Genomic DNA, 142,545 nt, shown 5'->3' on the forward strand with positions numbered 1-142,545 from the left:
ACGGCTTGGCCCCCACCGCATCCTTCGCCGATCACCGCGTCCCGCATCCCGTGGTTTCCTTTAGCTCCGTCTTGCACACATCAAGTGTCTCCCCCCAAAAGCGCCTGTGCCCCACTAAAAAAAAAATTAAGATAATAGTTTTTGCCATAAGAACAAGGGTTTCTCGTCGTAAATACCTTTATCTTTCCGCATAATAATGGAAATATTGAACCACGCATCCTTCAGGGAGCCGTGAGAAATTCCCACGTGCTATCCCCAGCCCGGGGCTGCTCACCCTTATTCCCTCTAAGAGATAAAAGGAGATAAAAGGCATTAAAAAAAACCCTGCAAAATTTATCTTTTTAAGAAACTAACTGACCTTCAAGCCTTACCTTCCAGCAAGGTGTGCGCAGTGGGATTTTTTTCCTAGAAAAACAGCATTTTTTAGGCGCGCAACCTTTTGAAAATGCATACAGGTACTGAACAGCTTTGCAAAATTGGGGTGACTCATGACTAGGGGGGGCACCTTAGATTTGCTTTAACCAGCCGGAGCTGCAATTTTAGGTTTAGAAAGCAGAAAAACCTCTAAAATTGGGACGGCAAAATTTTGGGCAGCGGCAGCGGTGGCAGTTTGCGCCGGACGATGCTGAAGCATCCGAGGCGTGGTGCAAATTCAGCCCCCCCCGCCCTGCAAAAAGTCACCCCTTAAATAGATTTTGCGGGAGTTTGTGCACCGGGGAGGGGGGAAAAGCAACGCCCGGCAACCGGCTGCGACGATGCGCGACCGTTTGCGTGCTCGCCTCCCGCCGAAAGTGTGTTTTAGCGGCTGATTTGGGGCAAAATCCTGCATTTTTCGCGAAGGGGGCTGCCAGCTGCTGCTGCAGAGCTCCATTAACCCAGCGCTGGGACACCACCAGACCTCCATTTCGTTAAGCTGATGGCTCTTGCTAATTTTCGCCCTGTCCTTTCGGGGCTCCTCGCCATCCGGCAACCATCCGGGGTGGCTGCATGCCGTTGCCTTCGTCCTTAATTTGCAAGCATCCTCATCGTCATCTTATTTAGCATCCCGCCTTGGGGGCTGCATCCCTCCAAGCTTTCAGCCCTCCTTATTTCCAAGGAATTTAAGAGCATCCGTGGTTTTCCGCATGCTTTTCCTTCCCTGGGAACACGAACACCAGCTCGATTGGCAGAAGAATTCGGGATATTATTTGGGATTATTTGGGTGCAGAGCAAAAAGCAGCCCTGATGGTGCAAGGATGGTGCAACCCGATGAGCCGAAATACTTAATTATTGCCGACGTGACCTTGCTGGGCTGAGCGACCAGACGGCCAGGGATGCTCGCCTCCAAAAAAAAAAAAACCCAGGGCAGACTTGATGCAGGGTCTCCTGACGAAGCCAGCGCTCTCCGACCTTAATTAGGCACCCATCATTAAGCACAGAGCTCATATAACCGCGCGTCCAAACCTCCCCGGCTCCGGATCACGACGTTACAGCACTCAAATGCATGGAAAAAAAAAAAAAAAAAAAAAGCCCAGCGTGGTCACAGAGCATCACATCTCATCGTACCGGCGTCGCATCCTTATTAAAATAATTATAAAACCGTTTTGCAATTAATATTTTTTTTAGGATGCAGGGTTGAATGGGGCTTTAGCGACACCCGGGGCTTAATTTATCTTCATCCCGGGGCAGAAAAATGTTGTAAAGCAGCTTCATTGGCTTCAAAACTCAGCAGAGGGATTATTTTCTGTCCTGTTTGGAAACTGGGTGTAATTTGGGTGTGTGGTTGGGGAGCATTTTTTTCCTCCAGCTGTTGCACGACTACGAAATTTGCAGGGAAAAATCAGGTTTTTGCAGCTTGCTGTGTCCTGGAGTTACTTCTGGTGGTTAAATCTAGCTCAGGGGTGCCGAGGGAGCGATGAGAAATCAGATGCGTCTGGGAAAAATCACCTTTTTTAAAAAAATAGAGAAGAAAAAAAGCAGTTAATTGAATTCCAAAGCATAAGGATTAATTTTTGGGGGGGGATGGGTAAAGGCCATGGCTGGACTGAATTACTCTGCGCTTGGGACAGCTGATTTACCAATGCAAACAGGTGTCAAAAACTCCCCAAACCCCCAAAAAACCCAAATCTTGAGGTTTTCTTATGAGCTCGGGAACGAAATACAGATTTTTTGGGGGGGGATTTGGTTGATCTGGGGTTGCTGGAAGCTTTTGATAAAAGCTGAATATCCCTCGAAAAGGAGCATCGCCGTTTTAACAGCCAAGCCCTGCGCTCGGCGCAGAAATTATTAGCAGCGCGTTTTGCAAGAAGTTTGGGATAAAAAGCACCTTTTGACTGAAATATCGCCGGATTTGTGCGCCGGGGCTGCGCGATGAGTTAAAGGGCGGCAGCAAATGATTTTTTTGGCAGAGAAAAACACGCCACGGTAAGGAATAGCCCGTGGGGTTTGGGGGAGTTGAACCGACTTACAGGCATGCCTGTACCATACAGGCAGCGGGATGCAGACAGCCCGAGGCTGCCCTTAGCTCCGGAGCCAGGAGCGGGATGGATCTTTTGGGATCCCAACCGTGCCAGAAAGCGTCTCTGTTTTTCTCAGCTAGCTCAGTTGGGTTAATAAAAAAAAAAAACCATCGCCGCCTCGCCGGAGGGGCTGCGGAGCGGCGCTGAGCCTCGCCGGGCTGCTGGCAGCCTGGGGAGATGTAAAAATCAGCGTATTTTTGAAAAGCTGGCTCAAAATGGAGAGTCGCTGAGCTTTGCTTTTAGCCAGTGTCTTTGCTTTGGTCCTAGCCAACATCTTCGGGTTTGCTTTTAGCTGGTGGCCTTGATTCGAGCCTGGTCAGCATCCCTGGTTTGATTTCAGCTAGCATCCGTGGTTCGGTCCTAGCCAGCATCTTCGGTTTGATTTTAGCTAGGGTCCTTGGTTCGCTCCCAGCCAGCACCTTTGATTTGATTTTAACCAGCATCCTTGGTTTGATTTTCACTGGCATCCTGGGTGTGATTTTAGACAGCATCCTCAGTTTGATTTTCACTAGCATCCTTCGTTGAATCCTAGCCAGCATCGTTGGTTTGACTCTTAGCTTACATCAGTCCTCGCCATCATTTTCAGCTTGCTCCTAGGTAGCATCCTCGGTGCGATCTTAGCCAGCATCCTCGGTGCGATCTTAGCCAGCATCCTCGCGTTGACCCTCACGAGCATCCTCGGTTTGTATTTAGCTAGCAGCCTTGGTCTAAGAGCCAGCACCCATGGCTTGATTCTAGCGTCCTTGAGTGAATCCTACCCGGCACCCTTGCTTCGGTCCTAGCCAGCATCCCTGGCTTGATTTTAGCCGACGTCCTTGGTTTGGTTCTACAGAGCGTCTTTTCTTCGGCCCTAACCGGCATCTTCGGTTTGAGTTTATCTACCGTCCTTGGTTTGATCCTAACCAGCATCCCTGGCTTGATCCTGGGCAGCAGCATCCTTGGTTTGATCCTCGGCAGCATCCCTGGCTTGATCCTAGGCAGCAGCATCCTTGGATTGGTCCTCTCCAGCATCCCTGGTTTGATTTTAGCTGCCACCCTTGGTTTAATCCTCGCCATGCTTTGATTTTAAACCTTGCTTTGCTCCTAGCCGGCATCCCCGCCAGCATCCTTGGTTTAAATTAACGCAATTTCCAGCTTATATATGTAAATATATAAATATGTTTCCGACGGCTGCGACGGGGCCGGTGCAGCCCGTTGCGTCCAGCATCCTCTGAGCAGCACTTGCACGAACCAAGCCCTTGCAAAAACCAAGCCCTAGCAAAAACCAAGCGCTTGCAAAAACCAAGCCCTAGCAAAAACCAAGCCCTAGCAAAAACCAAGCGCTTGCAAAAACCAAGCACTTGCAAAAACCAGGCCCTTGCAAAAACCAAGCGCTCCTTCCCAAATCCGCCGCGGCGTGGCCTCTCCCTGCTTTTTATCTAGTTTTGGCTGGATATTTTAGCTTCAGCTGATGCAAAAATGAAGCGAAGGGGCCTGTGCTTCATAAGAAACTCAGTCCGTCTCTGGAGTTTGTAGAGCGTTGGGTGAAGAGCTGAATTTAGGCATTTTTATTGCCCGTTCCCATTTTTTCCAGCAATTTTTCACGGTAGATCATCCCGGCGAGTGATGGGTGGCAAATCCCCGGCTGGTGTTAATGCAGGGGGGGGACGGCGGTCGCCTGTGCGGTGAGACCTGCCCAAGTTCAAGCCAAGCATTTGTTTTTCTCGCCCTAAAGAGAGAAAAAAAACCGAGCAAAAAATTACCGCCGAGCTGCGTTTTTGCCCAGGTGAGCAAGAAATCAGGATGAGCATCCCCGACGCCACGACAGAGCTGCCACGCTTCAGCCCCGAACTTAAAATTCCGGCAAAACTCTGCCAAAAAAAAGTCTCTTTCTCGCTGTTTCGGGGGGAGGGGGGGGATGCTCAAAGCTTCAGTGCGGGGATGCACGCACCTCTCCGCTCCCGCATCCCTCGAAAGCTGCAGCAGCCGGTTGTGTGCTCCGGTTGTAAAGATAATTAAGTTGCATTTCTGCGCGTTGTTTACCGTTCCTCTGAACCGACAGTTCCCCGGAGACTTCAGCTCAGGGTTGGTTGTTTTGTTTTGTTTTTTGTTTTTTGGTTTTTTTTTTGCAAAACCTCCTTGCAAGCGCAGTCTTCATTATCCTTCGGTAACAATTTTAATTTTACTATTATTAAACCATCCCAGACGCTGCCTTATTATGTGCCTCGGAGCTGAAATTCCTGAATTGGGGGAGGGGGAACGACTCACATCTGGGCTTGTTCTGCAGATGTTTGCTCCGCTTTATAAAAGGAGCAGACATTAAAGCCCGACGTCGAAACGATTTTGCCCCGGGATGGGTTCGCACAGGTCGGCGCGGGATGGGAATGGCCTTGGCACAAAGAGGAACCCCGAAACTTTATTTCATCCCGTGCAGGAGCCAGTTGCGAAAAGACCTCGTCTCGGCTTGGCTTTTTTTGGGGGGGGGGAGAAAAAAAATAAAAAATCATTTTCGCCCCAGAAAAAAAAAATAATTAAAAAGAAAAAATGAATAGGAAGGATCAGCACCGGTAACCCGGCGAGCCAAAAACCTGAATTTCGGCGCCGCTCCGCGATCAAACCCTATTTTGCACTTTTTTTCTCCTGACGCGGGAGCAAAAAAATCACCCCAGACGTCTGGGAGCATCACTTGCGGGACCTGGCGAGTTTAGCATGCAAAACCCGTATATATTTTGCTATGAGGACTCCTGTGGGTATGCATGCATGTGCACGTTTGCCTGTGCATGTGCATGATTGCATGTGCATAATTGCATGTGCATGATTGCATGTGCATGATTGCATGTGCAGGTTCAGGTTTGCATGTGCAGTTGCACGTTTGCATGTGCATTTGGATATGTGCATGTGTGCACGTGCATGTTTGCACATGCATCTGCATGTTTCCATGTGCATTTGCACGTGCATTTGCATGTTTGCACGTGCGTTTGCATTTGCGTGCGCGCGTTTGCGCATGCACGTACGTTTGCAAGTTTGTGTGTGCATTTGCATGTGCATACACATACGTATTTGCATGTATGCAAATGCATACAGAGGCACAAAAGTCCTCGTAGCAAAATATATACATTTTTTGCATGCTAAGACCCAAACACGAGCCCGGTGAGGCAGGGATGTGTGCTCCTAGCGAGCAGCACGTGCGGATACAGCCCCCCCATACGCAGCTCTCCTGATTTACACACCGTCAATAACTTTCTTTTCTTCCCATTATCTCTAACCCATATACTCCAGGAAGTTTAATTTCTTCTCGCTAGTAATCACCATTAAATAGAAATTGTCTTTTTCTGTGTAAACACGTCATTAGTGAAGCTGGTTTCTGCAGGGTCCAGATTTCATTTTTATTAAAATGAAACATTTTTCGGCTCCTTACTGTGTCCGGAGATGAAGAGGATAATTTTAACCCGTTGGGTTGGCCGCAGATAATTGTGCCGGCGTTTGATTGGGGCGATTAGGGAAATCTCCTCTTTTCATGCAGCAGGATTTGCATTTTCCCCCCTTACTTCTCCGAAGCGGAGTCATGCTTTCCTACACAGCCAGTTTTAATGAGCGTTATAAATTCTAATGAATATATTTTCATCTTCACTTTATTGGCTTGTTTTTTAGTAGGGAAGGGCTGAAAAACAGGTCCAGGTGAAAACTCAGGGTGGGCAAAGGCACCGAATTTTGGCTCCTTTTCGCGAGGATGGCGGGCAAGAAGGGAAATCTCCTTTTTTTTTTTTTTTGCCATCGGGAGCATCTGAGTTATTTCGGAGCGCCGAAAGCACCCCTGGAATGATTCAGTGGGATTTTTTTGGGGGGAAAAAAGAGGTGGGTTTGGTGCCAGGGGTTGCAAACCGCCGTCGGCGTCGGCCTTCGCCTGTCGTGCAAGGGCCGTGCTCCCCCCCACGCCCCCCAAATCTGCTTTCTGCAGCTCTGTGCCCCCATCCCGCGGGAAGCTCACGGTCCCGGCGTGCTGCCGCCGTCTCCTGTCAGGTTCCGCTGGGGAAAGACCTTTCCCCCCCCCAAATATCCAAGAAAAATAAAGACGCTCACATACAGATAACTACATATATATGATATAGATAAATATATATTAATATATATAATATATATATTATATTCTGTATTATTCCCATTATATTATATATATGGGAATAATATATATTATTTATTGCTCCTTACCATATTTATTGCTAAAATATATTATATATAAAATATATTATTTATTGCTCCCTTATCATATCCTGCCATACCATACCATACCATACCATACCATACCATACCATACCATACCATACCATATATATCTTATAATATAATATATGGGAATAATAGATAATATGTATTGGAATAATACATAATATAGAATATATTATTCCCATTGTATCATGTCTATCCATATATGGGAATAATAGATAATAAATTATTTATTGTTCCCATATATATCATATCATATCATATCATATCATATCATATCGTATCGTATCATATCGTATCGTATCGTATTGTATCGTATTGTATGGTATCATATCGTATCATATCATATCATATCATATCATATCATATCATATATGAGAATAATACAAAATATATTATCGGAATAATACATACTACATAATATATTATTCCCATATATTATAATATATAATATATATGGGAATGAGGTGACCTTGTGCCCTCTCCCCTCTCTCCCTGCCGGCCCCAGACCTTGAATTTTCTGCCCGCATTACTAAAAAGGAGGCAAATTAATTCTGAATATACCATATACCGTATACAATCCATTCGCAACGCTCGCTTTGGCTTCGAAAACAGAGTTTCCTCTTCCCGGGCTACCCGGAAAATCATATTTTCGGAGGCGGGGGAGCAACAGATCCCCCCAAATCCGCCTCTGCCCATCCCCAAAATGCAGATTCCCTGCCGGTACGGGGACCTGGGGTGCAACCTCTCTCCCTGCCCCTCGCCCGCAGCAGATTTAACGTATTTCTTTAAAAACCCCCCAGCTCGGAGGAGCGTGGCCGGAGCCCGGCCGCTCGCCGTTCGGATGCTGTTTGCACAAGCCCACTGGGGGACAGCGAGGGATTATGGGGCGACGGGAAAGCGGCTCGGCGAAGCGGAGTTCAACCTTTTTTTCCCCAAACTGCTCTGACAAGCTTGCTTTTTGCTTGCTTTTTTTTTTTTTTTGCTTCTGCCTGCTTTTTTTGCTTTTCCTTGCTTTTTTTTTTGCTTTTCCTTGCTTTTTTTTGCTTTTCCTTGCTTTTTTAGCTTTTGCTTGCTTTTTTTTGCTTTTCCTTGCTTTTTTTGCTTTTCCTTGCTTTTTTTGCTTTTCCTTGCCTGTTTTTCCTTGCCTTTTTTTTTCCTTTTCTTTCCCTTTTTTTGCTTTTCCTTCCCTTTTTTTGCTTGCTTTTCTTTTGCTTTTCCTTGCTTTTTCGTTTTGCAGAGGCATGCAAGCGGCCAGGCCTCCTCTCCCAGCTAGGAATTTGGGGTGAAAAACACCCTTTTTGGGGCACGGAGGCTCGTTTCTCCCCCAAATCGTGGTTTTTTTTGGGGGGGGTACTGCTGCAAAAGGAAAGCATCGCCTGGGTAAGTAAATTCCTGCGGTTGCTTCTGCGCCTGGCGGAGTGTCCCACTAACCTCCACAAATGCCCCAAACCAGAGCTTTTTTCCCCTCAAAATGCGGCAGGATCGTGGCCCGGTTGCTCTAGAGAAATTAAATTACACAGAACCCCCCTATTTTGGGCAAAAAGAGAGTGGAAATAGGAATTTGTGGCAACAACAGGGTGCCACGTTGTCTCTGTCACCTGGAGTTTTGCAGCCGGGATTGGGGGTGGTTTCAAAAGCATCGGCCTGAATTTTGCAGGAAGCTTAACCCGTGTTACGGAGATAGCTGAGCCGATTCAGCACTTCCAGCACAAGTGTCTGGAGCGACGCGAAGTTGCGAAGGTCCAGGCAAAGTTGCAAAAAAAAAAAAAAAAAAAAAAAGGCAAACAGGCATTGCATTGCAAAGTCGGAAAAAAAAAGAAGCAAACGGGCATTGCACTGCGAAGTTGCAAAAAAATGCAAATACACGTCGCACTGGACATTTGCCAGCGTTGCCCAAACCTGCAAGCACGGTGCGCTGCAAAACCTGCAAGTGCATTGCATTGGAAAAACTGCGAACCCGTTGCATTGCATAGCATCACAAAACCTGCAAACAGGTTGCATTGCAAAACCTGCAAACCCTTGGAATCGCAAAACCTGCAAATGCATTGCGCTGCAGAGCCTACAGACGCGTTGCAACGCATTGCCTTGCAAAAACTGCAAGCGCACTGCATTGCAACACCTACAAACACGTTGCGTTGCATCGCGTTGCAAAAACTTGAAACAAAGGCACTGCAAAGCCTGCAAACGCTTTGCATTGCATCGCAAAACCTTCAGACCTGCGAAGTTCCTCAGGTGCCAGCGCAGAGTCGATTTATCGCCGTTGCCAACAAATTAGTTCCAGTAACTCGGTGTTCTTCTGACGCGAGGAATGAATTCCCTCTTCTGTTTTGCCTTTGGAAACTCAGGTTTAATGATGGGAATCTTTCTTTGCACAGAGGATTACCCGTGCCCCCTTTTAATTCATCATCCTTTTATTACCGTTTAGCTTTTCTTATGTGACCCGCTGCCTATCCCCTTGCTTGCGATCCCAAATTTGTTGCTTATTATGAAGTAAAAAATGGTTTATTTTCCTTTAAGCGTGGTTTTTCCTTGCTCGGGCTGAGCGGTTTTGCAGACACCAACTCCAAAACTTGCTTTAAGCCTGTTCAAAGCTATCGATGCCGCCGGAAAAGGGGACGCTCTGGCCGAGCATCGTTAGCGCTGGGGCCTTATTACTATAATTTAATATTTATTAAGTGATTGCGGTGTATTTTCAGCAAATAAAATTAAGCCTCGCGAGCGGTTTTCCCGGGTGATATGCAAAAATTCATATTATATCTATTAGCCCTGGATGCTCAGCTCCTTGTCCCGGCACCAGGATGCATCCGTGGGGCCAATGCAAAGCGATGGCTCCGAGGCCGGATGGCGAGAAGCGATGCCACAATTCGGGATCAATCCTTATTTTTAATTTTAAAAAACTCTTTGTAAATTTATTCCTGGTTTTGAGATGCATCCAGCTGCGGGAAAACATCTGTAAGGATGTTAAACCCGGTGGGGTTGCTTGAAATTCAGATTTTTGCTCCAAAACCCTCAAACCCACCGAAACGCGGATGCAAAAACGGGGGTTTAAGGATCGAAATTAGTGCAAGGTTTAATTCTGGTATTTTCAAACTCCGGAGTTTACGTTCCCATGGCAACCAGTATTTTTATCCTCTTGGTTCGGCGCCTTGCGAGATGGAGCCGTCGGGAAATATCTTCTCTCCCGAGACCCGTGAAGGTGTTGGGGTCGGGTCAGAAGGAAAATAAAAATACATCCCCGCCCGCCAATTACAAAAAAGAAATAAAAGCAGGAATTTGGATGATGTCCCTCTCACAATGAGCAAAAAAAAGGCAATTTTGGGGATGCTGCAACCCAACGGGCTGCCGGGTCCTTGTGCCGCTCTCTAAAACACACCAAAAAACCCCAGAAACAAATGAAACCAGATAATTTGTGCTGGAAAAATCTCATTTTTCCTTCTGTGTATCATTTTTCAAGTCTCCAGTTTGGCTTTATGGGCTGAGTTGGAACTCAAGGAACTCAAGAAAGTGAGGAAAATTATCCCAAATTTTCAATGGAATAATATTATCCAGACCCAAACCAGCCTTTATCCGTGGAAAATATTGAGCTGCTTTTACTCCGCCAAATCTCATCACCACCTTATGACCCGGGGTTACTCGCTGGCGTGATGCATATTTTTTTTTTAACAATTTCTCCGAATTTTTCAGAGTTCAGGTCTGCTATTTATTGTAATTTTATTTTTTTTCCATTGGAGACAAGCTCCTTGCTTGGAATTCCCTAAAAATCAGTGAAAATGGAAAAAATTGGGGCTTTTCAGAATTTGACATATTGGGACTTTTCAGTAGGAACCAATGCCCGCGGATCGCGTTTGCAGGATGAGATGGGGTAGGAGGAAGAAATGCAGATTTTTAAGGTGAAAAGGACCTTAAAACGATAAGATTTTGCTCTTAAACCCCCAAACGAGGAGAATTTCACCCCAAAAACAATGCTGAGAATTTAAGCAAAATCTAAATTGGGTCAGGGTTACCGCGTTCTCCCCCTGCTATTCAAACCCTTTATATATTAATTAAACTTTAATATTAATTTTTTCCCCGTGACGGGGGAGTTTCTAGCATCAACTGACTCCTGGCCCTTGGTGAAAACACCAAATTAAGCAAAAATTAAAGATTATTGTGCCGTATTTTTTTCTCTCGCCTGACTCAAACAATGCTGTTGGCATAGAAACAGCCTTTTGTGGAAAGGTCACCTGCAAGGAGGGTGGTTTAGGTGTAATTCAAGGAGATTACAGGGGATTAGGGTACACTTATATATATATTTTTTATATAGAGAGGGCGCGTGTGTATCCTAGTGTACGTACGTATGCATATATACTCATGTGCGCATGCATACCCACGTATATATATTTATATATATATTTTTAAAGGAAATATGATAGAGGAGCAATATCCAGGAAGGTTTGCTAAATTAAAAAGTCTACGATAAAGGTTTTCTTTTTTTTCCCCCTTTTTTTATTCCCCCCCTATTTTTTCCCCCCTCCCTCCCCGCTGCATGCAGCGGGGCGATATCGGAACTGAGCGCTTCTCCTCTGTGTTTTTTGCTTGGCTTTAATTAAACCTCAGGCAGGGCTGGAAAAATGTGGCGAGACGAGATAATTGCGCTTATTCCCCGCGCAGGGCTGTAGCCTGGGCTCAGGGAAAAAAAAAAACAAACAAACCAAAAAAAAGAGAAAAAATGAGAAATTTGGGGGAGATGTGAAGGCGGTGGAGGGCAGCCCGAGCCGCTCCGTCGAGGACGGTGGAGGTGTGAGCTTTGGGATGAAAAACTTGCTGTACAGCCCAGCGATAGCTCCAAAACCGCTGGTTTTCATCCCGTTTTGCAACGCTGCATTTTTACACCCTGCTCCTGGAACCAGAAAAATCAGTAAAACGCTTTTATATTTCTTTTTTTTTACTGCAACCAGCCTGGATTGCTTTGCTTTTCTTTTCTCTTCTTTTCTCTTCTTTCTTCTCTTTCCTCTTTTCTTTTCTCTTTTCTTTTCTTTTTTTTCTTTTCTTTTCTTTTCTTTTCTTTTCTTTCTTTTCTTTTCTTTTCTTTTCTCTTTCTTTTCTCTTCTTTCTTCTCTTTTCTCTTCTTTTTTCTTTTTTTCTTTTTTTTTTCTTTTCTTTTCTTTTCTTTTCTTTTCTTTTCTTTTCTTTTCTTTTCTTTTCTTGTCTTTTCTTTTCTTTTCTTGTCTTTTCTTTTCTTTTCTTTTCTTTTCTTTTCTTTTCTTTTTCTTTTCTTTTCTCTTCTCTTCTCTTTTCTTCTCTTCTCTTTTCTTTTCTTTTCTTCTTTTCTTTTCTTTTCTTTTCTTTTCTTTTCTTTTTTCTTTTCTTTCTTTTCTTGTCTTTTCTTGTCTTTTCTTTTCTTTTCTTTTCTTTTCTTTTCTTTTCTTTTCTTTTCTTTTCTTTTCTTTTCTTTTCTTTTTCTTTTTTCTTTTCTCTCTTTTCTTTTCTTTTCTTTTTTCTTTTCTTTTCTTTTCTTTTCTTTTCTTTTCTTTTCTTTTCTTTTCTTTTCTTTTCTTTTCTTTTCTTTTCTCTCTTCTCTTCTCTTCTCTTCTCTTCTCTTCTCTTCTCTTCTCTTCTCTTCTCTTTTCTCTTCTCTTTTTTTTCCATTTTTTTTTTAAATTTTTTTTTTTTTTTTTGGCAACGCATGGCCAAGGCAGGAATTTAAAAGGTGAGATCACTGGAAAATTACATTTATATTGGATAAACCCACACACCCCCCCACCCCTCCCATGCACGTGCTTCCTACAGCCGGCGTGAACGCGGGAAAAAACTCCCAGTGCCGTTTCCCCCCTGCAAATCCCCCGAACCGATGGGGTGAGGAGATGTCGTTAATGCAAAATACAGTGAAAATCCCCCCCCAACTCAAATGTTGCCTCTTCTAGAGGAGAAAAACCATCTTTTTTCCAGGCTTTTCCCCCACTCTTAAGGAAAATCAGGGCGTTGGAAATGGTTCTGGATGGTGGAAGGGGCTTCCTGCACCCTGATTTTTATCCTGTTGAGATATAATAAGAGCGAAAAGATGTGGAAATATGGAAATAACTGGCAAAAAAAGGGTTCAGAGAGCCTACAATAACAAAACCCCCTGTTTCTTTTCTCTTCCTGTGTAGCTATAACAGACCATGGTAGCAAACATTTGGTTCAGATTACTTTTTGGTGATTACAGCTTGTCAGAAAATATTGTTTGCATCCTGGAGAAAATATTATATTTTAACTTTGTTTTCATTCCAAGAAGTCAAAATTTTTTTTTTTATATATATATTTAATTTTTTTTTTTTTTTCCCCATGGTAAAATTCCAAAAGCATTTTCTGTTTGGACACATGGAAGCAAAAAACTATTGGCTCCATCTGCAGACGTGAAATGTTTTGACATTTTAAAATGTTAGTTTCCAATTGACATTTCAACATAAAATAGCATTAAAATGGCACTGAGTGAAGCTGTTGATTCAAACCAAAAATTAAATTTCATTGAGGCATTTCAAAACTTGATGTTTTTCTCCGTTCTGAACTAGCGCTTTGCAAAAAGGAGCATTTATTGCTGAGGAAATCAAATATTTCCCCCTAGTTTTGGTATTAAATAGTCCCGACCCACTTTACCGTGCGACGGTGGTCACCACGCTGGACCCTCTCTGGCTGCCCGCTTCAGTGGGGATGAGACGGCAAAGAAGGGTTTTTTTTTTTCCGTCTAATTGCAATATCGGATAAATCACCGCGTATTCCTCCCCCTCAAAAATATAAAAATCTCCAAATAAGTCACATCAACTGAAAAAAAAAAACCCAAACTTGCATTTATTCCCACGTTGGTTGATGGCCAATGGCGCTGGAGGTGGGATGCGTCTATTCAGCGGGGAGCAGCTGTGTAGGAGATCAGCCAATAATATCTCAACAGAGAGCTGAAAAGCTACAGCGACCCTCAAAATTGCTTTTACTCTTATTTATCCCAGTCCTTGCAGCTCCCGTTTCATGGTAAATAAAATGGGAGCCAACACCGAGCGCCGATAAACCAGCCATGTCCAGCACAGGCGGCCATATGGCAAGTTGATCGTGAGGTGTGTTGACTTGCATCGTTTCCCGATTAATTAATTGGCTCCTTTTCTCATTTGATTTTGGTGATTTTTTTGGTAGGTCTTGATTTTGGGCAGGTTTTGGGCATCTTGGAGGTTCCTTGGGGGAAAGCAGCCATCGGGAGGGGGAAAGGCAGGGAGGGATTTGCAAGTCGTGGTGATTTGGATGTTTTCTCTGGTGCTGATGGAAGGGTTGAGGCAAGGCACTCCCTCTTCACTTGTCGTGGTTGGAAGCGGTGGGGAAGGGTCTTCTCGTGGGTTGACGTGGTTTTGGTTGGAGAAACAGCGTTTCTGAATGCCCCAAAGGTGATGAGCGCCTGCAGCTGGAAAAGTTGGAAGAAGATTTTGCTTCTTCTCATGGTTCTTCTTCCATCACCCCAACAAAGAAAGACAGAAAACTCCTTTTTTAGGGTTTGGTTTTGGGTCCTGCAGTGGTGCCAATCAGCATCTCTTGAGTGGAAATCCTCACTTTTTTCTCTGAGAAAGGCTCGTTTCTACCCTCTGACTTCTTCTCATAGACAGCTCCTCTTGGAATAGACCTCGCGGCCTCTTTCCACAAATTAGAACTAAGAAATATTTAATAAAGAGCTGATTTAAGCTTTGGGAAAATTTCCATATGAAAAATTGCCATTTCCACTGGGTCACTCAGTGGCTCTTTAGAAGGATCTTCTCTAGTTTGACCAGAATTGATGGCCAAGGCTACAAGTACAGAGTGCTCTTTCCAGCCCAAATTACCAAACGAGGTTATAAATAGTCTCTTTCTGGGGATTTCTTGCAATATCTGAAGTCACTTTATAGCAGCATTTGAGTTTTATGGCAGCCTTCGGGCAGTTGGCTTGAGTCCTGCTTCTACGTAGCGTAGTCATCAACGCAGGGTTGGCTCTTCTCTGCGGGGTCAACGCGTTACTCGTTGCCATTGTAGTCATCAACGCGAGGTTGGCTTTTCTCTGGAGGGCCAACATGTTACTCCTTGCTGTTGTAGTCATCGACACAGGGTTGGCTCTTCTCTGCAGGGTCAACGTGTTACTTGTTGCCGTTGTAGTCATCGACACAGGGTTGGCTCTTCTCTGCGGGGTCAACGTGTTACTTGTTGCCGTTGTAGTCATCGACACAGGGTTGGCTCTTCTCTGCAGGGTCAACGCGTTACTCATTGCCGTTGTTTAATAACTGCTCAAATAAATCAATGTCAGTAAATGCTTCATAACCATGATTCGTTGGGGAAGCAGAACATCTATTTTCAAGATCTTTCCAGAATTTGCCTTTTTCTTGCTTGGAATTTGACTAAAAATAGGGAAATTCTCAACTTCCATGGAAATGAAAGTACCGAAAGATGATGATCTGGGAACATCCTAATGTTGAGTTTCTGGACGTGAACTTTATGGCTTCCATTCATTTTCTTTGAATATTGATCCAACACGAATTAACGGGTCAACAGTGTGGGTTAACACCACACCCAACACTCCACAGGGTAAACGCCACATCCATGCTTACGCTCAAATTGCCAGATTTCATTTTGCTGGAAGAAATCCTGCAAATATTCATCTTTCCACGAGAAACGTCGGATTTCCTGGAACTGCATTTTTCATGGAAGACCTCCGTGATTTTTTTTTTGATGCGTGCCGAGCGCAGACATCGGTAATAACACCTTGTACCGAGGTGCGCAGAGCACATGCAGCTCAAATCTATCACAGCCTTACTGCAGGCTATTAATAGTTTATTAACTCCATTTAAACTCTGCCTAAAAGCTCCCCGTGTGCCAAGTGTCTCTGCATAGAAATTATTAAGAAAAGAGGTTTTTAATGGAATTACAAAGTGGCGCCGGGGCACGTTTACAACCTGCGCCGTGCCCTGCGTAGCCACGTTTCTGCAAATATTCCTGTGCATATTCACGTGCAATGTAATACTGGTGAATTTTGGGGGATGTGCTCCCTCTTTCCATGAGGACTGAAGCATCACTGGAAAAAAAAATGCTGCTCAGGAGGTCGTTTCAAGCAGCATTTCTTGCTGAGCCAACCCAAAGCCTGGGGTTTTCCATGAGCAACCAAAAGTGGACTGAAGTTTGGAGGGATGAATATTTGAAGCTGATCATCTCGGAGTAGCTCAGGTAAGGGGAAAGCCCTGAATTTTAGGAATCTATTCCCATAAGAAGAAAAGAAGTGTTTTTCCAGCCTGTTCCTACCTATGGGGAAACTCAAAGTTTGGGGAAGGGCTTACAGATGGTGAAAAAATTTTCTGCTGCTGGAAGATTTTGTGCCCCAGAGACGGGAACTTACACTTTATATTTGCTTTTATTGCTGATACTCGCCAAGGGGGGATCCCGTCATTTGATCTCCCTTCCTGCCAAACACAGAAAAATACTTTTAAAATTCATTTTCTGCCCCTCTTTTCACTTTGCTGTGATGTTTCTTTGTCTCTCGTCGGTCCCCGGGTATTGAGAGTCAAGCCGGGACATTAATATTGATGCGGACCTCAGTTATTAGGAGCTGCATTTCCGAGTGTGCCAGCAGCATATAAATACTATTACCGGGTAATTAGTGAGCATCAAGCTGAGTTTGGATTGAGCAGGACTCGGTGTCCTACTTTCGGGGTTGTGGGTTTGTTTTTTTTTTTTTTTTTTGCACTGGGTTGTTGGGGTTTTGCCCCGAGTAGGAGCTGGAGAAATGGAAATCCAAGCTCAGGAGCACCTGGATGCTCAATGAAACAGAAAGAAGGGAAACAGAGAGGAAAAACTGGAAGAAAAAAGACCGTCCAGGGTTTGTCCTTTTTGAAAACCTCCTGTATTTGAAATGCAAAATCACTTCTGAGTTTCTTATTCATTTTTCACCTTTTTTTTTTTTTGGTTGCCTCTGTCCCTTCTTGCCAGGGTGGGGTTTCTTGGTTTGCGATTTCTCTTCCCGTGCCCCGCTTTAATTTTGCTCCTCCGGCCCTGTAAAAGTTTTGAAAAGCTTCAGTGTTGCCAAAGGGCAAATGCAACTGGGTTGCTCTGGTTGGGAGCACCTGAAAAACGGGTGCTCCTTGCGTTTCCTCGCTCTCCAGCCCTTTTCTGGATGGAGGAAACCCTTTTATTTTATCCTCTCCCCCATTCCCTTCTCCCCAGTAAATGCAAGAAGGGTTTTTCCATCCAGACAGAGACATCCCAGGGTCATGGCTCTGTCACCACATCCTTCCCTTTATCCCATAGCGGGGCTTCGACTGAAACGCCGTGTGAATAATTTAGGGGCGTTTTGCATCTTTTATACCTCTGAACTTCCACTAAAAGGGGTTTTGAGATGTTGCTGCCTGCAAAATAGCGTCTGAAGGTGAAAAAACCCTTCGAGCTGAGGAGCGTGAGCTAAAAGGGACGTGGATGGGGAGCAGGTCTTTGCCAGGGAAGCCTCCGAACGCGAGGAGGTTTAACACATGAATTTCACGTGTTAACGTCGGAGAAAGGGCGTCTGTGGTGAGCGCAGCTTGGCCCCGGTGTTTCCCTGCCTGGAACCGTTAGGAAAGCGGGGAGTTTTGGGGTTTGCAATCCGTTGTGGGGAGCCATCAGGTAAATCACGGCCGTGTGTTGCACCCCAGGGTAAATCACTGCGGCTCACTGCATCCTGGGGGGGGGGTGTAAATCATTGCATCTCACTGCTTCTGGGCGTAAATCACGGCGGCTCACTGCTTTTGGGGGTCAATCACTGCATTTCACGGCACCTGGGGTTAAATCACTGCAATTCACTGCTTTTGGGGGTAAATCGTTGCTTCCCACTGCACCTGGGGGTAAATCACTGCGTCTCACTGCACCTGGGGGTAGATCACTGCGTCTCAGTGCTTTTGGGGGTAAATCACTGCGTCTCACTGCTTTTGGGGGTAGATCATTGCAGCTGACCGCACCTCAGGTTAAATCACTGCAGGTCACTGCTTTTTGGGGTAAATCACTGCGGCTCGCTCCTTCTGGGGGTAAATCACTGCAGTTCCCTGCAGCTGGGGTGAATCACTGCAGCTCACTGTATTTGGGGGTGCATCACCGCACCTCACTGCCACCCAGGGGTGCAACCCCGACTTCTTGCCCTGCTCCGAGCCGTCCCCGCATTACCGTCCCGCTTTGGTTTTTTTATTGCAGCTCGGTCGCCGGCTTTCCCTCACCGTGGGGGTGTTTTGGGTCAAATCTTCCTGTTTTCAGACCTCTTCATCGCTTCAGGCTTTTAATAGGTTTGCTGGGAGGAGGCGCAGCCTCGTTAGCAGCGCGCTAATGGGAGCACGCCTGCATCCCCCGGCTTTCGGATGCTCGCGGAGGATTTTTCCTTTCTGCATCCCGGGTTGCTGCGCGAGCGGCAACATGTGGGCTTTGGCGGGGCGTCTGCGTCAAGCTGCTGGAAAAGATTTTAAATTCCCGACTAATTTCTTTTCCGCGAAACAAATGAATCTTCAGAAGGGCCTTTCCTCACAGCTGCTAAGTTATTTAATTTATCTGAGTCATTTACAATTTGTGATGGGACTGTTAATAGCCTGATGTGGGGATCAACATCACTTAGACATGGGGGTTGGTTTCTTTCTTTTTTTTTTCTTTTTTTTTTTTTTGGCCTTTTGGGTTTTAATTTCTCTCTGGATTTGCCCCCAGAGGCACAAAGCTGTGTTTGGAAAACGTCAGCTCCGTCTCCCCAGCCCCTTTGTCATGCCAGGGCAGCTCGGGCTGAAAGCGCAAACCGCAGCCCACCCATGGGGACGTGCTGCCCTGCTACTACTTAACTGCTTCAAAGTACCTGTCTGTGATATGAAACATGCCGTAAAATGAATATATTCCAGATGTCCCTGCGAATTCCCCTCAGCTTCGCCATCCACCTGAAGGCGGCCGATGCGGCGAGGCTCCTCGGTCCCCGCCGCCTCACTCGCTGCCCGAAGGAGTGGGATGGTGGCTCATTTGGGTTTGCAATTTTTGGGGGTGGCCCTCACCGGACCAAGGTGATGCCCCCAGGTCCTGCCCAGTGCCGTGTGGCATGAGGAATCGAGCCAGTGAGGTCCCAGGGGGTGATCGCCCTCCTTGGGATTGGGGAAGCGGGGGTGTCTCCATCCTTGGGTTTTGGGGGGATCTTCATCCTCGTGGCTGGAGGCGATGTCTCTCCTTGAGAAAGGTCTCCATTCTTAGGTTGGGGGATCTCTATCCTTGGAGTTTGGGGAATCTCCATCCTCAGGGCTGTGAGGGTCCATGGATTTTGGGCATCCACATCCTCAGGGTTGTGAGGGTCCTTGGGTTTTGGGGATCCACATCCTCAGGGTTGGAGGGATCCCTGTACTTGGGGTTAGGAGGATCTCCATCTTTGAGGTTTGGGGGGTCCCCATCTTCGGTTTTTGGAGATCTCCACCTTTGGGGTTGGGGGATCCCCATCCTTGAGGTTGGGGGGATTCCCGTCTGTGGAGTTAGGAGGATCTCCATCCTTGGGTTTAGGAGGATCTCCATCCTTGGGGTTAGGAGATTCTCCATCCTTGTGTTTTGTGGAGCTCCATCCTTGTGTTTTGTGGAGCTCCATCCTTGAGGCTTGGGCATCTTCACCTTCAGAGTTGGGAGGGGTCTCCGTCTTTGGGTTATGGGGATCTTCTTCCTTGAGTTTGGGGGGTAATCTTCATCCTTGGGGATGTGGGCTCTCCATCCTTGAAGGTTCTCCATCCTCAGGGCTGGGGGATCTCCATCCTTGAAGGTTCTCCATCCTCAGGGTTGGGGGATCTCCACCCATGGATCATCTCCGTCCATGGAGGAAGGACCTCCGTCCTCCATCCTGGATGAAGCCAGGACCCACAACCTCCTCCATACCACAACACTCAAGTTGCGTAGGAGCCATGGGGGGGTGTCTAGCCAGGCTCATGCCCTTGGACAACTGCAGTTTTGGGATGATGGGAACCTGCTCCGTGAGCAGAGCAGGTTCCTACCTTCCAGCCAGCTCAGCAAACATGACCTTAATTTATTTAAAAGCTCCACAGAAAACACGTCGGGGTGTGTGTTTGCTGTTGAACGGGGTATTTCCAGGAGACACGGGCAACAATTTCTTTGGTACGCTCCGTATGAGGTTCTGCTTGGCTGGGAGGACCATAGAAAAACTGGAATAACGACGGTGTAGAAGGCGATGAAGTAGGTGCAAAAGCTACAATTACTATTCATTGCTAATATGTTGCATGGCACTAATTAATTTTTAAACAGCCTCACTGGGGACCTCATTGCTAAAACATGATGTTTTCTCCTCCGGCACCATAACCGTTAAGTCAAAACAAAGCAGAAGAAAGCCAGAAAGGCTGAGGAACCGCAACGTCCGTCAGACGGCAGCCACGCTGCCTGCTTGGAGGGGATTTCTCTGATGGCCAAATCCTGCCGCTGTGCCTGGAGGGGGGGGTGACGCTCTGTTACACCCCTCCGAGGGGATTTTTTTAGGGCTGGGGAGTCAAATCCAGCTTCCCCGGAGTGCAGAAATGTCGCCTGAGCTGCGAGCGCGCTGGGAGCAAAGGGAAAAGCTATTTTCGGCTCTGCTCTCACCTGTCTCACTTTACCCGAGCGTGGCTTTCCTGAATATGTTTAGCCGTGTTTTATTACCGCTCTTGCAAGCCTCAAACTGAGGGGATTATTACCATTGCACTAACTCACACGTAAGTTATTTAATTCAGTCTTTGGGAGCGCTAAGAACAGACTTTCCTCAACGTTTTCGTTGTCGCCGACATCTAGATCAACACCCAAATATATTTATTTGACATTTCCCATCACGTGATATGTGATAGTCCGACAAATGGAGTATTGCTCCTAAAGTGGCCAGAGCTGGAAATGCTTTATCTTCCATTGATGTTTAATTATTCTTTAATTATTCGGACACTTTTCTCGCCACCACCTTGAGTCCACCTATTAATTCCAGCCTTTTAAGTTTCACCTTCTCCAAAAGAAGGGGAATTTAGCAAGCTTCTGCAAAGCTATTTAAAAAAACTGTCGAGTTCAGTGGTTTTATTTCCACTCCCCTGTTTACCTTTTTATTTTAAAATTAGGAAATTCGGTGCCTCGGGGCAAATTTTCCCTGCCGTTCTCCAGGGCTGATGGTACCAGGATCTGGCCTGAACCAGGTCGAGTGTAAAAAATTACAGTTGCACCATTGCAATGATTTTTTTTTGCTGTTGGGGAGAGGCTTTGCCGCGTGCCGGTAGCAACCCCGGGGCGACGGAGGACTGCGACCGAGGGGAGCACGCGCGCGCCCCCAGACGGGGCGATTTCTGTTTCCATATGGAAAAGGGATGTGGCATCTGGTTTCACTCCCAGCAGCTGGCAGCTTGAAACCTGTGTTTTGCGTGGTGCAGAGTAAAGAGAAAATAAAGTGTCGAATTGTTTGGCATTATCAAGGATTTCTGCTCCCCAGGACTCCTGCATAAAGAGATGGAAATTTTAGCTGCTGGAGCCAAGAAACACACAGAAGTATATGAATTTATTACATTTTATCTCGTTCTCCTGCAAACAGCGCTGGAAATGTCAAAAGATCATCTATTGTTTCATCGTTGAGAAAGAATTTTTGTTTTCTAGTTGTAATTTCTTTGATGCCTGGCTGTGGGGAAGGAAGAGAAATTGGAGCAGGAGATGGCAGGGCTGCGGCAGGTTGAACGTGCAGGTTTGTCTGGCCGCGGAGCTACATGCATTTAAATTTCTCACATCCCGGGTTTTTAATTTAACAAATGTAATTAAGGCTGGGGTAGGTACTCGGATTATTCATTTACTCCAGATGGAAAAAATTAAATTGAATGCAAATTCCGTAATCAGACATGAAGTTGAGGATGTCGGACGTGATGGGGAAGTGTCAGCACATTAATCGGACCGCTTTCCCTAAACAGCACCCAAATCTAAGAGCCAGGGATTATTTGAATAATTGAGGTGGCATTTGATAAGATATCTGATTGCTGATATCTCCTTAAGACGGAGCCCTAATTGTAATTCTCCATCAAGAAGGATTAATCTGCGTAACAGGGTGCGCTGGGAATAGTGTGGTGTCAGGCTGCCTCCCTTGAATTTTGGTCTTTTATCGAGGGCTGCCATGCCCAGGGAAGGTGCCAAAGTGATTTATCGCTTCTCCTGTTACTTTATACGTGAGCCAGGAGGTCGTCAGGTAGCGCGGCTCAGCCCTCGGGGATCCAGGCATCCAAGGCTGCCCAAGTCCCAGCAGCGTTGCTCATGGCCTCCAGTGTTGGGTCTGTATTTTGGAGGTGCCTCCCATCATTAGAGGAGGATGCATCGTTGCTTTTCGATATCTCTTCTTAGTGTCTTCAGGGCACAATTAAACCCCTTCTCCCCTGTAAAACGGAGACAAAGTGTCCCGACTTCAGCAGAAGACCTCGTTGGAGGACCATGACTCCATCCACAATGCTGGTCATCTGATAGGACCCAACCTTGATGCTCTCGGAAAGCCGTTGAGGGTCGATGGTCGTTGACTCCCAACTCAGCCTTGGCTGGGGTAGCAAGAGGAGTTTCCACTTGATCTGGCAGCAGACACTTGGTCGTAATCATAGAAAGCTTTTATTGCATTTCCAAAGCAGTTATGCATTCCCGTAGGAGAAATAACATTTCTGTAGCGTCCTTTTCACTGCCAGCACCGTTGGTTCCTCTTGAAACCAGGCATGACAGGGTGGGGAGATGGGGATGGACTTTGCTTCTTGAATCCCCCACCTTGGGTGATATTAGAAAGGATTTAAAGTGGGGAAAGTGCCAATTTAAAAGAAAATCTACCCATGTTGAAGATCCAGACTTGTAAACAAATAATCGTCGTGGTCTTTCTTTTTCGCCTCCTCTATCTAGCAGCAAATGAAAAAAGAAAAGGGAAAAAGAGATGAAAGAGGGCAAAGGGATAAAGCTTGAAAGATTTCTTTTTTTTTTTTTTTGAGAGCATGAATATTTTGAAACAAAATGTAAATGTAATACGAAAAAAAAGTGTGTTGGGGAGAAAATATTCATGAGCCCTACTGCAGTCATTGGGTTGCCCAGCAGTGAAGAGGACAGATTATATTTCTCCTGTCTCTAAAGTAAAGCCAAATGGAGGGATTTCTTATTCTTTTTCTCCTACCGTCCCACCTCCTCCTGTGGCTATGTGCTAGTAGCCACTTCTGCTAAATGGGTGCGTTAATCGTCTCGGTGGTGTGATTTTAGCCAAGCTCTGAGCCCTGCATTTGCACCCAGAAAGCCAAGATTGATTTCCCTTCAAAAAACCCCCACCTTAAATCACTTGAGATAAGTTGGGCGTTATCTTAAGGTTGCAAATTGCTTGTTTGCTCCTCCAGCTGGAGCTGTTAATTCAGAACAATTAATGCGCCATTTAAAACGGAGACGAAGCATATGGAGGCGGTCCCGGGGAAAAGAGCCTGTTTGGGATGGAGAGTCCTGGCGTTTGCAAAATTGGATGGATAACTCCAGTTTGTCTTTCTTTCGAGATCCTGGCAGGCGTTGCGGGGAATGACACGAATACGGGGGAGTTTATCCACCAAAAAACCCCTGTTGAACGCCAAGTTGAGTGATGCTCAAAGCAAGAGCCAACTGGGGCTCTAGACCCAACTAGAAATAAAGTGCTGACGTTCATCGCTGGGATGAATTCACCGTTGAGAGAGTGCTGTCACCACCCTGTCTATCCTTAAAATATTTCTTCTTGATGAAGAAATAATGAATCCTAAAGTGAATCCTAAAATAATGCCTAGTTTTTTTGATGAGCCCCCTTTGCAGTGCCATGAAACGCCGCTCTGGCTCCATCCTTTAAGCCTTTTTGCAGCATCTTTTCGGATACCTGCCATCTGTTTTCTCAGGTTGCCTTTTCTTTTTGATGGAGGTGAAGAACAAAAGCCTAAATCTGGAAATAAACCCCAACATACACCAGCAGTGAGTGAGCTCAACCTGCTTAAAATATTTCTGGGCCAAGGAGCGAAGAGGTGAGCTCCTTGCTTTTGCGCAAGGACATAAAGCACTCTGTTAGACTTTTACGGGATGCTGTGTAAAATACTGCAACAGTGGAAGATGTTGCGTTTTTGCAGCCCAGTGGTGGCTTACAGGATGCTCCGTCCTTCCTTCCATCCTTGCATCCATGCATCTTTGCATCCATGCATCCTTGCATCTATGCTTCCATGCATCTGTCCATCTCTGCATCCTTGGATCTCTTCATCCTTGCATCCGTGCATCCGTTCATCCATGCATCCATCATTTTTGATCATGTACCTCTGACCATAATTGCACACAAATTTTATTAAAAGCACCCAAGAATTTGTTTTTCATGTGAAAAAACCCACAAATCCAAATATTTTCCCTTGGGCTTTTATAGGGATCAGCGTGGCCCAGCATGCAGCAGCTTTCGCATCCCTCCCAAAAGATGGGAAAATGTGCTTTTCCGCCCCAAAGCTGGCACTAGGATTTCGGTTTTGGGGACCCTTGCAGCCTGAACCCCCCCGAAACCTGCGTCTGCCTAAGCTGTGAAAGCCAAGCGGGTCGTCTTTAAGAGCTTTTTCTGCAAACCCTTTCCCGTTATTCCCCCATCCGAGGATGGATGGAGGCAGCATCGGCAAATCTGAATAACTAATCAGAGTCCTCATTAACCCCCCGCCGAGATGCTCAAACATTCACTTTGCTGTTTGTGAAGCAGAAAAAAAAAAAAAAAAAAAAAAGGAAAAGGGAAAAAAAAGCCCCACAACCCACCCTGCATTAAAATTGATGTGTTATTAATCCCACTGTTCCAGACCTCATGGGTACCGAATTTTCCTCCGTCTCGCCCGAGGCCGAACAGTATGGTGCCGCTTCTGCGGGGCACTTTGACTTTCCATTATTTATCGGCGCGGCGTAGCGAGGCCGCTTTTGTTCCCTGGGCCCAGATGTGCGCACATGTGCGCATCCGGGGCTGGGGAGGGGTGTCCGATATTTCCATACGTGCCCCCTTTTGGATAATGCAAATTGCCTATAGCGGGGCTCTAACCGATGGACTTAACCTCTCCCGGACCGTGGTTTGCGGCGAAACGGCTTTGCTTTTGCAGAAATACAGAAATATTGCGTGTGTACGGGCACGTCTTGCATCTTTTCACTCTCTTTGAGCACGGATGGGGTTAGCGCATCACCAGGTTTAACTTGTGGGACTGGGGAGGTAGAAGGATGGAAATACCATCTTGCTCTTCGCACCTTCGAGCATCCCCAATGTCCAGCCCCAGCCCTTACTCAGAGGCTGGAGATGCTACCAAAATTGCACGGTGGGGGGAAAAACCCCAACAAATCCAAGGTTTCTGTTGCAGTGGTCCTCGTTGCAGATGGCAGCGGGTGTTGCCAAAGTGCTTGGAGAGTCATGATCGCCCTTTGGAGCTCCTTAAAGAGTTAAACTGAAATTTGAGCTTCGATTGCTGCCTTTATACTATTTTTCACGCGTACAGGGTTTCTTCGGTTGTCCCCACGGGTGTAGAGTTTGGGCCCAGTACGGCTTGCTCCTGGGCGTAGCATGGGGTGTAAAAATAATTCACCAAAACCCAGCAGGGTTATTAGGGATTTCACCATTCGTTGTTTCCACTTAAGTCAGAGGAGCTGGTGTTAAATGTATTAAAAAATCGTAGTCACAATTAAACAGCATCGATAGGATGAGGTTGGAAGCGTCATGATCTGCTCCCATTGGAAACAAGGCGACACGACGGGAAAAGCCTTCTTGCTTTAAAATCCTAGACTTTTTGCAAAGATCCTGGATTTTTTTTTTTGCTAAATGTCAGCGTTATTAGCATTCCCTTACACTTAATTAAATCTTTATTAACAGGTATGCCCTTGGCTGTTTGCAACCTGGGTACAGGCTGAGGTCCCGGGATGCTGGGTTCCCATCTCCGCCGTTGGATGTTATTCAGGTCAAGTAGATCAGGATTTAGGGCATTTTGGGGGATTGATGAGGGCATTTTGCGGGGATTGATGAGGGCATTTGGGGGGATTGATGGCTTGTCATAAATGATGTCCCATTTATGACCCTCGGGCAGCTGGCTCCATGCAACCATGAGTGGCTGGGACACCGGGTATCTTGCTGGCTTGTGTCACCCTCAGTGGAGCGTACTGAAGGAGGCATCTCCTCCATTCCCTTTTGCGTCGGGAGGACTTCAAAGGCCTCTGCTAAACTTCAAAGGATGTCTTTTGAAGTCGCTAAAAGTGTGCACTGGCTCAAAAAGACTTCTCTCCCTCCGCAAGGGTGTTCAGGGAGATGTCCCCGGTGGGGTTGGCTCTCGGTCCTCTTTGTGATGGGGACGAAAATGGCATCTTTTGTGCAGAAGCTGCACAAGCCCCTATTTCTGTCCTACATGCATGCAGCATCCAGGACCTCAGCCTTGCTCACCTCCAAGGATGAAAATCGGTCTACCAGAGCTCTTTTAGCACTGGCAGAGCCTTATTTATCTGCCCCTTTTCCTCCAGTCCTCGTGTTTTGTTTACACGGCGAGCCCAGGTGACAAAAGTCTCTCCTACGGGACAGAAAAAAGTCTTTACAGGGACAAAGGAATTCTGCAAAACATGAGCTTTTTCATCACATTGTCAGGACAAATCCAATGCAAATCAAGTCCAGGGTCCTCAATGCGTATTTGGCGTCAGCCCGTGCATGCTCCTCCAAGGCATGCGCCTGTAGGGTATTTTATATTCTTGATCATAAATATCCTTAATGTTTCAGCTGCTGTTGCGGTGGAAGAGTTTTGGACTCAAGCTGCTTCTGAGCATTTAGCGTAACCCAGATGAGGTCTCTAAACCTCTTGGCAGGACCTACGCTTGCCCGAGAAGTCAAGAGGCATCTTGACCTTCCGCCCCTTTCACCAAGTTTTCCGTGTTTGGGGGTTTCTGCCCCGTTTTGCCCTGAAATCACCCCGTCGCTTCCATATCTCTCCTTGGCCAATGGCCTTGGTGACGTCCAGGTTTCCAGAAATGGCACTTCCTATGCAAGCTTCCCCATCTACCTCTGTCTGTTGGACCCATACTCCTGGCTGCGATGATGGATACGGGCTGTGAGCGCACGAAAATGCGACCGTTGTTATTGCAAGGGGTTTGGGATGGAAGTAAAACTAGGGGAAATGGTTCTCATGGATCTCCCGTACAGCCTCACCACGTGAGGCATCGCTCTCTGCAGGTGACGTATAGCAGAGATGCATCCCTCAGATGTGCCTTGGAGATCTGGGGAGCTCTCTGGAGGCGGTGTGAATCATGGTAGATACATCACATGTATATTGGGGATCTGAGGAGCTCTCTGGAGGTGCTGTGCATCATGGTAAATATATCAGATGTATATTGGGGATCTGAGGAGCTCTCTAGAGGTGGTGTGTGTCTAGAGGTGCATATATCAGATGTACATTCGAATCTGAGCAGCTCAGCAGACCAAGGTGTATATATATATACTAGACATATATCAGCAATCTGAGGAGCTCTGTACCGGGTTATATATATCAAGGTAGATATATCGGATGTATATTGAAGATCTGAGGAGCTCTCTAGAGGTGTTGTATGTCATGCTAGATGTATCAGATATATAATGGAGATTTGAGGAGCTCCAGTCAGGTGACACGTATCAGAGATGTATATGTCAGATGTATATTGGTGAGGAGCTGTCTAGAGGTGATTTATATCAAGGTAGATATATCAGATGTATACTGAAGATCTGAGGAGCTCAACAGAGAGGATGTGTATCAAGGGACATATATCAGACATATATTGGAGATCTGAGGAGCTCTCTACCAGGTGATATATATCAAGGTAGATATATCGGACATATATCGGAGATCTCAGGTGATGTTTATCACCTAACATAGAGGTAATATCCGGAGGTGATGTATATCAAGGGACATTTATCAGATGTATAATGGAGATCTGAGGGGCTCGCTAGAGGTGATGTATATTCCGAGATCTGGGGAATTTTCTCTCTTTTATTCCTTTTTCTGCAGTCAAACACAAAACGCCCCCGTGGCCGTGCCGGTCCTTGCTCAGCCCATCTTCGTTTTTCCACCGGATCTGTTTAGATGGGTCTAGAAATCCCAACCTCAGCCTCCGTAAAGGCCAGACCCTTGGTAGATGCAGCATCATCTCAAACATCTGCGTGGACTTTTCCTTATTGAATAACGGCTGGGAGCTCCCCTGTTTTTGAGTTAATGACTCTTCCGTAGTTCGTGCCATCTGAGCCCGAGTGTAAAAGCACTTTTACACTCAAGCGAAGATTATAATTAACCAGGGGGATGGCGACAGCCGGCACGAAAGGGGGGCATGGCCAACGGCAATGCTGTTTCATTGCTTTTTCCCTTTTTTCTCCTTTTCAGACCCGGATTGTACCGCTAATCCTCAGTGAGACCCTGTGCCGGGGATTCACTGCCCTTCAGGAGCCGAAAAGGACAGAACGGGACTGCGTCGCCCTTCATCCTTTGCGGATAGACCGGCGACGAGCACGCCTTCGTTTTCTGGACACATCTCGGTTCGACCTCTAAAAATCTGATTTATTTTTTGTCCTTCCTTGGAGACGTTCAAACCTGCCCGGGCAAAACCCTGGGGGTCTGATCTAGCTCAGCCATAAGCCCTGCTTTCACCTCCAAGGGGATGTTCCCACCTAAGTTTTCCTTGATCCCTCATATTTTCCCCATTATCCCGCAAAAAAAGTGCATTAAAAGCGGACTTGCCCAGCATGGCTTCGCTGACGCTGCCGGAAGACCTTCCCTAGTGCAGAAAGCTTCATCCTCTGCTTAATATTTCGCCTTCTCGTTTCATCATTTTCTCTCAATATTCAAATATTTCATCCTTTGCTTTCCCAGGCTGTGATCCCTCCCCAGCAAATCTTGTTTCCGGGGCAGTGGGAGGACACTTGCAGGGCAGCGGCTCCCCGAGCACCCCCCAAACGGTAAGGCTGCTTCGCTTTATATTAATTAGGCAATTCTATATATTAGTTGTGCAATTATATATATTAATCGAGCGGGATGTGGCGAGCTGTGACCTTGGTGGGGCTTTATTTGGGGGAATTTCTGCTCTTTTAGGGTACACCCAAATTATACCACCCCTTCCCTAAATGCAGTGAGCATTTAGGGGGGAATTTGAGTTTTTTGCTGTGTTTTCCTTTGTTTTTTTAGAAATCAGGCTGTGCAGGGAATCTTGCTTTAAAGCTTAACTGTTGAAAACATGTTGTTATGAGCCCTACCAGCCATGGCCAGCCTGGAGGAAAACACGGATACATTTTTGTAAAAATACCCTGAAATATGGGCTGCTATCACTGCAAAATCTTGGCACGTCAGTAGGATGTGGAGAAGTGGTCACCAGCTAAAAATAACTGAAACGTGGAGCTTAAAATAAGGCGTACATGAAACCAAGGGTCTCGCAGGCCTTTAGTCAACCCCGATCGCTAAAATTAGGGCTTGACAGAGTGACAAATGTGCTTGATCTGTGCCAAAACCGTAGGCACCCGGCAGGTGACAAAGAAAATAAAACCCCATTGGCTGCAACTTTCCTCCTAAAGGAGCGAAGAGGAATGTTTGGTCACTGAAAATGGAGGTGCTGCCTTCGATTTGTGCAAATATCCTGAAAAAGTGCCTGATTTCTTCCTAAACCGGTGATATTTAGGGTGGGGGCATCTCAGGGGAAAACTCAAAAGCTTCAGTCAGTCAGAGCGTCTTGGTTTTGAGTCTTTGCTTTTGAGTCTTGCCTCCTCTGAAAGTCCCTTTTAATAAAGAGCAGCCAATAACGGCAGGATTATTTCCCCCAGGCTGCCATTTCAGCCCTGATTCTTGCCGGTGACCTTCCCTCGGCCAAAAAAAACCAGGATTAAGGATGTGATGAAGCAGCTGAATTTCTCATTAGTCTGGTTTTGCCCCCTTTCTAATAAAGGTACAGGTTGGGTTCACTTTGAAATGACTTCTCTGGTGGGTTTGTTGGGGTCACCACAAGGACCTCTTTTTTTGGGGAGATCCTCCCTGCCTTGATGCCCTCTTTCCAATCCAGTATTTTGATGTGAGCTGCCCGGTGCTTGCGTGGAAGGGCTCGGTGCCCTGCAATGTACTTTGGGCACGTTGGATGGTTCCCCTTGGAGGAAACCGAGCCCGTGGAGGACACGAACACAACCTGGCCAGGGAAGCATCTCCAGCAAGAAGACCAAACCCAACCTATTCAGCCGATTGTGCCAACAAGGTCCAGACACTTCCCACTAAAGGCACAGAAAGGCATGATGATGGGGGTCCACCTCATTACCTTCTGGAACAGAAGGCTGGCATTGCTCTAGGTGGTTAGTGATAGAAATTATCTATCCTGAAGACATCTTCTGAGAAACAACTTGGTTCCCCTTGGCCTTTTCCACTTTGTACGTGGGTCCCCCCCATTTTCCAGGCACAAAACCATTTCAACTTTCCTCCTCCTGAGGCCTGTACGTCCACCTCTGAGGCCAGGTCGTACCTTTTGTCACTGTGCAAAAAAAGGTGCAAAAAAATTTGGCACATCTGTCTCACACCGTAAACACTTCCCAGTCCTTTTTTGTCCCCAATTTCCTCGTTGAGTTCAGACCAGGCTGAACGTACCGTAGGGTCTACCATTCAGAGTAAATGGAGAAGACGGGGTAATTAAGCGTAATTAAAGGCGTTCAAAACTATTTGTAACTCCCTAGCTAGCTGGAGCTTGTATAAATCACCACGTCACATCTCAAACCTCTCTTTTGTCATTGGGGCTGGAGATGTGGCAAAAAAATTGCTTTCAAATGGGCAAAGGAAAGATGTTTAAATTGAGGCAATTAATCTAGCAGCTCACATCGCAATCTTTGGTGTCTTGGCTCCGGGCTTGGATGGGGACAACTCTCTGCTGATACCGGGCAACCTGGCATGCCTCAAGGAAAACCTTATTTTTGTCTTCTGGGTTGTAGAGTCATTTCTCGTTGGGAATTTTGCATTTTAAAAGGAAATTCAGGGGGTGGTAAGACCAGGAGGAGCCGGAGAGCTGCAAGAGAGGGATGCGAAGCGGAAACTCAGCGAGTTGGGAGCTCTGATTTATCTGCCATATGGGAAAGAGGAAAACAGCCGGCTCCAGAGGGATTTCTTTTCCTCTCCCAAAGGGAAAATTTGCAAGCATGATAGCAGGATATAGCAAGAAACGAGGCAGATTTAAGGGAGGAGAGAGTTTTATTAGGTGTGCTGCGGCGTTGCTCTGTTTTCGGGGCTTTCCCACGGGTGGGGAAATCTTTGCACGCTCCCGTGCACGTCTCGCCCGTGTTTCTGCAGTTGGGGTTAGGTCTGCTGTTTTCAGCCCAATTTCTGCAAGCCCACCAAAAAGCAGGTTCCTATTTGTGTTTACCCGGCGCAATTACTCGTGCAGGTGTTGGGAGGTTTGCGTGAAGCCCGTGGGCTTCGATTTGCAAAACGAACACCCCAAAAAGGCATTATTAAAATTTGCAATGTTGCTTACGGGGTGTTTATGGGCTGCAGCGACGGCTGCAAGAAGTCATCGCGTAGTTTGTGGCAGGATCTTTGCTGGAATCGTTGGCACGCGTCTACGTTGAGGTTGCGGGTGGGTTTTGCGCTGGCGTTGGTCTGATTTGCAACTTTGCAAGAGTTGCGCTGGCTGAGAAATTGGTGAAGGACTGCGGTTGTCAGTTTGGGATGGAAAAACACGGCTGATGGTTAAATTTTTGCTGAGCAAGACTGTTTTTGAGCGTGTTCCTTCTCGGCTGCCCATCCTTGAAGCAACAGCTCTGACGTCGCCTTTGCTGGTGGGACGGAAGACGTGTGAAAACCACAAATCTCCCATTTTCCCAGCACCTCGTTCATCTCAGACCCATACTTAAGCCTCTTCTTCCGGCCCATCTCTCCAAAACTCATCATGTTTATTTACCGTCATCTTCTTTGTCCTCCAAGAAGCTCCTCTGAAGCTGGCTGGGACCTTGGGGATGGGACCTTCCCATTGCAGGACTGGCACGGGATTGAGATCTGGTGTTTGGAGGGGATGGAATGATGGAAATGTGGGTGCTCAGCGATTCCTCTCTCATGGGATTAGCAGGTTGCGATGGAAAACGAAGAGCGCAAGGCAAGGTTTGAAAGCATCGGGCCAGATTTTGATCATAAATTATTCACAGTTAATTGCTCACAGTGAAGAACTGTTGGAAAATTAATCTGCTGCATATTTTTTGCAAGCACTCTCAAGGCAATCAGAAACTTTTCCTGGACAATTTGTGTCCGGCAAGAGGAAGTTTGCACATTTTTTGGGTTCCTCAGCTATGTTTCACTTCAAAGCTTTTCGATTTGCCCTCCGAAAAAATTCCCGATTTGCTCTTTTGGGAACTTTTGTTGGGCCGGGGGCTGGATTGCACAAAATGGAAGTATTTTCAGGTTACTTTGAAGAAGCTTCTTTGATGTTTCCCTGTGCCAGTTTGTTTTGGAGGGTGCTTTAATGGTCTCCCTCTATAAAAATAACACTTTAAAATGTATGTAGGTATCTCAGCTCTCCACTTAAAAAAAAAGAACAAAGTTGTTTAATGCTGCTGTTCAAGGTACATTAACCTTGTCTACTAAAGCTCTGACTGGCTCTTGCAGGTTTTATTCTGGCGTTTAAGTTGCAGAGATATCCCTGGAGCCTTTTAGGGATGGGTATCTTCAGAGAGGAGAGAAATATTTAGTGGTAATTGTTGTTCTCATCGGAAATTCATTGTAGCAGCTCCCCCCTTTCTATGGAGCTGGGGTTGGGAGGAGGATTTGCACATATTAAATAAATAAATGCAAATATTAAATAAATAAATGCAAATATTAAATAAATAAATGCTCTTTTCCCCCGCACCCAGGGGAGATGTCCCATCCAGTGACAAACCAAACCAGTGCTTGGCAAGAGTTCTTTGGCATTGTCCGCCGTGGTGTTTCCCCCTCTCTTTTACCCCAGTGCTTATGCATTGACCACGAGCTTTTTGGGGAGAAAAATAGAAAAGGGGTTTGCTCTGGTCCAGGGTTTATCCTGCAGAAATATCGAATCTCTGTCTGCTTTGGTCCGTGGTTGTAGCAGAAGCGCAGACTCGATTCGTCCTTTTTTATTGGGAAATAACTCAATAACTGGATGCTGGGAAGGGTACGAAGGTCAGTGTTTTAGGGAACCAGGATCTTGGCCGAGAGCGAAGGATGCTCCCAGTGCAAAAACCCTCCTGGGTTTGGATAGAGGAAATTTGGCTACCAAATATTCCTAAAAAAATTAAAAATATTTGGTGGTGCAGTGGTATTTCTTGCACAAACATTCCTGATATCCTCAGATGAGGCCTCACAGAAGCCCCCTTGGAAGCAACCTGGAATGTGAGGAACAACCAAGCATGGGTGATGTCTTGAAAAATGGGATTTTTCCCCATTTTTGACCATTTAAGAGCATTCGGTTTATTTTTAATGAGCTCAGGGTGGCATAAGGGGGTTCCTTTAATAGCCTGTGAAAACCTGGTGTTCATCGTTCAGGCTACCGGGTGAATTTTGGTAAAAACAAGCAAAAAGGGTGAAGGTTGGCGGATAGAAATGAGACGTTCAAGAGCGAGAGGGTCGCTCTCGATTCGCTTTACGGCCAATGAAGAGTCGGCGTCACCCGCCGAGGGCGAACCTGTCCTCGCTGGCGGTTCAGAGCAAGATGTATCGTCCTCTGGAGGTGCCTCTCCCTTCCCCTTCAGCTATATTTCTTCATTTTAACTTAGATATATGCATAGAATGAATGCATATATCATAAACTTCAGCATGCACAAGCCCTCCGTGAAGACGGTGGCATAAAAAACTTGCAGCCTGCTGCGGAGGGAGCATGACTAACACAGTGTCATTGCAAATCTTAAAAAAAATATATTAAAAAAATACCCTTTAGAAAAGGCAATCTTCCCTTAATACAGAAAATACCTTCCTGTGGCAGGAAAAACATCCTCAAGTATCTCTAATAATTTTGAAACTTCGGGTAAAGAAGAGGAAATGCCTGAAAAGCTGATTTTCTGATTTCTCATGTTGAATCCTCTGTTATCAATTGCATGTTTTGCTGCGGGGGAGAAGCTGCTGAATGAGCTAGAAAAAATTATCCCCATTTTCCCATTGATTTGGAAACAAGAGTTGCACCTTGCAAAGCTGATACTAACATTATCCACTGAAAACGCTAACGTGGAGGCCAACAATGCGATTTTTTTCTTTTTTTTGCATTCAGCTCTACTTCTAATATGGTTTTACGGCTATTTTATTAATCAAGGAGGTCGTATTCACCGGGGGGGGGTGGTGGACGACTGTCTGCAATACTTTGCTTTTTTAAATGTTTTAAGGCATCAGTGACCACGCTGAAAAAAAAAACAACCCAACTTCTCAACCTAGTCTTTAATTATTTTTATTTGAAAGAGGAGGTAATATATTGCTGGCAAAAAAGCAGCCTGTAAATCTGAGACTCTTTTAGGTAGACGCAAGCTCTTCGGGAAATACATTTTCAACTTAACGGCAATATTTCAGTGATAGCTGAAATAATTTTATTTCATAAGGAAATTTAGGATACTTTGATCTCAGGTCGCTGCCAAAACCTAAAGTATTGCCGCTTCCGGAAATGAAAGAGCCTTTATGGGTTTTATTGCTCACCATTTCTTTCCTCTGTGCACGCGCCCTGGGAGTTGGCTGCAATTCCTGCCCTCCTCGACCCCCAAGCCCCCCCAAAATTCACTCTTCGCCCCAGATTTGATCATTGCCTTGAGCTGATCTGCAAGGGGTTGGCAGGGTTTTGGCAATGCTCTGCTCCTTTCATCGTCTGGATGCCTATGGTCAAGAGCTCATGTGGCTAAATTGATTTAAGAGGTGGTGTGGGGGGGGCGCAGTGGGGAAAGAGAGGATTAATGCGTAAAATAAAAAGTATAAAAATTAAGAAAGGATTAACGCATAAAATAGCAGCTTTCGACCCTTCCCTGCATTTGGCTGCCGATAAATCCATGGGGCTGACAGCTTTGCACCGTTATCCTGAGATTCACGGCCGGGGGCTCCCGCATGAAACACCCATCCGGCTTTTCCCGCGGGCGCCAGGCGCTTCCCCGGATATTTACGGCGCCCGAGTGCATTTGTTTCCCCCAAGATAAATATACCACTATCGGCAACAGCTGTCTCTCATTTTTATCCTTTTTTTTTTTTTTTTTTTTTACATTTGGCTATAAGTCCTATTCTCCAAGCAAATCAACGCCCATAAAGCCTCAACGAATGGCTTGATTTTAGCAGGTTAGATGATATTTGGCAATTAAATTGGGCTCCGGACTGCCACCTTCTGGGAATATATTCGGCCGAAAAGCTCACACCCCGCAATAAATCGCCGCACGCTAGAGGTAGGCTCACTCCTGGCATGAACAATAGATGCCAAGCAGGGTTTTTTTCCCAAAATAGCAATCTCTTATTTTTTTTTAGCTTCCCACCGAGATGTCTAGACCGTCATGGTGCTAAATTCTGCTTTTCTCCAGCTGCAGCTATTTCTGGTGGGGAGGTTTTCCCCTTGGTGTTACCCCTCGAGGACGTGGATGCTCGCGTGCCTGCAGCTGCGAGCCGAGTCTTGACATCGGACACCGAAGATTTTAAGCCGCCAGTTCACTCAGGAGCAGATAATTTTGCCTCCCGCTATTTTGCTGGTCAGGAAAAAAGATGAAAAGCATCATTTTAATCCCATAAATGCAATATCCTTCTCGCTGCAAGAGGTCTGTGTCATGCAAGGACTCTGGTCTACCTTCCCGATGCTCTCTTAATACTCAATTCATGGGTCATCCATACTAGTGCAAAGTACAAAAAAAATAAAAAAAATTATTCATGCAAAATAATAAGAGTGGTTGACGCTTATCCCATGCAGACAGCACTTGGCTTTCTATGTGGATACGGTGCATTTGTGCCCTTGGTGCCTGGTGGTTCCTGTAAAGCCCGAAGCCTCATGGAGAAGACCGGAATATTGTGAATCTTCCTCCAAACAACCGTGGACCTCACGGAGAAGACCAGAATATTGCGACTCTTCCCCCAAACAACCGTGGACCTCACAGAGAAGACCAGAATATTGCGACTCTTCCCCCAAACAACCGTGGACCTCACAGAGAAGACCAGAATATTGCGACTCTTCCCCCAAACAACCGTGGACCTCACAGAGAAGATGAGAATATTGTGAATCTTCCCCAAAAAACTGCGGAGACTGATCTGAAGACCCCAAATGTGCCTCGGTTTTTACTGAGCTCGTCGGTGTCCCTGTTCCTCTGCGCTGCGCAAGAGCGTTTCTTCCTGCATGTCACCATTTCATGGCAAAAGCGATGCTGACGCTATTATTTGGTAGATGCCCTCACAGCATCAGAGGACTTTACGTAACTTTTGGCGTTTCCTCATGGGATGGCGCTGTGGCTTTTCTCCGGATGAGAAGCCAACGGGGAACCCAACGTGTTGATGGGCATCGCAACGGGGCGAACCCTTGGAGAGATGTCATCGCTGACAAAAATGAGTCATTGCAGGGAGAAATGCACTGTTGGAGGCTCTGGGGAGATTCTGCCAGGTGGCTTTGTGAGTTGGCTCAATACAGAGCTCAGAGCCTCAGAGAGGACTCAGGACAGGGGTTTTTTTTGAGGATTTAAGCAAGATTATTGGCTTTTCTTCTGAAGCAACCACACAGCTGCAGTGACCTAATAGGAGAGGAGGCATTTTGGGGCCAAGAGTTGCTTTTTGGTTACATCTGCCACCAGTTCTATCCTTGGGGACAGCATCCGGCCAAGAGCTCCTCCACAAATTTGTCCCTTCCTGGTGCCCCTTTTTTTTCCCCATCTCCTTGGGACCTGAAGATACCAAAAAAAGTCTGTTTTCCCCCCAAATAACTATGCATTTACAGAAAGCAGAGCAACTTCAAGAGAGGTTGAGGGCGGCACGTCTCAGACTGCCTCCTGGGTTCAAGGATGTCCATATGGGATGCGCAAAATCAGGGTTTGCTCTCCGGTTCAAATCAAGCAAGGGTTTGAACCCTCTTTCCTCATTTCTCTGCATTCAGTCGCCATGGGGTTGGTCAACTCAACGTAGGAGTCAACTGGGTTGGTCAATGCAACATAGGAGTCAACTAGGTTAGTCAACTAGGTTGGTCAACTCAATGTAGGAGTCAACTATGTCGGTCAGCTCAACATCGGATACTGAATGTCCCTTCTGGATTGAGCATGCAGTCTTTTAGGATGTGACTCCATGGTGGCCAAAGGCAAAGGGACACATCGTTTGGGTTTTTTTTTAGTGTATAATTTCAGAAAATGGAAAGTTTTACATTTGTGACTTGTCTTCCTGCTTCCAAAAAGGAGGAATAACTGGAAAGGGGATGGAAATCACCATTTAGGCACTACGGTTATAGGCGTAAGGGGTGGAAAGAAAATGCCCTGGGTGCACCAGGATTCTCAAGGGGGAAAATATAATGAGGTTCCCCGATGACAGCCATCATCCCCAAGAGCTCTGCCCTTGCCTGGCTGCTCTCCAGGGAAGATCTCCTTGCCAGCGACCCTCTCTGCTTTGCCCCCGATGCCTTCCTTATCCAAACCCACAACTCTCAAATAATCATCAAATTACGATAAGGGTCATCAAAGCATCTTGGATTTCTTCCAGGGACTGGGTGGTGGAGCACTGTGCCAGGGTGCTCGTGCAAGGAATGTCACCTCTCCTTTCTGTCCCTTCTTTTTCTCCTTTCCGCGGGATTTTTTTTTGGAGGGGGGAGATCCCCCTTAATCCAGCGGCATTTCTCCTGCCCGCAGGTTCTCGATGTGACTCCCACCCAGGATGCACCATGTCTCCCCGGCACCGGCTCTGATGATGATGGCCACCCAGACAGTGCCCCCTCCTCCCTACCAAGACACCCCACAGGTGAGTGTCTCCCAGCACCCATGGGCTCCTCCAGACCCCTCGTGCCCCCCAACTCCTGCATTAATTACCCTGCCTTCCTAAATAATGACCATTATAAAGTATTTCACCCCAAAACGTTCATTTCAGAGACTGGCAAAAATTAAAACTCCTCTTGACACAAATCTCGAGGATTGAAGGGTTTTGGGTCAAACTATGGGGGTTTTTTTCCCCTTTCTGGCTTATTTTGGTGTAGCGGGGTCTTCTTGGAAAGCCGACACAGTGGCGTGTTTGCAGCCAGCAGGTTAATAAGCTGGAAAGACGAAACGTCTGGCTAAACCAGGATGAGTTTAGCCGTAGGAATGGCCTTTTAATTTATTTTTACGGTGTTTTTTGGCAACCCGTGGCAGGGGGAAAAAAAGACTTCATCTACAATGTTGCTCTAAGGGGTCGAATAACTTTTCCGAGCATCGTTACGGAGTTAAGTTATTATAAGAAGAGGAGTTTGTCCAAGAGAAACTCTACTGGAGCACCCCAATGGGCTGGACCTGGCAGTTGAGGTTGGATTTCGGAGATGGTCCCGTGCCTCGCGGCCCATCCTGAGATTTTTTGGGGGGCAAATCCACATCACGTTCCCACTTTCCCGGCTACAGTGACCGAATGGGGATGATCTGGATTGAGCGCTGAACCGGCTCCGCGTTCAAAGCAGCTTTTTTGGGGGGGGTCCATATGGGAAATTTTGAGGTTTTTCCCCCATTTGCTGCAAATCTCGGCTGCAAAAGCAGAAAAATCTCCCCTCCCAGGGAAAAAAAAAAAAAAAAAAAAAATCAAGCCTGTTCTCTGCAAGCTAAAATAAATAAATTGACTTTTACACCCCCCCTGAAGCCACCCGGGTCTCCTTTCCGCTCGTCTTCTGTGGTGGGAAAAGGTCACTTCTCACAAACGACACCTCGGTGGGGTTTTTATGGCTCCTCCAACTTCTGTGTCATCATTTGCTCGCTTCGCTGCTCCGCTCCGAGAAGGGTGGTTTTTTTTTTTTCCCCCCCCAATCTTTTTTTTTTCCCCTGCGTCGAAACACGTCGCCTTTCTCGCTTACGCAGCAGGGAGCCGTGACGCTGTTTTAGTCCTAATGGGCAATTTAAGGGACTTTTAAAGTAGCCAAGATTTTCTGCAGCATCCTACGGAGATGTCCCCCGCTACCTTCCCCATCCCTGTCCCTTATCTGCCCCCCATTTTAATACCTTGCATTTTGGGGACCCTCAGGAGCATCGTGGCCTAAAACCCTCCTTTTTTCCCCTAATGAGGGGGTTGCTCAAGTGTTTTTCCTTCAGTTTAGTGGGTTTGGAGGAAAAGCTGCAGCCGAGAGTTGCTTTTTTTTGACTCAGTGCTGCGACTGCTATGAGCTTTTCACCTGAAAATGCGGGATTTCGAAGGTTTGGAAAAGCAAATTGCACAAATTTCCTCTCCCCAAAGACAGGGAAGAGATGGGGAGGGTCGGTGATGAATAAAAAAAAAACTTATTAGAGCTACAACCAGCTCACCGTCATCAAGGGGACCGTTTTGGGGAGAAAAGTGCTAAAAAGGGGGTTTAGGGGAGCTTTGCGTTACTATTTTACTGCAGAGGCTGCACAAGTGATCACCCTCGCTGTCAGAAATGTGCAAAAATGAAGCAGGAATGATGGGAAAAACTGCCTTTTGGAGGGAAAAAAAATGCTTTAATAATCACCTCGTTCTGCAGAAGGGGTGGGATACGGAGCATCATTGATACGGAGCACGATCACGCTCGCTGAGCAACTCTACCTGTTGAAAATAAAAAGTCTGCATAAAAATCCACGTTTTCCATAATAAAGTAAAAGAAAAAGCCAAGGGAAAGTCTTCGCCACTTCATTGTCAGAGTTAGCAAAAAGAGGTGGTTTTAAAAATAGGCATTTTCAGCACCGAAAGTGATGAAAGCAGCTCTGCCCGACCAAAAAACGTGGTTTTTAGGTGGTTACATCAGGGACAAAAATGGAAAATTTTAAATATTTTTATATATATATATTGTTTTTAATGATAACGATTTTTTTTTAAAAAGTCGCACATTAAAAATTGGGTGGAGATGTTGATTTTTCAGTAGGATCAATGAAACCCCCCAGCTCCTGGTGTCCTCGCCACATTTTTGGGCTCAGAACCACCGTTTTCGGCCGGCGTGACGGCGGTGAGAAAGTTCACTGTGAAACGCTAAGGAATGGGGTAAATATTGCTGATTTAGGAGATTTTCTTGCCCTGAAGACCTTCGCCGTGCTTGCTCTCCAGAGTCGATGTATTTGGCCCTAAGCTTCAAAAAAAACCGAAAGCAAGAGGGATTATCGCATTTAAACCTGCGGGAAGCCCCCACATCGCCTGGTGAGCAGCCGCTAACTCCGGCAAAGGATTTTCTTCCTAAAGAAGCGAAAAAAGCAGCAATATAATATAAAAAGGAACGTAACTGGGAGGTGATGCGCATCGTTGAGCAAGCGGCACCTCAGAAACCTCTGCTTTAACCGGGAGTCTTGCAAAAACACGGGGATACTTTTACTTTTCTTTTACTTTTTTTTTTAACATTTTATTTTTACCTTTCTTCTTTTGCAAATTTTTTTTGTCTTTTTAAACTTTTTTTACATATTTTTAAACATTTTTAATTTTTTTTACATTTTTACATATTTTTAACATTTTGCGTATTTTTACATAATTATTTTACATATTTTTAACCTTTTTTCCTTTTTTTCCTTTTTTTCCCAGAATTTTTTGTACCTAATTTTTTTACCTTTTTTTTAACGTTTTTTTAAACTTTTTCCCCCCCCTGCAACTATTTTTGACCATTTTCTGGGAAAAAAAAAAAAAACAAAAACAAAAAAAAAATCCCCACCTGCATTTTTTTCCAACGCCTGCAACTTTCATACCCAAATCCAGCCCCTTTCCCCCCCTATTTCCCCATTTTCCCACTGCCGAGACGCTCCCGCTCCCGAGCCAGAAACCTGCTGCCTTTTTCCTCCTTTCCCATCCCCACCTGCTCCCTGTAAAGCCATTTTTGGCTGCATTTTTGCCTTCCTCCCTGCCCAGCATCCCCATCCGGCTGCAAAGACTCGCATCCGAGCATCCTCTCGCGTCTTTTTCTGCCGACTTGGGATTATTTTTATTTATTTTTTATTATTTTCTGTAGTGCAAGGTGAGGTAATGGCTTCGAAACGGCCGCAGAGGAGTCTTTTTTTTTTTTGGGTAATAGCCCAATTAGTTGCAGACTCGGCTGGAAAGAGCCAACTTGGCAGGATTTCGGGGCAGGATGCGAAAAGGGCTTCGGCGTCCCGGTAAATGAGTATAACGAGGGGAAAAAAATTAAAAAAGGAAAAAAGGGGGAGGAGGAAAGCCATTTTTCCCCCCAAAAAGTGATTTTCAAGGGAGATAATAAGGAGAAAAAAGGGGAAAAAGAGAAAGAGGATGGGGAGATATTCAATGGCATGGCTGGAGCATCCCAAAATCCACTTGCATTTTGGTTTTAGATAGAAAATGGGGGGGGGGGGGAAGAGAAATCCAAACTGCTGGGATAGGAACGGGAAGCGAACCCCAAATTTTCCCTAATTTATTTAGCAGCGGGGAAGGGAAGAGGGCTGGAAATCAAACCTGACTCTGGGTTGGGAGAGTTAGAAATTAAATAGCACCGGGTGAATTTACAGGTGCCGGAGCCAAACTTTGGAGTTAAGAACAATAAAGGAGATTAAAAAAAAAGAAAAAAAAAAAGGCACCATATTGGCAGGAAAAGGTCAGGCAGGAGATATTAAAGTCAAACATTTCAAAAGCAAAAGGTGTCGCGGTTTTGGCCTGGCTTGGGTTTACGCAGCTTTTAAAGGAGGCAAGAAATCTGCTTTTTTCATGGCAGGGAGCTGAGTATAAGGGTGGGTTTGGCTGGAGAAGACTGTGGGCATGCACATGTATACACATATGTATTTATATATATATATATATATATATGCATACGTGTGTGTGTGTGTATATATAAACATTTTGTTTATATATAATCACCGAAATAAATATAGATCAGACAAATAACATACATAAAAATATTTCTATCTAAATAAACACAGAAATAAACATATAGGTATATTAGACAAATAATACACAGAGATATTTTATTTCTATATAACTAAACACAGAAATGAATATATAAGTATATTAGACAAATATATAGTATTTAGCAAGGGGCAGAGGCTTCCTTTTGCTACCCAGCTCAAGGGAGGATTGAAGATTTACCGGTGAAAACAGGCAAATGCTGATCTTTTTACAACATTTTGACACCAAAGCAGGCGAAACACCCGCTTTGTGTTAATTTGCCACTGAGATTTTGAGCTAAAACCGCCGGATTTGGGGGGCTGCTGTTGCATTTGAACCTAAATTGATTAAAAATCTCCCTGAATTTTTTTTCTTTACCAAATCTTGTGCAGATAAAGCAATGCGTCCTGCGGCATACATCGGACCCATCTGCAGCCCGGCAGCACACAATTCAGATTTCTTTAATGCGATTGATAATTTTAAGTGGAAATTGCCCCTAAATATCTGCAGCCCTGTACACGTGCGGGTGGAAATTTTGGGGGTGATGCTGGAAGGATGCGCAGTGATCTGCACGTGTGCTGGCATGCGCGCATCTCACCTCTTAAATACACAACTAGAATAATTGCAATTTTAAAAAAAAGCAAAATGTTGGGTGGCAGAATGATTTATCGCATAGCAGACGTAATTTTGCCTCTAGATTTCCAGCCCCGGCGCATTGGAATTCCCATTGCGTCGTCGATCTGGGGCAGCATCGGGGCTAAAGACGGGTGATTTGGGCACGGGCAAAAAAAAAAGGGTTGGTTTTTTTTTTTTTGGCTGGCTTCTCGCAGCGCAAAAATGACTCATTCCTGGGCTTGGTGAGTTGGAAGAGGCTCACGTAATTTTGGAAGAAAGTTTAAAATGCCTGTGTGTCTAGACAATAATACCTGCTTCGAAAAAAATCTTGGCAAGCAGCAGCGTTGCAGCTGATTTAATCTGGGACTTCTGCAAAGCATCCCTTAATAAATTACCCCCCGCCTTCGCTTTGCTGCTGGTGCAATAAGGATGTCGGGATTTTTTGGCCTGTATTTTCCCCAAGTAAAAAGTGCAAAAAGTGGAGGAAAAGTAGGAAAAAACCTAAACCTGCTGTTTCCAGGATTAGATGAAATGCAAATATATTTTCACCTCCCCCCAAACCATCCTGCTCAGAGCCCCATCACCGGGCTGCCTCCTCCTAAATTTTAAAAATTCGATGCAGAAGGCTGCAAAACTCGGTGGAAAAGTCCAACAAACCCCAGTTTTGTTTTATTTTCTTCCTCTTTTTTCCTCTCCTTTATTTCCTACCCCCCCCCAGATGACGGCCACAGCCCAGCAGCCCACCAAGGCACAGCCCGTGCATCTCGCCACACCGGCGGCGGCCGCCAACGCGCCGGTACCTGCCGCGGCCGGCGACCCCCAGGCACAGCTGGAGGCCGACAAGCGAGCCGTCTACAGGTGATGCAAGCTAATATCAGTCTGCATTAATGAATTAACGCATTAATTAATGCGTTATTGCATTAATGCATTAGTTATTGTAATGCGTTATTGCATTAATGCATTAGTTATTGTAATGCGTTATTGCATTAATGCATTATTGTAATGCGTTATTAATGCATCGATTCGGTGATGCGTTAATGAATGCATTGGTTAATGCATCGATTCGTTGATGCATTCATTATTATAATGCATTATTAATCTGCTATTATTCTAATGCATTAGTTAACACACAGGAATGGGGGGGATTAGCAATTAGCTCCTTTTTAGCAATAATAACTATCGATAATAACGCGTGGTGGTGGAGCTCCTTCATGGACCTCGTTTTGCAGCATCTCCCCTCCTCCAAAATATTCACCCCCCCAAAAAAACCCCTAAATTGGCCTTTTTTTTTCGGCAAAACCATGCAATTTTGGGCCGAAAAAGCACCCAGAAGGAGTAAAGTCACGTATTAACCTGAAATGTGCAGTTCATGCATCCGTATGGGGTGCGGGCGGCAACGGGCGCGGGATGGATGAGCCCCTCCGGTCCCCTTTTCTTTGTCATTTCGGAGATAATAATATATAATATTGTAATATATGCAGTAATGTTATCATATAATTGCAATAAGTAACATAATTATGTAAATAGTATAATTATATAAGTAATATGTAATTATTTAAGTGATATGTAATTATTTACAATATTATAATGTGTACAGTAATGATGTAACAGTAATGTATAATATTATAATATAATTAGGATTAAGGTTTAAGGTTAAGGATTAACCCCTCATTAATGGCCAGGGCCGCGGGGGCTTGTGAACCAAAAAATGGCAGCTCGGAAGGGGAGGAATTAAAATATTTTGACTCCAAATATTCAAGTATTACGAGTCCGAAAGGTCTGGAAAGGCGGATGGAAGGCGTGGAATAAACCCACTGGTTTCCCAGGAAAACGCAAAGGATTATTCGCAGCGGGTCTCCAGATTTTTTTCCAACGATGGAAGCAATTTTCTCAAGGTGAAAGAGGTCATTCAAGAAAAAAACCCCACCTTTTCTTTGCCCTTCTGTGAGGATTTTTGCAGCGTTCGTGGGATAACGAAAACCAAAAACACCCTTTGGAGTTTTAACAGCCTTAATTTGAAGGTCAAAAAAATGCCAGAAATACCTTTTTTGAGGTATTTCCCACCCAGAAAAGTGGGGAGAAATTGTTGACTGATCCCACATGTGGACTTGGTTGCCCAAACCTGGATGCTTATTTTTGGGTATCAGCCAAAACTACGCCCCAAATACATTTTTATCTCTAAAAACACACCCAACGAGCCTTTTTTTGCTACATGCAGAATCTGAATATTCACCTATACAGCGGTTAATATGGATTGTGTATATGTCATTAGCTATCAAATGCACACAGGGGGTTTTTTAGCCCTCCCAGGGCCGTACCCTCCACCCCAAACGATGGATTTTTGTTAATTTTCAATGATGGCACCAAGGCAGAAGGCATCGGCTGTAAGCGTCGGTCGATCAACCTGGAGGGAAATCGCTGGGGAAAATGCGATGGGAAATATAAAAAACGCTGGACAAGTCACCCCGCCGGGTTTTATGCTCTAGCAGGAGGTTTATCACCCATAAAAAAAATAGAAAAAAGGGAAAAAAATGAATCCTCCCCCTCCCTGCTTGGCGTGGAAGCATCTTCGCAGGGCCTGGTCCAGCAGCATCGCTTCTCTGCTGCAATTTTTTCCCAGCTAAAGTATTTTCTTGACTTTATGCAACAGCGGGGCTGGGACTTCCCGACGGATTTTGGACCAGTAAAAGATGATGCTCCTGCGGGAACCGATGCTTAAAACCACCCCAGCACCGCAAACTGGATTTTTTCCAAGTGGGAAAGGGCTGAATTTCTTTCCGTTAAGTTTATTTTCTTGGTTTTTTTGGAGGGGGAAAGGGGTATATTGGAGCTGGGTAAAAAAAAAATTTCACGTTGTGATGTGCCCACGATGCCGCCGGCTCGCGGGTAGAGCCCTGCTGAAGGTGCGAAATTAGGCCATTAGAAGAATTCATTTCTCTTTATTAGCCTGTGTCGAATCCTTTTTATTAGTGGCTGCGAACGACCTCTCTCCTGCAGGAAAATGTCAGGGCCAGTTCAGCCCTTTTTATTTGGAGGATTCCCTGGAAAAAAAAAGGGTTTTTTTTTTTTTTGCAAAACCATATTCGGCGAAAGCAGATTTTTCCACCCCAAAACTCTTCCTTCTGCCATGGGAGTGATCTTCCACCTCCATAACACTTGTGATGGGGAAAATCCTCCTGTTTCCCCGTGCATCCTCCCTCCCCCCCCCCGCCATTTCATAGCGAGGATGGGATCCAGCTCTCAATTTTCATGCCACGACCTCCGCCCGCAAACCCCCACGGTGGCCGTTCCCTTCCCCTGCCTGTCGTGGCCACAGGAAGGCTGGGAGTAGAGAAAAACGTGTATTTTTTTGCGTACAAAAGGGGAAAAAAAGGGCATATAAAATTCAGCATATAGCTCGTGGCGGAAACCCAAATTTCGCCGCTCCTTGACACTGCGCTTGACTACAGGCCTTGGTGCTCTCCCTTACCCCATCCCTGGGGGTTTTGCACCTCCTCTTTGTTTTGTTTTATTTTATTATTTTATTTTTATTATTTTATTTTATGTCATGTTATGTTATGTTATGTTATGTTGTTTTGTTTTGAGTTTCTTTTGTTTTATTTTAATTTTTATTTATTTTTAGGGTTTTTTTTTAAATTTGATTGGATTGGATTGGATTCTAATTTATTTCATTCTATTTTATTTCATATTTTATTTTATTTTATTTTATTTCCAACTGAAAAACAAACCATCACCCCCTCAGCTACGTGCCTCCCCCTCCTCCTCCCTACCAGTGCTCCAAGGCATTCCTGGGGGTCAATAGCAGCGCTGCCCCAATTATTAATACTGAAGAGCGCGGGGCGATGCCAGCAACGGTCTTAATCCCCCTTTGGTCAATGCAACCCCTCAAAGCAAAGGGGCTACAAATTGCTCAGGGGCTTCAATCCCTCCTCCCTCCCCTAAAAAAAAAAAAAAAAGCCCCCATCCTTCGGGTAATTCCGTGCCTTCGCTCCTAATTGATGGAGCGGCTCTGGAAATGGCAGCGGGCACCTGCCGCTGAGCAGCCGGTTCATAAGTCCCAATAATTCAGCCCGCCGCCTGGAATTTGCCTTTCATATCCCTCGGCTAAGCCCCGGCGGGGCTGCCGAAATTATGAAATTATTTCCCCCCCCCCCCCTTTCCCCGTTCTCCGCTCCGGCCTCGGCAAATCTTGCATTAAACCGGGATCAGGACAGATTAAACTATAATATGCTGCGGTATTAGCGGCTGCAAATGAAGACTTAGGCAAGGGGTTTAACCCCTTCGCCTGACTCCAGCTCGGAAAAGACCGATGGGAAGTGATTCGTAATCATCGTTTGGACCATCTTTTGGAGATAAAATGGTGGAGCAAATCCCATTGCGCTGGGATAACTGGGGTGCTGGGGGAGACCATCCCTGGAGCAGCATTTTGCATTTCTCCCCTGAAAGACTCCATAAATACTATTTTTTTTTTTTTTTTAAATTTGCACACCTAGAGAGGCTCATGGAGGGTTGCGCTAACTCGTGGTCTTCATCGCCTCCTTCTCCACGTGCTTTGGTATTGTATGTATATTTGCATTTTATATTGCATCGATTTAGCGTCACCATTAGAGCAAACTGTGGGTTTGCAAGAATTGCAAGCCTGCTTTCTAATCATTAGAACGAATCATGGATTCGCAAGAAGAATGGCAAATCTCTGTTTTCTAAGAGTCATCTTGTGGTAAGAAAGAAGTGGGATTTGACCCGTCTTCGTGGACGGACATGGATGTGCTTGACAGAGGTGCAAAGAGACCTCTTGATGGAGGAGCAACCCATAGCAAGGCTGGTCCATAGGATGCTGCGGGCGTGTAGAAATACCAGCTCACCCCCATCCAGTGTCTCCAACCAAGAGAGAGATTTTGGGGTAAAATAGCTGATGTTGATCCCCAAAATGCAAAGCCACCAGGACAGCAGATGGCTCCAAGTCAACCACCCCGAAGCCAAACCTTTTTGCCCATGGCAAAACATTTTGGAAATGCTAGCTTTGGTGCAATGATGGAAAGCACCAAGACGTTGGGAGAAGTCATTGCCTGGTAGAGAAGATGGTGAATTTTGCAATTTTTAAGCTTTTTTTTGGTTGTTGGAAAAGGTCTAGAGGGAGCACTTCCAGCATTGGCTTGGGAGTGAGGTTTGCACCACCAGGCTCTTGCAAGCTGGGAGGGAATGGATGGATGGTGTGGGGTAAAAATGGACGTGGGACCTAAAACAGTGGGCGTTATGGGGGGTCTCCTTTGTCCTCTGCAGGCACCCGCTGTTCCCACTGCTGACTCTGCTCTTTGAGAAGTGCGAGCAGGCGACACAGGGCTCCGAGTGCATCACCTCAGCCAGCTTCGACGTCGACATCGAGAACTTCGTCCACCAGCAGGAGCAGGAGCACAAGCCCTTCTTCAGCGATGACCCTGAGCTGGACAACCTGGTAGAGGCAGCTGGGGCTTGGCAGATGGTTTTTGGGGGGCGGGGAGAAGGTAGGGGGTGAGGAACAAATGATGAAGATCTGCCACCTTGGGCAACGTCTTTGGGCTCTGTTTGCAGTGTTGGCCATCTTGGCAATGTTCTCCATAGACCTTGTCAGACCTTCTCCAAGACCTTCTCTGAGACCTTTTCCGTAAGATCCCCTGTGAGAACAACCCCCTGCCCAATTTTTGGCTAGTTTTCCCGCACAAACACCACGGGGTCAGCACGTTTCCTCGGAACAGCCACGATCGATGGCTGGTTTGTGCCCCAAAACTTGCAATCTCCGCAGGAATTACTGCTCTTCGGTGCAACATGCAATAGCATCTGTGTTCTTGTTTGGCACCATCTTGTTTCAAGTGTGATGGCCAGCTCTTGTCCTAGAAATAAGGCAAAATAAGAGCTTGTTCCAAAAAGGGTGGTGCATTATCAATGGTTTGGGACACTTTGGACTGTTTTTGGTGGCTTCCCTGTCATGGCAACCCACATTTCCTACCGTACCCATTGCTGCTGGAAGGTGCCACAGAAGACTCTGCTTGGGATGGAGCTTTTCTCTTGTGGGGACCTCAGGAAACATCCCCAAATCCCATTATTTTGTCCAGGAAGTCTCCATATGTGGTCTCCATGGCAAGCATGTGGGTAGACAGGTCCATGGCACCATCCTGGTGCACCCTCCCAGCACTCCACAAGCAAATTTTTAAGGTCAAAAGAGGCAATTTTGCCTACCTCTGATGATGTAAAGAGCGAAATACCTTCCCTGGGGGTTGGTGTGTCCGCTGGGATGTGTAGCAGAGGGATTTCCATCCCAGAAAAGCAGCAAAATCAGGCAATTCACAGGCAGCTTTTTCCAAATATTACAGATATCGAGGCGATTTTGTCTGATGACCTGTCGCAAAGGGAAGAAGAACAAGCAATGCTCATCCAAGTGCAAAAACTACCGCTTTCCTAAAAAATGCAAGAAACCGTTTCCAGATGGATTAAAATCCTGCATCTTTTGTGCCCAATTTCAGCTTGCGGAGGAGAGTTTTATAACATCCCTAAATCAAAAGTGGCTTAGCAGTCTGCGGAAAGCCCTCCAAAAAACCTGCAGGCCATGCAAAGCCCCGTTTGCAGATTACTAAACTCATTTTGCAATGTCTTATAGCCAAGAACAGAAATCACTCTGGGACGAGCAACCAAAAAAAGCAATGTTTTGGATTATTTCAGTTTTGGAACTGAACGTGCATCCAATGTTGAGGTGCACCAAAAAAACCCCATCGCATTGAATTACATAAAAATGGGTGCAATGATCTAGCAAGAGGAGAGAGATGGCGCCAGCTGAAGCTAAAAAAAAATCTAAAATTTTTGGGGAAGAAAACCTATTCCTACACATACCAAGGTGAAGCATCTCCAGCAAATGGTCAGTGCAGGAGATGTGTCCCATCGAGGCTATTTTCACTGGTTTTTTGGTGGTTTCTTAAAAAACGCCACACCAATCATGGTTTTTGGGCACGTTTTGGAGCAACTCTTGTGAAATCTGGCCATGGGCAGTTGCATTGATCCCATGTATGACCTTGCATCACTGGTTATATTCATATTCATATATATATATGTATTTTTGCCCTGTTTCTAGGACGTATCTGTATGTATATATTCTATTCAATGCCCAGAACTTCTCCAAAAGCCATCCAAATCGCTCAGTGTGGTTGACCTCCATCAAGACACAAGAGATGGTTAACGTGATGCTGAAGAAGGACCGTTCCTGTTGGTGGGAAGCGTCAACTGGAGGGAATTTTGGATGAAAAAGTCTTGCAGTGCTCAAAACTCAGTATTTCAACCTGCTCCTGAGCTGAAGCTTTTTCCCTGTTTGCATTGTCCTCTTTTTTTGGTTATTTTTTGGGTGGTTTTTTTTTTTAACGCCACCGGTTCCCCAGAAATCGGCAGTGGCAAAGCAGGGATGAAAAGGCCAGCGGCATTAGCTATCATTAGAATAAGAGTCATGTATTCCTCACCGCCGAGATGCACATAATTAGAAATTAGAAAAAGGTCAGATCTCACCATTATCAACTCAATCAGCTGCCGAGTGCCACACAGTCAATTAATTCAGCATCTGTATTTTTTACAACCCCGCGCACGTACGCCGTCGGACTGTAACTCTTTATCCGGACAGATATACGACGCAGCGGAGCAGGGACATAAAATGAGACCCTAAGCAAATGAGCTGAGATAATTGAGAGATTTATTTTTTATACATATATGTGTCAGGTCTTCTTGCCTTTGCCCTTGAATATTGACTTTCATGGCCGTTGAGCCCTGGGAGGATGCGGAGAGCCAGGACGCGACGCCTCCACCTTGCGCTTTGCCTGCGCCAACTGCGGAGGAGGAAAAAAAAGTGGAAAAAAAAGGCTAAAAAAGGCAAAAAAAAAGAAAAAAAAAAAAGGATTTTTTCAGCCACAACCCATCATCCCTGTTGTTCGCCAACCAAAAAGTCACTTTCTCCGTCGTGGAGCCACCACCCGAGTTTGGCCCTGGATTTTTCAGGATGTTTCCCAACCATGGCGACTCGCAGTTTGTAAAGATGACCACTAAAATTTGCAAGTTAAAAACACCCTTTGAAATGCAAAGACGCTTTGTTACATAAAACGAGATTTATTGCCCCGGAGTGAATAGCTGAAATTTTATATATTATGCAAGATTTCAAATAGCGGCTGTAAAACTTAAGGTTTCAGCTCGACGAGAGGAATGTTTTATGTGTAAATTTTTTAACGTTTATGGGGTACGTTTTAATGAGGCCCAGGCTTTGCACCGGCAACAGCTTACAGCGGAGTTGCAGCCCCATAATCTTGTTAGAAGAAGTGGCCTCCGGAGAATAACCAAACACTTTTCGACAGCCAGGGCTTTGGCTTGGACTTTTTTGGGGCACAGGGAGCAATTCCCATGAAGGCAACGGTAATTTTTGTGAATTTTGGTTTGTTGGGATTTCAGAGATATGATTGAAGGGGAGGAAAAAGAAGTGTGGAGGTGCAGAGGGATGGGCTCTGGGATAGGTTTTGGGCGAGAGTATTGGTTTTTTGGCTTTTTTTGGGTGTGTTGAGAAAGGAAATGCATTTAATCCTACTGTAGGGATTGGTTCCAGGTCAGATTTTGGGTGAGAATATTGATTTTTGGTTTTTTTTTTCCAATGCGTTGAGGAAAAAAACGATTTTAACTTTGCCGTTGTGTGCCCTTGCGTAGATGGTGAAGGCGATCCAGGTGCTGCGCATCCACCTCCTGGAGCTGGAGAAGGTCAACGAGTTGTGCAAGGACTTTTGCAACCGCTACATCACCTGCCTCAAAACCAAGATGCACAGTGACAACCTACTCAGGAACGACCTGGGGGGGCCCTACTCCCCCAACCCCTCCTCCATCAGCCTCCACCCCCAGGTAACGCCTTAAAAATCACCTGTAATCACCATCGTTGCACGTTGGCCAACGGGTGAGTTGGGCCAACAAGGTTTGAGGGTTGCTCTACAACTCTTGTGGCCTCCTGGAAATTCATCGAAACCCATCCTCAACTGAGGAAAACCATTTTTAAAAACCCCATGTCTTGCTCATAGGGTGCAATAAATGATGCTGCGGCGATTTCTTTTCTTTTTTTTTTTAAATGTTTTTTTCATGGCCTTTTTTTTCATGGGTTTGGCAGAGCTGCAACCCCAACGTTTGTGTCTCTGCAAAAGGGAGAGATGAGGACTTCTCTTAAACTCGTATGTTTAGGAGTGAAGTGAAACGTGGGGGGAAGGAATTGCAGAAGCCGTGCAAGCGCATAGGAAAATGGACAAGAAATTTGCATTTTTTCATGAAAAAATACTATTTGTTGGCAGGAGGGACAGAAACACCATGATTTTCTCCACTACTTCCTCTCTCCCCATCTTGTTTTCGTTTCAAGGCAGCTCAACAGATTTTTGGGTCTCAGATAACCCTTTTTGGCTTTGCTGCTCCTTTTTCGCCCCGGCACATCTTGCAGTTCTCCCCCAGCATGATCAACTTTCCCATCCTTGACTTTTTTTTTTTGCATAATTTGGGTTTTAGCTGGGAGAAGGAAACATTTGGTGCCTCAAGCACAGTGGGAAAGTACGAGATGCCCAAGAATTGCAGAAATATCGACTGAAATAGCCAAACCAAGCTGCACCTTGGTGGCTTTTGGGGCAAAATAAGGGATTTTAACTTAATATTTGGGAAAAAAGTTGCCCATGGGTTGGGGTTTTCATGTGCAGATGCAGTGCAGGGAATAAATGTTGGCTGGTTGCATCCCAAAAAACTTCCTTGATGCAATATTCCGTGTCCCTTGGGTATTTCTCTCTCTCAGATACTCAATTTTTTTGGGGGGGAAGTGAAATTTGGGGTTGTACAATCCCCCCAGAAATAACTGCGGCCAACTCAAAATAAGCCAGGGCGTCTCCAGGCAGCTCTTGGGGTTCTCCCCCAAAAGGACGCAGGTGGTGGGGGCTTTTTTAGGGCTTTTCAGGGCATTTTTAGGGTGGTAGAAAGGAAAAAAAAGTGATTTTAGCAGCTCAGCTCCAAGTGCTGCAGAGTTCGAAGCTCCCAACGCGATGCTTGCGGCCCAGCGCAGGGAGGGAAAAGCCCCCCAAAAAGTTTTATTTCTTATTTGGGTTTCCTGAAAGCACCAAACCACTTAATCATTGATCTAAAAAAACCCGGCCTCTCTCTATTTTCTAATAATCTCTAGAAATGGACTTATTATCCCTTTGGTGCTTTATGGTAGCATTCCTTATGATCAAAATTAGCAAGACACTTGCATAAAAGAGAACAATAATTGCTCAACGAGCATCTCGTTTGTAATTTATTAGTTTCTATTATTGTGCGTCGCCATGGCAACAGCTCGCATCCCGGGTGATGAGAGAGATGTTAGATATGAGCCGACGAAGCTCCCGGTCCCAGCAAATGGAGATGCACGTTTTTTATCAGTAATTTTCATGAAAATAATAAGTGAGGGAGTTAATGAGATGGAAAGCCGTCCTGTGGCAATTGTGATTTTTTTTTTTCCCCTCTTTTCCTTTTTTTTTTTTTTTTTAAAGTGTTGATCTAATTAGAATGCATCGGTCAGGAAAAGTAATGAGGATTTAGTGCTTCACAAAGAGGTGGGGATCATATCAGAAAATTAGCACAAGTCTTTGGAAAATAACCAGGCCCATGGAGAGGTACCAAGCACCTCTGATTCCTGCAAACCCAGAGCTGCCGACGTTTCCCTTCCAGGCAAGACCTGAAAGTTGAGAAATTCAAGTGAGGATTTGGAGGCGGTTGCTAAATAAATGGGAATGCACCCAGGAAAGACCCAACTGGAGGGGAAACGCTCGCTCGACGACGAAGGGATTTTCAGCAGGCAACGGGAGCCGAAATATTCATGGTGATAGACCAAGAGGAGCCACCATCTCATCTGCTCATTGGATGAGGATGATGTACCAGCGACGATACAACGGCAAATTTTTTCTAATTATCCAACTAAGCAATGTCAAGTGCCTGAGTCCTTCGACTCATTGCGTATACTTGAGTTTGCATGGATAAGGCTTAAAAAAAAGGGTGGAAATACTCTATATCCATCAGTGGAGTTTTAAGGGCTGGGGATGCTCCAGAGAGCTGAAGAATCACAGGATCAGTGTTTAAAAAATGGCAAGTGGGATGATTTCGCTAATTATCCTCCTATTAATCTCATGCTGAGGGCAGGTAAAACTAAGGGCCCACTAATTTAGGATTTTTTTTTTTTTTTAAATCTAAACAATGGAAATGTGATTAATATCAATGAACGAGGTTTCTCAGAAAATAGTTTTTTTCAGGGTATGGGAGGGGCATCGATCATTTTGTGAGGAGATAAACCAGGCTGGTCGTGAAAGCAAAATATTTCCATTTTTTGCAAAATTTTTTACCACGGGACAGCCTGCTTAAAAAATTATGGATATGCAATAACAAGAATGTCAACTAAAACTAAGAAAAGAACGTCCGGAGCTATCAAAATGTCATCGCGGGAGAATCGTGGTTGGATTTCCCTGGTGTATCCAAAAAGGATGGCCCTTGGCTTGGTGTTATTTATGCTTTCTAAGATGAAAAGTGCAAGAATTTCTGGAAATGCAAAAATGCCTGGAGGTGATGGAAAGATGAGAGAGAACCCAAACAGGTGTTTCGACTGTTGCTGAAAATCTTCCCATGTCGCCAAGTCTAGAGAGGACTCCTGGTGTTGGCCAAGTTTGGGTGAAAAGTCAGGTTTTTGCCTATGCGGTGAGCCTTCCCTGAACCTTCGTTACCTTATAGACATTTTTTCTAGCCTGTTTTCTCCATCGCTTTCTCATTTTGTGCCTCGCTTTGTTTTGTGGAGGAGTTTTAGCCTCTTTGGCCTGCAAGTCCACCCACCAGTTCCCCTTCTTCCATTTTTCTTGGTTGTTTTTCACTTGGCTTCATTCCTCGCCCTTGAGTCCTCATCAGACCCTTTTTAACTCCCTCCCTTCATTTAATGAGTATTTTTCGAGTTTTTCAGACAGGGATGGGAGAGTGGAGGTGCTTGTCGCATGGGGGGGGGCCGGGGGGAAGCCAATTTAACCCAACGCTTAAAGTAAATCCGTTCAACTTTCCTTCGACATCAAAGTGGTCCTCACTGCTCTCCAGCTGACTTCGCCTGCAAGAAAAAACCCACCACAAAGCCAATCACATTGGGAACCACAGCACTGCCAGGGATGTTTAAATTGGATTAAATCTGGCATTTTTCAGCTCTTGTTTCAAGTGAGAATTGCAGCAGATTGGCAGTGTTTAAATGGGCATTTTCAGGACAGCATTTCTTCTTCTCGAATTCTTTCTCCCATCTTGCTGGTAGTTGGAGGCTGACATTTGGGTTGGCCTGACTCAATGCAGTTCTTCTCTGTATAGATCTTAATTTATCCAAGTTTGCCCTGTGGATAAGGCTGGATTTCTCTGTTACTTAAAGCCAACCTTTTTCTCATCTCCATCCATCCACCCATCCATCCACGAAGGAGCCTTATGAATCTTCTTACATGAGTTTGAGTTTGAGTTTGGCCAGCTCAAACTCATGGCTTTCTTTTTTCTCCACCTAACCCCAGTTTTCCCCAGCTTCACTTGAGCGCAAATAAATTTCACCAAGTTAGGATGAGACAGAAATTTTTAGGCATGTGTGCCTCCCAAAAATAAACCGCTGTATCATAAAGCACAAGGGGAAGGACATCAGCTCAAGTAGCGCTGAATTTTAGCACTTATTTACACTTGGGCATTTGGTCTTTTGACACTTGCCTTAGGCAAGAAAGGGCTTTTTTTTGTGCAATGCGATATGTACCAGGTCTTTTTCTTCATTAAAGTGACGTTTACTTCGGAGAAATCGTGATTTGCCATAGAGCTGCAGAAGGTCAGTGCCGAGATGTGGATCTGCAGAGACACCTAGTGATGCATTTTTTTACACTCAAGTTTCAAAACTGCCAGAAACCTTTCAACTTAACTTTGAGTCCTAAAATATAAAATATTTTCCGCTGCAGCAAAGTTGCAAGCGTAATATAATTTGGCTGGCATTTGCGATCCAAGGCAATTAGTATGCAAAATATATTTTTTAAATCTTCTTGGAGATATCTATATTTATTTTAAGGCAGAGCCTCCGCTTCCACTGGGTCCCCTTGGTTTCACAGTGCCGTTGCAGAAACACCATGAATTTCTTTCGTATCTTTTTCTAATAATTACCAATATTCTGCCTTTTTGGACACCACTGAGCTGGTGTTTTGGGACAGTTTTCCTCTACACCACCAAAAAAAATGCATTTTTTGTCGTCATAAAATGCTGTTGAAAATGGCTTTGACCACTATATCTGGAAACAGCAGTTTCTTGTTCCTATTTTCCGATATCCCAAGTTATTTCTTCCCAATGCAATTCCAAAAATGGTCTTCCGGATGCCCTTCTTTTGGAGGAATCATGGAAGAATAAGGCAGGAGGGGAAAGCTGGAAGTCTTCAGGCTGGTCCAAATCTCTGGTTGCCCCTGGCAGTATCTGACTGTTTTTTGAGGTTCTCCAAGGACCACGTTTGCTTTTATATGAATATTTCCATTGTGTTTGTTAGCCAGACGCTTAGCAAAAGCCAAATCCAAATGCATGCAAAAGCGACCCATTTTTGCTTTCTGTACGCTGAGAAATCCTCATTTTTCAAACCGAAAACCATTTCCCCCAAAAGGCTGGAGATGGGGAAGGGATATTAAAACAAAGGACAAGTATTTTTACGGTCATATTTGCTGTTTTTTTTATTAATTTGGCTATGAAAAGGAATGCCTGGGAGGCGAAGCAAAAATTCGCAGCAATTGCAGCAAAATTTCCAGATAAATAATATTCAGATTATCAATGGAGGGGACAAAAATAACGTGCGGTGGAGGCAGCGGTTGCAACGTTTTGGGTTCGGCATCCCAGGAGGGGAAAATGCAGGAAGGGATTTTAATAGCAAAAGCGTGCAGGGAAACCAGAGTTTATTCAGAACCTTTGCACAGGCAAATCGGTGGTGACTGATGGGGAAAAAGCTGATAGAAGCATGAATGGAATGGGGAAAAGCAAAAAGAAAAGGACCAAAAATAACATTTTTCCCCCCCCAGCAATGGGAAATGCATCGACGTGGACACAGGGTTACCCTAACCCCGCTGAACGATGCACCCACATCGTCTCTTGATGTAAAATTAATTGATTTGGGCATTCAAATTACCACCTCTGTAGTTTTACTGCAAGGAAAAGAGGAGTTACGGCTTTTTCCGACCCGACCACGTTTGCATGGTCGCCTCTTCCGGTGTCATTGCGTGTCACTGGTCCAGAGAAATTCTCTTTTCTTAAACCAAGTAATAGGTTTCTTGAAGAAACGCATCAAAAATGAAGGGAAATTGAAGAAAAAGGTGAAAAAATCCCGTGTTGGCATTTTGTTCAACAGTTGAGAACCAGCTGGGTACCAGGGAAGCGATGCAGAATGGGAAAACGGGTAGAAAAGGGGGAAAAACGTGTTTATTGCAAGAAATGAGTGCAGTTTTACTTCCATTACAGCTGGGCAAATTAGAGATATATAGTTATCTTGGGCTTATTTTGAAATGAGAATTTTATAAATATTATTTGCAAAATCCTGCCCATCGGGGAGGTTGTGGTACATTGCCCATATCCTCAATTGCAGCACCCTTCCCTTCCCAAAACGTTGCATTAAATACTCAAGTAATCATTAAATTTGGGCTTTTTCCAATCGCTGTTCGCGTGCAAGAGCTTCTCCAGAGCTGAGGCTGTTAATAAGATTACAACTTTTGGCTAAAAAAATGCCCATTTTTGCAAGAAGTTAGCTTAAAGCTGCAAGGGATGATATCAAATGGGGTTATATTATTCTTAATTTCATTATTTTACTATTATTCTGGCAAGGGGAAACCGTGGTGCTTGGCCTGGCTTTTGGCAAATGCTGCATCATCCAGTTCCAAAGCACCAAGAAAATGGAAATTTACAGAAAGAAGAAGATTGAAGAAATTCCTTCTTGTCTATCATGCTCTTTTTTTTTTTCCTCTCCTTTTTCCTCATGGGAAGTAGTGGCTGTGCAAAGAAGAGGAGTTTTGGGGAAGGCACTGAGTGGGAGCTTTGCAAAGTGTAAATCCTTATTTTTCCATCTTTTTTTTGCAATTGCAACAAACTGAAGAAATCCCTTTTTCTGCAGTTTTGCCTGTTGAACCACCTGGGGGAAAAAAGAAAGGCAACGGGGCAAACTTATTGGAGGGGGGAAATGAAAACCTTGCCTGCTCCCGCCGCATCTTAAAATTTATGCTTTTAATTTTTTTTTTTTTTTTTCCCCCGCAGGAGATGCTGCAGAGCTCACCCGCGGCGCTGCCGCCCGCCTCCAACCCGCCGCCGGGCATCGTGGTGCCGGCGGCCGCGCTACCGCCAGGCAACTTGGCCATGAGCGCCGGCAGCAGCTCACCCGCCGTGCCAGGTAGGGGTGACTGGGGAGGCTGGCGGGGAGAGGGGGTGCGCGTAGAAATTTGGGGGTTCCCGTACCCCCACGAGCCTTTTTTTTCCACAGGTGGAGCCTTGTACCAGCCCGTGACGATGGTGACGTCACAGGGCCAGGTCCTCGCCCAAGCCATCGCCCCCGGTGCCCTGCAGATCCCCAACGCCCAGGTAAGACCTTCCCACCTCAAATTTCCCTTTTACGCAATATTTTGCACCGCTGCAGCAAGCAAAAACCCCAGTTTCTCCATACATTCAACCCTTGGAGTATCCTAAATTTTTTAATTAACAAGAAACGTTGATTAAATCCATCTGCCGGGCGCCTTTGGGGTACCTAACGAATTATAGCAATGACCTAACAAATTATAGCAATGCTTATGTTATTGCTATATTATATAATATTATATATATTATATTATAGGGTAGGATACGATATGATATTATATTACATTACATTATATTAATTATTGCTGTTATATTATGGATCTGGGATCACTGGCATTGCCTGTCCGGTACAGCAATCACAGCGCTCATGGGAAAGGCTCATTTTTTTTTTCCTTGCTTTATGGATTTTGGGGTATTTTTTAGCCATTTGCTCTCGTTTTATTCCTTTGTTATCGCGATTAACTACGCGGGGTTTCCCTGTGTGGCTCCATTCTTGCAATAAGGTGACAATTTGGGGTAGAAATGGATTTATAAGGTCAACTTGCTATCCCTGTTGGCTGTGTTGCCCGTCATCTCTTCCAAACCCCCATTCCCCAGGAATTTGGGAAAAAAACCATCGATTTCTGCTACGCTGCTTTGCGGGGGCAGATCAGCAAAAATCCCCCCGTGCAAATTTTTTTTCTGAAACGCCCCAATTTAATTGCAGGAACCTCTTTAAAAAAAAAAAAAAGGCATTTTGGAAATGGGTGGCACCTCCCTGGCAGGTTTTATTGCCTGTGCAATGCTTTTTCAAATTTCTTTCTTTAATATCTCTCCGTTGCGGGCTTAAATCTTGCAGCAAAACCCTCCGTGGTGGGAAAAACATGCGCGTAGGGAATATCGGGGCAGGGCGAGAGCCCCGGACAAGCACCTCTGGATGCTCTTCCTGCGCCACCAGCATGATTTATTCAGCCGGAGCCCAGGGGAATCGCAGGGACCTGCTGGCCTGATGTTTAATTCATCCAGGAGAAGTATTTTGATGAAGAGCTGGGAGGAAAGAAAAAAAAAAAAAATCCCTTTTTAACTCAAGTGCTGAGATTTCAGTTCGGTTCCCGCATCCTCATTAAAACTTCTCTTGCAGCAAGATGTTTATTTGTTATTTCGGGGGGGGAGAAAAAGCAAATTTTCACTCAACGGGCATGTTTCTCCTCGTGGTGGGAATCAGTCGGGTGAGGAACGCAGGTTTGCAAGGGGTTAATGAGCGGCAGGGTTTTAACCGCAGGTTTAGAAAGTTGTCTTTGGGGGTGGGGGGGGGGGGGCTGTTGGTTTTTTTAAGGTAAAAGTGTTTTCCTCCTTAATCGCACATCGAAAACGGGTCCCCAACTGCGATGCCGGTGCCGTCGCAGGGAGAAAAAGCCCGCTGCCCTTTGCAAAGCATTGGCAAAAAAAATGGAGATAATAAATAGAGATCCTAGGGGAAAATGTAGATTTAATACAAATTTTTTTGGGAAAAAATGGGGTTTGGATGCTCCCTGCAAGCGCCTGTTTTTTGCCCTCGCCCCGCTCCCATTTTGGGCTGGTTTTGCTCATTTTTTGGGTTGGTTTTGCTCGGGTTTTGGGTTGCCCATCGCTGTTTTCAGCCAATTCTCTACCCGTTCCTCCCCCCTGGCAGGTGAACCTGGATCTCACCTCCCTCCTCGACGGTGAGGACAAGAAGTCCAAGAACAAGCGGGGCGTCCTGCCCAAACACGCCACCAACATCATGCGCTCATGGCTCTTCCAGCATCTCATGGTGAGCACCGCAGCTGCCAAAACACCCTGCAAAGCTGGAAAAAATCGCAAAAAAAAACCCCCCAAACTGAACAAACCGAGGTGGTGGTTTGTCTGAATTTATATTCAGAGGCACAAAGCGGCTCTGGTTTTATTTTGGGAGTATTTGGGGGATGACCGTTTTCACTGCAGGTGGCAAAAGTACTCCCTTAATGCATGAAGAAGCAAACAAAACCAGAGGGGGACTTCCACAAATTATCGTGGATGGGTGATGGAGCGTTTTTTTCCAGTTAACAGCTCCAAAATACCATTTTCCAGCAAGCCGGGGCGTGAAAGCTGCCCCGCAGGTATGGTTGTGGCACATCAGCAATCAGTCGAAATACAGAATTACAAGATCACCCTATTTTCAGGGTTGAAGATTTAGGTAGACGGAGGGAGCTCAGAGGATGCAACCGGGATATCTTCATGCAAGGAGATAGCTCTCCCACCAGCAGGGCTGGAAGAAGGGCAAAAAGCTAAAAAACCCCCTTTTTCCTGCATAATTTGGCCAAGAAATCACTTGGAAATGGGTTGCAAAGAGTTGCATCAGTCTCCAGAAAGGTGGGAGAGCCACAGATAACAGCAAGACAGAAAACAGCAGCTCCAAGGAGCAACTTGGGGTGAAACTTGACCCAGGACATGGAGCAGCAGCTGGTTGGGAACTTTCCAGCCTTTTTTTATGGGAAATTTTGGATTTATTGCATTGAGGACAAGAGCATCGCTGTGTTGGGCCGCCATCCCAAGCTGCGTCGTGCATCTCCCATGCTTTGGGAGGGCTGAACCGCAGATTTGCAAGCAGAAAAAGGATTTAGAAGACCAGAAACTGAGGAGCAATTTTTTGCCGGGTGCCAGGAGAACCTCATGGTTTGAGATTTCCAAAACTGGATCGAAAAACTAAAAGAAGTTGTTGTTCTACTGGGTGGTTGGACCTTTGCTCTCAGCCTGGTCCTCATGGTCAGAAGATGCTTGGGCTTCCCCACGGGATTTCTCCATCTGGCATCACAGATGATGTGGGTTTTAAGCTGATAGCATTGACGCTCATCATTTTATTGGGTTTGGAAGTTTTGTGGCACCAGGAGGAGGAAGGAATGCTGGAAATAATATGCCAAAAATCGGGATACTTTTGCAAAAAAAAGAGCCATTTTTAACCACTTTGGCACCCCTGAGGCCCTGGTGGGACCGGAGTCTCCTGCATGCCATGACTTCGGGTGGTTTTGTCAAGGAAATTGCGCTATTTTGGGGGCAAACAGCTGGAAAACAAGTCATGCGAATCAACGCTGGCGCTGGCTTGGGGCGCTGAAAAATGACACTTGGGGCTGGTTCGATAATTTCATTTTTGGGGTTGGAAAGGAGGATTTTAGCATGGTTGGGAGGAAGTTGTTGAAGCTTTGAGCGCTGGTCGTCTCCCAGTGTAGATGTTTCGGGGTGTTTTATTGACGCATCTGACAAGGAGCGTTGTGGGTGACAGCGGGTTTTGAAGCCCAAATCCCACCTTTACCAACCACCACTATTAGAAAATCGTTAAAACTAAAAAAAAAATTAGTATTTTCCTTCAAGGAAAAGCCTTTGATGGAAAGCCTTAGAAAAACCCTAAGGACACTGGGGAAACCATGATGCTCTTGGATGCCACCCTTAAGCCTTGCGTCTTGCAAATGCAAGAAGCCACCAAATTTGGGGTGGGAAAATGAAAAAAAAATAAGGGCGGGGGTGTTTAATTTTTTTTTTCACTTGGGGCTGCCGTTTCGCACACAGGGATGTCATTTTGCTGCCCCACCTCTCTTTTTTTCCTAGCACCCCTACCCCACAGAGGACGAGAAGAGGCAAATCGCCGCCCAAACCAACCTGACCCTCTTGCAAGTCAACAACTGGTGAGCGCAGCGGTGGCCTACGCAGTCATCTTGCTGGCTTTAGACATTTTTTTTCACGCTATTTTGGTGCTACGGAATGCTTTTTGGGGAGTAACTCGGGCGGTTCGGGCAGATTTATGGGAGACGGGCTCGGACGTGTTTAATTGACAGCGTTCGGTTGCGATGTCTCAGTGCCCTCTCCTGGCAAATCCAGTATGTAGCAGCCTCCAACTCATAGCTGGAAAAATTAGTGCAATGGTGTAACGTGCCACCGACAAGTAAAACAGGGTAAAAACCCAGCTTTTAGGACCATGCAGCCACTTTTGAAAGGGTTTCATATTGCAGCTCATTGAATTGTTAGGATGTCTGTTGTTTTAACTCAAAATTGGTGTTAACGACTCTTATTTACTCGAATGGTCTCTCTTTTTCCCTGGAAAGGTTCATAAATGCCCGGCGGCGCATCCTGCAGCCAATGCTCGACGCCAGCAACCCGGACCCAGCCCCCAAAGCCAAGAAAATCAAATCTCAGCACCGGCCCACCCAGCGGTTCTGGCCCAACTCCATCGCCGCTGGGGTCCTGCAGCAGCAGGGTGGCAATTCGGGGACAAATCCTGACGGTAAGGACCAACCCTGACAGCCCCTGCCCTTCCTGGATGGGGTGGCCATGCATCAAATTATGGCCTTAATCGGTAATTAAGGATTTCTAGAGCCCTTTATCCCCCTGCGGGGAAAAACACGTTGAAGAGGTGGCCCATGCAAGAAGGTCCTTCCAGTTGGCCATCACAAGGGCGCTGGCAATGGGACACTGCCACCTCCTCGGCATAGGAACAGCCCTCAAAGATCACCCACTATGGGGCATCACTTGGGATATCTCCTGAGGTGCTGGGGACGGGGTGGAGGGGGAGATGGGGAGCGGAGACAAAATGAAAAAAAAGATGAAAAAATGAAGATGAGATGAGAAGAGAGATGAGACAAGATGGGAAGAGAGAAGATGAAGAGAAGACGAAGAGAGAACAGATAATGAAAATGGAGAAGATGAAAATGAGATGAGAAGACAGATGAGACAAAATGGGAAGCGAGAAGATAGAGAACAGATAATGAAAATGTCGAGGAGTAAAGAAAATGAAGAGGTGAAGAGAGCAGAGATGAGCATGGACCAGACGAGATAAGAGAGAAGACAACGAGAAGGGAAGGTGGACATGAAGAGACGATGAAGAGAAGATCTGCCCAACTAATTTGGGCATCTACTTGCTGAAAAATGAAGGTTTCTTGTTATTTAATGAAGATGCGTTGGCTAAAAAAATTAAGGGTTGGGCCTTGGGTTGTGGCTGGGGCAGGTGGGACACCCTACAGGGTGCTCTGCCTAGGTACAGCTTTCCACTTGGGTTACTCTTGGTTTATGCACTTTTTTGTCCTTTTTATATTAGCTGGGGAGTCCTTATTTACCTTTTTTTTTTTTTTTTTTTTCATTTCAGGCTCGCTCAGCATGGACAACCTGCAACCCCTCTCGTCAGCCACGGCCACCATGGCCATGCAGCAGGCCATGCTGGCGGCCCACGACGACTCCCTTGACGGCACTGAAGAAGAGGAGGAGGACGAGGAGGACGAGGACGAGATGGAGGAGGAGGAAGAAGAGGAGGAAGAGCTGGAGGAAGAGCCTGGTGGCCTCCCGGCGGCACCCGGCGCCGACCTCGGCTTGGACCACAGTGACTCACTGGAATAGCTCCTCCTGCGCCCTCCCCAAATCATTGACAGCACCGGAAACAAAATTCCCCCCAAAATGCCAAAAAAACCGGCAAGAACAAAAACAAAATTCGTGAGAAAAAAGCAAATTGGAGGCGCTGGCGGACGCCCCGGCTGCCCATGGGAGCGCAGGGATCACCACGTCAGCGTGTGGAAGTGAAGGACACATGTTTACAAGGCACATATTGTGGCCAGATTAATTTTTTTTTTCAGGTTTTATTCTTATTTTTCCCTTTTCCCCTTCATTTTCGGTAAGAGAAAGCATTTTTAGGGGAAGCCATTTTCCCCACGCGATGCTCGGATGGTGTTGGGTGACAGCGGGTTTTCACCGTGGGCCACTGTGTCCATCACTTGGATTTCTTGGTGCAAAAAAAAAAACCCAAACCAACCCGAGGACTGATGCTTTTTGGGTTTTTCCCCCCAAAAGATGATTCACAGGCATATCGGCATGCGGGGAAAAAAATCTGCGAGTGCAAATTCTGCTTCAGGTTGGATCTGAGGAGGGTTTCGTGCTCTTGACCCACCGGATTGCCCAAACCTCCCCGTTTTGGCCCCGATGCTGCGGCTGTTTGGTGACTCCGGATGCATCTTTCTGGAAAAGGGAGGAAATTCCCCCAAATCCTTTAATTTATGTGCTAAAACCCCGTCGAATCTGGAAAAAAAATCACCCCATCCTCGTCCTTAAGGGCTGAGACTGGACGCAGAGTTGGGGGCAGAGGCTGTCGGGAGTGAGACTTTCCCACGGCGTTTTGGCACCGAGTCAGGAAAAAAGGGGGGAAAAAAAGGGTTTAAAAAAAAGCAGATTTTCACCCCAAATCGAATGGCGACCCCCAAGATTCGCCCCGGTGGAAGGAAACTCAATATTGTCGCTGGAAAGATGGTTTCTCCCTGATATTGTCCACCCGCGTGGGAAAATGGTGGAGTTTTACCCCAAAGGAGCCATGGGGGAGGGCGGCTCTGCAAAATAACAATGTATTTGGGGTTTTTTTTTTTTAAATGCTAGCAAAAGGGCGAATTTCGCCTTAAAACGTGGCGCGGGGGAAACGCAAAAGCAAACCCGGGTGATGCGGGGCAAAAATAATAAAGGAATTTTCTTCTGCAGGTTCCTCCTGTAAATGCAGGTTTCTGGAAGAAGGATTTTTTTTTTTTTTAAATTTTTTTTTTTTTTTGCGGCTTTTTGCCGGTTTTGTCCTTATTTTTTTTGGCTCTTGAAGAGTTGAGGGTGGGGCGGGGCGGGAAAAAAGCAGCCAGGGGGGGAAAAAAAAAAAAAAAAGTGATGCAATGGGCAGAAAAGCCTATTTTTCGATACTGATCTGGCGTGAATGTAATCTGTAATTTCATAAAGGATTCATTGTAATTTAGTATTAATTCATGGCCATTTATTATAAAGTGCTACGAGATGAGGTTTCACAGCTGTATTTTATTGGCAGCTTCTTCCTGCGAGCGGAGAAGCCCCAAAAACGGGTCAATAACCCCCAAAATGGGCGAATAACCCCCAAAATGGGCAAAATTCCCTTCAAATAGGCGAACCAGCCCCAAAACGGGTGACCTGACCCAAATCCGCAATTGCGTGATGCGGCGCAAATAGGATTTGTACTTCCAAAAGTGAGGCGACCCCCCCCAAAATGAGCTCCAACGTGATTTTAACCCAAAATGAATGATGCTGCCCCCAAATGATACAGCCCCAAAATGTTCCACCCTCCACTAAGTTGAGTGATGCTCACCCCAAAGTGAGTTAAGTCTCCAAAAATGAGTGATGCTCCCCAAAAAGGAATGATGGTGCCCAAATAGGGCAATCCTCCCCCCCCAAATGAGTGATTCTCCCCCAAAATGAGGGATGCTCCCCCAAAATGTTACACACACACCTAAAATGTGTGATGCTCACCCCAAAGTGAGTTACGTTCTCCAAAAATTAGTGATGCTCCCCCAAAATGAGTGATGTTCCCCCCAAAATGAGTGATGTTCTCCAAAAATGAGTGATTCTCCCCCAAAATGAGTGATGCTCCCCCAAAATGAGTTACGTTCTCCAAAAATGAGTGATGCTCCCCCAAAAGGAGTGATGCTCACCCCAAAATGAGTTACGTTCTCCAAAAATGATGCTCCCCCAAAATGAGTGATGCTCCCCCCAAAACGAGTGACGTTCTCCAAAAATGAGTGATGCTCCCCCAAAATGAGTTACATTCTCCAAAAATGACTGATGCTCCCCCAAAATGAGTTACGTTCTCCAAAAATGAGTGATGCTCCCCCAAAATGAGTGATGCTCCCCCAAAAGGAGTGATGCTCCCCCCAAAATGAGTTACGTTCTCCAAAAATGATTCTCCCCCAAAATGAGTGATGCTCCCCCAAAATGCGTTACGTTCTCCAAAAATGAGTGATGCTCCCCCCAAAATGAGTTACGTTCTCCAAAAATGATTCTCCCCCAAAATGAGTGATGCTCCCCCAAAATGCGTTACGTTCTCCAAAAATGAGTGATGCTCCCCCCAAAATGAGTTACGTTCTCCAAAAATGAGTCATTCTCCCCCAAAATGAGTGATGCTCCCCCCAAAATGAGTTACGTTCTCCAAAAAATGAGTGATGCTCCCCCAAAATGAGTGATGCTCCCCCCAAAATGAGTTACGTTCTCCAAAAATGAGTGATGGTCCCCCAAGATGAGTGATGCTCCCCCAAAATGAGTGACGTTCTCCAAAAATGAGTGATGCTCCCCCCAAAATGAGTTACGTTCTCCAAAAAATGAGTGATGCTCCCCCAGAATGAGTGATGCTCCCCCAAAATGAGTGATGCTCCCCCAAAATGCATTACGTTCTCCCCCAAAATGAGTGATGCTCCCCCAAAATGAGTTACATTCTCCAAAAATGAGTGATTCTCCCCCAGAATGAGTGATGCTCCCCCAAAATGAGTGATGCTCCCCCAAAATGCATTACGTTCTCCAAAAATGAGTGATGCTCAACCCAAAATGAGTGATTCTCCCCCCAAAATGAGTTACGTTCTCCAAAAATGAGTCATTCTCTCCCAAAATGAGTGATTCTCCCCCCAAAATGAGTGACGTTCTCCAAAAATCAGTGATGCTCCCCAAAAAGGAGTGACCCACCCCAAAATGGGTGACGCTGCCCCCAAAACGTGTTATGCTCCCCAAAAATGAGGGATGCTCCCCAAAATTGAAGTGGTTCCCCCCCCAAAAAAGTGGTATTTCCCCCAAATGAACAATGCTGCCCCAAAATGAGGGATGCTCCTCCAAAATTAAGTGATTTTTTTGGAGTGGTGCCCCCAAAATGATTGATCTTCTCAAAACGATGACGCTCCCCAAAATGGTTCCCCCGAATGAGCAATTCTCCCCCAAAATGAGCAACAGTCCCCAAAATGTGATGTTCCCCCAAAATAATGTTGTCCTAAACCACCGATCCTCCCCAAAATGAGTAATTCTCCCCAAAATAAGTGACTTCCCCCAAAATGACTGAATTTGCCCCCCGAAATGGATGACACTCTCCAAAAACGAGCAACGACTCCCAAATTAGGGACTCTCCCCCCAAAATGAATGACAAACCCCAAAACTGAGCAATTCTCCCCCAAATGGAAGCCGCCTCATTCCCTGATGAGCCATTGCTAATTAACGGGTTGATCTTCTGGGGGAAAAAAAGGTGATTTTTTGCACAGTTTTTAGCAGAAGGTGGGGCTGCGGAAAAGTTGAAAACGGGAAAAATCCCCTCAACGTGGAATTTACAGCCGAATTTTGCCCCTCGGATCGCGGCGGCGGCCTGCGGCGCTGCAAGCCGGCTCTGAGCACCCAGCAGCTCGTTAGCCAGAAATCTGCATACTGTATAAACTTCTGAATATTCATGAGCATTGCAACAAAGTCCTTGTCGGTATTTTCCGCCCCAAAAGTGCATTTTCCTATCGAAAAGTTGCAAAACGACGTCACAAGCTGGGGGGATGAAGACGCCGGAGGCCGGTTGCTTAATTAATGAAACGAATTATTTATTTCCCAGCTGTGCAAAGGTGGGGGGAGTGCGGGGGGAAGGGGGGAGGGGCCGCGGGCGACCCATTTTCCTCGGGTTTGGCCCCGTTTTTGGGGGGCGCCAGGGTGGGGGCGGTGCGAGGGCAGCGCCGCATCAGGTTGGGCAGAGCACTGCAAAGAGAGAGGTCATGGGTGTGCACCGGCGCGCGCGAGGGCGCACCAGGGATGTGTGGGGTTGCAGAGGGGTGCACGAGGATGCACGAGCGCGCACAGGGATGCACGAGGATGCACAAGCATGCACGGGGATGCATGGGGATGCGCAATGATGCATGAGCGTGCGTGGGGATGCATGAGGATGCATGATGATGGATGCATGAGGATGCACAATGATGCATGAGCGTGCACAGGGATGCACAAGGATGCACAAGCATGCACGGGGATGCATGGGGATGCACAATGATGCACGAGTGTGCGTGCAGATGCATGAGGATGCATGATGATGGATGCATGAGGATGCACAATGATGCATGAGCGTGCACAGGGATGCACAGGGATGCACAAGTGTGCACGGGGATGCATGGGGATGCACAATGATGCATGAGTGTGCATGGGGATGCACGAGCGTGCATGGGGACGCATGATGCACGAGTGTGCATGGGGATGCGTGAGGATGCACGATGATGCATGAGTGTGCACAGGGATGCACGAGCGTGCATGGGGACGCATGATGCACGAGTGTGCGTGGGGATGCATGAGGATGCACGATGGATGCATGAGGATGCACGATGATGCACGAGCGTGCACAGGGATGCATGAGGATGCACAAGCGTGCACGGGGATGCATGGGGATGCACAATGATGCACGAGTGTGCATGGGGATGCATGCGCGTGCATGGGGATGCATGATGCACGAGTGTGCGTGGGGATGCATGAGGATGCATGATGATGGATGCATGAGGATGCACAATGATGCATGAGCGTGCACAGGGATGCACAGGGATGCACAAGTGTGCACGGGGATGCATGGGGATGCACAATGATGCATGAGTGTGCATGGGGATGCACGAGCGTGCATGGGGACGCATGATGCACGAGTGTGCGTGGGGATGCGTGAGGATGCACGATGATGCATGAGTGTGCACAGGGATGCACGAGCGTGCATGGGGACGCATGATGCACGAGTGTGCGTGGGGATGCATGAGGATGCACGATGGATGCATGAGGATGCACGATGATGCACGAGCGTGCACAGGGATGCATGAGGATGCACAAGCGTGCACGGGGATGCATGGGGATGCACAATGATGCACGAGTGTGCATGGGGATGCATGCGCGTGCATGGGGATGCATGATGCACGAGTGTGCGTGGGGATGCATGAGGATCCACGATGATGCGTGAGCACACACGATGCACGAGGGTGCACAATGATGCACAGGCTTGCACTGGGATGCACAAGCATGCACTGGGATACACAAGGGTGTGCAAGGGCACACAATGATGCATGAGGGTACATGGGTGTTGCATGAGGATACATAAGCGTGCACAGGGATGCGTGGGGGTGCGCAAGGGTGCACGAGCGTGCACACATGCACAAGCATGCATAAGGATTCATGAGCATGCAGAAAGGATGCATGAGCGTGCAGGAGGGCACGTGGGTGCACAAGGATGCACAAGTACGCACGAGTGCTGCATGAGGCTGCCCAGTGACCGCAAATGGGATGCAGAGAGGATGCAGGAGGAACACGGAAGGGATGCATGAGGCATGCACCATGGTGCACGAGAGATGCACAAGGATGCCGGAGGCTGCACAAGAGCTGCGTGGGAGACGCACAGGGATGCACAAGGATGCCCAGGAGATGCATGGAGGATGAATGGGGATGCATGAGGGATGCACGATGGTGCCTGAGCGGTGAAAGGGGGTGCACAGGGGTTCATGAAGCTGCATGAAGGAAGCAGATGGGCCACGTAACGGTGCAAGGGAGGTGCAGGGAGGATGCGCAGTGATCTATGAAGGGGTGTAAGGATGCATGAGGGATGCACAGGAGATGTACCCAGGATTCCCAGAGGATGCACGAATGATGCACCAGAGATGCATAAGGGATGCATGGAGATGCATGAGGGATGGGCAAGGCATGCACACAAGATGCAGAAGGATGCAGAAGGATGCAGAAGGGATCCATGGTGGATGCACAGAGGCACAAAGGCTGCACAGGAACTGTATGAAGGATGCACGAGGGGCGCACGGGGGATGCACAAGGCGAGCAGATACCTTTGAGGATGTAGTCCGTGAGCAGCGTGGGCACCTTCTCGTTCCCCTCCTTCATGGCAAACAGGACTGTGAGGGGGAACGGAGGTCTGAGCCTGGCCCCACTGCCCCCCAAATGTCCCTTTTCCCCCCCCAAAACCAGCCACACAGTCGCCACAGAGACAGTGCCAGAGTTTCCCACAATGCACCAGGCCTGAGAGCACCCAAAAAACCACACTTTCACTCCCAATCAGCCGATCCATGGCAATGCAGAATGGGTGTTTCACCCCCAAATCGGCGCTGGTGTAGGGTGCAAAAATAGCGGACGGGGGGGGGTTGCTGCAAAATGGGTGATTGCACCCCAAACCAGCTGTGCTGCTATGCTGCAAAACAGGTCTTTCCTCCCCAAAACGGGCTTCATTGCAATGATGCAACATAGGTGGTAGCACCTCAAATTGCCCGTGCTGCAACGATGCAAAAAAAAAAGGGGGGGGGGGACACACTGCATTGCACCCCAAACTGGCTGCGTTGCAATGACGGACCCAAATCCCAGCCGCTGCGGCAATGCGAAATGCGCCTTTGCGTCCCAAATCCACCACGCTGCAGTGATGCAAAATGTCCCATTCTGCCCCAAAACGGCAGCTGGAACGAATACTCACTGTTGGTGAGCATCTGCAGGTCCTCGACGGAGGGCGGCGACCCCTTCTTCTCGTAGGGAATCACCGTGTTCAGGTACTGCAAAACAAAAAAAAACAAACCCCACCACCCCAAAAAAACCACCCAGATGGCACAAAACTGCCTATTTTTTGCACCGCCTTGAGGCTAATCACCCCAAATTGGTGCGAAAGCAGAACATGCGATTTTCTTGTGATTGCATTTAATTTGCAGGTATTTTGGGGGTAACTGAATGGTTTTGCACGGTGCAAAACCCGCCCAAACGCGAACCCCTGCTTAGGGAGGGTATTTTGGGGGGAAAAATAGTGATTTTTGCAAGATGGATTAGCGGGGTGTAGGGGAGGGAGTGGGGTTGTAAAATTAGAAAATATTTTAAAAGGGGTTTTGGGGGATGCAGGGGAATGGGGTGGGGGGTGTGTGTGTGTGAAAGGGGACAGATTTGGGCAATTTTGAGGGGAAAAAGAGGAAAAGGGCACCTGCTTCTCGTTGGCGGCGGGGCCGAAGGTCTGGCGCAGGCCGGAGTGCAGGATGCTGGAGATGCCCTCCATGCTGAAGCGCTGGGGACACACATGTCACCCTGTCACCTCCCGGGGACACAGACGTCACCCGTGGCACCTCCCTTGGCACCAGCGTCCCCCCGGCTCCCTGACTCCCATCCACATCCCCCCCCCTTCCCCGTCCCCATGTCCCCCTGTTCCCCATCCACCCAAACCCATGTCCCCCCATCCTCCTGTCCCCATGTCCCCCTGTCCCCTTGCCCCATCCCCTCTCCTGTCCCCGCATCCCCATCCCATGTCCTTCTGCCCCGTCCCCTGTCACCCATCCCCTGTCCCCGCATCCCTGTCCCATGTCCCCCCCATCCCTCATCCCCCTGCCCCGTGCCCCCCTTGTCCACTGTTCCTCTGCCCCGTCCCCTGTCACCCATCCCCTGTCCCCGCATCCCCACGTCCTCCATCCCGTCCCCCGATCCCTCATCCCCCTGCCCCGTGTCCCCCTGTCCCCGCATCCCCCCATCTCCCCTCTCCCCGCATCCCCACGTCCCCCATCCCGTCCCCCGATCCCTCATCCCCCTGCCCCGCGTCCCCCTGTCCCCGCATCGTCCCCCTGTCCCCACATCCCCCTGTCCCCGCATCCCCACGTCCTCCATCCCGTCCCCCGATCCCTCATCCCCCTGCCCCATATCACCGTCCCCACATCCCCCCGTCCCCGCATCCCCACGTCCTCCATCCCGTCCCCCGACCCTCATCCCCCTGCCCCGCGTCCCCCTGTCCCCACATCCCCCTGTCCCCGCATCCCCACGTCCTCCATCCCATCCCCCGATCCCTCAACCCCCTGCCCCGCGTCCCCCTGTCCCCGCATCGTCCCCCTGTCCCCGCATCCCCACATCCACCATCCCGTCCCCCGATCCCTCATCCCCCTGCCCCGCATCCCCCTGTCCCCGCATCGTCCCCCTGTCCCCGCATCCCCACATCTCCCCTGTCCCCGCATCCCCACGTCCTCCATCCCGTCCCCCGATCCCTCATCCCCCTGCCCCGCGTCCCCCTGTCCCCGCATCCCCCCTGTCCCCGCATCCCCCCATCTCCCCTCTCCCCATCCCAAGTCCCCCCCATCCCTGCCGTCCCCGTCCCCCCCCATCCACGCCCTGTCCCCCCGTGGCCGCCGTGTCCCCCACCTTCCGGGGCATGTGGTTCCCGCGCTCGGGACGCCCCCCTTGCAGGCTCAGCCCCCTGTCGCGCCGGCGACGCCGGGCGGCTTCCCGCTGCTCCCGCTGCTCCCCCTGCACCGCCAGCAGCGCCCCGATGAACGCCGTCTTCACCTCCTTCTCGAACGCCAGCTCGTCCCGCCGCGCCAACTGGGCCACCAGCTCCGCCGACAGCGCCCGGCTCGCCGCCTCCGCGCGCCCCGCCGCCGCCGCCAGCTCCCGCGCCGACAGCCGCCCCAGCCCTGCCGCCCGGGCGTCGCGGTCAGAGACGGGCACGCGCGCCCCACGGGGAGAGGCACCGCGCCGTTAAAAAGAGACGTGCGCGGTGCAGTTATTAAGCCGCGCGGGGCGATTCCTGGGCTGCCCGGTGCAACGGGTGAAACGCTCGGCGCAGTAAGTGCAACGCACGGTGCAACAAATGAAATGCCTGGGGCAACGAGTGACACGCCTGGAGCGACTACTCAAAAGCCGGGCGCAAACACCGACGGGCACGGTGCGATTCGGAAAATGCACGCTGAAGTTTGCAAAACGCTTCGTGCAATTAGTGCGATGCAGGCTGCAATTATTAAGAGGCACAGGGTGATCCGTGGGCTGCCCGGTGCAACCGGTGAGGCACCGGTGCAGTAAGTGCAATGCACGCTGCAACTAGGGAAATGCCTGGTGCAATTAGCAGGGTGCCCAGTGCAATTAGTGTAATGCGCACTGAAGTCTGCAAAATGCCTTATGCGACTAGCGAGACGCACAGCACAATTATTTAGGTGCTGGGGGCAATTAGTGGGATGCCTGGTGCAATTAGTGAAATGTAAGGGGCAATAAATGAAATGCCTGGTGCAATTAGTGACGTACACAGCACAACTAGTGACACGCACAGTACAATTAAGGGAAACGCACATGGAGGTTTGCAAAATTGCGTTACGTCGTTAGTGAGATGCACACTGCAATTATTAAGACACAGGGGGCAATTAGCATGCTGCCCAGTGCAACTGGTAAAATGCCCGGTGCAGTAAGTGCAATGCACAGTGCGACTAGGGAAATGCCCAGTACGATTAGTGGCATGCCCAGTGCAATTAGTAAAATGCACAGTGCAATTAGTGACACGTCTGGTGCAGTTAGTGTCATTCCGGGTGCAATTAGTAAGATGCCTGATACAGTTAGCGACACGCCTGGAGCAATCAGCGAAATGCATAGTGCATGAGTGAAACACGTGATGCAATTAGTAACATGCCTAGTGCAATTAGTGAAATGCACAATGCAATTACTGGCACGTCCAGCGGAATTAGTGGTGTGCCCATGCAATTAGTGACATGCATGGTGCAAGTGAACACATGCTACATTTAGTGAAATTCCCGGGGCCAATTAATGAAACGCACAGTGCAATTAGTGAAATGCACACTGAAACTGTTAAAATGCATCACATGATTAATGAGAGGCACGGTACCTTTACTGGACCACAAATAAATAAATACATTGTGCAATTACTGAAACGCCCAGCGTCATAAATGACACGCCCAGAGCAATTACGGAATTGCCTGGCGCAATTAGTGACATGCATGGTGCCATAAAGGAAAGGCAGCGTGCATTTAGGGAATGCGCAGAGCAATTAGCAAAATGCCTGGGGCGATTAGCGACACGCACCACGCCATTAGTGAAAAGTCTAGCGTACGGTGCATTTAGTGGCATGCGCGGTGCACGTAGAGAAATGCACCGCATGCTGCACGGTGCAGCCAGTTAAATGCACGCTGCATGGTGCACTTAGCAGCACGCATGGTGCTCTTGGGGAAATGCATAATGCAATTAGTGAAAAGCATCACCGCATTTTCCACAGGCATTTAGGAAAATGCCTGGTGCATGGTGGCAATTGGTGCATTCCGGGGAGCGAAACGCTCAGCAAAATGCGCAGTGCAGTTAGGAACACGCACTGTGCATGGCTCAGTGAAGTGCCCAGCACATTCAGTCACATGCACGGTGCTGTCAAGAAAGAGCGTGTCCTGAAATGCAAGATGTAAACAGCAAAATGCAAAAAGCACACCAGGCATTTTTGCAAAATGCTGGGCAGGCGTAGCAAAAAGCTCAGTGCGCGTGGAGAAAGGAAGGCGCACGACGCCGTCGGTGCAAGGCACAGTACGTTTAATGAACGGCACGGCGCGTTTTGCAAAACGCCGAGCCCTTCAGGGAAAGGCGCAACGCGTTTAGCAAAATGCATTTAGCGCAACGCGCGATGCACGGGGCATTTCGCAGAACGCATGGTGCACTTGGCTAAACCCTGGGTGCATTTAAAGCAATACTGAAAGCAAGATCCCCGTGGGATTGATTTTTTGCCAAGAGCCCCCTCCTGGCCAAACAGTGTGTAAACACCGGAGCAAGCCAGCTCTGAAGCCTGGAGAGACTCTCAATTGTCCAATTTGGTTGGAATTGCCCCCAAACGGTGACTGGCCTGGATTTTGCTGGCCGTACCTTCGTGGGAGCAGTTGTTGTTGAAGGCAGGGGAGAAAGCGCGCAGCTCACGCAGAAGGATGGGCTCCGTGCCCCCGCCACCGCCTTCGCCTTCAGCATCGGCCTCAGTTTCCTCCTCCTCCTCTTCCTCATCCTCATCACCCTCAGGGTCGGCCTCCGGGTCGGGCGAACTCTGCATCAGCTCCTCCAGCTCCTCAATGACCTGCAGGGCACCAGTGTCCTCCATTTGCACCTGCACCCTACCTCCGTCTTGCATCTACACCCTGAAGCCCCCAGCTGCATCCTGCATCTGCATCTGCACACCGCATCCGTGTCCTGCCCCCACATCTGCACCCCGCTCCCTTCATCCTGCATCTGCACCTCCATTTGCATCCGGCACCTGCATCCCACATTCCCATCTGCATCCAAATCCCACGTTCCACATCCACACATCCCCCACGGGGTACTCACGCCCCGGCCCTGCATCTACATCTAAATCGCCATCCTGCTCCCTTCACCCTGCATCCTCCACCCGCATCCCGGATCCCGTACTTGCACCCGCACCCTCTATCCGGCAGCCCACGCCCTGCGTCTGCATCCCCGTCCCCTTCCCCGCACCTCCACCCTGCATCTGGCACCTGCATCCTGCATCCCACATCCGCGACCTGCCTCCGCACCGGCATCCTGGAGCTGCATCCCGCCTCCGCCCGCCATCTTTTCATCCTTTATCCCAGCCCACCCATTTGCACCCAGCACCCGCACCCCACGTTCCCATCCGCACCCAAATACCACGCTGGCACCCACAACCCGCACCTCCGTCTACATCCAAATCTGCATCCCGCATCCCAAGATGATGGGATTTGGCCTTTTTTGTTGGCGCTTTCAGCACACGGCCATGGGGCTGGGGTGGGCTGAGGCCATGCTGGGGGGCTAGAGCCTGGCTTTTGGGGGACACGTAGGCGTTCAGGTGCCCATGGGGACCAGGGGTACCTGCTCAGCTGTCAGCAGCGGCTCCTCGTTGATGCCCGAGTCTTGCTCACTCCTCTCAGTGAGCTCTTCCTCCTCCTCCTTCTCGCAGAGCTGCAGGAGACACAGGCTGGGTGGCCTTGGTGGCACCGCAGGCCCGGCCCGGCCCAGGCATGGCCCCAGCACGGCCCCAAACATGGCCCTGGCCCTGGCACAGGGAGAGCCACCAGGGAACCACAGCTCAGGGGGGGAATCATGCTGCTTGGGGGAGTCCGCATGGGGAGTCGTCGGATGGAGACATGGATGGGGACACTGGACAACAAGACATTGGATGGGGAGACACTGGATGAGGGGATTGGGTGGAGAAGTTGGATGGGGATGTTGGATGGAGACATTGGATGGGAACATTGGACAGGGAGACTGGATAGAGATGGATGGAGACGTTGGATGGGGAAATGTTGGACAGGGATGTTGGACGGGACTTTGGATAGGGACTTTGCACACGGACGCTGGATGGGGATGCTGGAGACATTGGAGAGGGAGATGATGGACAGGAAAGCGTTGGATGGGGAGGTGGAGGAAGGAGACGGAGAGAGATGTTCGATGGGGAGACACTGGGTGGAGAGTTGGATGGAGACATTGGACTGGGAAGTTGGACAGGGAGAAGTACAGGTATGTTGGATGGAGATGCTGGATGGAGAGATGTTTGAATGAATATATTGGATGGTGACATCGGATGGGGAGGTGTTGGAGATGCTGGATGGAGATGATGGGGACGTTGGATGGGGAGATGATGGATGGTGATGCTGAATGGGGAAGAGGTCAGATGGAGACTTTGGATGGGGACATTAGATGGGGAGACGTCAGAGAGGAACGCTGGATGGGGAGGTGATGGATGGAGATGTCGGACAGGGAGGCGTCTTCTTTTTTACCACCTTTCACAGTCTGTTTCACCTTTTCAGCAGAAAATAACCCAAGAAATTTACCTTCTCTTCCCCCTTTAGCAAAAGGTTGCGTTAACATCCAAACGGGTTAAATTCAGTGGATTTTGGGGCATCTTTGCAGCCCGCCCACAACCCCCAACGCATTCACAGCGTGAACTCGCTACAATGACGAAAACACTATTTTCTACCCCAAAAATTCCACCACCTCACCGCTGGCTTGGGGGCAAGTTGGCAAAGACCAGACTGCCAAACCAAACACTTAATCTTGCCTATTTCGGTGTGATTTCACCCTAAAATGTGGACGCCCGCTGCGTCGGTGCTGCGTCACCCCAAAAATAGCATTTTTGGGTAGCCTGCAGTGCTCTGATGGTCACTGAGTCTTGGGGCTGATTGACAGCTGTCAAGCATCGCTAGGGGGTCATGCTGCGACAGGGGGGCTTTGGGGAGCCAAGGGGGGAACACAGCCGTACCTGGGGGTCGGTGCCGTCGGGGGCCTCAGTCCCGGGGAGCAGCCAGGGCCGGGGGGAGCCCCGGGGGCAAAGCCATCGGTGAGAGCATCCCAGACCCTGCAGGGAGGTGGGTGGTGGTGAGCGGCGATCCCAAAATGTCGCCTCCCAGAAAGCTGTCCCAAAACGGCATGCCAAAATGCCTCAAACCACCTCAAAACGCATCCCCGGAAACACCCTGAAATGCCCCCCCGCCACCACCACCACTGAGATGCCCAAAACATCCCAAAACACCCCAAATGATGTCCTAGAAGACCCCAAATGACGCCCTAGAAGACCGCAAATGACGCCCTAGAAGACCGCAAATGACGCCCTAGAAGACCCCAAAGCTTCTCAAAATATCATCGTGAAATACTGCCCTGTAATAGCCCAAAGTACCCCAAAATGCTGCCCCACCGCTTGAGAGGCCCCCAAACATCGCCATCAAAATACCCCCAAAAACGCCACTGCAATTGTTCCTAAATGTCCCCCGACGCCCCAAAAGACCACCCTGAAATGGTCTAAAATGCCACCCCAAAACACCACCGTGACGTCCTGAAATGCCCCAAAACATCCCGAAATGCCCCCAAAGCCCCAGAAACACCCCAAAATGCCATCCTAAAACACCGCCCCAAAGCCCCAAGACCCTCTGAAAGGCCCCAAAACACCTCAAAACGCCGCCCTGCATCACCCCCAAAATACCCCTAAAGGTCCCAAAGCTCCAAAATGCACTGAAATGCCCCAAAATGCCATCCTGAAACACCCAAAAATGCCCCCCAAAAGCCACAATGCTCCAAAATGCCACCAAGAAACGCTCCAAACCACCCCCCCCAAAAAACCCTGAAGTCCCCCAAAACATCCCAAAATGCCACCTGTGAACACCCACAAATACCCCAAAATGACATCTTGAACCACTGCCCAAAATGCTCCAAAATGCCCCAAAATGCCCCAAAAAGCTGCCCCAGAACACTCTGAAACATCTCAAAATGCTCTCCCAAAACACCACCCCAAAAAGCTCTCAAATGCTCCAAAATACTGCCCTGACACCCCAAAATGCCACTGAGAAAGACCCCAAAATGCTGTCCTGAAACATTGCCGAGAAACACCCTAAAACGCCTCAAAAAGCTGCCCCGATACCCCAAAGAAACACCCCAAAACGCCGCTGCGATGCTCCAGAACATCCCCCGATTGCCCAACACCCCAAAATGCTTCTGCAATGCCCAAAATGCCTCAAAACTCCCCAAAACGCTGCCCTGGAACAAGCTGAAATGCCCCAAAATGCAGTCACAGCACCCCAAAATGTCACCTTGAACCACCCCAAATTGCCACCTTGAAACAGCCCTGAAACACCCCAAAACTGCCCCGAAACACCCCAAAACTGCCCTGAAACACCCCAAAACTGCCCTGAAACACCCCAAAAGATGGCCCTGGAACATCCAAAAATGCTGCTCTGAAATACCCCTAGAACACCCTGAAACACCCCAAAAAACAGCTGTGGTGCCCCGAAACCCCCCAACACCCCCAAACCTCCCAAAATGCAGCCCTGAAACATCTGGGAACAATCCCAAAACTGCCCCAAACCACCCCAAAATTGCCCCAAACCACTCCAAACCATGGCCCTGATACCCCAAAATGCAACAAAACGCCCCAAAACTGCCCCGAACCCCCCTAAACCCCCTTCCTCTGCGCCACTGTTAGGGGTGCCTGATTCTCCCCGCTGGGCTGGACTAATTTTGCCCGGTTTCACCCCAAAAAAGGTGCATGGGGGAGGGGAGGGGGAAGAGAGGGGAAAAAAGAGGGGAAAAGGGGGAGAAGGGGGGGAAAAGAAGGGGGGGAAAAGGGGAAAAATGTGGGAAAAAAGTGAAAAAAGGTGAAAAAGGAAAAAAGGGGGGAAAAGTGGGAAAAGGGGGAAAAAGAGGGGGGAAAGGGGGGTAAAAAAGGGGAAAAAATGTGGGAAAAAATGTGGGGAAAAGTGAAAAAAGGTGAAAAAGGAAAACGGGGGGAAAAGGGGGGAAAAGAGGGAAAAGGGGGAAAGGGAAAAAGATGGAGAAAGGGGGGAAAAAGGGGGGAAGGGGGGAAAGGGAAAAAGAGGGAAAAAGGGGGAAAATTGAGGGAAGGGAGAAAAAGGGGGAAAGGGGGAAAAAGGGGGAAGGGGAAAAAAGGTGGAAAAAGGTGAAAAAGAGGAAAAAGGGGGAAAAAGGAGGGAAGGGGAAAAATGTGGAAAAAGGTGAAAAAGGAAAAAGGGGGGAAAAGTGGGAAAAGGGGGAAAAAGGGAAAAGAGGGGAAAGGGAAAAAGGGGGAGAAAGGGGGAAAAGGGGGGAAGGGGGAAAAAGGGGGGAAGGGGAGAAAGGGGGAAAAAGGGGGAAAAAAGGTGGAAAAAGGTGAAAAAGAGGAAAAAGGGGGGAAGGGGAAAAGGGGGGAAAGGGGAAAAAAGGGGAAAAGGGGGGAGGGAAAGGGGGGGAAAAAGAGGAAAAAAGGGGAAAGGGGGAAAGGGCAGCAAAAGGGAAAAAAGAGAAAACAGAGAAGAGGAGAAAAGAGGAGGAAAAACGGGTAAAGAAGGAGAAGATGGGGAAAAAAGGGCAAAAAGGGGGAAAACGGGGAAAAGTGGTGGAAGGGAAAATGGGGGTAAAAGAGGGGAAATGGAAGAAAAAATGAGAAAGGGGGAAAAGAAGGAAAAAGGGGGAAAAGGGGGAAAGAAAGGGAAAAAGGGGGAGAAAGGGAAAGATGGGAAAATGGGGGAGTGGGGAAGAAGGAAAAGGGGCAAAAGAAGGAAAAAGGAAAAAACGGGGGAAGAAGGGGAAAATAGGGAAAAAGAGAAAATGTAAGAAAAAAGGGGGGAATGAAGGGAAAAATGGGGAAAAAGGTGGAAAAGTGGAGAAAAAGGGAGAAAAGGAGGAGGGAGAGAAAAAATGGGGAAAATGGGAGAAAAGAGCTGAAAAGCGGCGACATCGGGGAAAAGGTCAAGAATGGGGAAAAAGGTCAAAAATGGGGAAAAAGGCACAAAAAAGATTAGAAAATTTCTCCCCGATTAAGGCAAGCCCCCTCGTTTTCCCCCCACAAATGGCGTTCTTACTCCGACACGGTGCCACGTCCACGCGCATCCCGATTCCCCCTAAATCACCCCAAAACCACCTGCCCCTCCCCAGCCCCCCAAAACCACTCATTTTTGGGTATTTATCTCATCTCCCTCCTCACCTGATCTTAATTCCCCCAAATCACGTATTTCACCAACAAATGCACAAAAACGCGCACGTCAAACCCCCCTATATTCCTATTTTTAACAAAAACGCCGCAAAGAAGGAAAAAAATAAGTGATTATCCCCCCAAATTTGCGCTTTTTTTTTTTCCCCGCTCTTAAAGGGCCAGCGCCCTGCAGGGTCAGGCAAGCAGCAGCAGCATTCTGGGTTAATTATGGCAAGAATTGGTTAATAATTAGGGAAATACAGCGCCTTTAAGGCCCCAGCCCATCCCCCGCCCGTGTACACAGGGCTCATTCAAGAGAGAGGGGGGGGGAAAAAAAAGCGCCCTGTTTTGCCCAAACTGACCCAAAAAAGACACAATAAGCGGCACAAAGCAGCGCAGTGAACCGGCTGCCGGCGACAGCGCGGCGCTGCCGGCACCGGGCCAAAATGCGTTTTGCTCTGAAAAACCATCAATTTGGCCACTTACGAAAAGCCGTTCGGCCTCAGCGGCTTTTGGGTAAAAAAAGAAAAAAAAACCCCCAAACCCCAAAATAAACACATTTGGGGGCTTTTGGGTTGAAAACAACCACTTTGCGTTGGTGAAAAATGAGTATTAGGAATTGCAGCCTGGGGAATAATCCCAATTAAAGAGCAAAAAATCCATTAGAAAGGCGCTAATGTATAAACATCGCTGAAAAAACCACACAAATTTGGCAAAAAAAAGGGCATTTTGCAATGAAAAAAAAAGGTTTTTCATAAAAATTCAGATTTTAACGCAAATGCCACTATGTTGTGACAGGGCTGGGGGGATTTTGCCCCAAATTGGCTGCCCCCTGGCTTGGTGCAGAGCTTGCACGTTGCAAGCAGGAGGCTAAGCTCTACTCGCACCTTACTCAAGGTTTACACTCACCCCCCCGGGGGCCCTCCTCACATCGACTGAGCCTGCCAGGACCCCCTGCAATGCAACATGGGGCACCCCGCGGTGCTTCTTCATAGGATGCTACACAGCTACTCCGAGGATCCCACACAGCTACTGCAAGTATGCTACACAGCTACTCCAAGGATCCCACGCTGCTACTCCAAGGATCCCACACAGCTACTCCAAGGATCCTACACGGCTCCTCCAGGGTGCTCCATGATCACACCACAGCGCTGGGGGCTGGTTTGCACGTGGTGGAGATCTTGCAAGCGTGCAAGGAGGTGCAATAGGCCCCAGAGGGGCGTTACTCATAGGATACTACACTGCTACTCTGATGTGCTACACAACCATGCTGCAATGGGGTAGGCTGTTCTGCATGCCATGGGAGGGAGCGTATCTCATGACCATGCAAGGAGGCATGCGGGCCCAAGGGTGGCCTACTCATAGGATACTACACAGCTACTCTAAGGATCCTACACAGCTACTAATAGGCTACTACACAGCTACTCCATGCTGCTGCATGACTACGCCACGATGCAGGGGGCTGAGTTGCATGCGGGGTGTACTTTGCTAGCGTGCAAGGTGGCATGCAGACCCCGAGGGAGTCCTTACTCATAGGATACTACAGCCCTATTCCTGACATGGTGCACGACCATGCCACAATGCAGGGAGCTGGTCAGGAAAGTCTTGCAAGGGTGCAAGGAGGCACACAGGCTGTGAGGGGCTTACTCACAGGTTACTACACCAGTGCTTTGATGTGTTGCATGACCATGTTGCAATGCAAGGAGCCAGTCTGCATTGAGGGGGGGTGGATTTTGCAGGTGTGCGAGGAGGCACGTGTCCCCAGAAGTAGGGGGGGGCCTTACTCACTCCTCATCCTGGAGGCGCTCCTCCTCCTCCTGCGCCTGGAGACGCCCCCGCACGGGGGCCAGACCCTCGGTGGCAGCATCGTAGTTGCGGAAGCAGACGGTGAGCTTCTCGTCAAACTCCTGCACCAGGTCCTCCATCGACTTGAAGCTCATCATCTCGGCCGAGAAGCTCTCCAGCTCGGCCAGCGCCGGGTCCGCAGTGCGTTGCGGGGTCCCCCCATCGTCCCCGGGCCCCTCCTCGAACTCCTCCTCCAGGCTTACCAGGGGCGCCTCCATCCTCCTCAACGCCGCTGCGCCGCCTTAGCTGCGGGGAGAGGGTGCCCGTGAGGCACCGGGCTACTCACAGGTTACAACACCAGGGCTCCCCATTCCCTTTGCTGCCGCCGTGCTGGCTGAAACCCTACTGCCAGGGCTCTTACACAACCAACAGTATCTCTGTAGTATCCTAGCAGTATCCCAACAGCATCTTAGTACTGTCTTCATAGAAATATGCTGATATCCTGACACTATACTTGCAGTACTTTACTAGTAGCAACAAAGTGTTGATAGTGGCTGAAGTAGCTTAGTGCTACCCTGATAGTATGGGAAAAGTATCATAACACTACCTTTTTTACTGTACTGGTAGTATCTTAGTAGTATCCTTATACTATATCACTACTATCTTAGTAGTGGCCTGAAAGTATCATACTAGTATCAGTAATGTGCTGACAGTATCCAAAAGTTTGAGTGTTGCCCTGATAGTATCCCAGAAGTATCTTACCCCTATCTTTTCTAGTGGCCCTGGAGGATCTCAGAAGTATCCTACTGATATTCTACTAGTCATCCTGACAGCATCCTACTAAAAAATGAGTACTGTCCTGATAGCACTTCAGCAGCGTTGTGATAATATCCTGATAGTATCATAGTAGTACCCTGATGCTATCTTAGTAGTATCCTAGCAATGGCCCTGTAGTATCTTAGTAGTGCCTCGATAGTATTGTGAAAGTATCTCAGCGGTGTCTTTGGAGTATTCAGGCACTATCCTGATAACATCTTAGCAGTGTCCTGATAGTACCTTTGTGCTACACTAAGAGTATCCTAGTAGCAGCCATTGAACAGCTCAGCATTGCCCTGATGTTGTACTAGCACAGGTAGGAGTATCCTGATACTATGTCAGGAGCATCCCAATAACATCCTAGTTACATCCTAACAGTGTCCTGATAGTATCACAGTAGTATATGAGCAGTGTCCTGATAGGATCCTAATAGTGGTGTAATGGTATATAGCTATTATCTTAGTAGTGTCCTGATAGTATCTTGGTAGTGCAATGTAATATCCAGATATTATCTTAGTGCCATGTTACTATGCTGAAAGCAACTTAACCATATCTGTTCTAGTATCCTGAGAGTACCCTGGTAGTGTGTTAGCACTGCTCCAGTGGTACCTTCGTAATACTATCTCAGTATTAACCCTGGAAAGATGCTGGAAATACCTTAGTAGTGCCCTGGTAGCATCCTGGTAGTGCCCTGATAGTACCTTAGCAATGTTCTCACAGTATCCCAGTAGCATCGACATAGTATCTTAGTGCCACCCTGAGAACGCCTTAGTACTGTCTGCAGAGTATCCTGACAGCATTCCAGCAAACTCCTGATAGCATCTTAGTAGCATCTCAGTAGTATCCTCAGAGTATCTCAGCTGTGTCCTGATAGTATTTCATTACTCCCTCACCAGGTTACTGAGTATCCCGGTAGTATCTTAGCAGTAGCCTCATAGGAAGCAAATAGTAACCTAGTAGTAAGCCAGTAATAACCCAGTAAAGGTGCCACTACTCCAACCCACTCACCCAGCCCCGGTCACGCTTCCCCTAGGGATGGGGAGGAGAGCAGAAACACACCGCAGTTTCTGGGGGAAAACCTGGCCAGATTGGGGCTTTGAGTCCTGCCTGTGCACACGTGCACTCGCACCCATGTGCAGCACATCCGCACGCCCACCGTGCACACGTGCACCCCCACACGCATGCAGCACTGCGCGTGCATGAACCTCCACAGGTCTGCAGCATGCATCCCGTGCACGCACGCATCCCTGTGCATGCATGCGCCCCTACACGTGTACGGGGTGCATGTACACCCCTGTGCGTGTGCACTTGAGGGTGAACGCATGCACAGTGCACGCATACGCTGCACACACGTCATGGTGCATGTGCGCAAGGGGTGCACATACACCGTGCGCGATGCACTCTGCACCTATGCACTCTGCAGGTACGCACCCTGTGCCTGCCTGCACCTCTGCAGACATGCAGCCCTACGCACGCATGCAGAGCGCACACACACAGGGGTGCACACATGCGGGGGTGCACACGTGCAAGGGGTGCGTGCAGATGAAAGTGCACGCGTGCACGGTGGGTGCATGCACAGGGGTGCAAGCACATGCTGCACACACATGCACCTCCACACGCACCGTGCAAGCGTGCACCCAGTGCTTGCATGCACTGCTGTGCATGCATGCATCCCCATACATGCACAGCGTGCATGCACCATGTACCCCAACATGCCTGCACCATTCCGGGCACCCCCAAATGTGAGCTCCCCAGTTGCATGCGCACACCTGCACATGCACGCGCTGCACATGCTGCACCCCCTGCCTGCACGCACCCCCATACCTGCAGCTCTGTGCATGCATGCACCCATGCACCCCTGTGCATGCACCGCGTGCTTGCACCCCCCTCAAACACCCCAAAATGCTCCCAAAGCACCTGCCTCTGCCCCGTTCCCCCCCCCGCCTCCGCAGCGCGTGCGCATCCCACAATGCACCACCCTTGCACGGATGCTGATACGCAGCGGAGCACCTCGGGGCAAGCAGCGCCCGCTGTCCCCCCCCCCCCCCCCCCTCACGGGCACTCCCAAATGCCCGCGGCGCCCGCACCCACCCCCCCGTGCTGCACCCCCAAAATCCCCCCCCCCGTCTCCACCGTCAACGCAACGCCGATGCACCCCTCAATGCGGGACCCCCCACAAGCACCGCTGCGGCACGAGCGCCCCCCCCCCATGCAAGCGCCCTCAGACCTACCCGGAGCTTGCACCACGATGCACCCCCAAAATGCGCCCCCCCCTCCGCCCGCGCCAGCAGCCAGCCAGCACCCCGCTGCACCCGCAATGCATGCACTACCCACAATGCACCACGACGGCGCGCCCGCGATGCGCCCCCCCCCCCCCCCTTCGTGCACGCGCCCCCGGGGGTGCCCGCACCACCGTGCAATCCCCGTGCTGCACCCCAACATCCCCCCCCCCCCCCCGCACACACACCCGCCTGCACGCAACAGCAACGCCCCTTGCACCCTCCGCCGCGTGCACCCACCCCCGGCTGCACCCCAAAATCCCCCCTCCCGCGCGTGCACGCCCATGCACCCCTCATTGCATGCACCCCCTCCCCAGCCCCGCACCCACCTGCGGCCCCGCATCCTCCGCGCCGCGCCGGGGGTGGGGGGGTGCGGGTGGGGTGGTGGTGATGGTGATGATGGGGGAACAGCGCCGCCGCACTGCGCACGCGCGGGGGAGGCGGGGTGACGTCACCGAGAAGGTGGGTGCAGATCGTGGTCAAGGGAGCCCTGACGTCATTCCCCCCCCCCCCCCCCCCCCCGGGTGGGGGGTGTGTGACGCGGCTACGGGGATGGGAAGGGAGGATGAGCATCGTGGGCCACGCTCGCCGACCCCTGTTCCACGCGGGTTTTTGCCGCGGCAGGACAGAACAAAGGGTTTCCCCACGGGCGCGCAGCTTGTTGTCGCTCGTACCCGTGGTCGAGTCGCGGCTGGAGCAGCGCGTGCCGTGACGCGGCGCCGAAGAAATGGGAGAGGTTCGCCTTCGTGCTGGGGATGCTTCGTTCTCCCACGTCCCGCTAAGCGCGGTGGCTTCGTCTGATCGTTGACTCGTGTCTTAAGGCACAACAGATAGTTAGGGCGAGGTTTATCGTTTGCGATAGCGGATGGAAATCCATATTTTGTACGGCCTTCTTGCCTAAGAGGAAGCCAATAAACTGCTCCTGCCATAAAACCCGCGACAGAATTAATCAAGCAACGAGAGTAGTAATTTGGGTATTGTAGGGGAAAAGAAAACCACCTTCATCCTATAACGGCACCGTACGGCCTGTTCAAAAACCAGACGGGACACGGCACATGGCTATAGGGCTTTAAATAAAGTCACTGACCCTCTGACAGCCGCTGTTCCTAGCATGGTAGATACAATTCATGCAATAAATGAATGTGCTAGATACGTGTTAGATATAAAAGATCTATTCTTTATGATCCCAACACAAGAGCAAAACTTCGGGTGGAGTACAGTACACCTTGAATCGCCTACCGCAAGGTGATTAATAGTCTCATGCCGTGTTAGCTAAAGAGGTAGGCTCAATCACATCCTCCCACCCGAAGTGACAATTTTACGATATATAGATGATATTCTGATCGGGAGACCAGATGAGGAAACGGCTGGCCAAAGTATGAACGTTACTGTCGAGCATTTACAGGCATGAGATATTAGCATTCCTTACTCAACACGGCAAGGACCAAGTCAAGAGATTACAGTTTTTAGGTACCTGATGGATAGGAGGATGGAAAACTGGGCCATCGGGCACAGAAAAAGCAGAAAAGAAGAAAAGAGAAAAAGGAGAAGAAATAAAAGATGAAGAAATAGAAGGAGAAATAAAAGAAGAAAACAGAAAAGAAGAAAACCACAGTATGGAACTGAGATCAGAAAAATCACGAAGCATCAACTGCTTTAAAAGATGAAACTTTTACGTACCACCCTATGGGACCCAACCACCCGACACTGTGGGACCCAACCACCCTACACTCTCTGGAACCCATCCACCCTACACGCCCGTTTACACTACATATAGGCATAGGTGATAAGGAATATCAAAGGGGATGGCAGCAAGATGTGCAAGGTAGAAAGGGGTCCCCTATTACGTTTGGCTCTAAATCCTGGGAAGGCTCCCAGAGGAACTACGCTCCATTTTAGAAAGTGCTACTAGTGGCATACGAAGGGCTGCCAACTACCGAGCCGTTAACTCAAGAAAGATAAATTATCTGTGCCTATTCCTATTCGTCCTGGGTTCGGCTGGGATAGAGTTAATTTTCACAAGAAGCTGGGAGGAGGCACAGCCAGGACAGCTGACCCAAACTAGCCAAGGGGACATTCGATACCGTATGACATCATGCTCAGTATATCACTGGGGGAGCTGGCCAGGGGGAGGAGGGATTGCAGCTCGGGAATGGGCTGAGCATCGGGTTCTGGGTGGTGAGCAATTACATTGTGCATCGCTCACCTTATACATTCTTTTCTTAGTATTATTGTTATTCTTATTTCTTCTGTCTTCTCGCCTTGTGTTGTCCTATTAAACTGTCCTTATCTCAACCCACAAGGTTTTACCCTTTTCTTCCAATTCTCCTCCCCATCCCACCGGGGAGCGAGTAGTGAGCGAGCAGCCGTGTAGGTACTTTGTTGCCGGCTGGGCTTAAACCACGACAGTCCTTTTTGGTGCCCAACATGGGGCATGATGGGTTGAGATAACGACAGATCTGACCAGCGCGTGTTAAAACAAATTTGTTACATGCATTTCTTATATTAGTTAAATAGTTGCTGGTCACAGCGTTGGTTTATTTGTTCACGTGGGGGTGGTATGTAAATTCTTCCATGCACTATGTGTTCCCTGCGGTGATGTTTATCACCTCTGGGAGAGGGATCAGGACTATCATTTTGCCGTAGTGGGTCATCTCAACTTATGATACAATTACATCGCTGGTCACGAGGTTAAGCTGGTATTTGTATGCAGCATTGTTGTTATGCCCGTACCTCGGGTGCCTTCTCTCGGAGTTTATTAGTAGTTGCATCCAGTCTATGAGGAAGACGGCGGGGGGGGGGTATACTTTCTCCCGCTCTTTCACCTCCCCTTTCTCCTTCAGGCTAATACAACAGCTTTTGAGAATTTTGAATATCCTTGGGATGTTCAAGCCAGCATGCTCTGATTGCTATGCCTCGTGACTGTGTCCCAGGTCTTGTTTAGGGTTACACAAAAATTTAAGAATACCACCCAGAGATCTGCCCCGAGGCTGGATAGTCATGGGTGGCATGGCATGTGGGAGAATATGGGCAGGTATCTAGAGAACTTCTCACCTCCAATGGTTTGGAACTTCACTCCCGAACAACTACAGGACCCTGATGAAGTGACAGAATATTTGAAAGGAAAATGCTGTGGCTATTCCAAAGAGGCACAACTTAGAGCACTGTGCTGGGCCCTGGCCAGGATCTACCAAACACTGCTCGATATTATGCAGCACCCTCAGGGGAAAGGGAGGAAAAACAGACCAACAGGCACTGCGGCTACTCCAACCCTTGTGACAAGCACTGCAGCTGAACCAGAGAACCAACCCGTGCCAGTATCAGTCACCCCTATGCAGAAGAAGAAATACACAAAAAAATCAGTTCGCTTAGTGAGGGATGAAGGTGAAGCAGGGTCATCATGAGAACAGGAGGCGGAGGCAGGGCCAGAGGTAATCACCCGATCCCTATCCCTGAGTGAGCTGCGAGATATGCAAAAGGATTTCAGCCATCGTCCAGGCGAGCACATTATCACCTGGCTGCTCCAATGCTGGGATAACGGAGCCAGTAGCTTGGAATTAGAGGGGAGGGAAGCCAAGCAGTTGGGATCCCTTTCTAGGGAAGGGGGCATTGACAAGGCAATTGGAAAAAAACACAAGCCCTCAGCCTCTGGAGGCGACTTCTATCAGGCGTGAGGGAAAGGTACCCCTTCAAGGAAGATGTTGTATGGCATCCAAGCAAGTGGACAACCATGGAGAGAGGTATCCAGTACCTGAGGGAATTAGCCGTGCGGGAGATCATTTATTATGACCCAGACAATGTGCAGTTACCCACAGATCCAGATGAAGTCCAATGCACACGACCCATGTGGCGGAAGTTTGTACGGAGCGCACCACGCATGCCAATGCATTGGCAGTAATGGACTGGAAAGATGAAGAGGGACCAATGGTGGATGAATTAGCTGGCCAACTCCAGCAATACAAAGAAAGTCTCACTTCCTCCCTGGTCTCGGCTGTGAAGAAACTGCCAGACATACTAGACGAGAAACTGTCCCGAGAGTTCCAGCAATTCAAAGAGGATATGTCTTACTCCCCACCTGTACAGACCAGCATCTCAGCTATTAGGAGTAAGTGTTCCCCTACTCCAGAGACAGAATATAGAAAGTACACACCACGGCATACCCTGTGGTTTTACCTGCATGACCATGGAGAGGACATGAGGAAGTGGGATGGAAAACCTACTTTGATCCTAGATGCACGAGTATGTGAGTTGCAAGGAAAAACAACCACAAATGAGGATTCTTCCAGGAAAAATGCCATTCCAGTTTCCAGACAGAGTAGAAGCGCTGATCTTACTTCTGATCCTCTTGAAGGGACTTTCAAGTCATTTTTACAAGATGTGAGTAACAAATACTCTGACCAGGATTCGAGGGGCCCTGCCTCCAGCCAGGTGGAGGAAAGGGACAACCGGGTTTACTGGACTGTGTGGATTCGATGGCCTAGCACGTCAGACCCACAGGAGTACAAGGCTCTAGTAGACACCGGGACACAGTGTACCCTAATGCCATCAAGCGATAAAGGGGCAGAACCCATCTGTATTTCAGGAGTGCCAGGAGGATCCCAACAGCTAACTGTATTGGAAGCCTAAGTGACTTTAATGGGGAATGAGTGGCAGAAACACCCCATTGTGACTGGCCCAGAGGCTCCAGAGGCTCCATGCATCCTTGGCATAGACTACCTCAGGAGAGGGTATTTCAAGGACCCAAAGGGGTATCGGTGGGCCTTTGGTATAGCTGCCTTGGAGATGGAGGAAATTGAACAGTTGTCCACCTTGCCTGGTCTCTCTGAGGACCCTTCGGTTGTGGGGTTGCTGAGGGTCGAAGAACAACAGGTGCCGATCGCTACCACAATGGTGCACCGGCGGCAATATCGCACCAACCGAGACTCCCTGATTCCCATCCATACGCTGATTCATCGACTGGAGAGCCAAGGAGTGATCAGCAGGACGCGCTCACCCTTTAACAGCCCCATTTGGCCAGTGCGAAAGTCTAATGGAGAATGAAGGCTAACAGTAGACTATCGTGGCCTGAATGAAGTCACACCACCGCTGAGTGCTGCTGTGCCAGACATGCTAGAACTTCAATATGAACTGGAGACAAAAGCAGCTAAATGGTACACCACAACTGATATCGCTAATGCATTTTTCTCGATCCCTTTGGCAGCAGAGTGCCGGCCACAGTTTGCTTTCACCTGGAGGGGCGTCCAGTACACCTGGAATCGACTGCCCCAGGGGTGGAAACACAGCCCCACCATTTGCCATGGACTAATCCAGAATGCACTGGAAAAAGGTGAAGCTCCAGAACACCTGCAATACATTGATGACATCATCGTATAGGGCAACACAGCAGAAGAAGTTTTCGAGAAAGGGGAGAAAATAATCCAAATCCTTCTGAAAGCTGGTTTTGCCATAAAACAAAGTAAGGTGAAGGGACCCGCACAGGAGATTCAGTTTTTAGGAATAAAATGGCAAGATGGACGTCATCAGATCCCAATGGATGTGATCAATAAAATAGCAGCTATGTCTCCACCAACTAGTAAACAGCAAACGCAAGCTTTCTTAGGTGTTGTAGGTTTTTGGAGAATGCATATTCCAAATTATAGTCTGATTGTAAGCCCTCTCTATCAAGTGACCCGGAAGAGGAATGATTTTAAACGGGGCCCTGAGCAACAACGAGCCTTTGAACAGATTAAACGGGAGCTAGTTCATGCAGTAGCCCTTGGGCCAGTCCTGGCAGGACCAGATGTTAAAAATATATATATTTTTATATATATTTTTATATACCGCAGCCGGGGAGAATGGCCCTATGTGGAGTCTCTGGCAGAAAGCACCAGGGGAGACCCGAGGTCGACCTCTAGGATTTTGGAGTCGGGGATATCGAGGATCTGAGGCCCGCTATACTCCAACTGAAAAGGAGATCTTAGCAGCATATGAAGGAGTTCGAGCTGCTTCAGAAGTGGTTGGTCCTGAAGCACAGCTCCTATTAGCACCCTGACTGCCGGTGCTGGGCTGGATGTTCAAAGGGAAGGTCCCTTCTACACATCATGCAAGTGTTGCTACATGGAGTAAGTGGGTCGCACTGATCACACAACGAAGTCGAATAGGAAATCGCAGTCGCCCAGGAATTTTGGAAGCAATCACGGACTGGCCAGAAGGCAAAGATTTTGGAATATCGCCAGAGGAGGAGGTAATGCGTGCTGAAGAGGCCCCACTGTATAATAAACTGCCAGAAAATGAGAGGCAATATGCCCTGTTCACTGATGGGTCCTGTCACATTGTAGGAAAGCATCGAAGGTGGAAGGCGGCTGTATGGAGTCCTATGCGACAAGTTGCAGAAACTGCAGAAGGAGAAGGTGAATCGAGTCAGTTTGCAGAGGTGAAAGCCATCCAGCTGGCTTTAGACATTGCTGAACGAGAAAAATGGCCAATACTTTATCTCTATACTGACTCATGGATGGTGGCAAATGCTCTGTGGGGGTGGTTGCAGCAATGGAAGCAGAGTAACTGGCAACGCAGAGGTAAACCCATCTGGGCTGCCACATTGTGGCAAGATATTGCTGCCCGGCTAGAGAACTGGTTGTGAAAGTACGTCACGTAGACGCTCACGTACCTAAGAGTGGGCCACTGAAGAACATCAAAACAATCAGCAGGTAGACAAGGCTGCTAGGATTGAAGTGGCTCAGGTAGATCTGGACTGGCAACATAAGGGTGAGTTATTTATGGCTTGGTGGGCCCACGACACCTCAGGCCATCAGGGAAGAGATGCAACATATAGATGGGCTCGTGATCAAGGGGTGGACCTGACCATGGACACTGTCACACAGGTTATCCATGAATGTGAAACATGCGCTGCAATTAAGCAAGCCAAGCGGTTAAAGCCTCTTTGGTATGGAGGACGATGGCTGAAATACAAATATGGAGAGGCCTGGCAGATTGACTATATCACACTCCCACAAACCCGCCAAGGCAAGCGCCATGTGCTTACAATGGTGGAAGCAACCACCGGCTGGCTGGAAACATATCCCGTGCCCCATGCCACTGCCTGGAACACTATCCTGGGCCTTGAGAAGCAAATCTTATGGCGACATGGAACCCCAGAAAGAACTGAGTCAGACAATGGGACTCATTTCCGGAACAATCTCATAGACACCTGGGCCAAAGAGCACGGCATTGAGTGGGTGTATCACATCCCCTATCATGCACCAGCTTCTGGGAAAATTGAGTGATACAATGGACTGTTAAAGACTACATTGAGAGCAATGGGTGGTGGGACCCTCAAACATTGGGATACACATTTAGCAAAGGCCACCTGGTTAGTCAACACTAGAGGATCTGTCCATCGAGCTGGCCCCACCCAATCAGAACTTTTACGTACTGTAGAAGGGGATAAAGTCCCTGTAGTGCACATAAAAAATATGCTAGGGAAGACAGTCTGGGCTACTCCTGCCTCAGGCAAAGGCAAACCCATTTGTGGGATTGCTTTTGCTCAAGGACCTGGGTGCACTTGGTGGGTGATGCAGAAGGACAGGGAAGTCCGATGTGTGCCTCAAGAGGATTTGATTTTAGGTGAGAATAGCCAGTGAATTAAATTGTATTATGTTAATTACTATATAAGCCTGTCACTGTATGTTATCATTACTATAGTTGTTATGTGCTATATCAACAGTATTACAGTAAGAATTATCTAGATTAATAAAGAATGAACTTTGATAAAACCAAGTGAAGTGCAGCAGTGATGGAACCAGGACTGACTGCAGCATGCAACAATCCAACACCACACACCATCCTCCTGCTGCGCCCAATGTCATCTGCCCGCTGCACTGCACCAAAGCCGGATCCTGCTCTGCCGACTGAGCGGACTTCACACCATCCCTCCTGCCCAGACAGACTGTTATGATAGATGGAGTCCAAAGTCATGGACTGAATGAACTCAACGAACATTTTAAATGGACATTGTAAAGGCTTATACATTAAGGGAATGATATCTGTGTGTATATGTATTAAAAGGCAGCAAAAGTGGTGGTGATTAATTGAAAATGCATTGGAAAGTGTGGGACCTGGACATGATGTAGATGGTATAGAATAAGGGGTGGATACTGTCCTGGTTTCAGCTAGGACAGAGTTAATTTTCTTCCTAGTAGCTGGTATAGTGCTGTGTTTTGGATTTAGTAGGAAAATAATGTTGATAACACACTGATGTTTTTAGTTGTTGCTAAGTCGTGTTTATACTAAGTCAAGGATTTTTCAGCTTCTCATGCCCAGCCAGCAAGAAGGCTGGAGGGGCACAAGAAGCTGGGAGGGGACACCGCCAGGACAGCTGACCCAAACTGGCCCAAGGGCTACTCCATACCATATGACATCATGCCCAGTATATAAACTGGGGGAGCTGGCTGGGAGGGGCGGATCATGGCTCGGGAAGTAACTGGGCATCGGTCAATGAGTGGTGAGCAATTGGGTGACCTTAACCCATTTTACAGTCTTTCTAATGACTCTAACAATCCCCTTCTCTCTCTTTGCAGCATACCTCTGTTCACTGGTAAGTTGGGGTCCCATCCTGGGCCATTGCCTGGCCATGGGCTTCTGCCCTGTGCTTCCCTGGCCCATCTGCAGTTCGTCTCCCAGATTTTCAGTTTTTCATCTGCAGAAAAAACAGTCTCAAACAGTTGCTGCACATTGGCCCATGTAGAGTCATAAACACAGAAGATGCTGTGCATGGTTTGCAGCAGCTTCTCTGGATCATCCCGCAGTCTGGGCATTTGTTGTTTCCCCAAAACCAAATCAGTGGGTGCAAATGGCACACGGCCTGTTCCCACAGAAAGCTGGCCAGGTTCCAGTCCTGGCTCTAGAATTTCCTGTCAGAGAGGTGCTAGCAAAGCAGAAGCAGTAGCACTAGCTGGAGCAGAAACCAGAGGAAAAGCAGAAAAAAGAGCAGTAGGATGGGCAGGTGGAGCTGAATGGGGAACATTCCGGATTTTCCCATTTGGCTGAAGGTTTTATTCAATTTCCGACCCAGAGGGGAAACTTATTTCTGATATTTGTGAATTCCAGAATGTAAAGAGCTCTTCTTTTTCCTGTTCATTCAGAGATCTTTACTTATTCTCTGCTCTGGAGGGCATTTTTTAGGTTTTGTTTGGGGTTTTTTTAATACCTGATATACCAATGGTCCAGTAATTATCCCAGATACCCCAATAGTCCATCTGTAATGGGAACCAATCCTTCAATTGCTGGGATAAATAGCTCAGCCTAATGTCATCAACAGAACCAGGCCGTGGCCACGTTTGGTACGCATCATCAAAGGCGGTCACTTCTGGTCAAATTTCCTGACACAGGTCTCGCGCTTTTGATGACCCGGCCATCCCATCAATGGATTTCCAGGGCTGCAGCAATTCACCTACCGGTGACCTCGTCACCATACTTTGTCTGCCTCCCATTATATAAAAACATCACCTCCTTACTGCCAAGCAAGATCCACGCTTCACTGTCCCTGTGCCCAAGTATCTTGAGGGGAACTCACTTACAAGCTCGCAGTGGAGATCCTCAGGGTCTGGGTGGTAGTGAGAGGTTGGATCAGGTGAGTCGGCTGTGTCCCATCTGGGTCGCCAAACTGTTAGGGAAATTCACAAGTGGCCCGTGCCAACCGAGGACTGAGGCTGGGACAGAAAGCGTAGAATTACAAGCGTAAATATTTAGTCAAGTGCCTGGGGTGTTCCAGACCAATTGGGGCACCCTGAATGTTGTTAATACAGAGGGTTCTTACACTCTTCAAGCATTCAGGTACAACAGGATTTGACTAATCACTAATTAACACACACACTACCCATTGCTAATCATAGTAAAACTTCACAAAGCAACTGCTTCTGCAGCACCATCATCCATCAGCAGTCTTGTTGCTTGTCTATTGATCCAGAACATTCCTGGAGTTGGTCTTGCTATAATTACCTCTCTCTGATGCCAGACAACATTGGGAGGGTTTCAAAGATGTGTTAGAGGGGCTGGGCTGCTGGCATTATCTTGGTTTTCCAGAGGTATCTGTTAGCTTCATGGAAAGCTCAACGATACTGAGAAGCCAAGGCTTTGTTTCAAGGGCTGGGCTGTCCTTCTGGTCCTTGTGATGATCTGGTGTCCTTTAGTTTGCTTCCTCAAGCACGACTAACTAGTGTACCATGTGAACTACATATATATTAAGAAAGTTAATACACTTTCAAACTATGAAGAGTGGTTTGCATACTAGTTAGGGAGAGAAATGTTCATAACACTATGTAGACACAGATTCAGTATGGTTCCTCCCAGGAGCTGCTCTTAAAACCTCCGTCTATCCAGGAGCTGGCCCTGCAATCCCCTCATCCTGCCAGCTCCTCCCTGCACAGACAAGCACACACACACACACACACAGAGATGGCTCTCTCCAACACAGAATCACAGAAGCCTTGAGGCTGGAAGGCAGCCAGCTTCCCCCTTCTCTGGGCTTCCTCCTCACACTTGATTTTTGTCAGGAGCTCCTTTCTCACCCATGCCAGCCTCCTGCCACCTTTGCTTGACTTCCTGCAAGTTGGGGACAACCCTTCCGGAGCTTGAAGAGGAGATCCTTGACCATCGTCAGCTCTCTGCACCCCTCTTCTCCACAGTGTCGTATCCCATGGGATTCTGTCACGCAGATGCCTTAGCAGGCCAAAGCCTGCTCCTGCAGTCCTGGCCTTGGCCTTGTTCCCTTCTTCAGGAGCCTCAACTCTGCCTACTCATCCCCAACTCTTACATCCCTGACCAGCTGCTTCTTGTCTGTAAGTATGGTGTCCCACAGGGCACCTCCCCTCACTGGCTCCTGACTCACCCTTGTCAGGAAGACATTGTCAATGAACTCCAAAAACCTCCTGGATGGCTTTCACCTCGATGTGTTGCCAGTTCAGCAAATATTGGGATAGTTTAGGTCTGCCATGAGGACCAGGGCCTGCAAACAGGAGGCTTCTTCCAGTTGTCTGAAGAAGGTCTCACCTACTTCCTCTTCCTCATCAGGAGGTCCATAGCAGACATCCACCCACCACAGTGTTGACCATGAGCCTTCAGCTCTCAGCTGACTCGTTGTCCATCCCCAGGCACAGCTCCACGTGTTCCTGCTGCTCTTGGCCATAAAAGGCAACTTCCCCTCGGGGTGCAGACCTATGGCCTTCTCAGTGCCAGAGCCCCAGGACCCCACACTTTCTCTAGGAGGGGGTATTGGTAGTGCCCTGCAATTCCTCATGCTGTTCTCTTGTGAGAGACACCCCAATCAAGATGAAACAGCTGCACCCAAACATGAAAAGCTGAGCCAATGGAGCTTCGGTCCAGGGGACCCTGGAGAAACTCTGGCACTGGGCAAATGGAAATCACTTGAAGTTTTACAAGGAGAAGTGGCCAGTCCTGCATTGGCGGGGGGCAGGGGGGCAAATAACCCCATACCTCAGAACAGGCTGGCACCTGACCAGCAGAGCAGTGACTCTGAGGAGAAGGGCCTGGGCACTACAAGGGATGCCCTACGAGCCACTACAGTATAGACACTATGAAGAAGGCCAGCTGCATAGGAGGCTGCATGAGGAGGAGCGTGGGCCAGCCAAACAACTGGAGTGATCATCCCCCTCAACTCAGCACGGGTGTGTCTCAGCGCGTGGCTCTCCATTTTGGAGAAGTAGGGAGCAACTGGCGAGTGTTGAGTGGAGGTCTGCCAAGGTGGGGTTTGGGACCTAGTGCACCTGACCTGTGTGGGGTGGCTGAGGGAGCTGGAGATCTTTGGCTCAGCGGTGTGGAGGCTCCAGGCAGTATAGGAGTAGGCTGAGAGTGACTGAAGGGTGATTTCAGAGATGATGGAGCTTTTCTTTGTAGTAACATAGAGCATGAGGAAGAAGTAATGCCACAAAGTGCAGCTGAGGAGGCCCAGACTGGACACAAAGAAATGTCACTCGAAGGGCAGTGCTGTGGTGGAACAAGTCACCCAGAGGGAGACTGGATCAGGCCCAGGCTTTGTGTGTCAAGGAACAGCCAGGGAGGACAGAGAGGTATCAGTAAAGGAAGGAAGATGGTCAGGTGAGAGCAAGGCATGGTAGCAGGGTGGATGTCTACAGCCTGCAGAGGAAGAGGTACAGGTGTGGGACACGGTAGGACAGCCTGTGGTGGAGATGATAGAAGGGTGAAGAAAGTTAGAAAAGCCCCCAACAGAGATGAGCTCTTTCTCCCCTTGGCTATGGCTGTTGTCTCTGCCACTGATGCCTACGAGGAAGCAGCTTATCCTTACAACACGAGGGTCTGATTGCCTCCCCTTCCCCACTCGAGAGCCTGGGAGGTGTTGGACTGTAGTCCTGCCCTTGACATTGCACGTCCCCACGTCACACTGCCCCAGGAAGAGCCCTGAGCAATGTGTGAGGGACAGGATCTCCCTTCCAAGGGGCTGGGCTCACGCCTTGGCCCTTTGGCTTAATGGAACACATCCAGGTTTCCTCAGAATCTGTTCCACCTTTACATTGCCTTTGCCTACCTGTCATCACTGCCTCCACTTTTCTGCTCTAACCACACCCCAGGGAGGCTTTGTCAGTAATGTCCCTCAGTGGGACCCATTAACGCTCCTTGAAACTTTGGAGTTTGCATCTGACTTTGACTTCTGGAGAGGTTTCTTCAACTTCCTCTCACTGTCTGAGGTTCATGGAGTCAGCACCAAACCCACCAGAGGGGTCATTAAAATGCCACCTTGGGCTGGTCCTCTGCTGCTGAGCTGTGCTGGGCTCCTGGGATGGAGGGAGCTGACATGGCAAGTGGGCAGCAGTGCAGAGAGACAGCTCTGCCCAGGAGCAGCTCCTCTGCAAAGCACAGCAGGGCTGAGGGCACTGCCTGCAGGCATCGAGGGGATACGTGCAAGAAAGAGAGAAGTTAAAGGCAGTGTGGAATGGGAGGATGCTGAGAGCTCAGAAGAGGAGAAATTTTCACAGCCCTTGACACGGTAAGTCTCTGCGTGCAGGGCAATGCAGCTGCAGTTCGTGGAAGGATCTCCTAAAGCTGGCACAGCCCACAGCCTGTGGGATCTCACTCTGCTGTGGAGGAGGAGGACATGCTCTAAAGCAGGGCTTCCCTGCCGCACCGTCAGAGGGAGAGGGCATGATGGCTGCATTCTCCCAGGGATGGCCGAAGGGGTGTGAAGCCGGGTGTGCAGCCAGGGGTGCCCAGGGCTGTCCTTCCGAGCAGGGTCCCTGCACCCCAGGGGGCTGTGTGCTGGGGCAGGGACTCTGCCGCCTGCCAGGGTCAGCACTCAGCCTGCCCGGGGAGCTCCCCACAGCACTGTGGGGAGAAGCTGTGGGAGAAGGTATGGGTGGAAGGAGCGACCCCTGTCAGGGCAGGGTCCTTCTGCTGTTGAGAGGGTGCTGCATGGGTCAGGGCTGCTCACAGCTCCAGATCACCCCACGACATTGGCAGAGGCAGCATTTCAAGAGGAAAGTCAAGGCAGGGGCTACCTTAAGGATGAAGACCTTTCCAGGGTCTGTGATCTCACCTTTCTTCTAAGGGAAAGGGAAAAGGAGATGTCAGGTTTGAATAAGTCACTGAGACTCCTAAACTGTTACACTGAGGGATCAGCACATCTGCCAGAAGCCTCCTAAAGTGCCTTCCCCCACTCCTCTGCCTACAGGCAGCACCAGCATCACCTTTGCTTGCAGGGTCAGTGCTTATCTGCCCTAGTGCTTAGGACCTGCTAAGAGGGAGATGGCCCTGGGCAGTGCCCTGCTGCCAGGAGGGGTCTGCAGGGCCGAGCTGAGCACAGAGCGGGTGGGATGGGCTCTGTGAGCACTGAGAGGGAGGAGACCTGGGGACAGAGAGCTCCCAGCAGGGACATCTCCATGCAGCAGAGAGCCAGGCCACCCTTCTGAATCACTCTCTGCTCAGCTGCCTGGGGAAAGAGAGAAGAGTTTGGAGAAATGGACTTTGAAACTGGACTCCTCTGAGCTCACAAATGTCCAGTTTCTTCTTCAAGTACGTTGTTAGTGTGGTCATCCTAGAACAGAGAGAGGTGTAAGAAGCACAGGGCACCTGCGTGATGACCAGCAGGTCACTCGTGGGCAGAGCAGCTCTCCTAGCTCTGCATTAGGGCACAGGGAGCCCATTTGTCCCTCAGGACTCTACAGTGTTCAGCCTGAGAGCAATGCGAAAGATGTTGACTTCTGCCTCTTCACACAAAGTGCCTTCACTGAGGAGCACAAACCTGAGCTCACAAAAAGGAGTTGAACGAAGTTCCCCAAACAAAGAGAAGTAATTTTAAGGGGATTTTTTGGGAAACCTCATAGGACTGCCACAAAGAAGTCTGCCCTAACGTGTCAATGTTTTCTCCTCTTCCAACATTTCCCAATGCCCAGAGTGAACAAATGTCCAACGGCAGCTCCATCACCAAGTTCCTCCTCCTGGCATTTGCAGAGACGCGGGAGCTGCAGCTCTTGCACTTCTGGCTCTTGCTGGGCATCTACCTGGCTGCCCTCCTGGGCAACGGCCTCATCATCACTGCCATAGCCTGCGACCACCACCTCCACACCCCATGTACTTCTTCATCCTAAACCTCTCCCTCCTCGACCTGGGCTCCATCTCCACCACCCTCCTCAAAGCCATGGCCAATTCCCTGTGGAACACCAGGGCCATCTCCTACGCAGGATGTGTTGCCCAGATATTTTTCTTTCTCTTTTTGATTGTAGGGGAGTATTGTCTTCTCACAGTCATGGCCTATGACCGCTACGTTGCCATCTGCAAACCCCTGCACTACGGGACCCTCCTGGGCAGCAGAGCTTGTGTCCACATGGCAACAGCTGCCTGGGGCAGTGGGTTTCTCTATGCTGTGCTGCACACTGCCAATACATTTTCCCTACCACTCTGCCAAGGTAATGCTTTGGACCAGTTCTTTTGTGAAATCCCCCAGATCCTCAAGCTCGCCTGCTCAGACACCTACCTCAGGGAAGTCGGGCTTCTTGTGGTTAGTGTCTGTTTAGCTTTTGGGTGTTTTATTTTCATCATCCTGTCCTATGTGCAGATCTTCAGGGCCGTGCTGAGGATCCCCTCTGAGCAGGGACGGCACAAAGCCTTTTCCACGTGCCTCCCTCACCTGGCTGTGGTCTCCCTCTTTGTCAGCACTGCCATGTTTGCCTACCTGAAGCCCCCCTCCATCTCCTCCCCATGGCTGGATCTGGTCGTGACTGTTTTGTATTCGGTGGTGCCTCCAGCAGTGAACCCCCTCATCTACAGCATGAGGAACAAGGAGCTCAAGGATGCTCTGAAGAAACTCTTTGAACACAGACTATTTCTTTCTCATTAAGGTATCCATCATCTTTACGTGACTCCCAGGGTATCTCAAGAAAAGTCAGGACTATATCTCTTGTTCTTTTCTTTATTTTATATTTGGTTTTTATACCTGTGATAATATTAATTGCAAATAAATAGTAGTATGCCTCCCAATTCTTGACGTTCAACATGTTTTTTTCTGAGAAAGTAGCCTAATGTACCTAAGGAAGCAGTCTCCTTGCATAAATAAAGAAGCCAGCAGAAAATCCTTGGTTTGAGCTCCCATCCCTTCAAATCTTCTCTGGAGCTGGGGGACCAGCCCCAGCATGCAGAAGGAGTTAAGTCACCAAAAGTCTGTGGCCCTCAGAGCCGCCCCTTGCTGCCTTGTTGGGCACTCCCTCTTTCCTGCCCTTGAGTCAGGGCTGCTGCTTCTCTGGAGCCGTGGCCATGGACCACATCAGGACGTGGTCTTTTCAGTGCTGGTCTCTCCTCACGCTGTCCTGCTTTGACCTTAGGTTTATGTAAGCCCAAAGGTCTCCTTCAACTTGAGACAGTCCTGTTGTCTCTACGGTGGCATCCCTGTGGCTGCGGGCAGGAGCAGGCCACGTGAACCACTGTGTCAGAGCTGGCCTCCCTGCTAGCACCACCGTCACCAAAAGGGCTCCTCAGGGCAGAGCCAGAAGGCCGGATGCCTCTTCCAAAGCTGGTGTCAGGACTATACCCAAGGAGCTGCTCCCTCAAAAGGTCTTTTGCTCTTCTGGGGTTCTCGATAGCTTCAGGGAGACAATCTCAGAGTCCCAGGGGGATCTGTCAGGGACTGAGGGCTGGACCAAGAGTTCCCTTCTTGGTGGCATGTGTCCAAGCAGACAGCAACTGGTCTTTGATTTCTCTCTCTGGTGCTGTCCCACCTGCAATGGGGCTGATGGCAGATGCCATCCTGGAGAGGAATTGGGAGCAGCCAGGAGAGCTCAGGGGATCTCCAGGCACAGCGTGTAAGCCTGGGGGGGCAGTGAGTGGTGCCTCATACACTGAGTGACGATCCAAGGAGGAGTGTCCCAGAGGAAAAGGTGAACCTGAGGAGTCCATGGGCTAACAAGGGCCCTGCAATGCCAGGAGAGGCTGTGAGGAGCCAGAAGGCAAAGGGACATGAGACTGGAGAGTGGTCCAAGCCCATGGCCTGGATCTAGTGCAGGCCTCCCTTGCCTTTTGTGCCATTGCAGACTCCCCACGGTCCTGCCCAGCCCCATCTTTGGCTATTGGGCCATCAAGGGAAGATGGAAAAGGGGCTCAGCAGCAGTGATCCCCATCCAGCTGGCTCTGCTCGGTACCCTGACCAGCATGGCCAGTGCAGGCTCACCCCGTGGCCAAAGGGCACCACAGCCCCCTTGCTCTGCAGAGTGCACCGCCAGCCTAGGGCCTTGCAGGGAGCATGGAGAGGGAAGCAGGAACGGCCAGCCAGGCCAGCACGGACACGCTTACATGGGGAAAGGCTCCCTGGGAATGAGGGATGTCCCTGGAGAAGAGCAAGGGAGCATATCTGTGCCTGCAGGGAGGAATCCATAACAAAGAGAAACCTCTTTCTACAGGCACTCGCTCAGGGCAGGCTGCTTTGTCCCCTGGCCAGCACTCATGTGCTGGCCTGCAGAGAGGGGCTGACATGGAGGGGGCAGTCAGTCTGTGATGGGGATCTCCTGGACCCAGGACCAGGAGTCCTGCAGTTTCACTGACCTCCATTTCCTCATGCCATGGTGAGCCCCCAGCCCTGGGGCATATGGGGAGGATGAGACCCCTTCCTGCCCCCAGGAGCTGCTGTGCCCTTCAGAGGGGCTGGGGCTGTGGGGGGAGTGCCCAGAGCTCTGCAGCACCCTGCAGCAGGTACTGCTGTGGGGCTACTCCAGGCTGGGCTGCTCTGCGCGGCTGAGCTGAGGAGCTGCCAGGGGAGATGGGAAGAGCTGGAGAGGGGCTGGGCTGAGCTGGAAAGTGCCTGGGAGAGGACACCACCAATGGTAGCCTACATGTTTGATCATGCAGGGTGAGGACATGCTCCAGTGGGTGTGAGGTACAGACCCAGGTCTCCTGCAAGGGAGCTGAGAAACGCAGGTGCAGGAGAAAGGAGCTCAGTCAGTGCCCTTGGTGGCATGGACAGACCGGGAAGGTGCCCCAGGGCATTTGTCACACCCCAGCCTCTGCCATCGACCATTTCCAGCACTGGCCACTCATCTCAATTTATCAGTGTTTTTGCTCTGGGGCCATCTCCTTCCTCCTGCTGGTCTCGGTACCGGTGTCAAAGGAAGAGCCAGCCCTGCCCCAGCCTCTCTTCTTGCCAGGCCTTGGCGCACCCCAGAGCAGGGCTGTCTGTGAGCCCCTGTGTCAGACACGGCTGGGGCTTGGCTGGGGCTGGGCACTGGCGGGCTGCAAAAGAAGGAGGGCTGGTGGGGATGGACACTGAGGGCTGCCATGGGGACTTGTGGTGGGGGATGTTTCCCCACCCCAAACACACCCTTTCCCTTGCAGGGTCTGATGAGGAGGGCCGTGAGGGCAGGTGTTGGGCAATGGGGCTGCACTGGCTCAGGGACAAGTCACAGATGGGAGCTATACCACCACAATCAGGAGGTGGAAGCAAGGACGGGCTAGGAAGGAGGATTTTAGAACTCTGACCTGAGCATGTGGGTATGTGTTTAGGAAAGCCAAAGCTCAGCTGGAGCTGATGGGGGCTGCAGGCAACATCAAGAGCCAAAGGAATTCCGTCACTGTGTGTGCAGTAAAAGGCTGAACAAGGAACATGCTGCCGAGTGATGAGGGGAGGGTTCAAACAGCAGACCCAGAGGAGGCTGAGGCGCTCAATGCCTTCTTTGTCTGAGTCTTTACGCAAAAGGTGTCCCTGACCTCTGTGCTCAGAGAGCGGGCTCAAGGAGGAGGAGAGCACATATTGGCAGGAAACTCAGCAGATCCCACAAGGACAGACGCCAGGGTCCCAGTGGAGAGGACAGACCCCGCAATGCCCCTCCAGCCTGCTGCTGGCCTCGCAGCACCTCCACCTGAAGGGACCTCACCACCACCCACCCAGCCACCAGCCTGCTGTTGGCCTAGCAGGGTCTCAGGAAGAAGGGACCTCACAAGGAACTTCCAAGCCATTTGCATGCTGCTGGCCTTTCACCTGCAGGGACAGAAGTGACCACCCAAGCAACAGCCAAGCCATGTGCCTGCTCCTACCCTATCAGCATCTCTGGCAGAAGTGACCTCACCAACCCTGCCCCAGCCGTCACCTCCCTGCTGGCCCCTTGACATCCCCCTAGCCTGCCTCTCCTCTGCCCCCTCAGCCCTCATCTCTCTGTGCTGTCGCTAGCAGGCACTGAGCACCTCATTGCCACCTGCTGCTCCTGACCAATCAGCTTCCTCCCACACCACAGACCTCACCAAACCCCAGCTACGTCACCTACCACCCCACCGCCCCCTCGCCTGCCTCTGTCCTGCCCCAGGGTCTAGGAAATGCAGCAGCCAGAGCACATGCGTGTATCTGATTGAAAAATGGAAAAGTAAAAAGAAAAAAAGCTTGGGGAATCTGAACTTTTAATTAAAATGACGCCTCCCGTCCTAATCCACAAAGACCCTGCCCGTGTTGGCTTTGTTTAGATGGGGAGGAATAAAAAGAAAAAAGAAAAAGAAGCCAAGTCTATTCTGCAGAACAGCTTCTATTCCCAGGTTTTGTAACCTCTAGAAAGATGCAGATGCAGGTACCATCGCAACTAAAGCATCTCCATCAGCAATTCCACCTGAAATTGTATTTCCATCTGCAAAGGCACCTGCAATGGCATCTGCATCTGCAACGGTGCCTGCACTGGAGAGCTGCAGCCAAGAGGACAGTTGCACACAGAGCATTCCAGACACAGGTACTTTGCAGATGCCGTTGCAGATTCCAATACCATTGCAGGCACCATTTCAGCTGCACATACCACTGCTGATAACCCTGCAGGTGCCATCAGCAAAGCAAATCACACTGCCGGGGCAGGTACGACTGCAGTTGAAGAAGCCATTGCAGAGGCCAGGGCAGATATGGAACCCATTGCAGATATCAATAACATCACACGTACCTATACAGACACCAATGCCTTTACAGATGCCATCACTGATACCATCACAGTGCAGAGGCACTGATACCATTACAGACAGTCATGTAAAACAAAGCTAAACTAGGAGGAAATAAAGACAAAGAAATAAAAAAAAGCTGAAAATCCCATTAAAACTTTGTCTTTGCTGTAGATCTTTCCTCCTTTCTTCTCTCTCTCATTTTTACTGACATTTTCTAAACATTTCTATCATACTCAAGCCTGCAGCCTAAAAAAAGACATTTCTATGTCTTGCAGAGATCTCAATGCACTAGAAACCCTCCCCTCCCAGGAGCATCCATGCCACTCCTCACTCTTTGCCCAGAGACAGTCACCCACGAAGGTGGCAGGCTCTCTCAGCTGATGCTGGGAAGCAGAGCGACCAACTTCAGTGAAACACCCTGGGTTTGGGTGGCCAGATTTGCACCCCTCTCAACACATCTGTGTTAGAGTGTCTACTGAAAGGGGTCTCTAGACCATCTATGAACACTCCCTTTTCATTCCCTCGACGATAGACGAAGAGTGACTCCTTTTGAGGTGAAGAAAGGCAGGAGACTGGTCTCCCCCAACATCAGGCTCCTCAGTGCAGATGTCTATGTCAAACCAAGTTGTCTCGAGTTCCCTTTCTAGTCAATGGAGAGAAAGAAGTTGTCTCAAGGGAGGTGTCTGGAGATCCTTTTCCTGGTGACCAGCGAATGCTCCAGAAGGGCTCCCAGAGGTCCTGGGTCCCGTTTCTGAGCAGCAGATGGGTACTTCAGCTACCCCAGGGCACCTGAGACAGCAAGAGCTGACAGATGTGGGCCAAGGAATTAATGAAATGAATTTGCTCCATCCCCCTGCCAGGGACTCAGAGGTGGCTGACCAGCCTGCAGTTCCCTGCATGCTCCTTCTTGCCCGAATTGAAAATGGGGCAATGTTGGTCTTTTTCCCATCTCCAGAGAACTCCTTGTTTGCCCTGGCATTTCAAAGATGATCAAGAGCAGCCTTGCAATGACACCAGCCAGCTCCCCCAGCACCCTTGGGCACATGCCCTCTGCTCCCATGGACCTGTGTGTGCCCAACTGGCTTCAGTGCCCCTCGAGACACAGCTGCTGCTGCCATGGGTGCAGCCTTGCTAGCACAGATGTTGACAGGAGGCTCGAGGACCAGGGAGGCCTGGGGGCACACCTTCCCAGGAGAAAACAATGGGAAACCAAGGAGTTCCCCAGCCTTTTCCAGCTCTTGTCACTCCATGCCCTGCCCCATTGAGCTATGAGACTGTATTTTCCTCAGCTGACTCCTTGTGCTGCCAGTCAACTTACACAAGGCCTTCTGGGTGCTATCCCTCTTCCTTGCTAGTTGGAGCTCCAGCTGAGCTTTGGCTTTCCTGCCTCCATCCCTCTACCCCAAGGCCAGGTTTCCATCTGCCTCCTGGACAACCTGTTCCCTCTTCCAACCTTGTGCAATGCCTTCTGGTGTTTGAACTCTTCAGCCAGAAGATCCCCATTCATCCCCACCAGCCTCCAGCTAGGCCCTGCTCGACTCCCACAACGTCACACTGATGTGTTTCTGATGGGTTTTGATGTTGTTGTCCCTGAAGATGCAAGAGGGCTCCATGGATCTTGGATCTCCAGGATCCTGCCAAGCAGATGCTGAACCAGCTGAAATTTGCTCTCCTGTAGTCCAAGGCTGTGAGTCTGCTGTTGCCCTTTTTTCTCTGCCGTGGTCCCTGCAGCCATGGCTGCCCTCAGCATTGACATCCTCATCCAGTTTGGCATTATTTGTGAGTCAGAGTGCAGCCCTAGTCAGTCATGGACTGCCTGTGTGAAAAAAAGGAGGGCTGAGGCAGGTGGAAGGGACCTGTCTGGGTGCTGGCTCTGAGGACTCCTCTGTTACAGCCACCCAACCTGCTGTGGCAGGCAGGAGGGCAGGCCACCCTCATGGACACCCTGCTCAGCCCTGTCTCCTCTGGAGCAGACCTGACACCAAGCAGCATGTCACCTCAGAACCACACCTGGGCCTTCAACTTGGAGGGGGTTCACCTGGAAAGGAGAGCCCAGCAGGGAGCTAAGAGCCAGGCTGTGTGGGGGCTGACCAGGTGCCTGGAGGCCAAGACAAGGAAGGAACCAAGGGATTTAAAAGTGCTGTGAGGATCAATTACAGTGAAGGCGGGTCAAGACCCCCTATCAGCTCTAAGAGGAGCCTCGAGGAGCAAGAGTGGAAAGACACCCAAAGAGTGGTTGTCTAAAGCAAGGGGAGACAAATCCCAGGTGGAGTCCATGGGACATGGGAATGCACCACAAGGAGAAACTCCTTGCTGTCCACAACCACCAGGCATGGATTTAAGAGTCACAGGTGGCATTCAGCTGCCCTGATGCCCAAACCAACAAGTAGGAGCTTCAGGGTGCAGACCATGGCCTTTGAGGTGGTTAAAGCTGGATGCAATGAGCTTCAGGGGGAATGTAGAGATTTCTGAGGCAGTGCCTCCCAGGCTCGCCTTACAGTCAAGCGAGTGGAGGAGATGTTCACCTGACTTGCCTTAGCTGGTCACATACAACACAGGAGGATTCTTGCCCCATAAACACCTGATCTCTCCTATGCTGCTCAGATATGGGACCAGAGATCATAGGATGACATGGTTATTCAGGTTGGAGTAGACCTTTGGAGGTCTGCACTCCAACCTTCTACTCAATGCAGCATCAGATCTGGTTTCTCAGCGCTTGATCTTGCTGTGTCTTGAAAACCTCCAAGGATGGAGGACTGCACAGCCTCTCAGGGTGAGCAGTCCTTATTCAAATTCTTGGCTGGCCTCATGGTGGAAAAAGCGAGGCCCCCCTTGCTGTGAGGTGTCCCTCAGCCTTCCCTTCTCCATGCTGAACAAACCCAGCTTCATCAGCCCTTCCTCACAGAGAAAGTGACCCAGCCCCCTGACCATCTGCAGGGCCCTTCCCGAAATCTGCTCCAGCTTGCCAACACCTTTCCAGTACTGGGGCTCCCCAAACTGGACACACTCTTCTGGATGTGCTCTAACAAGTGCTCCATTGAGCGGCAGAGTCCCTTCTCTCCATCTCCTGCCCGTGCTCCCGCTCATACAGCCCAGGGCCCTGCTGTCCTCCCTTGCTGCCAGGGCACACGGCTGCCTCCTGTCCAGCTCCCTGCCCACCAAGGCCTTTGCCACAGGGCTGCTCCCAGCCAGGCAGCCCCCAGCCTGGGCCATTGCCAGGGGAGTCCCCTGCGAGGGCAGAAACTGGCATCTGTCCTTGTGGGATCTGCTGAGTTTCCTGCCAATACGTGCTCTCCTCCTCCTTGAGCCCGCTCTCTGAGCACAGAGGCCAGGGAGACCTTTTGCGTAAAGACTCAGACAGAGAAGGCATTGAGCGCCTCAGCCTCCTCTGGGTCTGCTGTTTGAACCCTCCCCTCATCACTCGGCAGCATGTTCCTTGTTCAGCCTTTTACTGCACACACAGTGACAGAATTCCTTTGGCTCTTGATGTTGCCTGCAGCCCCCATCAGCTCCAGCTGAGCTTTGGCTTTCCTAAACACATACCCACATGCTCAGGTCAGAGTTCTAAATTCCTCCTTCCTAGCCCGGCCTTGCTTCCACCTCCTGATTGTGGTGGTGTAGCTCCCATCTGTGACTTGTCCCTGAGCCAGTGCAGCCCCATTGCCCAACACCTGCCCTCACGGCCCTCCTCATCAGACACTGCAAGGGAAAGGGTGTGTTTGGGGTGGGGAAACATCCCCCACCACAAGTCCCCATGGCAGCCCTCAGTGTCCATCCCCACCAGCCCTCCTTCTTTTGCAGCCCGCCAGTGCCCAGCCCCAGCCAAGCCCCAGCCGTGTCTGACACAGGGGCTCACAGACAGCCCTGCTCTGGGGTGCGCCAAGGCCTGGGCAAGAAGAGAGGCTGGGGCAGGGCTGGCTCTTCCTTTGACACAGGTACCGAGACCAGCAGGAGGAAGGAGATGGCCCCAGAGCAAAAACACTGATAAATTGAGGTGAGTGGCCAGTGCTGGAAATGGCCGATGGGAGAGGCTGGGGGGTGACAAATGCCCTGGGGCACCTTCCCGGTCTGTCCATACCACCAAGGGCACCGACTGAGCTCCTTTCTCCTGCACCTGCGTGTCTCAGCTCCCTTCCAGGAGACCTGGGTCTCTACCTCACACCCACTGGAGCATGTCCTCACCCTGCCTGATCAAACATGTAGGCTACCATTGGTGGTGTCCTCTCCCAGGCACTTTCCAGCTCAGCCCAGCCCCTCTCCAGCTCTTCCCATCTCCCCTGGCAGCTCCTCAGCCCAGCCCCACAGAGCAGCCCAGCCTGGAGTAGCCCCACAGCAGTACCTGCTGCAGGGTGCTGCAGAGCTCTGGGCACTCCCCCCACAGCCCCAGCCCCTCTGAAGGGCACAGCAGCTCCTGGGGGCAGGGAGGGCTCTCAGCCTCCCCGTATGCCCCAGGACTGGGGGCTCACCGTGGCATGAGGAAATGGAGGTCAGTGAAACTGCAGGACTCCTGGTCCTGGGTCCAGAAGATCCTCATCACAGACTGACTGCCCCCTCCATGTCAGCCCCTCTCCGCAGGCCAGCACAAGAGTCCTGCCAGGGGACAAAGCAGTCTGCCCTGAGCGAGTGCCTGCAGAAAGAGGTTTCTCTTTGTCATGGATTCCTCCCTGCAGGCACAGATATGCTCCCTTGCTCTTCTCCAGAGTCATCCTTGCTCTCCAGAGAGCCTTTCCCCATGTAAGCGTGTCCGTGCTGGCCTGGCTGGCTGTTCCTGCTTCCCTCTCCATGCTCCCTGCAAGGCCCCAAGCTGGTGGCACACTCTGCAGAGCAAGGGGGCTGTGGTGCCCTTTGGCCACGGGGTGAGCCTGCACTGGCCATGCTGGTTGGGGTGGGGAGCAGACCCAGCCAGAAAGGGATCACTGGTGCTGAGCCCCTTTCCATCTTTTGTGATCTTCGGAGCAGAAAATGAGTCCCAGAAAAGCACCAAACATTTCAAAACAGATGCTGAGTGAAGTGGCAGCAAGAACCAGGCAAGTGGCTTCCTGGCAAGGAGTCTGTCCTGAGAAGGGGGACCAGCCTCTGCCACTCTGGAGAGCAAAACCAGCAGTGTCCATGCCCCCTGGGGACACAGAGGGTGACCTTTGCAAGACCACCCTTCTTCTGAACCGTTTTAGATGTGTCCTTGAGGACGGGGTATAATGGCTTACATTGGAAACACTGATTTAATTGGCATTGCCCAGAGATACCGATCTCTGGCCTTTGTAGATAATGATACTCTCAGGGAAATCTCACCAACACCTGAAGGATTATTGAAAGAAGCTCCACCGTGTTTGCTTCTCAAGACATGGGATAGCAGAGGCCAAGGAAGGATGTTTTGGGTACTGTCCTGGGATTTGGGAAAATGAAGCCTTCTCCCCTCTCCCTGATACCCTGCCCTCCTCAGTGAGCTGTGTGAGAAACTCTGCCAACTCCATCTGAACTCACAGTCATGTCAAGTAACTTTTGTCTAACTGCAGCCACTGTTGTCCTGCCAGCTCATGATCTGAGCTGCCATTTGAGCCCAAACCATTTCCGTTCGCACTACCTCCATCTTCCCTCTGGCACTGGCTATTGCATGACACAACTGTCCTGGATCTCCAGGCAGGATGGGCAAGAGTCGCATTCCTGAACTGGAACATTCTCCCTTGCTTGAAAGGTGAATGCAGCAGGCTTGAGCCAAGAGGCCCAAGAAACCCGGTTTCCCATAGGGCCCACTAATGAAAGCATCCCACAGGCTGTGGGACTTTCTCTTTACTGACAGAGAATTGGGGAATATGGACAATACAGCTTCACTTATTTTTCTTCTCTCTTTCTAACTTGGCTCTCAGCATTTAAGTATTTAGCCATTTTTGCTACTTTAAAACTGTTTTTGAAAAACTAGTACAGCAGTGTGAGGGCTTTTTTAATGTTTGCTGCAGGGAGGTGTCCGAGGTCTTCTTCTTGGGAACCCTTCTGGGGTTGTGTCATGAGTTTGGCTGAGCCCTAATGATTGTTCTGCCTCCAGCTCCTTTCTAGAGAAGCCTGAGCCAGAGTTTGAAGGACTCAGCGTTATGGGGAAAGGCAGGCCTTGCCAGAGGCATTTACAAACGTGCCAGCAGTTCAGAAGTTTCAGCCTCCTTTGAGAGCCAATGAAGCAATGCTCCCTGTCTGCAGCCCCTGGGGAGAGCCGAGCTGTGCCTGGGTCCTTAAAGGAATCCTTGGTGCTATAAACCCCAGGGCACTGTGCAAAGCAGGGAGCATTTGGGTGCTGCTCAAGACTCACCACAGGAACCACTGGAGAAGAGGCAAGGGCAGAGCAGAGCATGAAACCTGGCTCAGGGTGGGCAGAGAGATCGAGGAAGGGAAGGACATGGGAGGGAAGCGGCAGAGGGTGAGAGCCCAACCATGGTCTTTGTTCCCAGGCACCATCGGTGCAGAGGTCACCCCTTCCTGCTGAGCATTGCGGGTGGGTGCTGGATGTCCTGAGGCCGGGTGGTGTTTATTTTGCTTCTGAGTGTTTGTGCAGTGAAAGTTTGTAAGACCTCAGTTGTGGGGGTGGATTGCCTGAGCGCTTCGCTTCTCTTCCCTCAGGACTGTATCACTTCCCTCTTCCTTTCTGTTCTCTCCTCAAAATCATGCAAGCTTTTTGTCTCCACCCCTCCTTTTTTCTAACAGTTCTGCAGAGGGGAGAGTTGGGAACTTCCATCATGGTGTAGTGACTCTGAAAACCTTTCCTGTTCCCCTCATCATTATCAAACCACAAAGCAATTCATCCCAGCCTGGGAGGTGAGTGTAAGAGTGTTTAGGGGAACGGGTATTTCAGCGGGCACGGACTTTCCCAGCCATGCCCTCAGGCAGGTGCTGGGCATGGCTTGAGGCCCCGACCCTTCTCCTGTACCACCTCACCAGCAGGCACCCTGGGGACCCCCTCCCGGTGCCTGGCAGTGCTGAGCAGGGAGCCCCAGGAGCACAGCTGGCTGTGCTGAGGTCCTGCTGCTGGGCTGGGATGTGCAGGGAGGCAGCCCCGAGGTTCTCAGGAACTGCTGCTGAGGAGGGAAAGATGTGAAGTCCCTTTCCGTTCTTCCCTGCACAAACTCTCCTTCATGCTGCCTGCTTGACCCACAGCTCCCCCGACATCCCCTTTTTTTCCTTCCTCCTGGTTTGTGGGTTGGGTTTTTTTTGATCTCTGCAGTCTGACACACAAGGTAGGTTCAGGCATCCTCTGCGCTTGTCCCACTGCACAATCCCACGTTCATCTAAGGCAAGAATTCTTCACCTGCTTGTTGTCAATGGAAGAAACTGTTTAGGGCTTGTTTAGGGCTGGGGTGGGGCAGGGTGGGGAATCCTCTCCTAAAGCAACTGTTTCCAAGAGCTGACACCACTCACCTTGTAATTTCCCAAGCTGCTTCTTCTTGGAGAAGGCATAGCTGCCTTAACTTTTTCACAGAAAAGGCTTGTTTCACATCATGGTCATTGTCTTCCCTGACACATCTTTCCCTTGCCAAAGAGCAAAGGACCTATGTCCTCCAGAGCTATTCCGGGTTGTACTGGGAAAACCTGTGTTCACAGGAACACACAATGTCTCAATATGAGCAAACACGCATGGTGTTCTTTAGTCCAAAGTGAGGAAGAGGCAGCTCCATGGGGCAAATTACCACTGTGGTTAGAAGGCGTTGGCTTTGGGATGAGCAGATTTGCCCTCTGGAAGAACCTGCGTCTCTCCTTATGGTGTGTGCAGGGGCAAAACCAAACTGTGAACAAAGGAAAAATATGTTTTGGGTTTTTTTCTTTGTTTCTTTTTTTAAGCAGTAAAGTCCACCCCAACTCTTCCTTATTTTAACACAAAAAACTCTGTAGGGGGGAAAGACAACCGGACAGCTGGACATCACCAAGGGAGCTCCTGCTGCTGGGACTGGGAAATGTCCCTGAACTCCACACACCACTTCTCCTCCTCACACTCATGATTTACTCAGTGGCTGTGGTTAGGAACATCCTCATCATCGTGCTGGTGGTGGCAGACCAGCATCTGCACACTCCCATGTACTTCTTCCTGGGCAATCTGTCCTCTGGGGCAGTGTGAGAAACAGAGAAGGCCTTGGCACTGTGCAAACAGTGTTCAGCCATAGCTAAAACATCGCTGTGTTATCACCAGTGTTTTCATCACAAATCCAAAACACAGCACACAAATCCAAAACACAGCACCATATGAGCTGCCGTGAAGAAAATTATCTCCACCCCAGCCACACCCAGTGCACCGAATCTCCCCTCCCTCGTCATTCCTGGGAGCAGCTCTGTCTCATTCCCTGCCCATTGCAGACCAATCATCTCCAATATAGATGTGGACACCCAATGAACTCCTCCCGAGGCTTTGCACAAGCACTTTGACCTCAAAGAGCACAGAGGTGCCTCAGGGAGGTCCTCCCCTCCCCAAGACATGCTTCCTCAACTGGTGCTTGTAGGACGCATGAATGGTGAATGGAGAAATGTGGCCATCCCCTGAGGATGAGATGGAAAGCCTTGAGAGCTTCTGAACTTTGCAGTTAGTGATTAGGCAGTGATTGGTCGTGTGTCGGGATGCGAGAGAGGGTGGAGGGAACTCAGCGAGAAGCAAGGTGTTGGGTTGAGGCCTTTAGCAAATCCTTACAACCATGTCTGAGCCCAGAAATGGAAAGCACTTGGTGTTTGTTGGTGGAGGAGGAATAGGTGTGCCCTAGGAATGTGGCTGAAAGCCCCTGCACAAAGCAGGAATGACAGAGAAGTTTCCAGCATGTGTGCATGCCTCAGCCTTGGAGATGGAGAATGCCAGTTGTGTGAGGGGTGGCTGGACAGTGCTCATCACGCCCCATGAGCTGACCTTCCTCTCTTCCCCTCCTTCACTCTCCACACTTGCCTACACTTCAGGAAACATCCATGAGTCTGGAAAACACATGAACCTCCTAGAGCAATGGCCCATTGCTGCAGGGGAAGAAGGAAGGTTTTCTGAGACCCGTGGGAGCGCAGGGAGGGAGCAGTGTGTGTGTAGTGGGGGGTGTGTGTTAAAGACAAGAAAAGGACCTGTAAGAGCGTGGGCTGGTCATGCTAATGTGGAATAGACTGAGGTTTGGGTTTAGGGCAGCAGAAGAATGAGGACATGCAGTGCAGTGCTGGGATATGGAGCCAAACTGAGGATGCAGGTTTGGGACTGGGACATCTTAGGTGATTGAGGATTGTTAGCCTGACTATGAAAGAAGCTGGATGGGTTTGGGGGAACCACAGGCATTGCCACATGCCCAGAAAACCACAGCTTTATGATTAAAGCAAAAGCACCTGGCACCTAACACCCCCCCCCGACACCGCCACCCCTCCCACACATGCTAGCTCACACTAGCTCACACTAGCCCTAGGTATTCCCCTGAGGAACACGTGAGGAAAAGGATCTCCTTTACCAGGCCCTGGGGGTCAGGGCTTGGCCATTCTGGTGAGGAACAAACACCAAGGGCTTACGTGGCATCAGAGCCACCTGCACATTGCCTTGGCCACCTGCAACCGGCGCCTCCAAGTTTTTGCTTAACCAGCCCCCAAGACAGACACCTTGCCTGGTCGTTCCCTTCATGGCTTTGGCAGTGTTGGCCCTCAGTGGGGCCCCAGCACCCTCAGAAACTTGGTGTTTGCTTCGGCTTTCCGCTTCTTTAGAGGCTTGTCTCTGTAGTTCAGGAACTTGGCACCAGAGGGCTCATTAACACGCAAAACACCCTAACAAGCCATGTCTCTGTGCCTAATTTTCCCTAATTCTTCAGTTCCTGTGTGGCTAATCTGAGAAATTTCAGGAGAGTAGCCAAGCAGAGAAGATTGAAATAATAAGGAACAATAAATCAGGATTCTTCTTTTTCCATTTTTCTTTAACTTGCCGCTTACAGAACAAGTGATATCAGCTTTCTCCAATCCAGAGCATCTCCTGATGAAGTCTGAGTATGTAGGAAAGGTAAGAGCATTTCTGTCAGCACTGTATGGGCCATCTTTGTCCTGTGTCCCATTGTCATTGCTGCTCCCTCTCCTCCCCCCTCCACCAGTCATTTCTCTCAGTGGCCACCTGGGACTCACATCATGATGTCTCAAATCTAAGCTTTTCCCACTAAAGTCTGTAGCTGAATGATTCAGCTCATTTGCACTAATTCCCACCTGCTTTCTCTGAAGAACCAGCTGCACACAATCACAGAAGAATGTTTCTCACCTGCCAAGAAAAAATAAAAATAATAATAATAAAAAAAGAATAGAAAAAGAAAGGAATAGCTCAGTAAAAAATAATAGATGAAGTCCACGTTTCCTCCACTGAAGTCCACTTTCCACTGTCGGTAACCTTAGTGGAACACTTTCAGTGAGATACAGAGGAGAACAAGCAGAAACACAATTGGGGAGGTGGCTGAAGAGACCATCAGGCAGAGTGCTGAAAGGCAAGGCAAGCTTTAAACTGCCTGAAGCTCAGGGCAGCGCCTGGGTAGGTGAGAGGTGTCTGAATGGGGAGAGACCAATGGGAAGAGGAAGCTGGATGGACACTGGAAGACACATACGCCCAGGCAGTCTGCTGAAAAGGTGCCTTTAGAGTGGTCAGTTCAAGCAGCACATGTGGAAACATGTGAAAGACTGGTGAGAGCCGATACACAGTATACTGGGCAGAGCAGTGCCGTGGAGGGAATAGGGGAGATCAGTATTTCTTGTCCTGAGCGTAGCACATGAACTGGAAATGTCCATGTTGGCATCATGGGAAAACACTGCCTATGGATGAAAACTGTTAGTGCATTTCAGCTGATGGAAAACGGCTCGTATCTTCTTTCAATGTTGAGAACCGTTCCTCATCTTTCCAGGCAGGGCTCAGTGCCCAGGCACAGCCCTGTCACTGCAGGCTTGTCCAGCTGGGCCCAGAGGGTGCTCTGCAATAGAAAGGGAGGCACCAAATGTAGGAGCCTTGCACAAGCCCTTGGAACTCAAGGAGAGATGTGCCTCAGGGAGGTCTTCCTCTCAACACATGGGCTTTCTCAACTGGTAGTTAGGGGTCCATGAATGTTGGCTGGAGAGCCAGGGTCATTTCTGGAAGGGCAAATGGAAAGCCCTGCTGAGAAACCTGGCTGCTGCCTGGTGCAGGTCCAGGGAATCAGCCGCCAGGGAAGGAGGTGCTGTTCAGGAAGATGTCCAAACCACGTACCTTACCCCGAGAGGATGGGGTAGCTTTCACCCACACCCAACCTTCTTTTTGCCCCTTTCCAGCAAGCTCTTGATTCAGAACACTGGCTTTCCTCATTGCTCTCCAACAGTGTTTAGCTTTCTTTATTGACAGCATCACCCACCCATTCAGAAGCCTCATTTAGGTGGTCTTATTCATCCTGTGGCATGTAGATCTAAGACATCCATAGCAGCATTTAGGTGCCTCAGTCCCCTTATGTTCATTTGAGGTGTTGCACTCCTTAATTAATAATTTGCATCAGTAAAATTCACCTCTTCTCCACAGATGTCTGCCAGACAGCTATTTATGTTTGATGATGCTTTTCTAGACCCTCTGTATTCCTTGCAAAGAGCAGCATGCAGTATCTGAACACTTTCCAAAAACCCTGCTTGGTAGCAAAATGAACCTGAATTAAACCTTTGCTAGTAGGACAAAATTCAGCTTTGTGTGGACTGAAAAAGCAGTGATGACCCCCTCTCCTTTCTTCTTTTCCTCCCATCGCTTGCTGAGGTTTTGGGAGGAGAGGAAGTTACTAAAGGCAACATTCTTGGGTGCCAAGGATTGAATTCTCCCATGGGCGACTGATGTAGAGACCCTCAGCTTCAGCTGAATCTCTTCTCCTTGGGAACACTGCAAGGCAGCAGCTAAGATGTTACAGTATGTGTGCAGGTGCCCGATACTCTAACAAGATAACAATGTGAGCAATTGCAGGAGGCTACAGGTGATGAAAGGGGCCGCCTGTTTCAGAGTAGAAAGTACCACAGCGACCATCTCAGCAACACATAAGGAGGATACAAAAGAAGAAAAGCATGGCCAACAGGGAAAGGACTAACAGAGGTGGTGGGCTGACCCCAGCCAGCTACTAAGCCCCCACCCAGTTACTTGCTTGCTCCCCCCAACAGCAGCATGGGGAAGAGAATCGGAAGGGTAAAAGCGAGAAAAACTCATGGGTTGAAATAAAGAGAGTTTCATAAGTGAAGCAAAGCTCCGTTTGCAAGCAAAACAAAAAAGGAATTCAGTCACTACTTCCCATCGGCAGAGGATGTTTAGCCATTTCCATTAAAGCTTCCAGGCCTTCAGCACATGTAACGGTGACTTGAGAAGACAAATGCCATAACCACAAATGCCCCCGCTCCTCGTCCTTTCCCCAGGCTTTTACTGCTGAGCATGACGTCATCCGTATGGAATATCCCTTTGGTCAGTTGGGGTCAGCTGTCCCAGCTGTATCCCCTCCCAGTTTCTTGCCCAGCCACAGCCCACTTGCTGGCAGGGCAGCGTGAGAAACAGAGAAGGCCTTCCTGTTGTGTAAGCACTGCTCAGCAATAGCTAAAACATCGGCTTGTTATCAATACTCTTTCAATCACAAATCCAAACTTGGTACCTTACTAGGCTGCGATGAAGAAAATTAACTCCCTCCAACCAGCCAGGGTCGGATGGACTTTTTGGGAGCTCTGAGGATGCTAACAGTGAAGAACTTGAGAGGGGGGAAAAGGGAAGCAGGAAAGGAAAGGGGAGGCCAAGGATGTCATTGGTGCTCTTTGGGGTGCCTGTGATGCAGCCTTGTACCTGATGGGAATTATTGCCACAGTCAGAGGGAACCTGAGTGCTTTCCTTAATGTTCCGGACATGAAGGGGAAGGAATGGAAGTGTCATCCAGGCTGGAAGGGACCTTGGAAGATGTCTGTAGACAAGCCAACTCAAAGCAGGGTCACATCGGGTTGCTCATGGTTTTATGCAGGTGCGTCTGAGACACTTCCAGGGATGGAGGCAGCGCACACTCTCTGGGAAACAGCTTCCCGTGTCTGACTGTCCTCATGTTGCAAAGGTTTCTCCCTGTATTGAGCCTGACCCTCTCGTGCTTCAGCTCATTGCCTCCTGTGCTCCTGTCTTGCACCACAGTGACTTCTTGGAAACCTCACCGTCGGCAGTGCAAGGCTGTTAGGTCCTCGCCCTCAAAGCCCTCCATTCTCCAGGGTGAACAAGCCCAGCTCCTCCCCTCTCCTAACAGGGCAAGTGCTCCAGCCCTGACCATCTTTGTGGCCCTTTACCGAACTGGCTCCAGTTTGCCAATGTCTCTCTGGCCTTGTGGGGCACCAAAACCTGGGTAAGTAGTCTGGATGTGGTGAAACAAGTGGTAAGCAGAGGGAGATAATGACTTCCCCTGGCTGTGCTCCTGCTCGTACAGCCCAGCATGCTGTTGGCCTTCCATGTTGATGGCTCATCTTTTGCCTAATGAAACCCAAGGACTCACCTAGGCAGTCCCTGCCCTATGTCACTGCAGAGCTTTAGTCTACTTCAGGGGAAGGACTTTGAATTTGTCCTTATTGGATACCATGAGGTTCCTATTGGTCCGTGCCACTGGCCTGTCTATGTCCTTTGTGGTGGCAACCCTGCCCTCCAGTGTAGCGTCTGCTCTCCTCAGTGTGATGTCTTCTACAAATGTCATGAAAAATCACTCTCTGCATTTCCTCCAGGTCATTAAAAAGACATTAAGCAGGGCAGGTTGCCAATAGACCCTGCAGGACCCTACTAGCTAGATGCCTCCAGGCAGAGGACCACGTATTGTCCATGTACCTCCAAGCTCACCTGTCCAGCTGGTTTTTACCCATCTGCTTATCCCCCTTGCAGGCCATAATATCCTACTACTGAATATTGCAGGGGATGATGCTGAAAGCCTTGCTGACCTCCAGGTAGAAGAGCACCACTGCTCTCCCCTGTCCAGCAATCCTGCCCTTCCTTCCGAAAAAGCAAAGAGGCTGGCCGGGCACAATCTCCTGTGGGTAAATCCAGTCACCTGCCTTTCAGACACCCAGAAAGGGGATCCGAGTGGACACACTCAGGGGCACAGCCTGCTCAACCTTTGGGCATTTTTGAAAGGTGCATGCAATGTTTGGGTGCTCCCAGTCATCAGGAAGTTCCCCAGTCTCCATGACCTTCCAATGATGATTGAGAGTGGCCTCACTGTGACATTGGTCTGCTCGCTCCTTGGGATGCCGCCCCTCCAGCCCCACGGACTGGAAAGGACTGAGTTTGCTCCAGTGACACCGGAATTGATCCACGCCCACTGCTGGTTGTTTTCCTCCAGAGTCCTGCCTCAAGGAGCAAAGGTTTGGGAGACCTTGCTGGGGAAGACTAAGGCAAAGAAGACATAGAGAATAATCTCAGATCTATCTACACTTGCTCTTACTAAGTTCAGCAGTGACCACACAGTATCTTGGTTTTTTTCTTTAACTGTTTTGGAAGTAGTAACAGCTCCTCTGGATGCCCTTGAACCTCTTGCAGGGGCCCACACTCGGAGGCCTTGGCTTCCCTAAAATCATCCCGATTTCTAAATTCCTCCTTGAGTCCCTGCATCCACGTCCTGAATGCTTCTTTTCTTTTCTATGGAGCTTCTTGATGAGTTCCTTCTTTAGCCAAGCTGCTCTCCTGAAATGCCTGGTTGTTTTCCTGCTTATCGGTGTGGACAGTTCTTGTGCTTGGAAGATGCTTTCCTAAGAGATCAGCTGTACTGAGCTCTGCTGCCCTTGAGTGCCGCTGCCCATGGGACTACCACTAAAAGTCCCCTGAACGGTGGGTGTCAGGGCCATTAAAATCCCCAATAAGACTTGGGGTCATGGATCTGGAGACTTCCATGGCTTCCTGAATAAGCCTTCTCCACTTCCTTCCCCTGACTGCAGGTGCTTGGTCTCCCACCAGGATGTCCTACTAACAGACCTCTCCTCTGACCCTCACCCACAAGGCCTCACCCAACCTGTTGCACAGCCCAAGGAGCAGCTCCATACATACAAGCAGCTCCTGCACACAGAGGGCATCTCCCTCCTCATCCTCCTGGCCCATCTCTCCTGAAAAGCCCGTATGCACCGTTGCAGCACCACTAGCAGCGTGAGCTGTCCCACCACACCTCACCATTTCTTCCATCAGTATCAAAACTCTGTGATGGCCCATGGGACTCCAGCTCCTCCTGGCTGTGCCCCAGGCTGGGGGCATCGATGCACGTTTGGGCTGCAGCACCTCAGCTGTGGCACTGCAGCCCAGCTCAGACTTGTCACAGGCAAATCCGGTACCAGGTGCCCAAGACCCAATGTGTGCAAGTGCTGTGCTTGAGACCAGAGACACGCTGGAGGGGATGGCAGATGGCAATGTGAAGGCACCAAAAGAGGAAACCCTGCTCCCCGCAAGGCCAGAAAGCAGCGCTGGGCTCTGTAGCCCTGGCAGGAGAAGCCTTTGCTGTCTCTACTGTTGCTGAAGCTCCTGAAGGCCTGTGGTGGAGGTGAAGCTGATCTCCAGGAAGGACAGATGCTGCTGAAAATGTCCTTGGGTGTGGACATCCTGTGAGCCAGGAACACTGTGAAAATCCTTGGACGGTTCCTTGGTTGTATCATCAAGTGGAGGAATAAAGGACGGCTTGAAGAAGAACAGGCAGAGTTTGAGAGTAGGCAAATGAGCGGAGATCCCAGTGTGATGGCTTCCTGTTCATGAACTGCCCTGCATCGACTGGGTGGAGATGGGTCAGACTGTGCCTCACTGCAGTGCTGGGATTCAGTCAGTGGCCAACAGAAAGCGAATCTCTCTGAGATGCCACCTGGGCTTGGGCAAAGGCATCAAATCTGTCTGCAATGCTGCCTGAGGTGTCTGCCACGCAACCGCTCTGGACGTGGATGCCTTTCCCGTAGGTCCTGTGCTGCCCCTACCAGCCACATGCAGTTGTGCTGGAGAGCCCTGGCATCTCGCATAGCACCACAGGCCTGTATTTGGCCATTGAGAAGCTGCCCTGAATTAGGTGAAGCAATGGGGGGATGTCCATGAGCCAACTGCCATTACAGTCAATGGAGATCTAGGAAATAGAGCTGATGGAGAAGAGAAGGAGAGGGACTTAGCTCCATTTGGTCACCTGACTACCTCTATAGGCTGCTGTGGACATCAGGAAAAGGGAAGTTTTTAGTTGTCCTAAACGTAAACATCTGCTGTCATTTCGGTGTACCAAAGGAATTCCCCACCGGGCTCCAAGACGATGCCCCCAGACACTGCCCCGTCTCTCAGCATTGCTCCCTGAGAGCTTGCAGTCACCTGCCCATAACTTGGACAACCTCTGGTGTCCCCTCAGATGTCACCAGGTGTTCCCACCTGAACAACTCCCTCAATCAGCATTACTTAGCATGGGAGCTGAGAGAAGCAGCTCACATGCAGGTGCCTGTTTTGTGCCCACGTGAACTGAGGCAAGAGGAATCTCACCTCCTGTGGGCTGGTGCTGTGCACGAGAGGGAGGTGAGCCCTCTTCTAGGAAGTCCCCAGGACTTCCAACTCAGGATGGGATGCCTCGAATGACTCAGCTGAATCCCTTGCCTCAGCAGGGGTCAAGGAGATCCCTCCCTGTCACTGGCTGGTTGTCCTGTCAGATGATGGGCCAAGGAAAGGCGATTCTCATGCCCACTCTGTCTTTGACAGGAGAAATGACACAGTTGGAAAGCAGTGTCTCTCCCCAGCTGAGGGAGGGAACATCAATGATTGCTTCAGCGTGTTTCACAGCAGGTTCCCCTGGAGCCCCAGGGACATCTCAAGGGAGTCCAAAGAGGGCCGAGAAAGAGATGCCTTGGGCTGGTGCTCTAATGCTGAGCTGGGTTGTCCTCCTGGGACGGGGGAGCTTACGGCAAGCGGGCAGCACAGCAGAGAGACAGCTCTGCCCAAAGCGCAGCAGGGCTGAGGGCACTGCCTGCAGGCACCAAGGGGAGAGGAGCGAGGCAGAGAGAGGTTAAAGGCAGTGTGGAGTGGGAGGATGGCTGAGCTCTCACTGGGGCAGAAATCTTCACAGCCCTCTCTACGGTAAGTCTCTGGCTGCAGGGCACTGAACCTGGTGTTCCTGGCGGCATCTCCTAGACCTGGTTCATCCCACAGCCTGTAGGACCTGGCAGGAGGATTCTCACCGTTTCCCTAGTGCAGAGGAGGAGGACGTGCTCTTGAGCAGGGCTTCCCTGCTGCACGTCAGTAGGACAGGGAATGATGGTTTCCTTGTCTTGGGGATGACTGCAGGGGTAGAAAGCTGGGTCTGCAGCCAGGGGTGCCCAGGGCTGTCCTTCTGCGGAGGGTCCCTGCGCCCCTGGGGATCACCCCCAGGGCATTTCCAAGGAAACTTTTCCAGAGGATGGTCAAAGTGGGGATTACCTGAAAGGGAAGGAGTCCGTGCTTTGAGAGTAGTCCTCTTGGTTGGCTGGGTGGGCAGTGGGAGATGGGAATTTATTTTTGCACTCTTGAGAAGGCACGGAGATGCCCTTCTCTTTCGGAGTTATCTATCTGAGCTGCTCCTTAGCCCTTGTACAGAGAGAGATGCCCCCGGGGCAGTTCCCCGCTGCCAGGAGGGGTTTGCAGGGCAGAGCTGAGCACACAGTGAAAGGGATGGGGCTGTCTTTCTGTGAGCACTGAAAGGGCAGAGACCTGGGCACAGAGAAGCAGTTCCCGGCAGAGACAGCTCCAGGCAGCAGAGACATTGTCAGAGGGGAGAGGGAGCACAGCTCAGAAATGTGGTGGGAGGGGGGATTCAGGCACCTCCCTGCCATCCCCTGCAGTGCAAGCATCTTCCCCGGAGCAACTCCCTGCTCTCCTCTCCCTCACAGCCTTGCTCCCTACCCTCAGCATCACAAGCACTTGGCCATCGGTTGCCTTCCCAGCAGCCCGACCAACAAACAGCGGGGTGGGGATTCAGGTTCAGCTGAGACACCAGCGCTATGGGTCCTGCCATGCAGATTTTTCCATGGAGGAAAAGCAACCAAACCCCCTCCCAACCTTTGGGGCTCTGGGCACTACAGTGTGTGGGGCTGGAGAAGACCTGCCCCTCCCTTCAGGGCAGCCCATCTTGAGGACATTTGAGTCCTTCCCTGGGGGGTCCTGCTGGGCTGCAGGCTGCCTTCCAGAAGGTCACAACTCACCCATGGCAACCTTGTGTTTTCCAAGTGCCCAACAGAGAAGACACGACGGGGCTGAGGCCAAGGAAATGCTGCTGGAGGGCTGTCTGCGGGCAGCTGGAATGAGCCCTCTGTGTCCCTGGCTGGGAAGGGAGAGATGAGATCCTCCTCAGGTACGATGAGATGGGAGCAGGGGTTTGGAGATGTGCACTTGGAAACTGGATTCCTCTGCTCTCAGCAGTATCCTGAGTATTTCTTTTGGGGGAACACCGGAGTGTGATAGTCCTCCAGCTCAGAAAGCTGCCAGCACAAGGCAGCTGAGACCAGGGCTGATGGACCGACCGGCTGTCCTCCCTCTGCACTAAGGGACAGTCCCTTTGCCTGTCAAGACCCACAAGGTTTCACTGGAGTGCAGCAGGAATGCCAAAGATTTCTGCCTTAAAAACACTCCTCAGGTGTGGTGGGACAACTAGAACAGAAGAAACAAACCAAAATCCCCTCAGCTCTGCTCTGCCATCAGGTGAATTGGGAGCAACAATGCTGAAATCTCTTTGATATCAAAAGTGGATTTAACCTGAGATCACCCATGTTCCTATTTACCTGTAACTGTAGGGCAGGATTGACTCCTCCAGAGCCCACAGCAGAGCCCCTGGCTCCCTAGGGCACCCTCAGCCAGCACCAACCACAGCTCCTGCAAGGGACCTGCCAAAGATCTTCCTGGAAAGGCGAGAGGCAGTCTTGGAGGATTCTATGAGAAACTGAATAGATTTTGCTCAGATAAATCTGTCCCAACTTATTGATGCATTTTCCTCCTTGGACAGGCTCCCATGCCCAGGGGAAGAAAATATCCAACAGCAGCTCCATCACAGAGTTCCTCCTCCTGGCATTTGCAGAGACGCGGGAGCTGCAGCTCTTGCACTTCTGGCTCTTGCTGGGCATCTACCTGGCTGCCCTCCTGGGCAACGCCTCATCATCACCGCCATAGCCTGCGACCACCGCCTCCACACCCCATGTACTTCTTCCTCTTTAACCTCTCCCTCCTCGACCTGGGCTCCATCTCCACCACTCTCCCCAAAGCCATGGCCAATTCCCTCTGGGACACCAGGGCCATCTCCTACCAAGGGTGCGTGGCCCAGCTCTCTTTCTTTTTCTTTTTTATGTCAGCTGAGTATTTTCTTCTCACCGTCATGGCCTATGACCGCTATGTTGCCATCTGCAAACCCCTGCACTACGGGACCCTCCTGGGCAGCAGAGCTTGTGTCCACATGGCAGCAGCTGCCTGGGGCAGTGGGTTTCTCTATGCTGTGCTGCACACTGCCAATACATTTTCACTACCTCTCTGCAAGGCAATGCTTTGGACCAGTTCTTCTGTGAAATCCCCCAGATCCTCAAGCTCGCCTGCTCACATTCCTACCTCAGGGAAACTGGGTCCTTGTGGTTAGTGCTGTTTAGCATTTGGGTGTTTTGTTTTCATTGTGCTGTCCTATGTGCAGATCTTCAGGGCCGTGCTGAGGATCCCCTCTGAGCAGGGACGGCACAAAGCCTTTTCCACGTGCCTCCCTCACCTGGCCGTGGTCTCCCTGTTGTCAGCACTGCCATCTTTGCCTACCTGAAGCCCCCCTCCATCTCCTCCCCATCCCTGGATCTGGTGGTGTCAGTTCTGTACTCAGTGGTGCCTCCAGCAGTGAACCCCCTCATCTACAGCATGAGGAACCAGGAGCTCAAGGATGCCCTCTGGAAACTGGCCGAATGGACGCTGTTTCACCGACAATAACCTGCCTCCCCTTCTCTGCGCATTTCCCAGAGGCCAAGAGCCTGCTTTTTTCCCTTGTCATAATCCTACTTATAGATAATGTTCTGGGCTTCTACTACTTGTCTTGAGGTTTGATCCAGTTGTTTCTGACCCTTGTACAACACTGGATCAGATGTGGCCTGTCCAATAGCAGCTCTTCAATAAAAGGGCATCTCCCACGTGCAGTGCCTGAAGGCTGAGCTCTTCCTCCAAAGGTGCTGCCAATAAAATGTCCACGGAATTGGTCTTTTAAAGAGTTTTGTCTCCTTGTGTTCTCCCTGTGATTGGGGTTAAGCTCACGGTACCATTGGGTTCCATTGAACTGAACGTTGTGGTTTTAAAGGCTCTCTTCGTGGTGTCCAGTGGCAGTGGAGATGGGGCATGGGCTCCCAATTACCTCCTCAGGCTGCTTCACGTATGACAGGACTGATGGCACATACAAAAATGAATGTGGAGGGATCGGGAGAGGATGGGGACTTGCCATGTGCCTTGGGCTGGGAGGGAATAAAGACTCAGAAGGTGAAACACCCTCAAAGGTGATGTCCCCCAAAAGTAAAGCACTGAATCGAGGTATGCACAAAGAAGGACTCTGAAGTGCCATGGGAGTGAGTGGGGACGCAGCAGGCAGAGGGAAGGGAGAGTGGAGAGATGCGGGAGCTGCGTGAGGAGGCCCAGGGCTCTGGTGGTGCCCTGGGGAGTGGGGCTGATGGGGGCAGAGAAGAGGTGAAATGCAGTGGGGGTTGAGGCTCAGCTACAAAATGACTGCAGGAGAGCCTGGGAGTGAGTGGCCTCTGTTTGCTTGTGTCGTTGTTGCAAGCAGCAGCCGTGGGGCTGATGGGCAGGCTGAGAGCCTTCCCTGCCCCCCAGGACCTGCTGTGCCCTTCAGAGGGGCTGGGGCTGTGGGGGGAGCGCCCAGAGCTCTGCAGCACCCTGGGGTGGGCAGTGTGGTGGGGCCAGGGCAGAGTGGGCTGCTGGGCTTGGCTGGGCTGGGCAGAATGCAGGGGAGGTGGGGAGAGCTGGGGAGGGGCTGGGCTGGGCAGGAAAGTGTCTGGCAGAGGAAAACACCCGTGAGAACTCAGCTGTGTGAGCGTGCAAAGTGAGGGCAGGGTGCTCACAGTGCAGAGCCAGGCCTCATGGTGAAGGAAGCAAGGCACCAAAGGGGCAGAAGAGAGGGGCCCAGTCTGTGCCGTCTTCCCTGGACACCCCAGGGAAGCTGTCCCACGGCAATTTTCCCTGACCACCCCACACACCGGCCATTTCCAGCTCTGGCCATACACCCCAGCCCTGAGGAGGGACCTTTGCTGCATGGACACCCCTGTTCTCCTCTGGGGCTCTCTGATACCCAGCTCCACTGCCATTAGTAATGAAAAGAAAACCAGTTTCCTACTGACACTCGTTACAAACCAAGTCCCAGAGCTCTTGCCACTGCTGGTCTCTCAGCCAAGCCCGTTCTCAGACACCTCCAGCTAGATCAGGTGCTCATGGCCGTGTCGTGACATGTATCGAAAATCTCCATTGTTTGAGCTCCCACCAACTGGCCTGGGTCCTTGCTCCGGTGTGGGCTCTGAGGGATTTCTCAAAAACTCAGCTCTCTCAGCCTCCCCTTGGCCATAATGTGCTCCAGGCCCCAACCATCCTTCTGGCCTCTGCAGGACTCGCGCCACTCTGTCAGGGCCTTCCTTGTGCTGGGGAGCCCCAGATTGCATGCAGCAGGCCTGATGCGCTCCTGTGCTGGGTAACTTTGAGCAGCAGCCACCCAGCCACCCAGCTGCTCCCTCACTCTCCCTCCTCAAAACGACAGGACAAAGGGAGAAAAAAATAGAGAAAAGCTTATGGGTCAAGGTAAAGAAAAGGAGACCACTTACCCCTTACTGTCATTGTCATCACTTACCAATTACTGGGCAAAGAAGAGTTGACTTGGGGAAGATCAATTTAATTCATTGCCAATTAAAAAAAAGATGTGGATTGTGAGAAACTCTAACAAAAATATTAAAGACCATTCCCCCACGCCACTCCTTTCTCCCAGCTCAGATTACTCCTTCATTCCCAACACTTCTACTCACCCAACCCCAAGACAAGGAGGGGGAGGGATGGGGAATGGGGGTTACAGTCAGCACAGAACATCTCTGCCGCTCCTTCCTCACACTTTTCCCCTGCTCCAGCTTGGGTTTTCTCCATGGGATCCCACCATATTTGCGTCCAAGGCTATGTGGTGTTCATGTCTTTCTGTCTTACTTTTCTCCTTTATACTCACAGAATGATGGAACTGTTGAGATTGGAAGGGACCTCTGGAGATCATCTAGTTGAAGGCCTCAGCTGAGGCAGGGTCAGCTAAAGCAGCTTGCTCAGCACCTTGTCTAGCTGGGTTTCGACTGTCTCCATGGAGGGACACTGCACAGCCTCTCTGGGCAACCTGTTCCAGTGATTGACAACCCTCACAGTCAAACAGTGTTTTCTTGGGCTCAGATGGAATTTTATAGACATGACTAAGATCTCTCCAAGCCTTTTCTTCTCCACACTGAACAGTGCCACATCTCTCAGCCTTTCCTCTTAGGAAAGATGCTCCAGTCCCTTAAACCAGCTTTGGGGCCCTTTGCTGGACTTGCTTTAGGAGGTCAACAAGTTGGCTGTACTGGGCAGCCCAGCACTGGACACAGCACTCCAGATGGGGCCTCACCAGTGCCGAGCAGAGGGGAAGGGTCACCTCCCTCCATCTGCCACCAATGCTTTTCCTAATGCAGCCCAGGAGGCTGTTGGCCTTTGCCGCAGGGCTGCATTGATGGCCCATGCTCAGCTGCTTGTCCTCTCTGCAGGAGGACCCAAGGTCCTTCTCTGCAGAGCTGCTCTCTAGCCGGTCGGCCTCCAGCATGATGTCCACAGTGTGGCTGGATCACAGGCTGTCCTCCCGCAGGGACTTTCTCAGCAGCACCTTGTCCTTCTTGGACAGCAGCTTCCCCTCTGTCACAGGGCCCCACACAGCGCTGCAGAGTCACCTGGCACAGCAAACCCTCTCCTGCCGGGGCTGCACAGCCCAGGCCTGTTGCTCTCGGGCCTTGGGGACTGCAGCTTTTGCTCTCCTTGTGGCAACCTCCTTCATCATTCTCTTGCCACCTGCCATCCCCTCCAGCATGCCTCTGCTGGGAAGCAAAGCCTTGCCACCAGGGGTCGAGTCCGTGGGTACCAGGTTTCCACGTGACAAGTCTGCCCTTGGCCCTGCTGCCGTATCTGAGGTGCTGCAGCCCAAATGTGCACCAAAGCCCACAACCGGGGGCACAGACAGCAGGAGCCTCGTGCGCCATCACAGAGCTGGGACATCAGGGGAAGAGAGCTGAGGCGGGGAAGGACAGCTCCCATGGCTTTTGTGGTGGATGGAGATACAGCTCTTTAGGAGAGACCGACGGGGAAGGTGAGAAGTGGGGGATGCCCTGTGTGATTTCAGGGCAGCTCAGATAAATGGAGGTTCTCTATGGGACAGGCAACAGGTTAGGTGGGAGCTTTTGTGGGGGTCAACTTCAAAATGGGCCATCCACTCTGATGCTCACCTGGACCTGGTACTCCCAAACGAGGAAGAGCTGGTGAGGGATGTGAAGACCAGTGTCAGCCTTGGCTGCAGCGACCATGAAATTGTGGTCTCCCAGATTCCCTGGGAAATGGGGAAGGAGAGTCGCAGAGCACAGACCCTGGACATGAGGGAATGAGAACTTGGCCTGTTGAGGGCACTGGCAGGTGGGATCCCATGGGGGCAGTGTCAGGGCCCTGACACCATCCATAGGCCTTCATGGCCCTGACCAGCATCACCTGCGGCCTCCACTCACCCCTCTGTCCATGGGCCCAGCAGACCATTGAAGCCAGGCCTCAGTTTCAGCCCCAGCTTGGTCTCTGCTGTAGCTCTACTGCTCTCCAGACACAGCCAGAGACACAGCCTTGCCTGCCCATGGACTTTGTGGATTCAGCCTTGCACACTCACTTCCCACCTTGGTTCTTTCTTGGGGGTACACTGCAATGACACTGTGGCCCTGCCAAGTGCCAGACCCCAGCTCATTCACAGAGGCCTAAGGGCCTTTCTGCTGCCTTTCCTCCTGTCCCTTGCTCAGGGTTTGGGAGGAGAGAAAGGAAGAGCAGGTGAGGTTTGTGGGTGCCAATGATTGAGATGGGGGAGCAGAGCCATCACATCAGAAATGATCTAAAGGCTATGCTAGTTCTAAAGTGTTCTCTTCAGCTCCTTTCTTGGAGGCCTTACATCTCCCACAGGAACCTGCAAATGCTGAGATCCCTCCATCCTTCTCTCTTTCAGCAATTCAGTTGAGAGTACCCAAGGCAGAGGCTTTCTTTCAATTCTGTTTACAGCCTAAAGCACCCCATGGTCTGCAGATATGCCAGGAAACTTGCAGAAGGAACGCACTCCTCTGGACAAGAGGTGGATGTTCCCAGGAATCTCAGGAGGCATGGCATACTGTCAGCTGTGTTGACGGAGCTGGTCAAATGCCTCATCTCCATGTCTGTAATGGTGGCCTAGGTGCCTGCTTCACGTGTAAACTCTCTCTCTGGATGCTGGCATGTACTGAGCAACCTGGTCTGACCTCAGAGCTTGCCCTGCTTGGAGCTGGGCGTTGCACTACCAACCTCCTTAGCTGCCTTCCACCCTGAATTCTCCTATGAGCATATGATGCAGAGACCCTCACCTCCACCTTAATCTTTTCTCAGAGGGCACGTGGTGAAGGCACAGGCTCTTGGAAGGGTTGGTGGGAAAGAGTCTTCTGGGGGTCTCTAGTCCAGCCTCCACGCTGGCTGTGGCTGTGGAGCTCAAACCTGAAGAGCTCCAAAGGTGGAGATCACAGCAACGCTCCTCCTAGTCCATTTTCTTTTTCTTGAGGCTCAGCCTGAAGCTCCCAAGAGGCAGTTTGTGGCTGTTGCCTCTGTCATATCATTGGCCACTGCAGAAGAGAGCTTGGCTCCATCATCTCTCCACTTAGGTGTAGGCTCTTATGAGGTTGCCCCATGCCTCCACTTCAGCAGGCTAGAGAGGCCCAGTTCCCTCAGACTCTCCTCACAGCTCCTGCTTTAGGCTCCTCACTCCATCTTGGCAGGCCTCCTCCGCACCCTCTCCAGTCTCTCCATTCCCTTTTGAAAGGCAAAGCCCACTGGCTCATATGGCAGCCATCATGACTCGCAGGCCCTTCTCCTCAGGGCACTCCTTAGCTGCTATGGTCACTGCCCATGCTGCTGCCTGGAGTTCTTCTGCAGCTTTTCCTTCTCAGCCTTCAGGTTTCTGTTGGCCAAATCCCCAGGGGGTCAAGGTCCCTCTGGACTGAACCTCCAGCAGGCAGGCATTCAAAGTACATGTGCTGATGTCCCTCCTGAGGCATGATGCCTCTAACAAGACCAGAACTTCAGTAGCGACAGGACACTACAGATAAGAAAAGAGTACTAGTGTCATGGAGTTGCTAATCAAGGTAGAAAGCACTGTGATAACCATCTCAGAAACAAGAAAGGAGGGTGCAAAGTGAGGAAATGCAGCGCCAGTGGGGAAATGGTGAAAAGGGGTTGACTTTTTGCAAGGGAGTGGATAAGGTTGGTTAAAGAGTAGGACTTGAGAGGTGGGAAAAGAGTGAAGAGGGAGTGAATGGGGAAGCAAAGCAAATGATCAGGGCTGTTTGGGGATACCTGTCAAGTAGCCCTGCATCTGAGCCACACAGCCTGGAGCAGCACAAGAAAGCTGCAGCTGCTCTGACTATACTAACATCTGACTTACTTCCATGGTCACAGGAAACCTGAGCGCTTTCCTTACTGTCACCACTGCCTTACTGAGGCATGCTTTACCGTTGGTAAGTCCATGCTGCCTGCTTTTGGACACATTCTTCTCTTTTAGGTGCCCAGAAATGTCACTCAAGAGGCCTCTCATTGATGGCACACTCCTCACCAAAGCGAGCTTGTACAGCCTGTGGTTCCCTGGGTTGCACTTTTGGCCCTTTCAAAGATGGGTGCAACATTGGCATGTCCTCACTCACAAGAGACCTCTACTAATCCCAATTCAAAAGGGATATTCCAAAGAAATATCAATCATCTTCCCCTGTAACTTCTTTACCACTATTTTGCCTGTTATACGGTGTATTTAGTTTCTCTGATCTTTCATATACTTACACCTGTCCTGATACAATGACCATTTCTGAAGTCATCTTGTCAGATGCAGATGGCCGAGGCAAAGGCCCTTTCCATTATTCTCCACTTTTCTCCTCCCCTTACTCTTTGTTCGTTCAGATACCTCTCACCTATGCTGCTGCTTGGAGGTTCGGGAGTAAAAGTTGGCCTCTCTTTCAGTAGTCTAATTCTCTCTGTAGCCAACTTTTTAGTTATGTTTCTATCTAGCTTTTTGTATCTACCCATCTAAAACATTTGTCTAAGATTATCCTTTGTAAAAAGGCAACCTCACTAGAGGCAGCTTGTACTGAGCCTATGGTTACAGAGTGTGTTTGATTGTTTATGAAAACTGATCATGCTTACTTTTCTTGTCTTACAAATAGGAAAAAATCTTCTGTGCCTGTGTGCAGCCAGTTCTCTAAGGAGAGCAGGCGGGAGATGGTGCAAAGGAGCTGTAACATCCAGCTGCAGACTTCAGTGGAGAAGTCTGATGCAAGGAAGAGTGAGTAAGTCCCAGGTGGCCAATGTCAGAAATGGTGAGGCTGGGGAGGTGAGGAGCAAAGTTCTCCATACAGTGTCAGACCTCAAGGGACTGCTTTTCCTACCTGTCTGGACCTCCTGAGGAGACACTCTGCATCAATATTAATCAGAGAAAGCTTCTATCACCTCTTCTTTAAACTGAAAAGTAATTAAAAATATACTTTAAATAAAACCTCATTATTAGTAGGTGCACTTTGAAATCTTCCTCCTTCTCTACAGTATGAAATGACTCCAATTAGCTGTACAAGTCTTGAAGACTTGAAGGAAATTAGGAAGAGAAATAGTTCATTAGGCTTTCTGTATTTTAATGAGCCCCATGATGTATTTGGTGCTGAGTCCATGAACCTCAGATACTGAGAGGAGACTAAAGAAACCTCTCAAGAAGTCCAAGTCAGAAGCAAAACCCAAAGTACCTTGAAGCCTTGATTGGCCCCACTGAGGGCCATTACTGACAAAGCCTCCCCAGGGACTCGTTAGAGCAGAGAATTGGAGGCTGTGATTGCAGGCAGGCAAAGGCACTGTGCAGGTGGCTGTAATGCTGAGAAAACCCTTGCTTTGTCTTATGAAGCACAAAGGCCAAGCCCTGAACCCCAGGCCATGGCAAGGCAGGTCCTGTCCCTCATGTGTAGCTAAGGACTCTTCCTGGGGGCAGTGGGATGTGAGGGTGAGCAATGCCAAGTGTAGGAAAACTGTGCAACACCTCCCGGCCTCCCCAAGCAGAGACGAGGAAGAACCAAAGCCCAGAACCTCACAATAAAGTTCCTCCTGCTAGGCCTCAGTGGCAGAGGCAACTGCCATGGCCAAGGGGACAAAGACCTGGGTTCCTTTGGGCCTTTCAGCCTTGCCAGAGCACTTGACCATCTCTACTGCAGGCTGTCCTACACTGTCCCATGCCTGCACGTCATTCTCCTCTAGGCTGCAGACATCCGTCTTTATTTCCCGCCTTGCTCTCACCCTGGCATTTCTGTACCTTCACTGATGTCTCTCCACTCATCGCCGGCTGTTCCTTGAAACACAAAGCCATGGCTGATCCACTCTCCCTCTGGGTGACCTCTTGCACCACAGCATTACCCTTCGAGTGACACAGCAGTGACCCTTCTTCCTCCTGATAGCCAGTCTCTACCTTCTAAGTTGCACTTTGTGATATTTTTTTCTCTCTCCTGCTTTTTCCCACTACCACGGAAAGCTTGACCATCTCAGAAAGGACCCTTCAAGCAGGCAACCCAACCCGTTAGCCTTCTTGTGGCCTTTCACCTGACCAGAGAGAAGTAACCTCACCATGATCTTCTAAACCACATGACTGCTGCTGGCCTTTCAGCTTCTCATATAGACGCGACCAAGCCATGTGCCTGCGGCTGTCCCATCATGTATGCCGTGGAATGGACATGACAACCCTATCCAAGCCTGTCGTGGTTTAACCCCAGTCAGCAACTAAGCACCACACAGCGCTTCCCCCTCCCCACTCCCAGTGGGGTGAGGAGGAGGAAAGGAAAAAAAGTAAACCTCGTGGGTTGAGATAAGAACAGTTTAATAACTCAAGTAAAATATAATACTAACAATGATAATAATGAAATATAATAATAATAATAGTAATGAAAAGGAATATAACAAAAAAAAGGAGGGAGAGGGGAAGGAAAAAACCAGTGATGCACAATGCAATTGCTCACCACCGCTGACCGATGCCAGAGCGCCAGAGCAGCGATCCGTGCCTCCTGGCCAACTCCCCCCTGTTTATATACTGGGCATGACGTTCCATGGTATGGAATACCCCTTTGGCTAGTTCAGGTCAGCTGCCCTGGCCATGCTCCCTCCCAGCTTCTTGCACACCTGCTTGCTGGCAGAGCATGGGAAACTGAAAAGTCCTTGGCTTCAGATAAGCGCTGCTTAGCAACAACTAAAACATCAGAGTGTTATCAACATCATTCTCACACTAAATCCAAAACACAGCACTGTACCAGCTACTAAGAAGAGAGTTAACTCTGTCCCAGCTGAAACCAGGACAATATCCACCCCTTATTCTCTACCATTTACGTTATGCCCAGATCCCACACTTTCTGATACATCTCCAATTAATCACCATCACCTTTCCTGTCTTTTAATATATACATATAGATATCATTCCCGTGGTCTATGGGCCATCTCTATCAAATGTCTGTTGAGTTCATTCAGTCCATGACTTTGGGCTCCATCTGTCGTAACAGTCTGTCTGGGCAGGAGGGATGATGCAAAGTCCACTCAGTTGGCAGAACAGGATTGGGCTTCGGTGCGATGTGGCGGGCAGATGACATTGGGCGCAGCAGGAGGATGGTGTGTGGTATCGGATTGTTGCATGCTGAAGTCAGTCCTGGTTCCATCACTGCTGCACTTCACTCAGTTTTGTCAGAGTTCATTCTTCATTAATCTAAGTAATTCTTACTGTAATACCATTAATATAGCACATAACAATTATAATAATGATGACATAGAGTGGCAAGATTATGTAGCAATTAATATAATACAATTTAATCTATTGGCTGTTCTCACCTAAAATCAAATCCCCTTGAGGCACACATCGGACTTCCCCATCCTTCTGCATCACCCACCAAGTGCACCCAGGTCCTTGAGCAAAAGCTATCCCACAAATGGGTTTGCCTTTGCCTGAGGCAGGAGTAACCCAGACTGTCTTCCCTAGCATATTTTTTATGTGCACTACAGGGACTTTATCCCCTTCTACAGTACGTAAAAGTTCTGATTGAGCGGGGCCAGCTCGATGGACAGATCCTCTAGTGTTGACTAACCAGGTGGCCTTTGCTAGATGTGTATCCCAATGTTTGAGAGTCCCACCACCCATTGCTCTCAATGTAGTCTTTAACAACCCATTGTATCGCTCGATTTTCCTAGAGGCTGGTGCATGATAGGGGATGTGATACACCCACTCAATGCCGTGCTCTTTGGCCCAGGTGTCTATGAGATTGTTCCGGAAATGAGTCCCATTGTCTGACTCAATTCTTTCTGGGGTTCCATGTCGCCATAAGATTTGCTTCTCAAGGCCCAGGATAGTGTTCCAGGCAGTGGCATGGGGCACGGGATATGTTTCCAGCCAGCCGGTGGTTGCTTCCACCATTGTAAGCACATGGCGCTTGCCTTGGCGGGTTTGTGGGAGTGTGATATAGTCAATCTGCCAGGCCTCCCCATATTTGTATTTCAGCCATCGTCCTCCATACCAAAGAGGCTTTAACCGCTTGGCTTGCTTAATTGCAGCGCATGTTTCACATTCATGGATAACCTGTGCAATAGTGTCCATGGTCAGGTCCACCCCTCGATCACGAGCCCATCTATATGTTGCATCTCTTCCCTGATGGCCTGAGGTGTCGTGGGCCCACCGAGCCAGAAATAATTCACCTTTATGCTGCCAGTCCAGATCCACCTAAGCTACTTCAATCCTAGCAGCCTTGTCTACCTGTTGATTGTTTTGATGTTCTTCAGTGGCCCAGGTCTTGGGTACATGAGCATCTACATGACGTACTTTCACAACCAGGTTCTCTAGCCGGGCAGCAATATCTTGCCACAATGCGGCAGCCCAGATGGGTTTACCTCTGCGTTGCCAGTTATTCCGCTTCCATTGCTGCAACCACCCCCACAGAGCATTTGCCACCATCCATGAGTCAGTATAGAGAGAAAGTATTGGCCATTTTTCTCGTTCAGCCATGTCTGAAGCCAGCTGGATGGCTTTCACCTCTGCAAACTGACTCGATTCACCTTCTCCTTCTGCAGTTTCTGCAACTTGTCGCATAGGACTCCATACAGCCACCTTCCACCTCCGATGCTTTCCTACAATGCGACAGGACCCATCAGTGAACAGGGCACATTGCCTCTCATTTTCTGGCAGTTTATTATACAGTGGGGCCTCTTCAGCACGCGTCACCTCCTCCTCTGGCGATATTCCAAAATCTTTACCTTCTGGCCAGTCCGTGATCACTTCCAGAATTCCTGGGCGACTGGGATTTCCTATTCGACTTCATTGTGTGATGAGTGCAACCCACTTACTCCATGTAGCATCAGTTGCATGATGCGTAGAAGGGACCTTCCCTTTGAACATCCAGCCCAGCACTGGCAGGCGGGGTGTGAACAGGAGCTGTGTTTCAGGACCAACCACTTCTGAAGCAGCTCGAACTCCTTCATATGCTGCTAAGATCTCCTTTTCAGTTGGAGTATAGCGGGCCTCAGATCCTCGATATCCCCGACTCCAAAACCCTAGAGGTCGACCTCGGGTCTCCCCAGGTGCTTTCTGCCAGAGACTCCACGTAGGGCCATTCTCCCCGGCTGCGGTATAGAGCACATTTTTAACATCTGGTGCTGCCCGGACTGGCCCAAGGGCTACTGCATGAACTATCTCCCGTTTAATCTGTTCAAAGGCTTGTTGTTGCTTAGGGCCCCATTTAAAATCATTCCTCTTCCAGGTCACTTGATAGAGAGGGCTTACAATCAGACTATAATTTGGAATATGCATTCTCCAAAAACCTACAACACCTAAGAAAGCTTGCGTTTGCTGTTTACTAGTTGGTGGAGACATAGCTGCTATTTAGTTGATCACATCCATTGGGATGTGACGACGTCCATCTTGCCATTTTATTCCTAAAAACTGAATCTCCTGTGCGGGTCCCTTCACCTTACTCTGTTTTATGGCAAAACTGGCTTTCAGAAGGATTTGGATTATTTTCTCCCCTTTCTCAAAAACTTCTTCTGCTGTGTTGCCCATACGATGATGTCATCAATGTATTGCAGGTGTTCTGGAGCTTCACCTTTTTCCAGTGCATTCTGGATTAGTCCATGGCAAATGGTGGGGCTGTGTTTCCACCCCTGGGGCAGTCGATTCCAGGTGTACTGGACGCCCCTCCAAGTGAAAGCAAACTGTGGCCGGCACTCTGCTGCCAAAGGGATTGAGAAGGACACATCAGTGATATCAATTGCGGCGTACCACTTGGCTGCCTTTGACTCCAGTTCATATTGAAGTTCTAGCATGTCTGGCACGGCAGCACTCAGCGGCGCGTGACTTCATTCAGGCCATGATAGTCTACTGTTAGCCTCCATTCTCCGTTAGACTTTCACACTGGCCAAATGGGGCTGTTAAAGGGTGAGCGCGTCCTGCTGATCACTCCTTGGCTCTCCAGTTGACGAATCAGCGTATGGATGGGAATCAGGGAGTCTCGGTTGGTGCGATATTGCCGCCGGTGCACCATTGTGGTAGCGATCGGCACCTGTTGTTCTTCGACCCTCAGCAACCCCACAACCGAAGGGTCCTCAGAGAGACCGGGCAAGGTGGACAACTGTTCAATTTCCTCCATCTCCAAGGCAGCTATACCAAAGGCCCACCGATACCCCTTTGGGTCCTTGAAATACCCTCTCCTGAGATAATCTATGCCAAGAATGCATGGAGCCTCCGGACCAGTCACAATGGGGTGTTTTTGCCACTCATTCCCAGTTAGACTTATTTCAGCCTCCAATACAGTTAGCTGTTGAGATCCCCCTGTCACTCCAGAAATACAAATAGGTTCTACCCCTTTATAGCTTGATGGCATTAGAGTACACTGTGCACTGGTGTCTCCTAGAGCTTTATACTCCTGTGGATCTGCTGTGCCAGGCCATCGAATCCACACAGTCCAGTAAACGCAGTTGTCCTTCTCCTCTGCCTGGCTGGAGGCAGGGCCCCTCTAGTCCAGGTCATAGGATTCTCCACTCACTCTTTGTAAAAATGGATTAGAATTCCTTCTCATAGGATCGGGAGTAAGATCAGCCCTTCCACTCTGTCTGCCACACCACTCACAGTGCTCACTGGAGCCTGAAGCAGCAATTTTCCTGGAAGAATCCTCATTCGTGTTTGTTTTTCCTTGCAATTCACATACCTGTGCATCTAGGACCGAGGTAGGTTTTCTATCCCACTTCATCTTATCCTCTCCGTGCTCACGCAGGTAAGACCACAGGATATCCCGTGAGGTGTACCTTCTATCTCCTCTCTCTTGAGCAGAGGGACGCTTATTCCTAATAGCTGAGATATTGGTCCATGCAGGTGGGAGGCAGAACTTATCCTCAAATCGCTGGAACTCTTGGGACAGTTTCTCGGCTATTATGACTGGCAGTTTTTCCACAGCCGCGACGAGGGAGGAAGTGAGACTTTCTTCGTATTGCTGAAGTCGGCGAGCCAATTCATCTACTGTTGGTCCCTCCTCGTCTTTCCAGTCCACTACTGCCAATGCATTGGCATATGACGATGGTGCACTTTGTACAAACTTCCGCCACATGGGTCGTGCACATTGGACTTCATCTGGATCTGTGGGTAACCGCCCATCATCTGGGTCATAATAAACCATCTCCCGCACGGCTAATTCCCTCAGGTACTGGATACCTCTCTCCATGGTGGTCCACTTGCCTGGGTGACATACAACATCTTCCTTGAAGGGGTACCTTTCCCTCACGCCTGGTAGAAGTCGCCTCCAGAGGCTGAGGGCTTGTGTTTTTTTCCAATTGCCTTGTCAATGCCCCCTTCCCTAGAAAGGGATCCCAACTGCTTGGCCTCCTTACCCTCTAATTCCAAGCTACTGGCCCTGTTATCCCAGCATCGGAGCAACCAGGTGATAACATGCTCACCTGGACAACGTCTGAAATCCTTTTGCATATCTCGCAGCTCACTCGGGGATAGGGATCGGGTGATTATCTCCGGTTCTGCCTCTTCCTCCTGTTCTCGTGATGACCCTGGTTCACCTTCATCCTTTGCTAAGCGAGCTGCGTTTTTTGAGTATTTCTTCTTCTGTACAGGAGCAACTGGTACCGGCATGGGTTGGTTCTCTGGTTCAGCTGCAGTGCCCGTCACAGGCATTGCAGTAACCGTAGTGCCTGTTGCCAGGGTCGGACGGGCTGCAGTGCCTGTCACGGGGGTCAGAGTGGCTGCAGCATCTGTCACGGGGCTCGAAGTGGCTGCAGCATCTGTTGCTGGGGTCGGAGTTGCTGCAGCGTGTGTTGCTGGGGTCGGAGTGGCTGCAGTGCCTGTCACCGGGGCTGGAGGGGCTGCAGTGCCTGTTGCTGGGGTCGGAGTGGCTGCAGTGCCTGTCGTTTTGTTGTCAGATCCAGAGACCTTCGCTTCCCCTTGAGGGTACCGAATAGTGTTAAACAGGGCTTGGTAGGCATGAGCCAGGCCCCAGAACATTGCAGTGATTTGTGTCTCCCTGGAATTGTCGGGGTGACAGCATACTTTTTCCAAATGTTCTACTAGTTTTTCAGGATTCTGCCCTTGTTCAAGGGTGAAGTTCCAAAACACTGGAGGTCCCCACCGTCCTAGGCATTTACCCATGCTACCCCACACACCCTGCCACTCATAACTCTGCAGCTTTGGGCAGATCTCTGGGTGGTCCTCTTAAATAGTTGTTTAACCCTAAACAAGACCTGAACTACATTCAGGAACAAGCGAGTTCCTAGCAGTAGAACCATGTTAGTTTCAACATTCCAAAGATATTCAAAATTTTCAAAATTCTCAAACACTACTGTAATTAGCCTGGAGGAGGAGGGGAAGGTGAAGGAAGGTGTCTCCCCCATAGATTGGCTCTCCGAGGAGAAAAGGTAAAGGGTGTAATTCCTAACAGTTTCCGCTAGATAGCTCCCAAAGTATGGAGATAACGGCAATGCTGAGTACAAATACCAGACTAGTCCCAAAACCGACAATTTTATCGTACCATAAACCAGTGTTACATAGTAAAGCAAAGCAAAAACCTTAATCCACCTCACCTTATGGGTGATAAGCAGCAGCACAGGGACTATATACGGCAAGTGAGGTGACACATAACTCTAAGAACGAACGCCACAACTCTAAGAGCCAATAAACCAACATTGTGATCAGCGACTACTAAACTAATACAATACAACAAATAACAAATGTGTTTTAACACGCTCTGGTCAGATCTGTTGTTATCTGAACGCTTTATGCCCCATGTTGGGCGCCAAAAAGGACTGTCGTGGTTTAACCCCAGTCAGAAGCCAAGCACCACACAGACGCTGCCTTGCTCCCCGTCCCCCTCCCCCTGCTCCCGGTGGGATGGGGAGGAGAATTGGGAAAGAAGGCAGAACTCATGGGTTGAGATAAGAACAGTTTAATAACTCAAGTAAAATATAAAATTAACAATAATAATAATGAAATATAATAATACTAATACTACTACTAATACTAGTAATGAAAAGGAATATAACAAAAAAAGGGGGGGGGAGGGAAAAAAAAACCAGTGATGCACAATGCAATTGCTCACCACCCGCTGACCGATGCCAGAGCAGTGATACGCACCTCCCAGCCAAGTCCCCCCTGTTTCTATCCTGGGCATGACATTCCATGGTATGGAATACCCCTTTGGCTAGTTCAGGTCAGCTGCCCCGGCTATGCTCCCTCCCAGCTTCTTGCACACCTGCTTGCTGGCAGAGCATGAGAACCTGAAAAGACCTTGGCTTCAGATAAGCGCTATTTAGCAACAACTAAAACCTCAGAGTGTTATCATCAACATCATTCTCACACTAAATCCAAAACACAGCACTGTACCAGCTACTAAGAAGAGAGTTAACTCTGTCCCAGCTGAAACCAGGACAATTGGTCTCCTGGGCCCATGGACAGAGGTGTGAGTGGAGGCCGCAGGTGATGCTGGTCAGGGCATTAAGGCCTATGGATGGTGTCAGGGCCCATGGGATCCCACCTGCCAGTGTCCTCAACAGGCCAAGTTCTCATTCCCTCATGTACAGGGTCTGTGCTCTGCTACTCTCCTTCCCCATTTCCTGGGGAATCTGGGAGACCACAATTTCATAGTCCCTACCACCAAGGCTGACACTGGTCTTCACATCCCTGACCAGCTCTTCCTCATTTGGGAGTACCAGGTCCAGGTGAGCATCAGAGTGCTGGGCTGCCCAGTGCAGCCAACTTGTTGACCTACTAAAGCAAGTCCAGCAAAGGGCCCCAAAGCTGGTTTAAGGGACTGGAGCATCTTTCCTAAGAGGAAAGGCTGAGAGATGTGGCACTGTTCAGTGTGGAGAAGAAAAGGCTTGGAGAGATCTTATTCACGTCTATAAAATTCCATCTGAGCCCAAGAAATACTGTTTGACTGTGAGGGTTGTCAATCACTGGAACAGGTTGCCCAGAGAGGCTGTGCAGTGTCCCTCTATGGAGACAGTCAAAACTCAGCTAGACAAGGTGCTGAGCAAGCTGCTCTAGCTGACCCTGCCTCAGCTGAGGGCTTCAACTACATGATCTCCAGAGGTCCCTTCCAATCTCAACTTTTCCGTCATTCTATGAGTATAAAGGAGACAAGTAAGACAGAAAGACATGAACACCACATAGCCTTGGACGCAAATATGGTGGGATCCCTTTGAAAAAACTCAAGCTGGAGCAGGGGAAAAGTGTGAGGAAGGAGTGGCAGAGATGTTCTGTGCTGACTGTAACCCCCATTCCCCATCCCTCCCCCTGCTTGTCTTGGAGTTGGGTGAGTAGAAGTGTTTGGAATGAAGGAGTAATCTGAGCCTGGGAGAGAGGAGTGGCATGGGGGAATGGTCTTTAATATTTTTGTTAGAGTTTCTCACAATCCACATCCTTTTTTTTAATTGGCAGTAAATTAAATTGATCTTCCCCAAGTCAACTCTTCTTTGCCCAGTAATTGGTAAGTGATGACAATGACAGTAAGGGGTAAGTGGTCTCCTTTTCTTTACCTTGACCCATAAGCTTTTCTCTATTTTTTTCTTGCCTTTGTCCTGTCGTTTTGAGGAGGGAGAGTGAGGGAGCAGCTGGGTGGCTGTGTGGCTGCTGCTCAAAGTTACCCCAGCACAGGAGCGCATCAGGCCTGCTGCATGCAATCTGGGGCTCCCCAGCACAAGGGAGACCCTGACAGAGTGGCGCGAGTCCTGCAGAGGCCAGAAGGATGGTTGGGGCCTGGAGCACATTATGGCCAAGGGGAGGCTGAGAGAGCTGAGTTTTTGAGAAATCCCTCAGAGCCCAACACTGGAGCAAGGACCCAGGCCAGTTGGTGGCATCTCAAACAATGGAGATTTTCGGTACATGTCACGACACGGCCATGAGCACCTGATCTAGCTGGAGGTGTCTGAGAACGGGCTTGGCTGAGAGACCAGCAGTGGCAAGAGCTCTGGGACTTGGTTTGTAATGAGTGTCAGTAGGAAACTGGTTCTCTTTTCATTACTAATGGCAGTGGAGCTGGGTATCAGAGAGCCCCAGAGGAGAACAGGGGTGTCCATGCAGCAAAGGTCCCTCCTCAGGGCTGGGGTGTATGGCCAGAGATGGAAATGGCTGGTGTGTGGGGTGGTCAGGGAAAATTGCCGTGGGACAGCTTCCCTGGGGTGTCCAGGGAACAAGGCACAGAGGCCTGGCTCTGCACTGTGAGCACCCTGCCCTCACTTTGCACGCTCACACAGCTGAGTACTACACGGGTGTTTTCCTCTCCCAGACATTTTCCTGCCCAGCCCAGCCCCTCCCCAGCTCTCCCCAGCTCCCTCGCATTCTGCCCAGCCCAGTCAAGCCCAGCAGCCCAGTCTGGCCTGGCCCCACCACACTGCTCACCCCAGGGTGCTGCAGAGCTCTGGGCGCTCCCCCCACAGCCCCAGCCCCTCTGAAGGGCACAGCAGGTCCTGGGGGGCAGGGAAGGCTCTCAGCCTGCCCATCAGCCCCAGGGCTGCTGCTTGCAACAACAACACAAGCAAACAGAGGCCACTCACTCCCAGGCTCTCCTGCAGTCATTTTGTAGCTGAGCCTCAACCCCCACTGCATTTCACCTCTTCTCTGCCCCCATGAGCCCCACTCCCCAGGGCACCACCAGAGCCCTGGGCCTCCTCAGGCAGCTCCCGCATCTCTCCACTCTCCCTTCCCTCTGCCTGCTGCATCCCCACTCACTCCCATGGCACTTCAGAGTCCTTCTTTGTGCATACCTCGATGCAGTGCTTTACTTTTGGAGGACATCACCTTTGAGGGTGTTTCACCTTCTGAGTCTTTATTCCCTCCCAGCCCAAGGCACATGGCAAGTCCCCATCCTCTCCCGATCCCTCCACATTCATTTTTGAGAGAGACTTGTATATGCCATCAGTCCTGTCATACGTGAAGCAGCCTGAGGAGGTAATTGGGAGCCCATGCCCCATCTCCACTGCCACTGGACACCACGAAGAAAGCCTTTAAAACCACAACATTCACTTCAATGGAACCCAATGGTACCGTGAGCTTAACCCCAATCACAGGGAGAACACAAGGAGACAAAACTCTTTAAAAGACCACTTCTGTGGACATTTTATTGGCAGCACCTTTGGAGGAAGAGCTCAGCCTTCAGGCACTGCCTGTGGGAGATGCCCTTTTATTGAAGAGCTGCTATTGGACAGGCCACATGTGATCCAGTGTTGTACAAGGGTCAGAAACAACTGGATCAAACCTCAAGACAAGAAGTAGAAGCCCAGAACATTATCTATAAGTAGGATTATGACAAGGGAATAAAGGAGACTCTTGGCCTCTGGGAAATGCGCAGAGCAGGGGAGGCAGGTTATTGTCGGTGAAACAGCGTCCATTCAGCCAGTTTCGAGAGGGCATCCTTGAGCTCCTGGTTCCTCATGCTGTAGATGATGGGGTTCACTGCTGGAGGCACCACTGAGTACAGAACTGACACCACCAGGTCCAGGGATGGGGAGGAGATGGAGGGGGGCTTCAGGTGGGCAAAGATGGCAGTGCTCAGAAACAGGGAGACCACAGCCAGGTGAGGGAGGCATGTGGAAAAGGCTTTGTGCCGTCCCTGCTTCGAGGGGATCCTCAGCACGGCCCTGAAGATCTGCACATAGGACAGCACAATGAAAAGAAAACACCCAAATCCTAAACAGGCACTAACCACAAGGACCC

At 49.5% G+C, this 142,545-nt stretch overlaps 3 protein-coding genes and 1 pseudogene across 3 annotated transcripts in view; 2 read left to right on the top strand and 2 right to left on the bottom strand.

The window, feature by feature from the left end:
* Positions 1-28,132: 28,132 nt before the first annotated feature.
* On the top strand, positions 28,133-64,274 carry PKNOX2 (PBX/knotted 1 homeobox 2). Its single transcript, XM_050914034.1, has 12 exons — positions 28,133-28,197; positions 28,532-28,617; positions 37,453-37,561; positions 42,936-43,075; positions 47,498-47,669; positions 50,918-51,106; positions 57,527-57,659; positions 57,750-57,847; positions 59,493-59,612; positions 61,421-61,497; positions 61,915-62,093; positions 62,952-64,274. The coding sequence occupies exons 3-12, from the start codon at positions 37,478-37,480 to the stop codon at positions 63,197-63,199; spliced, it is 1,440 nt and encodes a 479-aa protein (XP_050769991.1). The 5' UTR covers positions 28,133-28,197; positions 28,532-28,617; positions 37,453-37,477; the 3' UTR covers positions 63,200-64,274.
* Positions 64,275-67,170: 2,896 nt separating this feature from the next.
* On the bottom strand, positions 67,171-85,074 carry FEZ1 (fasciculation and elongation protein zeta 1). Its single transcript, XM_050914038.1, is given in 11 exon segments — positions 67,171-67,342; positions 69,442-69,507; positions 70,077-70,152; positions 70,569-70,649; positions 71,765-72,036; positions 74,249-74,450; positions 75,218-75,307; positions 76,608-76,675; positions 76,678-76,703; positions 81,594-81,896; positions 85,015-85,074. Coding segments are annotated over 10 exon segments (1,173 nt in total). The 5' UTR covers positions 81,869-81,896; positions 85,015-85,074; the 3' UTR covers positions 67,171-67,325.
* Positions 85,075-99,093: 14,019 nt separating this feature from the next.
* LOC127028306 (olfactory receptor 14A16-like) lies at positions 99,094-100,028 on the top strand (annotated as a pseudogene).
* Positions 100,029-142,195: 42,167 nt separating this feature from the next.
* Positions 142,196-142,545, bottom strand: part of LOC127028317 (olfactory receptor 14C36-like) — a 948-nt gene continuing 598 nt past the window's right edge. The window contains exon 1 of the mRNA XM_050914032.1: positions 142,196-142,545. This exon is cut by the window's right edge and continues 598 nt beyond it. Coding sequence (XP_050769989.1) covers positions 142,196-142,545 — 350 coding nt within the window.

The sequence above is a fragment of the Gymnogyps californianus genome, unplaced genomic scaffold (assembly GCF_018139145.2).
Source record: "Gymnogyps californianus isolate 813 unplaced genomic scaffold, ASM1813914v2 HiC_scaffold_31, whole genome shotgun sequence".
Taxonomy (NCBI): domain Eukaryota; kingdom Metazoa; phylum Chordata; class Aves; order Accipitriformes; family Cathartidae; genus Gymnogyps; species Gymnogyps californianus.

Coding starts and splice junctions, on each gene's coding strand:
- PKNOX2 (XM_050914034.1), top strand. CDS start 37,478: ATGCACCATGTCTCCCCGGCACCGGCTCTGATGATGATGGCCACCCAG. Junction 59,613..61,420: donor GGCTCTTCCAGCATCTCATG/GTGAGCACCGCA, acceptor TTTTTTTCCTAG/CACCCCTACCCCACAGAGGA. Junction 61,498..61,914: donor CTCTTGCAAGTCAACAACTG/GTGAGCGCAGCG, acceptor TTCCCTGGAAAG/GTTCATAAATGCCCGGCGGC.